Here is a 123407-nt window from a genome sequence, read left to right as displayed (position 1 = left end):
TTACATCATACTATTTGCCTTCTTATGTTAAAAAACCACAAGCGCAAATGAAGGAAAATAAATCAGCGCCGCTTCATCCGCGGGAATGGAAACAAAAGACATGTGAAATCAACAAGATCTGGTGCTCCTTGGGACACGCATGCGACAAACGGAACTTGTCTTTGGATGGGAGAATCTTGTCTTTCAATTGCAAGGTGTAACTGATATGTGTTAAGTTTTCAAAGAGTTTCACCGGCGAGATACAACACCGATTGTTATACATATCAACACAATTGCAACTGATGCACCTGTAACACCTCTTAGTAGATACATTTCGTCATAAGTATTAAAAGAACCAGCAGAAGTATAAGAAGAATTTATTACATATAATAATGAATTTCATCTTTTTGTTCCATTTTTTATCTGCAACTGCGACAGTGCCTAGTGAGAGCAAAGAGTACCTTACACTTAAAGTGTTAATGAAAATCATGTTATTCGGTACTTCCAAATCTCACGTTCACAACACATTAACACCATTTCATAGAACAAGCATTATAATATCAAGGGTTCTAAAGTTTTTTGAAGTGTTACTAAAAGCAAAGCCTGTAAATTTTTAACCACTATACGCATAATTTATCACAAACAATACGACTCCAGACTTACATATTCTGGTAGTGGAGAGAAAGTGAGAGAGAACAAAAAGGGTTTGAAATTTAAATAGAAGGATAGTGATTTTTTTCTTAATTGTAGACTTCACTATCATTCTTTTAATTTTTTTTTTCTCTAACAAAGTAAAAAAAATGCATCTTTTTCCTCAACGCTTTTCATGTATATTAAATAAACCAATAGAGAAAAAAGAAGAAAAATTAGAACAGAAAACAGGGAACGTGTTATTTTGCCTAATGACATACTTGTAGGGACCATTAGAGAATCGAAAGCAGAAAGACTTGGAAAAATGTGCAGTCAAGAACCCTATCTTTTCTCAAAGTCATGTAAACGTAACAGTCACCCAAAGAAATTTTTGTTGAGTAGATGTGTAGAAATATAAAATTGATAATAATTATTTCTATTATGGTTATTGTAAGTTTTGTTACCGTGAGAAGTGGTTGATTTATATTTCAAATATATTTAAAATAAATATTTATCCTCGTTGTGTTTCAAGTAAACATTAATATTGTACTGTCTAGGTTTTTAAAATACATTTTCATTACACTCTTCTTCTTTGTAATACTTTTTTTCTGCAAAAATAACAATTAATTTCGTTATTTTATTTATAACTTTTTATATATTAAATTTTTTTATATTTTTAAAATTTAACTTTTAGAAATTTTATTTAATTTTTGGAATCAATTTAAAGCTCAGAACACCAATTACATGATCAACTATATCTTTCTTAATAAACTATTTTTTTCACATATAATTATAAAAATATTAATGTAAGCTCCATTTTTCTGTCCTAAAGATGTTTCGGGCCTGGCCTTTTCGTAGGCCCAAAACCAGTCCATTAGGGGACCTTCAAACCTCCCTCTCCCCAATCCCACTCACTCTCACTTTGTTTTTTTTTTTTTCAGAACTGTTCCTCTCTCTCACTCTCTCTTTTCTCTGATAAAGAGCTCTGCTAAGGCATAGGCTCCTCTCCTTACGAGCTAGCTAAGTTGATTCGTTCTCCGGGTAAGTTGAACTTCTGTCTTGGGTCCTTCCTAAAATCTTACTCTGGTTGGTGGGTGTGTTTGTTTTCAGCTCCCTCAGTTGCTCCAAGCCCTATTTCGTTCCCTCGGGTTACTATTCCATTTGATAATCTCTATCCAGGTAAGGGAAGCTAGGTCCTATTTCGCGTTTTTGAAGTATGCGGTTTGTTTCCGTTTATGTTTTATGCTTAAAATGATTGGAAAGTGCATGTACTGTGTATGAATGAACTGTATGGATGTGTTTGGTTGTTTCTGGTGTTGCATGCGTGAAACAGTGGAGGAGAACTGATATTTTCGCCCAAGCGAGTTCGTCTCGCCTAGGCGAGAATAGCAGAAGCTTGCCCGAGTTTCTGCTCGAGTACTCGCTCAGGCGAGAGAACTTCATTTTTGAGCGACCAACCATCTCGCTCAAGCGAGAAGGCCTCGCCTAAGCGATAGCTCGCGAAACCTTCCAGAGTCTCTGTTTGCAGTCTCGCCTAAGCGAGAGTCTGTAGCTTGAGCGAGGCAACTTCTCTCGCCTGAGCAAGGGCTCCTAGCTTTAGCGAGACTGGTGCAGGGACGTGCTCTAACGTTGTTCTCTTTTATGTTTGGGTTGTTGGTTGCATAATTGGTTGAATTTCCCTTCTTAAAGCATGAAGCATGTGTTATTTGAATTTTTATGAACTTAAATTGATATGCTTGGTATGAAATAAGTCATGGATTGGCTGGTTAGTGGTGTTTTGGCATGAGATTTGGATGTTTGAGATCAAAGTTATGGTTATGGCATGAGGAACATGAATCTGGTGTGAGATAGACGTAGTTTCATGAGTCTCATGGGGAGATCTCATGGTAGTGTGTAGTGTATATAATTAAGATAATGATTCAAGTAAGGATTGCATCCCGAAACTCTAAAGAATCAGTTAGTCTCACGTAGAGCAGACTTATTCAAGTGGTGAGAGTAGCGGGAGATCCTAGTCTTTAGCAGGATAATGGCCTTAGATGTTTGAAGGCTAATCTTGTGTATCGTAGGGTGAAACCCATTAACAATGGCTCTACAGAATAGTAGAGGTCACCACAAGTGCAAGCATCCAGTGAATCTGATTTTATTATATCTATCCGGATAATTGAGTCGTAGTGTCATGTTTGTTGTCTATCACATGTTGAATGCCTATCTTGTTGTATGTGTATGATGTGTTTTAAGTATCTGCTTACTATAACATGTCAAAATTACTATTTTACACTAGCTTACCCTTTAGTTTGCTTGTGTGTTTTATGTGTGGCTTTCTCCTTTTGCAATGATTATCAATTTATTGATGTGAGCAAATGAGAGAACTCCTGGTGATCACAGTGATGGTGGGAGCGAGGCTGTTTAGTTAACTCGTTGGTCCAGTTAGGTGTTAGCTCGTTTTAGAGCTCCTTTTGAAGAAGAATTGTCTTAGCTTTTTCCTGTGGTTTCTTTCTCATATTCTGTTATGGGCATCTGTTTTGCATCCTAACTTCTCTTCTAAATATATCATGGATGACTGTAGTAGTTAACACCTATATACTTCTTCTTGGTGCTTTGATTTTATTATAATTAATTATATGATGTTTCATATATTAGAATTATTTATTAAATGGGATGTCATAATCAAATATATCATTGAAAAAGACAATATTGTCTGTGTTGAAAATGATGAAAAAATATCATTTTTTGCCAGGATTTTTCTTCATATACGAAGTTTAAATGTGACATTACTTAAAAAGTGAGGAAATGTGCACATAAACCACAACAGTTGTTATTTACATAATCTTTTTATAAGGAAATTTCATTGTAATTTCTTTTCAAACCTTTGGAAGTCAATTTTAACACGTTCATAAAACATTTCCGGTTCTTTTCCTTTTCTATTTCAATTCTAATCCAATTATTATGAAGTAGGTTTAAATTAATCTAATATGAATTTTTGGTAATGTTAAAATAATCTAAACATGAATTTGAGTTCCACATTAATAATAACATAGTTAAATATTATATGTATAAAAAAATCTTTAAAGAAAAAGTATATCTAACTTATCATTAACTTCGAATCCTAAATAATATAAAACTATTATTGTACCAAAACAATTTTAGATTAAAAAGAAAAAACAAGGCATCCAAACCAAAACCAAAATTCGGAAAACCATAAAAGCAAACAAGTATTATAGATGTTATTTTACAACACATCATACTGCTTTGTGATCGCTATCTGGTAACAGAGAAACACAACATATCCAGGAGGTAGCAGCCATGCCAATCATTCACATGATCCTAAGCCAGATTTCATTCCTCCTCATTGCTTATACTAGACCCTATATACTATATACTATATACTATATACATATGCATACATACATATATGTATGTATGCAGCAGAAACTCAAAATACTTTACCATTGATGCTACTTATATTTGTTTTTTCTTTTTGCGTGGACACATCATTCAGGAATCACTACTTACAACCATGTATAAGCATCATGAATTAGACAAAGATCTTATACATAGTTGTAAGTAAGTAGGTGCCTACATATTATATATATAATGTACATATGTGCTGCAACTTTTGACGCACCTAGTTTTGCCTTGTTGTGGCACCATCAACATCCACAGAGCTTGAACCTGAAGCTGTCATGTCTCCATCTGTTTGTGTTGCTGAGAAATTAAAAGGAAAACCATTACCAAACGCCAATGTGTTGTAGCCTTGATTCAGTGACCACTCACAGCTTCCCATTTGTGCGTTGTTATTTGCAACATAGCTAGCAGATTGGCCACTGTAATACTCATTCTGATCATATGTGGCTACTGACACAGCAGTTTCATCACCTACAGTGATTACGTTCACAGAAACATCAGTTACTACTGGCAATGCTGCTAAATGTGGGGTTTATTACGAGTCTATTACGAGTCTAGAGTTTAGATTTTCTACTGATAAATATCCATGAGTGTATTTTAAAAACAAAACAGAAGATCAATACAAAATAACACAGCAGAGAATCCAAATTTGTTTATTACCTGTGGAATCTATTTATGTTCTTAAACTAAAGATTCTGCTACTAAATGTGTTCAAGTTTTTAAATTCTAGAAAGATCTCAATAAATAAAAGCTAAAAGTTCATAAAGAAATTCTGTCAGATTTCTTAGGAAGTATTAATTGCTAGCATTTCTCTTATATATAGTTCACAATAGGTTAAAGGAAGCTATATATATACCTTGAGTTAACACAGCAATGTTATCGTTCAGAACCGCATCTATCACCTCCAAGTTAGGCCATCTCGCATATGCTTCTTTCACCAATTTGTCTATATAGGTCTGCAGTTGTCAAAAACAACATCCACTGAAGTGAATTCGAGGAGAATAATGTAACATAAGGGTGTAACCAGATATAAATTAAGGGGACAAATTGAGACCTAGATGATTCATTGTACCTTGTTCAAATGGGAGATTTGATCTCTGTTGGAAAATGTCTGTCCATTGATATCTGCTTTAATTAATCTGCATATTGGATCCAGTAAAATAGTAAAGTGTGGTCCACGATAAATGTACAACTTGCTTCCTATGTCACAGGTCATTGCATGCTTCATTGTCACTTCCCACATTTTGTCTGACATCCCCACGCCCAAAATCTGGTTTTGCAGAAACATTGAACAAAGAATCATAAATTTCATGAATGAAAAATCTCCGTGACTATTGAAAGGTTATATGATGCAAAGATATATACATTTCTTAGCTTGAGAGTGTCAACAACTGCTAGTTTAAGAAATTCTTGAACTGTCTTTATGCCCTGCGAAGACAACTTTCTGTTGAAAGCTCCATCTTTACCTATCTTTTCCAGACGCCACACTTCGTCATCGAGCATTGGAGGGTGGTGTTTTTTGTACACTTCAAAAGTATAAAAACAAAGCTAATTATCGAACCAAGAGACAGTTTTTTTAACATAAAATATGAATGATAAATTTCTTTCAGTACTAGCAGAAGCTTTAGATCGATACAAAAAAATGCAAGAAATTAACCACTAGGCTCGTGCTTGACTGGTTTCTCCTAAAAGTTGAAACCATTGACTTGAGACTCATTTATAACCATCAATTTGCAAAATAGAGACTAGAAATCGGTATCAGTGTCGTACACATCAGAAAACAAAATTAGAAGATATTATACGTCACAATTATTTTGAAATCAATAACGTGTTTTTGATTTCACACTAATGGTGGGACCCTTGAGAATCTAGCTACTATTATTTTGCATGCTGCACAAGGCTTTTAGCTTTGTATTTGACCAAAGGTCACTTTTGGGTTGTCCAAAAACAAAGTCCAAACAAAACAGTAGAAAATTAAGTACTGGACTGACCATAACTTGGTACAACCAATATGTCTCTATTACTATTTTAGAGTGACATTAATAAACATAGAACCTCAATCAACTTGATCTTGAGTTCTTTCATACCAATACACTATTAGAATTTTAGTAATTATATGTGTAAATACGTTACTACAAATTCTTACACAGGGTTAACATCAGTTTTGGTATGCTGATAATATTATTTGTTCATGCACTAAGCTTCTGGATTGATACTGTTATCATTAAATGCTGTAATGTAATTTATGGTATACGACAATTTTGTTTTTTGATACGAGATCTGTCAAAGTCAGTTTTGTCATTTCTAAGGCACATATCACTAGAGACTAAAATTTCTTGTCATAGACTATTCTGATAATCGAGACAAAAGTGATTGAATCAAGAGACTTTTCCTCTGAGAAATAGACTTTCCTTTCAGACTAGTAGTTATCAACAACCTATTTGAGTCGAAGAAATGAAGTACAATATTGCAGACTAATTATTATGTGACACAACACCAACTGATTTAGCAATAGTAGTTGTAGCTCATATGAACTACGAATATATTATAGGAACCAACGGTCAAAGCTTATCAAGCACCAAGCTAGGTTCATTAAAATTAATGTGAGTGTGACAAGAACATCTGATATTTATAATAGACTAAAGTTCGTCATCGTGATCCACACTAATTTTAATAATAATCTTACAAAATACAAAATAAAACGTCATCAAAGTTGGTTACAATGAATGACAAAAATGCATAGTGACAAGTAATGAAAGAGAAAGTTTTGAAAGAAAGGCAAGCAAATTAATTTTCAGAGTAGAAAGAGTATAAACAATATACTTAATAGATAAAAGTTGATGCATAACTTACATTCTCCACGGTGATCCTTGACAACAAATGCTTCAGTGATTCCTTCACGGATTCGAAGTCCTTGGTTACTCCCTGGTGCTACCCTCACTGCAACTCTGAACTTTCTGCAGCGAATCCAGCTAGAGTTATCTGTGAATTCCAAGTCCCCGGTTGGTGCAATTCCATCTCGCATGATCAAGTTCAATTCTCCTGCAAGTAAAGGTCGCTTCCCATGTCTCTCCTTCACTATGTGTCTGTTAAATTCATCACTCGTCCAATCCTCGTTTTCAGAAGGAGAAAAATCTCCATCGATAACCAGAATCTCGAGCTTGATGGCATGAGGGAGACTTGTGGGGACCATTTGGTTATTGTTGCTTCTGTCCATCAGAACTATGTTGATGAGGTTCTCATCAATGTCAAGAATCCTGCTACCTGTGAAAATTGGAAGGAAAAGCCTCTTGCTGAAGCATAGTTGCAAGCTTGATGGCTGCTCCATTGCTTGGAGTCTCAACGATGGAGACCTTGTAAAGGAGCGTGACCACTGTCTCATAACTCGCTCAACTTCCTCACCCACCTGAGAAAAGACAAAACATATACACAAATTAAGGCAATTTTCTTGCAGAGACTGAATCAAAGTAACCAAGAACTTATTGAGAAGCTTGATGACCTACCACTCTTTTAAGCACAGGTTCCAATGCAGTGAAAAGATTCTCAAAGTTCTTTATCATGACCACTTCTCCTATTACACTGCATGAGAAGAGTGAAAAGTGAAGTTAAGAAATAAGACAAAGTGAGCCTCATAAAAGGATCAAGTAGAGTAGAGAAAAGAGCAAGTAGATTCAAGCATGATCAAATAAACCCTAGCTAGCTAGATATACTTTATATATGAACTGTATATAAATAGTACATACGAAGAAAAAGAAGGTGTAGCAGCAGTGTTATTTCTTATCCGTTTGTCGTCTGGCTCATCAGGGTCTCGTTCAGAATCATTGAACAATCTTTTCGCAGCCATTTTTGGTGAAGAATCTGATGAGATGGACTTAATCGAGAGTGAAACTGGTTGGTGTGTTTGAGGTTAATGGAAGCAATGAAGCGGGGGAGGGCAAAAGAAAGAGGTTCCTTCTCTTTTTATACCATAATTGCGTGTTGTTATTATTATAACAATAAACATAAAGCAACAGCGAAGCTTCATGGAATATTGGAGGAAACAGGGTAGCACTTAGCCCGAACAAAACGTTGTAGTCTACTATGGTACGTACATATGATGTAATGTAACCATTTCGCCGTAAAGATTCAAGATCTTAAGGGCCATAAAAAGTCAACCAATCTCTTTCACTTCTCTCAAAAGCTATGGGGCAAGTCACCATGGGCCTCCTCTCTCTAAGGAATTAATATTAGAAAAACAAGATTGAAGACGTGGCATTCATCATTTGATTCTTATATACACAAATTTGTTTCAATAAATTACTCTTTACAATTACTTTATGCGTATAAATTAAAACTTTTACTTTTAGAAAAATTATAAAAATTAATTTATATTCAGACTTGACCTAAAACAGTATTTGTAACTAAAGCTATAATTAATTCATCATTTATTGAAATCTGTTGTTTTGTTTATATAATTTGTTTTCTTGTGGTGTGTTTTTGGCTTTTGCTTTGAACAGAAGGGTATTAGTACTGGTTTGGTACACGACATGTTTCTGGGAAGGATCGACGATGGTGTGCGTGTTGTGGGTGTACCGCGTTGTCCGAGGAAAATCACGTAGGAAAACAAAAACCAAGAAATTCACTTGTAATTTACTTGAACTGCAGCAAAATACAGAGATTGTTCTTGTCAGAGTTTGTTTTATTTGAAGACAAAATTGAACTTTCTTTTGAATGGACTCAAGTCCTGTATAACAGTTTCTATAGTTAACTCGATGTGACGTACGTTCTTCTTTCCAGCTATAAATCATGGCGGCCCCATGCATCAATATTAGAACGTCTGGTTTTATGTCAAATATTATAATTCATACTCAACTTGCCATATTCATGAATTATTTCTACTTAGTTTAATTAATACCTTGGTTTCTTTTCATCAATTAAATACAATAGGTATACATGGATACCAGAACCCATATACAAATGTAAAGTTCACTAATTTAAAGAACACACATAAGCATACCAAAACATTAAAAAAATTGAGAAATTGTTCTTGGTCACTAAAAATAATATTATTCCTACCTAACTAAATAAATTATATAATAGCAAACACTTAAAGCCAATTTAGTATGATGATTATAATTTAGTATGATGATTATAATTCATCTACGCGGTGTGAGTTATAAATTAGGAAAATTATTTATAACAAAATTTTGTTAACAAACTTTTGAAAATATTCACGTGATAATATTTTAATGGATGAAATAAAAGTTTGATGTAATTTGAAAAGAGAAAAAAAAGGTTTAGTGTAAGTTGATAAGTAAACTCTCAAACTTTATGAAAATAAATTGTTAAAGTATCATAGTCCAGTAAATTATAAGCTTAATTATATGTTGAGTCCCGATAAAGTTGGAAAATTTTAATCGAGCCTTTAATAAATTTTTGTGATATATTATGTCTTCAAAATTTTAAAATTTTTTAATTAAGCTTATGGATTAGATTTTACTGTAACCTTAGGACGTAACACTTATGTTATAGTGTGATTCTACTTAAATGTGATTACATAATACTACAAAACTTTAATGAGAAAATTCTCTCTCAAAAATTTACTGTACTTAATGAAAATTATTTTTAAAACAGTACGAGAGTCTTTTAATTTTATATATATACTTATTAGAGATAAAATTTGGGGAGTGTTGTAACCTCCTTTAATCCCTAAAAATATTTGTGATTGCTTATCTCTTTTATTTATCAGCTTTGAATCCATACACCGTACGAGCAGCAATGACGAATATAATTGTTGAAATCTAACACATGGACCATGAAAATGTTGACAAGTTCTCAAACTAGCAAGAAATAATGAGACATAAAATATGAGTGCAGATTTTGATGCCGCAAAAATGGAAAATCAGTTCTATGTCTAAATGAAGCATCTGTGACTTAATATCATGGACGTTAGCAACCTAAATCCTTGTCCTTTACTTAAAACGAAGTTGATATGCAACTGACCCATCAATCTCTATACGTCAATTTAAATGCTTATATTTCTCTATCATTTTTAAATCATAATGATTGAAATTATTTTATAAAATAAGGTTACATGTATTAATTTTTACAAATGAATGAAACTATTCAACAAATCGTTTTAGATCAATCGATAAATTATTTTTGATTTGTCGTAAGTATCATGAATTCATGAAAGTTTTTTTTTTTTTTAATTTAAGTAAACAAAATTAATGTTGCTTAGATTTAAAGAACGGAACGTGAAATTTTGATACAGATGGATGAAACGTTTTCAAAATATAAATGTTTAAGATTTGCATCGGAAAGAAAAATTTTAAGTAAATTTAACTTTCAAATAATTCAACAAAGTGTTATGTATAAAATTGATAAAATTGATATGTGATTATCATCCTTTTAATCTTTTATTTACACTTATTTAGGTAAAGGTGAGAAAAATCATGAAATGTAAGGTTAAATCAAACCCTCGGTAGCTACGTTTGATTAGACCAAAGTTATGCAAGGTGGACCGGATGGGTTCAGTTTATATAAAGTTTTATTGGACCAATAACTTAGGCTAAATATGTTAAGTTTGACCGAGATATACACATGTTAAGTTAGATCGGTTTAAAACCAATCCAAGTCTAAGTTAAGTTCGATTAGGCCAAACCTTTATCAGTCTTGATTAGGTCGATTATGCCAAACCATATCATACTAAGTTAGGTTGGTACAAAACTCGATTGAGTTAGCTTGGGTGCACAACAAGCTAAGTCAATCCAGACTTAGATTGAGTCGAATCAAATAGTTCACCTCAAGCATAGCCCACACAAGCTCACTTCAAGTCAAATAAAGTTAAGACAAAATCAGATATAGTCAATGAGGCTTAAGTTATGCCCAAGTTAGACTAAGTTGGGCAAAGCCCAAGTCGAATCACCGGTGCAGGAAGGGCTTTTGGCAGCGGTTATTTTTTATGTTCTGCACCGGTTCCCGAACCGAAGCATATTGGAGCGAGGCCAAAAGGTGAAGGTTTTTGGCCTCGGGTGTGACCCGAAGCCATAGATCCACGTTTATGCTTCGGTTATCCTAGAAACCGAGGCCATAGAGTCCCTAAATTTTTAGAGATTCACCGTAGCGAACCTCACCACCATTCGCCGCAAACGAACCTCACCACCATTTCGCCACGAACTCCACCGCAACAAACCTCACCACCGTTCGAAACCCTAATCGTGAGAGATCACTACGCTGCCTCCATCTTCAACGCAAAAGCAATCCAGATCGTGCCTAACAGAAGAACGCGAGTCATTTGCCACCAACATGAAACCCCAAAGCACGAGTGGGGCGCTGGAACGAACCAGAGTTCCTCCACAGCAGCACCTTCGAACCTTCATCGGAGCAACCACATCAGACCATTGCGGCAATAACCCCTGAACTGCGTAGGACCTCATTCTTCTCCGCCACGAACACGAACTTGCTGGAACGAACCCACCTTCCTGCACCGTTGACGTATAACCACAACGTCGCAACAAAGTGGCACAGATCAGTGACAACCTTCGTCGGAGAACAGTGGTGGCTGTGGTGGACAGTAGTGCAATGGTGCGATGGAGTGTGGTGGAGTTCGCGCAGAGAGGGACAACAACTTCGAGTTTGGGATGAAGATGAACAGTGCTGGATTCGCGAATTTGGAACCCTAAATAAGGGATATGGCCTCGGTTCAATTAATAACCGAGGCATAAAGTGGAATAGGCCTCGGTCCTATTCCACCTGAGGCCAAAGCCTCTGCTGTCGATGGCAATTTTGAAAATTTGGTGAACTCTGACATGTTATAGGCCTCGGTTGAGTGATAACAGAAGCATAAAAGCCCTTATAGGCTTCGATTGGATTGGGACCCGAGGCAAAAGAGTTCGAAAAATTTCAAAAATACCACCGCGTCCTTATAGGCTTCGGTTCCGCAATAACCGAGGCCTATAAGGCGATGTAAAAACACGATTCTGCACTAGTGAATTGTTTTTGCATTGTTTTGTATTTTAGTTATTTTATGTTTGTTTACCTCTAATCTCTATTTCAAGTGTATGAAAATAGTCAGTAAGAAGCAATTTTAGTGGATGAAAATAAGTTAGAATTCAAGGAAGCATGACTAGACAAGAAAGAATGATTTTTAGGGAGAACCTAGGGTTTTACAAAATTGAAGAACAAGAAAGAAATTAGACCCCTAAAGTAATAGCAATTCCTCTCCCAAGGTTCATGGCACCTGTTTCGTGCTTCAATTACGTCATTCGTGTCTCCATCTCCAAATCGTAACCCTTTTTCCTCTCTCTAACCCCAAAAGGGAAAAATCACCATGGATGAAGGAGGAGACCCAAGAAAGAGTGGGAGAGCTTCCCAACACCCTTAGCAGCCTCCAAGAGCCTCTCTCAACATCCAATGTGTTTCTTTTTGTGCAAAATAAGGAATATACTAAAACTCTCGTAGAAATATGATTAAATACCCAAATTCGTGTATCAGAGTCGACATTCTCACCTAGCGGTTTCCTTCTCGTCCAACAAGGCCTAAAAATTGATATTCTCTAACTTGTAACGCGTTGGACGAGTCATATTTTCGCGTAGCAACTGAATTATTGTAAGTTTAGATGGTCATTTTCACTTAGTGCACAGCCAGCTCGCCTAATGACTTAGCCTGGTCCCAATGGTGGTTTCTTTGTCGTTTGAGTGCGTTCCATGGCAATATAACCCTCTAGGTGAGTTCCTTCTTCATGTTTGTAGCGTTGGTGCGATTTCAATTCTCCCTAGCGAATGTATTTTTCTAAAAATCGTTCTTTCTTGTCCAATCACACTTCCTTTAGTTTTAGCTTTTTTTCATTCACTAAAATTATTTTCTATTGACTTATTTCATACACTCAAAATAGATATTAGAGGTAAAAAATCATAAAACAACTAAAATATAAACAATGGAAAAACAAGATAAATTTGAGGATTAAACAAGATAAAAGTTATGGAAAAGTTAATTTTATTTACAAAACTTAATACCAATAAAAGGTAAAAAATAACGTTATCACTTGAGGTAAGCGAGAATCAAGTCGATATCAAGCTAAGGTGGGGCAGACCCATGTTTGACTAAGTTGAATGGTTCCCCTACTAAGTTTGTGTTAGGCAAGTTCCAAGTCAGACTGAGTTGTTGGGTGCCTAGGTTAGGGCTAGTGTGACCTAGTTTAAATTAAGTTAAACCTAGGTGAGACTAAGACAAGTTTGGTTAGGTTGAGCTATGTTAAATTGGTTTGTGTTTGGTTGAGATGTTTAGGCCTCCATTGGGTTGGCGTCAAGTCAGATTGTGTAGAACCAAGGCAAAACAAAAAACAGAAGTAAAAAAATAAAAATTTGGCTCTCACCCAAAAGACTTGGGTTCAAGTCCCGACAACGAATCAATTTTATTTATTTTTCTTTTGTTTTTATGGAAAAGGAATATATTAAATAGTGAAATTCACAAAGAGTTAGAATACATCACACCCAACCCCATTAACAAGAGAGATAACTACTCTTTAACATTCTGGATACTAGAATAATGATGAAGATGAATGGCTCTAGTCTTCAGAATGCGCATCTACCTTCTTTCCCTCTCTCCCCCAAAGGGTTTTTTTTCTCAAAAGGGGTTTCTTTTATGCTTGAAGGGTTGTTGGTTTTGACTTTTGTCAAGTCCCTTAATTATATTTTTTTTTAATTGGATGCCTGCAACTTTGTACATGATTTTTTAATTGAATATCTTGAATATATATCTTTTAATCTTCAGGTATTCTATATATTTGATATATTCTTCAAATATTTTGATTTGTAATTCAAATAATCAATTCGGTCGATAACTAATTTTGTTGAGATATTCTTTTAATATTTAGTAATTTTCACTAATTCTAATGATAATCTTCTTAAATATATGAGATCTCCATTTATTTACACAATATAAACCAAATATTTATCTTTTCCAAATTTATTAAATAACAGTTAAATACCTGAAAAGATAATAATAAAATAACAAAAAAAGATAAAAATAAACAAAACATAAAACATGATAATGTCAATTATTAGTTTCCCTACTGAGTTTGTGTTAGGCAGGGTCCAGGTCAGGCTGAGTTGTTAAGGGCCTAGGTTAGGGCTAGTGTGACCTAGTTTAAATTATGTTAAACCTATGTGAGATTGAAATGTTTGGTTAGATTGAGCTATGTCAAATTGGATTCATGTTTGCCTTAGATGTTCGGGCCCACATTGGGTTAGCGTCAAGTCAGATTGAGGTAGAGCCAAAGCAAAATTCAATAAGGTAAGGCAATTCGAGTCAGGACTGTACAAGGTCAAGTCGATTCGAACACATTATTAGGTTGAGTTGGATTTATCCTCTATTGGACCTAGTCAGAGTTGAATCAGATTGGGCCAAGATCATGTCAAGTCAAATATGGTCCACGTTAAATAGAAACGTGACAGATTCAAATCAATATAATATTTTAATAATATTAAATTAAACATAACACTTTGATACTAAACTCAATCTCTTTAAATGGGATTTTAATTTATAAAGATATTATTGATGAAAAAAAACTATAAAGAAAAAAATCTGCTAAAGTATCTCACCATATCTTTCACCGAAAATGATTTATCTATAAAAGATCAATTTTTTTTCTATCATAAAAAATTTAAATTGTAAAAGTTGATATATTTGTTTTTGGAAAATAGGAAGATTGGTGGCTCCTTCCTCCTTTCCACGTCCACCACTCTATGGAGCTTCAACTTCCCAATCAAATCTCACGAAATAAAACAAGCTGCCGGCCATTAAAGTTTGTCAAAAGAACATGCATAAGACACACAAAATTATGCAGTTATAAGTGTCTTTCAATTTGACTAGGAAAAAAAAAAAACATAAAGAAACTTCGATAAATTCGATTTCTAAATTCTAGGGTAATTACGCGGTGACAAACACGTCTTCTGGAAGGTTTCGCAGAAAATATGAAGCAGCATGGTGTGGAAGAATTTGTAGCAAACGACCATTGACGTTGATGTGCCACAAATTGCTCAAAGGAATTTGAAGATACTTTCAAGTACTTTCTTCGTAACGTTGTAAAACTTTTGTGGTCTATTATGGTCTCTAAAACACTGTCAAACTAATGTATTAATCAATGTCTTAGTCATCGTGTTTGGACTTGTTGAATATGTTGCAATAAAGCTACATGTACGTAACGCGGCATTAGTGTTTTTCTTCAATCATTATTATAATTCATTTTCTTATGTGATTGATAATTAATATGTAAGAATAATTTCATTTAGGGTTTGACCATTTATGGAACATATAATTAATTGAGGGTTTGACCATTTATTAAACACTTGAGTATACTTTGTCAAATCAATTATGTGTGAACTAGAATTCATAAAATTTGATCATTAGTGTATAAGTTTGGTCGTAAACATGTTCAAACTCCATTTAAATTGAATTTTATAAATTTTGCTCTCAAGTTACTTCAAAATGTATGCATAGGTTTTAAAACCCTTGTAAAAACTTGTAGTGTGATTTCTACGTTTGGAATGGTTTACAATTATAACTATAGTTGCTAGAAATGGTCAATACAAAGGATTTGATATGCTTTTCTAGTCTCTGAAATTAAAAATTATTAATCTCTTTGGTATTATATTACACTAAATTGATTACCTAATTGTTTTGAACAAAAAGCTATTCCAAATGAGAAATTAATGTTAATGTTGTTGTATGATGTTGACATGTGATACCCTAAAAAGTTTTTAAAATTTTTAAAATAGTATAATTTATCTATCTTGAAAGAAATATTAAGAATTGGAAATTAATGTCTACAAATTCTTAGGGATCAAAATCAAGAAGAAAAAAATATTATAAATCACTAAAAAAAATTCTTACATTTTATTATAAAATTATTTCAAAAAAACAAAAGATTTTACCTAAATAAAATTAAAATTCTCTAATTCTGTGAAGATTCAAAATTCAAAGTATACTTAAGCCTACTATAAAATCAGCATAAGAAGAAAATAAAATAAAATCGTATATATAAAATAAAATTACCTTCTATTAATATAATTACACTAATTTAATAATTTTAAAAAAATATACCAATGTAATAATTTTTAAAGAAGATCAATAATAAGAAAACCTAAATTAGTGTCATGAAAGGTTCAATTTGCCTGGCTCGATTAACAAATGATATAAATTCAATGAGTTTTTTTTCAACTCTGATGAAAAATATCTTTCTTTTTTAGTTTTATGAAATACCATTGACTTCACGTTATTGAAAATACTTAAATTGATACTTCATACCTGATAAAAAATTATATAATCGCTAAACTTAAATTCAACTCCATTCAGTTTATTTGTTTAGAAAAAAATAATTAATTTCGTTATTAATTTTCGTCATTAATTTTATGCATTTATTGGTTGGCCTACGTTGACACGTTACGTTAATTTACGTAAGGTCAAATATACTTGTTTGAGTCTTAAATTAATTTTGAAAATTTAATTTTTCTCTTTTTGAAATTTAATTTATAATATTGGTACTTCGTTTACAACTTACGAGAAATTGAAAAAAAAATAATTAAATTCAAAATTAAATTAGCATGGTTATAATTTGAGGAAATAATTAATCTTTTGTTGTATGAAATTATGCTTAAAAATTATTTTGAAAGATTTACCTGCGTGTCAGATCACATCTATCTGAGAAAGAAAATGTCAAACCATCAATAATAAATTACATAATTAGGTAGTAACAAGCATTTAAGTAGTTTGTTTAATTTGATTAGTTTGATTCAAATGTACTGTGAAAGTCAAATTTATAAACAAATAGTTAATTTTAGGATATTAATGTTACTAGGTTATTAAAGAAATAGTTCTAATTAAAGTAAAGTAAAATGTTACTTCAAAACATAAGTCAAATAAAATACGAAGATAGACACAACAGTTATTGGACCAGGTATATATATAGTCAGTGGAAACGCAATTATTTGACTTTAAATGTTCTTTGAAATACTTGCTTCTAATGGTCAAATGTAAAAATTTACAAAATGATAGTTAGAAGAATATAATCGTAGCTAAGTAATATAGAATTGTAAAGATTGAAGACTACAAAACTGAATAAAGAAATATAAATTCCATTTTTATTTATTTTATTTCATTTATTTTTCTGAAAGGTACTATGACAGTTACATGGAACAGTTGCACAATAACATGACAATTTAGTCGCCACAACATCAAAGAAGAATACTCAAAAGAGTAAAGAAAATGGTTACACATGATCAACGAATTGTATTCATCTGTGACATTCTATTCTGCAGCTAGGAACGTTGTTGCTTCCTCTACATGTAAAATCTCCTTCTTCATTGTGCTAAATAGTAAAAAGGCAAAAAAGAACTGAAAATCATCGCTTTCTTTCAGCACGCCACTTATATACTGGTTGACTAGTTGGACAGAAAATCTCATCTTCAGTTAGTTTGCGTTTCCTATCATTTTTCTGTTCATAGATGGAATATCCTTTCTGAGCATTCTACCTTTCTAAGAATTACAAAAAGGTACACACAATAAGCTATGCAAAATATCAATACCTGCAACTCCTTCTTCATTGCCAGATTTTCTCTATTTGGCTAAGTCTATCCTTCCTTGCTTCCAACTCTTTATGAGACCGATCTGTTTTCCTGTAAAACAAAAGTAACTTATTATCAAACTGATATTGTACTACATATCAAACTGATATTGTACTACAGACAAGAAGTAGCAATATCTTAAGAAATTGGAATTTAAACTTAATCCAACATCACAAAACGGGTTTGATAAAATGGAAGTATACCCACATATATTATAATTTGGTCATATCTCTAGTCGATAAAAGATCTTTAATACGTTTTAAAAAACAACTCGTGAGCTGATTTACAACATATTTAACCCAACACAAACAATTTAATATAGCTAAATACAAGAGAACTAATAGCAATCAATCTGACCATAATTGTTATTCATCTCTCTATTTTGGGTTAAATTATGTGAATCATTCCTACCCAAAGACCAATTCTCAATAAAATGAAAGGCATGCAAATAAATAAACAATGAACTTGTCACTCATGATCAAATCCTCAAGCTTAGTCCTGACTAGGGCGTGATTGCCAAGACTCAGAACCCACATTACTACAAAAACATCTTAATGTTGTCGGCATTAAAATACTTAACAAAATTAAGATACTTAATAAAATTAACAATCTTAAAGCACATTGAAGAGAACAAATAATAATTTCACACAACAGATTCTGAAAAAAGTTTCAGTAGGGACAAGTCATTTATCAACTTTTGGTAATCTACCACAACACATCATACAAAACAATAAAAGAATTGATCAAAGATTGTCAAGCATATCATTTAACAAAAGATGTTTAATCTCATACAAGATGTCAAAACAACAAGGAATTTATTTTAGCCTTTAAAGCCAAATGTACGGATGTACCTCTTAATGCCAGCAGGAATATGATCGATAGAAAAAGGAATTTCACTTTTTGAATATCTTGATTGTAACTCTTTAGCCTCTTCCCTATACATGGACAAGAATTAAAAAAGTTAGCAACTCAGAATAAATTTGTGGAATGAGGATGGCATCTACAGTATAACAATATAAAGAGCAAGAAAGGGAATGGGAATAGAGGCAGAAAAGTAGTATGTTAATCAATAAATCAAAAATGGCACAACATAGCTGGAGAAAAGTAAATGAGTTTACTACCGAAAGAAGATATCTTGAAAACATGACTATGGGACCATTTGGAAAAACTTCTATGAAGCTTGTTTGGGTTTATCTTATGGTTAATCATATTAAAAATGGTTGAAAAATGAAAATGTGGGGCTAGGAAAGGAACATCTTATAAACTCTATTTAGCTTTATCTGAATAAGCTTTACAAGAGTGTAGTGTGGCTAGTATACAAGTAACATATATCATGTAATTACAACTGAATGTGCTGTGTCAGAAATTAAGTTAGGAAAAGCAGTTAAAAATAGTTACCGTAATCTGTATAAGTACCTATATAGCACTCTGATAAGTAAATAAAATCATTTTTACCTCTCTTCTCTGCTTTCCACAAACATAGTTTTATGTTAAGCTACTTATCCTAATTTATGATATATATATATATATAGACACACACACACACATACATATATACATATATAAACAAAAAACATTTACACGCACGGTCACAAATTGGATCTGCTAACCAATTTTTTTTATCATATCCATAATGTCATATTGAACATACTTTACCATCTCAGAAGCACGTAGGAAGTTATGATCAGAGCTTAATACAAGATAAAAACATCACCCTTTAAATTTTGCATACCAATTTTTTTTATCATAGCCATAATGTCATATTGAACATACTTTATCATCACAGAAACAAGTAGTAAGTTGCAAATCAGGGGCTTTATACAAGATGAAAACATCACCCTTTAAATTTTGCATAATTAAATAAGAACTTTCATAACAACTAAGTACACCAATAAAATAAAACATATTAACATTTTAAAAAATTAATCCATGCTGGTCACAAAATGATAGCTCAGAAACTCGTACCTGTCCTCAGCAAACAAAACATGTTTGTTTGCGGGTTGATTATCAATAGAGTGAAGCGAGGCAGTTAGCCTTTCAATTTTCTGCAAGGAAGACCAAAACTTTCCCAGTTAAACCTCCATTGTCACAATATTTCGCACAAAACCCCATTAAAAACAAGAGAACAATTCAAAGCAAAGCCCTCACCTTTTTCTCACTCTGAACCTTCTGAAGAATGTAACCCATATCCTGCGTCTTCATAAGCATAAGCTCTTCCTGAGTGTACTTATTTGCTTCACTCCTACACAAGTCAACAAGCAAATATAACACAACCACAACAACAGCACCAACAAATCACAAAAAAATCGAAAAGGCCATGTAGCAAGTCATCAATTACTCTGGTCTGTGAACTCCATCAACTGTTTTTGTTCTAACCATCTTGAAGTAAAACTCATCTTCATTTCTATTAGCCGCTTTTTCCCTTAGTTTCTGTAAAACAAATAAAAATTAAAAAAATAATTAAAGAGGAAGGAATGAGAATTTGGTGAAGAGATAGTGAAATTCTACCCGTAAAGTGTCCTCTTTCTTGTGGAATGCTTTAGCACGTTGGACATAGTCCTTATGCTTTTCGAGCAAGCCGAATTTTTTCCTCGCTGACCTAATGAATCAAAAAATAAATTTAGAAGTGGGTGATTGAATGAATAGCCATTTGGAGAAAGAAGAGACTCACGGTTGAGAACGCTCTTTGTGAGCACAACTGGGAATGGAGTTTCGGAGTGAGGACATGTTTGCCAAACTATGATATACGCTGCAGTTCAATTTGACAATACTATACACTGCAGTTCAATTCAGACTTCCAATTTCACAATACTATAATATAGACTGCAGTTCCAACACAGCAGAGCACCAAGCCAAATCTGCAGAACACGACCAAATGAATACCCAAATCAGCAAAACAAAACACATATACCGAAATCAACACAACAAATGAACACAATCAATGTGAAGGTAAACAGATGAAAAAGGGAGAAAATTCCACGCGATTGAACGAACCTCTTGCGCCACTGACTGAAGGGTTGCTCGCCGCCGCCGTGGGTTTCTACTCCGTCGCCACTAGCGTTCTTCCTCCGCGGGTCACGCCGGCGCCTTCTTCCACCACTGATGATTTGTTCCGAAATGCGTCCTTTAGTTCAGATGAGGGAGATGTGATGAGAGAGAAGGGTTGGTCGCTGCTGTCGCCGCCGTGAGTCACGCCGGGGCCTGCTTCCACCACTGTTGCGCGAGGGCTGAGAGATGAGTGACGAGTCAGAGAAGAGAAGGGCTGATGCGCGTCCCTTTTTTTTTTTTGTCAACACCCGGGCCAAATGATTTTAATTTGGAAATTACTTCCTACACCCCTGTCATTTTTCTTTTTGCATTTAGAAATTCTGAAATTTATTTTCGAGATTTTTCAAAAAGTGTCTCGATGCCTATCTTTTCATAACAAAATTATTAATGTTTTTTTTTTTCATCATTTTTATCACTAAATTTTTTTAATTATCAATACCTGTAAGTAATTTTAAATATTAATATAATTAACGACGATAATAATTTTTTTTCATCAAAAATTTAATTGAGACTTCTTTTCATAAATTGGGACTCAATTGACATCTTTCTAAAAATGGATAGTAAATTGACACATCTAATAAAGTGGATATCATCCGACTAACTAAACTTTATATTTATTATATATTCGATCAGAGATCTAACATTTAATTTAATAAATTAATATAAGGGTTAAATATGTTTTGGTCCCTCAAGTTTAAGTGAATTTTGGAATTAGTCCCTCATCAAAACTTTATACCAATTTAGTCCTTCATCTTTCAAAATGTGTGAATTTAGTCCTTTTAACCAAATTTTGTTAAATTTATCTGATGTTTGAAGCGCATTTCATGATAGTATTTAAGTTAACATTGAAGCAAAAATGTGTCAAACAATGTAAATAATTTAAATACTATCATGAAATGTGCTTGAAATGTCAAATAAACTTAACAAAATTTGGTTAAAAGGACTAAATTCATGCATTTTGAAAGATGAAGGACTAAATTGGTCAAAAATTTTGATGAGGGACTAATTCTAAATTTCGCTGAAACTTGAAGGACCAAAAACATATTTAACCCAAAGTTCATATTATACATTATACATATACGTATTGATATCATGTGTCGAATTTGTAAATTTGTAAAACTTGCCAATATTTATTTGTAGTAGCATATAAAATCAATAATTCAATGGTTTTACTGCAAACTAGTATGCGAAAAGAAAGGGTGAGATTCTTGGTACCCCTGAAGTTAACAATTGAATGTGATTCTGTATATGTTGAACCCAAAAAATATATATATATAAGAAAACACAGAAATGGGTATGAAGAAGCAAAAAAAGAAGAATATGGAGAGAGAGAGAGAGAGATCAATTGAACTGCATGAGCTTCGGAGCAAATCTGAGCAATCTATCCAAAGCATGAGTGGTGAATTTCCTTGCAAACAAATGACAAATATTTGTGGTGTGACCATTGTACTCGCATGATGTTCCAAACCTGAGCTTGTTCAAAAACTCATTGTTGACATCATTTCTGTAATACCTTGTAGGATGAGCACCACCCTTTGTCCAATCAACCCATGTCAAGGTCCTGTTGGAGTTGCTCTTCCAGAACTTGATGCTAACAAATGTGGGCAAGTAGTGTTCATCACTGTAGCAATTAGGGTTGCAGTACTTTAAGAAGACTGGGAAGTAGTGATGGTCTGAGACTATTTGAAGGGCCAGAAAACGGTCTATTTGGAACCATTGAGACCCTTTTCTCCACTGGGAGAGACTGATCTCGGGCCTCATTTTGGACCTGTACCTGCCACGGCCCACTTCACCGGGCTGATCATAGGCCTCCACAAAGATCTTGGTTGAGTTCATCAGGTAAGTGTAGATGGTGTTGAAGTTGAACAGAGGAATGCATGACTCTGAGAGTAGCACAAAACGTTGGTTCGACAAATCAAGGAGTGCATTGCCTAATAGCCTTCTCTCTGCTTCAATCATGCTGTTCTCACCCCATCTTACTTCCTGCATATATAATTGTCCCAACACAATATCATACATCGGTTTATCATATATTATATATCTTATACAAGTGGATGCAAATTTTATTTATAAATCAGTTTTATAAAATTAAATTTAGACTTAACATCAACCTCTTAATATGTGCTCAAATACTAGATCATAAATCTTAAATCCTAAACTTATTCTAACAAGATTTATTCTTTTATTATTTAAGATGTTATCAGATCCGATCACCGATAATTTTATGTCTATTGGATCTATCATATCAGTTAAAGTCATTATCAGACCACTATTAATTTCATGTCTGAACGTAAGAGAGTCTATTAAACATTTAATGTCAACTAGAAATGAAATGATTTTACGGTAAATACATATTTCACCTTACAAGTTAGTTTTATAAAGTTTAAATTTGATTTTGAAATTAAAAGACTATATAAATTTTGCCATTTTTAACTTTTGGAAACCTGCTGAATTCTAAAGTTGGTCACGTTGTGTTATATTGTTTAAACATAAATGACATGGCAAAAAGATGCATTTTTTCTGTCCTTGGATTCGTTTTCTCATGCTAGAGACTAGGTACATGAAGAAAGGAATTGTGAAAAGTTTGAATAAATTGGTTCTGGAAATAGAGAAGAATAGAATTTTTCATGCAAGTGCAAAAGGAGTGGAATCAAAGAAAAGTATGACCAGTTTGTATTGACTGTCCAATTCTGGAAGCAACCAAAAAGTAGAAACAAAAATGGACATTCAATAGATTCAATAGACCCTATACATTGTTCTGTTTTGTAAAATTTATTTACCTCCATATATAATGCAGACAAAAAACATGGAATTCTAATGGATAACTAGCTAACAACGAAAGAAACAGGAATTGTTAAAGATTATATTAACTTTAACATTGAAGTTCGTTGGAAAAAATAATTTCATTGAAAAAAGCATAAGCTGTCTCAGTCTAATGTATGGTATCAAAAGATCTTATTTGAAGGCATTGGAAGTGATCTTTTTCAGCCTTTTAGCTGGAGTTATTGTTCTTTCGTCAAAACTCTTCTGACAAGCAATGTTGCAGAAAATTCATAAGAACGTGTGCAACTATGGAAACTTAATTACACATTACAAATTGTTCATGTTCATGCGAACAAGTGTTTCACAAGTTAACAGTTTCCTAAAATAATTCGTAGCAGGGCATGCATAATACTATATATTTCTTTAAAAGATCAAGTGAAGTAATACTTTAAAGTCCTATGTTGATTAAAGATAAGACGATTTAAAAATATATAAATGGGTGTAAAACTCACCTGACAAACCGATTTATTGAGTTATGTTTAAAATTTACTTCTTAACATAGTATTAGAGTTATAGTTAAAATCTAACCTAATAACATTTGATATTTGTTCGTGTTAAGGAATCTAGCTTATGTTTGATTTATTGTGTCATCTGTTATCAAAAATCAAAAAATTTATTGTTTGTTGAATATGTTATTTTACCCGCTATCGGGTCTCTATCGAACCATTTATTAATGTCTAGTCTCACGTTCAAGATATATATATACAACATGAGAAATTTCTCATGTTTATATATAGTTTTGTAAGGTTGAATTAGACTTAAAATTCCCTCCTTCTAACTCCATACAAATAATATTGCCAAGATAATAATACATTTGTGTTGTAACTCCATACAAATAATATTGCCAAGATAATAATACATTTGTGTGGACAATTATTCATGTTTATATAATTTTCATAGAAGATGAAACTTTAAACTATATATTCTAGTAGTATTTATTCTGTACTTTTTTTCATGCAAGCTGAAACTTGAAAATACATATTCTATTAATATTTATTTTGTTTGATAATCGTCACACACTCCATATAAAAGGATTTAGTTGTATTCTTTCTAATTAAATCAAATTCGATAGACTAAGGTTTCCTAACTTAATCCAATTCAATCTAGACTAGGCTAGATCAAATAATCTAATAAAAACTCTATCCAATACAGAGTTTGGGCTTCACGTAACTACAAATATAGAACAAGGTTAGAGTGGAAAAGGGAGGAAAAAAGAGTGATATTTTTAATTATAATTAAAAATAAAAAAGTGTATTACTCTGAGTAAAATTTTCAAGAAAAAAAAAATTGTTGTACTTTTGAATCTTCAGTATATTTAAATTATTAGTATAATTAATTCAAATATATAGCAATATGATTTAAATTCTCTAAAACATAAGAACAAATTTAATATAAATTAAAAGATAAAAAAATTATAATTATAATTCATTTTTAATTTTATTAACTCGGTAATTGAGCACTTAAAAAGTCCTAAAGGTCATCAATGGAATTGGAAAAGGTAATATGGTAAATGAAACTGAAAAATTAGCAGTGGAAAAGTTGCACCTTTTTTTCTTCTTTTGGGGCAAAATCAATAATAGGACAACTTCTAGCATAAATGGTAAACATGATTTAAGAACCCTTTTAGGATGTGAAAATTGATTAATTATTTAATTTTTTTGCTAATTTCAAAACTCGAACATAGCTGGAAAACGCGGAATTTTAAATGAAATGGATTAAAAAGGGAAAATAAGAAAGATAAAAGGAACGTTCATGCCAATCTTGATACATTGGTGAATTAATCTTGCTTGTTTTAAGGTAATCACACTATAAAATTCAGTACAAGTATTAAAAAAATATTAAACACTCCTAATTATAACATCCAATTAAAGTATACTATTTCCCTTTATCAATTCTTTGTCAATTTATTCAGATGAAATGTGAAGAGACTGTGAGAGAGAAAAAAAAGAAAAAAAAAACAATAATATTTTCACGACTAAATTTTGACAACTTTCTTTTATAACATGAGGTATCATTTTCTAAGTGATTTTGAAATATTAAAAATAAAAAAAAATAAAAAATCACTTGAAAGATGACTTCTAAAATAAGATGTAAGAAAAAGTTATCAAAATTTAATAGTAAAAAAAATATTTAAAAAAAAAAAACAGAGAAATAGGTAATAACTTTTCATGTGTTAAGAATGATAAGAGGTAAAATGCAGAAACTGACCTTACTAGGGATATTGCGGCCATGAAACACAGAGCTTGGAGGCACTGTTTCATTGAAGGAAGGGTGGGAATGGACATAGATAGAATACAATCCTTCATTTCCTTTGAAGAATCTCTCCCACAGAGGAGCCAACATCACAGGCCCTTTTGTCAGAAACATGAATGCAACCTTTGGAGTCTGTTTGAACGGGAGATTCTGAATCGTGGGAACCATGGAAGCCTTCCACAACAATTCTTCATCATTCATATCATGCATGGCCATGGGGGGCTTCAAGAACTCACTCAACCCAATTCTGGTGAAATTCATCACCTTTGTTGCGTTGTTCACCGAGGACGAATCAGAAGAAGGTACGGTTTTGTTATCCTTATTCTGGGGTGAAGATGAGGTGTTGTTTTTTGAAGAAGGTACGGTTTGGTTATCTTTCTGGGTGGCAGCTGATATTGGTGATGAGATGTTGGAGGAGATCGGAGGTGGCGGTGGCGGTGGCGGAGGCGGTGGTGGTGGTGATGGTGGTGGTGACGGTGGCAGTTTGAGGGTATTGGATTGTTGAATTTGAAAGTTGACGAAGGAGAAATTGTTGAGAAAGAAAGTGAGAGTGATTCCAATGAGTAAACCAGTGCCAAAAACTAGAGCATGAGCAAAGAAGTTGAGAAGGTCTAGTTGAGCGAGAAAGAGTTTCAGAAATGAACCTTCACCTTTGCCTTGTTGCTCTTTATTCTTCATTGTCATGATGAGAGATTCAGAATGAGATAGAATAAGCAGATTAGCTTCTAAACACTGTTATGGTGTGTTGAGTTTTTATACAGAGAGAGAGAATTCATGATGCTTGATTCTGAACTCAAAGAGATACTTAAATTGATCCAAAAACAATACCTATATATATTCTGCAGTTTACATGATGTGGGGGCAGAAAAGGTGTATTCTTTTTCACAGATTGTGAATGGGTATGCACTGTACACGCAATGGAACAATAAATTATGGGATAAACAAAGGGAACGTTTTATTTGGCTGAATACAAGTAACAGTTATGAAACATGCATTCAAGTTTGTTTCTCAGAAAATATTAATTTAATGCTTTGATAAATAAGCATATTAGGTATATATGAGTTGCCATCAAATATTATTATGCTTATGTGAAAATGAAAATGAATGAACTAGTCACTGAATGTTTATAATTAACTCGTTCTTTGCTTTGTCAGTAAAAAAAAAGGAATTTTTTATTTTATATTTCAATGGTGATGAAATGGAGGTGACAAAATCATAGATGTGATAAATGTTAGTTTTGATTATGACATCATTTTCCTGTTACTTATTAATAAAGTATTATTTTAATACAATAAAAGATTTATACAGATTAAAAAATGTTTTTTTTAATCTGTTGACAACCAAAATTTAGGGATATTTTTATCATTAAAAATATAAGTTTTATATTTATAAAGAAAGATAGAAATTGAAGAGTAAAATATTAGATGTGAAGTATATGTAAAAATTTGTTGGATGTTAAAATAATAATATTCTATACATATTATTTTTGCAATTCTAAAAAATATATTTTTATATAAAGCTTACATTAAAGTATTGTTTTTATTTATTTGAAATTCACATAGAAAACTTTTATTATATTTTAGTTCTAAATAAGGAGTTTTTTTTTTCTCCACCAATCCTCCAATTAACGTTTTTTATATATTTATTTTTCATTTTGTTATTACATTGTATTTTCAGTCATTGGGATTAAATGACATTGATGATTTTTCAAGAATTTATTAAAAAAATTTAATATGTGGACAGTTCATTTTGTGCATTTGATTACAAATTTTAATTTTTGTGGCTTTTTTTATTTCATAATGATAATTTTAATCCATGGAATTAATCCACATTAATGGCATTGAAGATGGGTAAACAATACTTCAATAATCATTTAATACATTAATTTAATTAAGTAACCTACTTTCTTAAAAATTTATTAAGCTTTTTTTTTTTAATTCTCACCTTTCATCACTAAAATCAAAAGAATGATTAACAATTGATTTTGATGGTGAAAGTCTTAGATCGATCAGAGATAAGTTCACTTCACAATATATATATATATATAAATGAACACAAACATCATTTTATAAACTGGTTTTGTAAGGTTAAGTTAGGTGTCCACTTCTTATCATGATATTAGAATCTATCACAATGAAATTTGTTATTTGTTAGGTCTATTATTTCACCCACTATTTGATTATAATCAGATCACTCATTAATGTCTAGTCTCACGCATAAGATATATAAATATATATATATATATATATATATATATATGTATGTATCATAGTGAGGAAAATGTGTTGAAAGTCTCACATTGAGAAGTTAATTCACAATATATACAAACATCATCTTACAAAGCGATTTTGTAAAATTAAATTAGGCTAAAAGTCTACATCTTAACACATAACCATTAATTTTAGAATGATTAAATATGTTTTTGTTCTCTTAACTTTTAGTGAGAATAGGAATTAGTCTGTATTCGAAACTTGAACCAATTTAGTCTTTCATCTTTATAAATGCGTGAATCTAATCTTTTTAACCAAATTTTATTAAGTTTATTTTGACATTTCAAACATGTTTTTGAGCTAACATTGAAGTGTAAATTTTTCAAAAGGTATAAACAACTCAAATGTTAAACACATTTAGAACGTGAAATAAACTTAACAGAATTGTATTAAAAGACTAGAGTCATGTTTATAAGGTTGGATGACTAAATTGAAACAAAAATTCGAAACTGAACTACTTTCAATTTTCATCGAAAGATAAAGACGCACATATTTAACCCATTTCAGTATTCCAAAATTAATGATGTTCATCTGTTAAACTAATCTCATTCTTAATTATATATCGAACAAAAAGTGATAACTCAACCTTAAATCCTAAATTCTAAAAACAAGTCAGAGGGACTCCAAGTGACAACACCACTTACTTTGCAGCAGCAACTATATAATAACATATAAATGGTAGAAGAGTGTCATGAAGTAGTGCAATGAGGCTTGATTCTATTAAATAATTTGATTAATGTTATAAAGGAAATTTCACTACCATCGTCCAAGCCCACTAACCATGTATAGAATTTCAGAGAATTGAAGGACTAAAAAAATATTTTTTTTTTAATTGGATGACTAAAGGAATTTGTGCTCCTTATTTAATTTAGAGGACTAAACTCATTTAAACATTTACTGAACTTTCAAAGAAATTATGTCAATCAATTAAATTTAAGTAAAAAAAGTTGTCTAATTAATCCTACGAACTAAAAATAATACTTTTACAAAATTGAAAAACTAAAGAATGAGCTTTTTTAATTTGAAGATCAAAGAAATAATTAGATAAAAACTTGAATTTATTGGACTACATAAAATAATTTTCTTAATTCATTTTTATCTCTGAAAAATTAATTCATTCAAAAAGTTGATCCATATAATAAAAGAATTGTATCATTTAATAAAAAATCATTTACCTGTTGTTTGAGTAGGAAATTTCGTCATTTTTAATACGTTTAAATAAATTTGAATTATTTTATTTTTCAAATAATTTGTTTGAATAAATTATTTCAAATTTACTAATTGTGTTGTAGAGTAGCTTAATTACTATTAAATGCAAATAAAAATTATTAAAAAAAATCAATTATTTAAACCTCAAATAGTTGTTAATATATAAAAAAAAAACATTACTACTGATCATCTTTTTAAAGTTGATTTTGGTGTATGTTATTCTTTTTCTAAATTTGCTAAAAAAAATACCAACTGAATAAAACTTTTTTCTTTATTGATGTCAATAAAATTATTATAAGTTGATTTCCACCATAATTATTTAGATTGGCATCGATTAATATAACTTTTACGATGCTGATGATGAGTTTTTTCATTGACTTTTAGGTTAATGTCAGATAAAAAAACTTTTCAATTGATACTGACAAAAAATAATCCCAATTAGTGTGGTGATCGAAAGATTTTTCAATCAATTATGAAAAGAAAATCTTAGGAAACTATCCACAAAAATAACATCCATGCCAATGATGAAAAGAATAATAATCGAGAATATATATATATATATATATATATATATATATATATATATATATATATATATAAAAAGTCACAACATCAAATATATTAAAAAGGATCAAGTATATTTTTAGTTTTAATTTTTATTAAAAATTGAAATTAATTTTTATTTTTTAAAATTTTAGATTAATTTAATTAATTTTACTAAATTTTGTTAAATTTATTTCATATTTCAAACAAATTTTTTAGTTAATATTAAAATAAAAATATATCGGTATAAATAATTAAAAATTATAAAAAAATATATTTAAAATATAAAATAAACCTAATAAAATTTAATTAAAATAATTAAATATACATATTTTAAAATTAAATAATTAAATTAGATTAAACTTCAAGTTGCCTAATTTCAATTTTATTAAAAGTTAAAGAAGAAACATAATATTTAACGATTTACACCAATAAAAGATTAATGGTCCTGACATTAATCTAAACGTACATCTCAAGGTTAAATGAGAAATAACAACAAACAATTTAAATAAAAATTAACTCCTACTAATATAATAATAAATATCTTAATTAATATTAATCGTAAAGTAATTAGTACAACAAGAATAATAATTATATTTCAATAAAATTAAGCCAACCGAAAAATGCAAAGAGAAAAAAATTATTAAATTGATAGTATAGAAAATTAGAAATCCGTATATTAATCATTTTGACCAAAATTTTTTAGATTAATTCACCGTTTCAAACATGTTTTTTAATTATTTTGACCAAAATTTTTTAAATTGATTTGACGTTTTAAACATGTTTTTTAGTTAATATTGTAGTAAAAATATGTCAAACTATATAAACAACTCGTTAAAAAAATGAATTTAAAATATGAAATAAACTTAATAAAATTTAATTAAAAAATTAAATACATACATTTTAAAACTAAATTATTAAATTTGACCCAAATTTCAACTCAAATATCGTAAAAAAAATGCATTTAAAACATTAATTAAACTTAATAAAATTTAATTAAAAAAATTAAAATACACATAATTTTTAATTTAAATTATTAAATTAGATCAAAATTTCAAAAATTGACTAATTTTAATTTTTATTAAAAATAAAAAAACCAACATAATATTGAACCCTTTACACCGATAAAAAAATAATGGTCCCAACATTAATCTTAACGTACCTCTCAATATTAAATGAGAAATAACAACAATAACAATAAATAATTTAAATAAAAATTAACTCCAATTAATATAATAATAAATATCTTAAATAATTTAAATAAAAATTAACTCCTATTAATATAATAATAAATATCTTAATTAATATAAATTGGAAAGTAATTATTGCAACAAGAATAATAATTATATTTCACAAACATTAACTCAATATGAAAATACAAAGAGAAAAAAAAATATATTAATTTGATAGTATAAAAATTAAATAAATCTAAATTAACAATTACTAAAAGAAAAACAAATATAGTTAGTTTAGTCTAAAATAACAGCTATTTAAAGAATAAAATTGAAAATGAAAAATATTCAAAGAAATATTTATATCAAATATATATTAATAACTATTATTATTAGTTGATGATAATGTATTTTTTTACATAGTGCATTAATGTTTAACTTTTCTTCCCGTGATAATATTTCGTAATCTTTTATGCTTTGTTCATTTGAATTAATTTTCTATTGGAAAGAAAAATATAAGATAGATTACCGGGTGATTTTGACGCCAGTGAAAATAATGATTAAGGGAACGATCTCATGTGATACAAGCAAATTTGAGAAAATTAGTGAAAAAAGAAAAAAAAAAAAAAACTATTTCACTCCTATTCATTTAAACTCATTCATTCCTTCTTCTAAAAAATTATGCAAATTAATAATTCTTTAATCAGTGTCCCTAAGACACCGGTTAGCATTTGAAAAACTAGATAAATATTTGAAAATAAATTTTGAAAACAAATTAATATTATCTTTAATTTTAGAAATACAGTTAAATGAAAATAAAAATATGTTAAAATGTAACGTTTAAAAAGAAACGAGGGAAGTACACGAGATAGAAGTATCAAATTAAAAAAAAAAATGCGAGTTTCAAAGGGTAGAAGAAAATTAATATTTTATTTCTCTGTACTTTTATGGTAACTATATTAAATTAAATTCATTGAATTCTTTATTGATTATTTTTAAAAAAGTTAAATTTCTCCATATTTAAAAACTTAAGTTTTTCGTAAATATAAAATTATTTGAATATTGAAAAGTCTCATTCATTTTCTCCTTAGACCTGTTTTTTTTCTCTCTCACTTTTGTCCATAATTTTCATCTTTTTAAGCACCTCATAGCAATTGGATAGTTAGGAAACATTATTATTCTATCAGATTTTTAAAGTGAGTCAGTAATTTAAAAACATAAAGGTGGCATGATAATAATATATTAAGTTTTATGTAAGGATTGTGATTGATAAAAAGTTTGTTCTAATACTTAAACTTTAGTTTTGTTTACGATGTGTTGAATAATTATCGATAATCAATACACGTTCATCACAATTATTTCTTTTATTGATGTTTGCAATCATTTTTTTATTATAGTTACGAATATTATTTTTTATTAATAATCTGTCATAATATTTTTTCAAATTGCAAAAATATTCATCTTAATTGGCTTTAATTTTTACAATGTCAATTAAAAAAAGTTCAACGAAAAATCAACACAAAGAATGATCAACATTATTATATCAGAGTTAAATAATTAATAATTTATATAAAATGAAAAAAATATTATTCGACAAAAAATAATTTTATTAAATCAATTGAAAAATATTAACAAGCTTTTTAAAAAAAAGTAAGATCAACAAAATACAAACTAAGAAAAATCATTAATACAATTTTTTAATATTTAAATAATATTTTTGTATATGGTAAGTATTTAAATAATTTATAAAAAATGTATAATTTAACAATTTTGAATTGCTTTATTTATTGAAACTCATTGTTTATATTATTATTATTATTATTATTATTATTATTATTATTATTATATTTTTATTGTTATTTTTTTTCGAATATCATTATTCATTGTTTCAAGCACTTCTTAATGTGCTGCACGCACAAAGAAACTAAATAAATTAGCAAGAAATTGTATTCGTTAACCACCATTAATTAGAACTAAATTATGGTCATGATAAAGTATCATCATCAGTATACAGATTTGGGCTTTTGCATTGGGCTGGGCTTCATCATTGCCATTTCCTCTTTTTAAGTGTGAATTTTTATATTAAAATCTCTATTAATAAAAAAGTTTAAAGTCTCTCAATTTTTTTTTAAAAAATGTTACAATATAATTTTTTCGATGTATAATACAATATTCCAATACCCTTACAGAAAATTACACAATTTAATCTATAAGTATACGCTATATCTAAATCATAATAAAACGTTAAAAACTCACATAACACCATAGAAAGATTTTATTTCGTCATAAATTCTAAATCATAAATCCTAAAATACTATCAAAATGTCTTCATTCACTGGTATGAATGAAGGTTTTTTTTTTTCCATGCATTTGACTTTAGCATCCACTCGTTAAAAGGGGCAAAACAAAAGGATATGTTTTAGAGAAATTAAGTTTAATGGGTTGGTAAAGCATTCAAGTCAAAACTGAGATTACGCATTGGATTAAGGGCATCGATTAGGATATTAAAATATTAAAGTTTTTCTATTGAAATGCACAGAAATACAGAAATTTTAAGAGTTTTTTTTTTTTTCAACCGTTAATCTAATCGGGTAACAAAATTGTAAAAGTTATATGTAGTTGTAGTAAATGAATGAGGCTCTGGAAATAGAACGTGCTTCAGGTGTTAGAGATACAGGGAAGCATCCAAAAACAGAGCACAGAGTAAAGAACCAATCACAAGCTGGAAAAAGTTGGGTGGACAATCTCACGTGTGAATAGATTCGGAGACTTTAATGAAAAAACATATATTAAATGGAACTTTGATCTTATTTTATTGGGAAAAACATGTTTTTCTCCCGAAGTTTGATTTGATTTGGAAATGGTTTATCGTCAAATTTAGTCTTTTTTTTTCAGTATTTTCAAAATTATTGTTTTTTTATTTTTATTTCTAAGCGCCGTTAAAAATAATAAATGGTATATCATGTATTATTTAATTTATTTTATAAAATAAAAAATTAGCGTCAACTTTTCATAAAAATTAAAAATATTTTTTTTATTTTAAAAATGGTCTCTGATCAAACTTATGATACTGTACATTAAAATCATTGCTAATATATAATAAAAATATTACTATTATATATTAATGATAATTATTATTATTATTATTATATTTTTTTATTATTATTAATATAAAATAAATAATAATATTATAATTATTATTAATAGTAATATTATTATTATTATTTATTTATTAACAGTGATTTTGAATAAATAGGGATCAAATTTTGACCTGAGATAATTTTCAAATTAAGTTCAAATTTCAGATAAAAAAACACATTTTTTTTTAATTTTTGTGAAAATCGACGCTGTTTTTTTATTTTATAAAAAAATAAATAAATAATATATGACATATTGTTTGTTATTTTTAACACCATCCAAAAGTAAAAACTAAAAACAATAATTTTGAAAGTGTAAAAATTATATAATAATCAAGTTTCGATCCGAAATCATTTTCGGTCAAACTTCATGAACAATTTTTTATTAATAAAATAACAACCTAAACGTGATCTTGAGAAATCCATATTTGATTCGTATAAAGTAAAAGTGAAATTTTTTTTTATATTTTTAAACATAATTCATAATTATCTGTATGTATATTATATTTTGTGCCTAATCGATATTTTTAAAAAAAGTTACGACTTATCCATACAAAAAAATATATAATATATCATTGTTCAAAAGCCTAAGTTTTAATATTAAATAATAAGATGTATTATACAATAACATTATGCATCTTATAATCTAAATATTACTTGAAACAATTATATTAATATTAATATATTCTAACATTTATACCATATTTAATTAAAACAAACAAAAATTCAGAAGAGCATATAAGAATTTATATTAATATGAAATTAACAGTTTTAATTAAAGTATATATATATATATATATATATATATATATATATATATATATATATATATATATATATATATATATATATATATATATATATATATATGGTTGAAGTATTTGTTGAGATCGGTCAAAATCATTATTCAATACTATATTTACCTCTCAAACCCCTCATACATGTATAATTAAATAAAAAATCATGTTTAATAATATATTTTGTAAGTGCAATTTAGTATACTTTTTAAAATAAATGGGTTAGTCAATTAGTCTATGGACAAATTTGACCTTGACCCATATATGAGCTAAATAGGCAAAGCTAAGAAACATATTTTTGTTTAGACCACTCTTTGGAAGGTTAGCTTGGCATGATTTATAAGTCATGCAAGTTGCCCTATCGCTTAACTCATTTTAAAAACTTCAGGTTAAATTTAAGTTAAATTAGTTTAGGTTAAGTAAGATTTAGGTCAGAGTTTGGATTAGGTTAGACTTAAGTTAAGTTAATTTAAGTTATATTCATATAAAGTTAGTCCAATTGAGTCTTTAACATGTTATGTTATTTTGGACTTAAGTTATGTTAAGTTCGGTTGGATTCACATTTATCTGAATCAAATCAAGACTGTCAAACTAAATTGGGATGAACTCATATTCAATTAAGTTAGGACAATTTAAGCGAGATTTAAGTCAGTAGTGGAAGCTAAATCAAAAAAAGTAAAGTATAGTCGGTATAGGTTGGATTGAGTTGAGTTAACTTAATTAGTTAAGATATTCAGACATCTGAGATCCATTTTGGACCAAATCAACCAAATTAATATGTAATATATGAAGTGTAATTAACCTCATTACTTTTATTTTTTAATCCAATAATCAATTATGTCATGTATATAATCAATAAGAAAAAAAAGGGCTATTTCAACTTTCTATGACCAATTATATTCTTTTATTTATTTTTTTAATTAACGAGACTTTCATAATTGATTATAAATATCTTTTTATTACTTTAATGATCATTTATTAAATTAATAGCAATAAATGTATAATAGTTATCATTATCAAAATAAATAAAAATTTTTCTTTTCATTTTTTTAACCAAATAATTTTTTCTTTCGAATAATATCTCACCCTCTTTTTTTTTCTCTTACACTTCTTTTTTTCTCTCTACCAGCATAGATGTGTGAAGTTTAATGGACTTGAAATTGTTTAACCTTTTAGTATAAGATGTGTAGTTTGACTACTCAACATTCGGTGCCAATATTGGTGTACTCTGTTCATGTACGTTGTTTTGTTACTTTATTTCCTATTTCCTGCTTCTTTCCCTTTGAAAAACAAGACTCAAAGTGGAATAAAAAGAAAGATAATATATATGGAAGAGATGATAAAATTATCCTATCTAGTCACACTCAGCACACTAAAGAGACATACATCTCTCATCCTAAAGAATCCACAAAGCATATTCGTAATAGAAAATTATATTTTAACTTTCATTTTGTATTCTCTGACGTAATTTAGTGTGGATTATTAACTCTTTTAAAAGAAGATAGTGATATATTAATCAATGATTCACATTAAGTCACGTCAATAAATAATAGATGAAAGTCAAAAAATGAGAGTCATATTATCATTGTCCATTCATAATTGCTTTATAAATTTGTGTGAGAAAGTTGCTAACTGTAGTTGAAGATATGAGCCATGTCGCAAATTAGTGGGTTTATCTCTGCATTAGCAACAATACGAGAGACCAAAAATGTATATAGTAGAACTCAGTGTAAGTGTAAAATGGATTCATCTTCCATATATTTGGAGAGAGAAGAAGACTTGTTCCATTTTGTAGTGGAATTGCATGCATCGATGAGGTGCACACTTACTTCAAAGTTCTTTCGGTGCATTGATCATAAATCATGTTATCCATAAAGGGGTTGCAACTTTGTGGTTAGGTCCAGAAGCAGGGACAAACTCAAATGGAAAACATCTCAGACCATCACCATTTGCATTTCTTTGATTGAAACATCAAAAGGTTGAAAAAAAAAGGAAAGCGTTGAATTGCGTCAATAATTATCTGTACGGTTCTTGTTTTTGTCCATACGTGGATTATACTTATTGGATTTTGAAAAATTCTATAGATAAGTAGTTGCATGATGTTATGTTTGGTGAGTCGGTAGATAATATGAAAGTGAAGATGGCAGGCAATTTCGTATCGATTCAAGATAAATTTGTATAATAAGTATTTGTAAATCTTACTTTATAATTCAATTTTGTATTAAGTTATAAAGTTCACTTTTTGATAATCATTATAAATCTATCTTAATAAAATTTGTTATTTGTTAGATATATTATATTATTCAGATATGAAATTATGTTTAATTTCATATTCAATAAAAAAAAAAAATATATATATATATATATATATATATATATATATATATATTTATTTATTTATTAGTATAAGGGATGCAATCTAAAAAGACCTAAAAGAAATGTTTTTAATATTAGTTTAATAGATTTGTATAAAAAAACTCAAAAAATAAATTTTAAATAAAACCAAATAATGGTATATTTTTACATAAATTATTTTATTAATAAATAAGAATACATCATTTTTTAAGTTTATTTTAGACATTTCAAATTTTTTGAACCATTATAAGAAATGTATTTGAGATTTCACACTGATTAGAGATATAAAGTCAAATTACATTATATAAATAGGTACAAAACTTAAATTACAAATTATTTTATCTTACAAAAATTTATTATTTGTTGAATCTATTATGTTATTTATTATCCTGCCATCATAAATATTTAGTCACACTCTAAAAAAATATATACATACAAATAGTTTTGTAAAGTTAACTTTAAACTTAAAATCTACATTTTAAGATAATTCTTTATAAATGTCGAGCTAACTCATATGTAAAAGACTTTAAATGTTATCTAAAACTTTCTCTAGTATAATTTTTGTTTTTATATTGTTCATCTTTAATTACTATAAGATTCTTGAGTTTATATTTGAATTGCTCACACTGTGTATTGTATTAGAGTAGAATAAATATTCCAGAATTATTAACGGAGTATGGTTCAGAGAGATTTATATGACCATTCTTCATATGTTTAAATTAATATAAATTTTTTTGTGCAAATTACAATTACCATCTTAAATGAAATAATTTTTGGTAATCTATCTTCTTCAAATAAGTTTTTTTTAAAGAACTTTTATTTAATAATAAGATCATTTTAATTTTTTTTTTAAATATCCCTTTCAATATTCCTTTCATATTCATTTAAAAAAAAACTAAAATGTTTTTGAAAGAGAATATCAATAATTAAACATAATATTGCAACAAGAATAATTGACCTAAGTTTTTCTAGAACTAATATTCCAAATTTAAGATTATTAAAGTCTTAAAATAGTGTCAACTTTGATGTTCAACATATTAATCACAACTCTACCCTAAAAAACATTTTATTAAGTTGAAATAAAATGATATTTTTAAATCACTTTAATAAAATTAATTAGTAATTTAGTTTATAAGTTAAGACTTCACTTTGATTCTTATATTTATAGAACAGTTTAAAAGTACCACATATAAAAATTTGAATATTTTTCATATTTTAAAATGTAACACTTTCAAAATATAATATTACTCCAAATTTTACACATGACATTTTCAAACTACATGAATACTGATTTACAAAAAATAACTAAATTAATTATGTTCAACAAATATTAAAATTTAATTGTATACAAATCAAAATAAATTATAAATCTAAATATTAGTAACAAATCATTAATCAAGCCTTTAGAGAGCTTTTAACTTTTATATATTAAAAACATGTTTGATGTACTTGGCATAGAGATACTATATTTTGAACATGAAAGAATGTGTTAAAATATATTTATTTAACTAAAAAAAAATCATTTTACGATATATAAGGATTGAATTTAGTATGGTTGAGTTTCGTTTACACCCACTTAAATTGTCAACTATTGTAAAAATTATATTCAGAATCTGTGTTGCGCACTTAAAAAAAAGCACTTTCGTTTGAATCGTGGCGACTAATATTTTAGTCCTTCCCAAATTGATGAATGATTATTTGATGAAAAAAAAGGTTTCATGGTTTCACTTTGGGTTACAAAATCGAGGTTAAATTAAATCACACTGACCCACCTGAAACTCATAAAATAAAGTAATTTATTTCTTTGTTTATTTGTATAACTAAATAATGGGTCCTTTAATGATTTGGTTTATTTCATAACTTAATTTATATGATTAGATTAGATACCTATGGGCACTTTCTCTAAAGTTAGGTCACCTGATGTAAAATTATGAATTGGAGTTTCGTGTTTAGGATATATTCATCTCAACTTACTCACAATTCTTCTATCCCATTTGAAGTGACTACTGACTCATATTCTATGTAATGTGAGTTTGAGTTCCACTAATCATCAAAACACTTTTTTAAGTGTTTATAGAGTTTGAACGATTACTTTAATTTATAACTTGGATAAGTTATTGAGAATCAACCCACGTAATTATTTTATGTATAAAACGTTATACTGTTTTTACGTTATTAAATATTTTTTTTGAAAATTTATTATTAGGTTAAAATTTTTTATTTATTAAAAAAATAGATTTTCAATCTAACTAAATTTTATAAGATCCATTTTAAGGTGAGATTTGTAACACTTTTGTAAATTTGTCTTATACATAGTTGATATGAAATTTTTAACTAAAAATAACAAAATGGTTTTTATCCGGGAGTCAACCCACCTCATCACATAAATTCGAGTCAGGTTGGGTTGAACAAATTTTAATTTTTTGTTTAAATGTGGCTTGAACTTAATCCGATTCATTTAACCCATGAATTAAACATGTTCGAATCGAATTAAAAATGGGTTGACCCCTAACCCACCAACAACAACACTTTATTTTTTTTTTTACAATTTTAGAAGTTTTTTATTATAATTATTTACTACTTATAATTATATGTTCAGAATTTGATATTTTTATTACTATAATATTCAATAATGTTTGAATAATTTTGATGTTTAATTTATTTGTTTGTTAAGTTACATATATGTTGGTATTTTAATTTTTAACTTATTATCTTTATAATAATATTTGGACAATTAAATGAACATTTTGATTCCATCGTTATAAAAAAAATAGATTTAGTTAGTTTACTTTCATTGTATTAGAACAAATATATAAATAAATTTAAAAAATAAAATGTTGTCAACTCTCTAACCTATCAACCTATTGTGGGTCGAGTCATATTACAAAATTTCTGATCCACAAAAAATTGAGTCTTTTGAGCCAACTCTATTTTAACTCAACCCATATGAATCAAATTAACTTATTTATGAATCAAATTAACTTACTTGTAGAATCATATCTCTAACACACCTCCTGTTTTGATCGTAGAAATAAATATTAAAATTGATAATATTAGTTCTATAAATGACACTCTAATATCACTTTAAGAATTAAATTTTAGTTTAATACAATTTTACAAAATTGATTGATGAAATTTGAACACACTTGTATATTATAAATTTATTTAATTTTCGGTTGATGTAAGTTCAAGATTTTATATTAATATATGACCATCGATATTTTATTATTAATCATTCATTAAATTTGATTTTTGAAACACCTTTAATTATTATTGTTTTAAAGGTTAAGATAATATTAATTTCTGTATGAAGTGTAAACGGTGGTATTTGAATTTATAGGTAGGATTGGTTTGACAAATTAATAGAAAGGGATAAGAAAAAATGGTTAATAATAAATGGAGACGGTGAAAGGAACGAAGAAGGGTTGGATGGTGGTGGAATGTGTTGTGCAAAGCCAAGACAGGCTTAGGCTTGCACAGGCATGGGGCTGTCAAGTGCCAACTAATCCTCTCCACACACTCTCCTCGTGCCTCCTTCTGCCTTTCTTATCCTATGCCAACTCTTTTTATTTTAATTATTTCCATAGTTTTTTCTTCATTTTTTATTTTTATTTTACACATAATATAATAATAAAACAAAAAATATTCCAACTCTTTAACTTATACCACTGATTATGCATGCTGTGGAGCCACGTATACACCACTTCATTTCATTCAATTTTGTTTTCTATTGCTACTACTTCTATGTTTTAAATAATATATAAAGTGTATTTTTAAAAGACAAGAAAAATAAAAATATTTTATTTTAAAATGGAGAAAGATGAAGTTTTTTTAAGAAAAAATTACTGGGAGTATTTAATTTCTTTTTAAAAAAGGATAGAAAAACATAGATGACATCAAACCTAAAAGAAATAATAAAATATAGAAACAGGGACGTAGTAAGAAGAAAATGCAACGGGGAAGAATTCCAAAATACTCTCGTCGTGACTCGTAACCCTCGTTTGACATCAGCATCCTACGTGGCGAATTATGGACACGTGGCAATGACACAGGTATATAAACATCATGATATACCTCAGTCAGTCAGAATACACCACCTCGCTCGCAGGTTTCTTAATCTTATCGCACTAACCAAACAACCCCTTCTTCCTCGCTGAGAAGTTAGAATAGAAGGAAACAGCAACGACACAACGAGAAAAAAACGATACTGTTAACTCCTGCAATCAAAATAACCCACCCTCGTTTCTCTCTCTCTCTCTCCCTCACGCGCGCACTCCATTTCTAACTAACCAATATCGCCAAACCGACGCGCCTCGCAAACCTAGGGAGAGGGAACTTTCCTGGAAAATTGAGCCGCGAGAAAATTTCCCGACGGAGGAGAAAAAATTAGAAGCGCATGGCGACGCCGCTGACGGGGCTGCAGCATATGGACGGCGGCGGCGGCGGAGTGGCGGTGCTACCGAATCCGGTGAGTAAGGTGGATTCCTCCGCCAATGGCGGCGGCGGTTTCGGCCTGTCGCTGTCGGAATCGCCAATTCTGATATTCTCGTTCTTCCACAAGGCGATTCGGAACGAGCTCGACGCGCTGCACCGGTTAGCGATGGCGTTCGCCACCGGAAATTGCTCAGACATCCAGCCCCTCTTCCAACGCTATCGTTTCCTCAGATCGATGTACAGACACCACTCCAATGCTGAAGATGAGGTGCAAGTTTCGGAACCGTTATTATTCCTTATTTGTTGTTCTTAATTTGATTGTTCTTCGGTTCTTGTTCGGTTGAATAATCGAGTTTGTTACCGTGAGGAATGAATGGTGATGAAAATGATGGTTGATGTTTGATTGCTTTATTTAAGTTTCAGTGCAAAGGTATTTTAAAATTGAACCATCATGTGTTGTTCTAGTGTATAATTATATATATAATCTTTTTGTTATTCTCGTTACTTTTTTTTCCCGCATTTTGATTTTAATAACATGAACTAGACGTGTATTGTATGTAGATTATGAAATCCGAATGTGATTCCTAATGCCCTTGCTTTTTTCTTTATCCTCCTCTACGAAGAACGTTAATTAATTACCATTACAAATAGTGTTAAATCATCCATGTCGCTACGGTTGCTGAGCTATGTATAATGATTATGCAGTTAACGGCTGTGGGGGTTGAACTATGCGGCTGTCACTAAATAGCTGTTATTAGATTTAAGAGAATGTATTCCGTTTCGTGACTGAATTGAGCTTTTATGTAACGGTTAATAATTGTCGTTACCCAGTGGCCATCAGCTAGCGTCACATACATTAATTCCATTCTAGTGTGTTGCAAGTGAAATGACTGGGCTAGGTGACTAAAAGGTTTGGCCACATCTGTCGCACGGATTTACTATATATATATATATATATATATATTAAATTTGGACGTAGATGCTGTGAACTGTGTTTGATTTATCTTTTTGAGAACCATCCTATAGACTTCTTGATAGAGTCCAAGGCTGCCTTTTTGTGATTTTAAGGCTGTATGCTATATGTTTCTCACGAGGATCCTTTGCTCAAACCAATACCATTTTTCTATTAATATTGATTTATCTCTGCTGCTCTGCTGTGTTCAAACATTCTGAGGAAAATCTGTTCTCGAATGTAGGTGATTTTCCCAGCTCTAGATATACGGGTAAAGAATGTAGCACAGACATATTCACTTGAACACCAGGGTGAAAGTGAAATTTTTGAACATCTATTTGAGCTGTTAAACTCTTCCGTCCATAATGTTGAAAGTTTTCCAAAGGAATTAGCATCCTGCACAGGAGCTCTGCAGACATCAGTTAGTCAACACATGGCTAAGGAAGAGGAGCAGGTATAAGTTTGATGTATAATTCTTTCAATGATTTCCACTTGAACTCTTATTAAGAGATAAATGCAATGTTTAAGATAACACAAAGGTGGACTTTGTATTTTCCTCCGTACAAACTAACAGGCCTATTATTTACTATTTGGTTATTTCAAGGTAGGTGCCGAATCCTCCTTGCTATAGCTATAAACATTATATTTTCCCTATTTTATGCATGCTTTTGCTTACTTGATGGGTTAGATGCTCTGGCTATTACTCTTAACCCGAACATGAGGTCTTCAACTAGTTAATAATAATTTAAAAATGGTAATCGTTGGTATAAAATTAATTGGCAACAATAGACTGATCAGATGCTGTCTCTAATGTTAGCAATAACAGATTTTGCTTCTGTAACGTTCATTTCTGTGATTACATTACATAGTTCAGTACTTTAATAACTTCATATCTTCTGTCTAGAAAGAAAGGGCCTGTCATTTGACAGAATTCAGACTATTTTTCATTATTTTGTTTTTTTTTGTTACATGGAAATATCATTTGGGAGAAAAAAATGCATGCAGATTGGTGAATGTTTATGGTAAAGTTTTAAAAATTGTGCATGTTTTATTAGGTTGTCAACTAGAAGATTCAAACAAGCATGCTTAATTATGTTCATGTCTGACTGTTGATCTTACGGAAGTTTACAAACCAATATCATAAATGGTTTACAATCACACCCTTCATGTTAAATGACTAAACATCTTGTTCCATTAGTGATGTGTATGATATTTTTGTTCATTGGATGATATCAGGTATTTCCACTGCTTCTTGAGAAGTTCTCCCTTGAGGAACAGGCATCTTTAGTTTGGCAGTTTCTCTGTAGTATTCCTGTGAATATGATGACTGAATTTCTTCCGTGGCTCTCAACATCTATATCACCCGATGGATCTCAGGATTTGCGGAAGTGCTTAAGCAAGATAGTTCCAGAGGAAAAACTTCTTCAAAAGGTGTAGTTTTGTGTGCTGTTTTACATCTTTGTTCTTTCTTTCAATGCTACTTTATGCATTAAACAAGCTTTTGTATATTTAATTTTCATGGTAATGTATCTGACTATATTCTTGCTTATTGAAGGTTATTTTCACCTGGATGGAAGGGAGAAGTCGTGGTAACACAGTTGAAAATCGTGTAGATCATTCTCAGGTGCGATGTAGTCGTAATCCTCTTAGCCATCAGAATGGAAAAATAAAATGTGCATGTGAGTCCACAACAACTGGGAAAAGGAAATATTCTACATGTATCACAGATGTTTCTGATACCATCACAACACATCCTATAGATGAAATATTGTTCTGGCATAATGCGATAAAAAAAGAGTTAAATGAGATAGCAGTACAGACCAGAAAGATACAACTCTCTGGAGATTTTACTAACTTGTCAGCTTTCAATGAAAGGTTGCAATTCATCGCAGAAGTTTGCATATTTCACAGGTATCATTTTAATATTTTTTACACTTTTGTCTCTCGGAAGCATCTTCACTTCAATTAAAGTTTTCTTATATGATTTCGATTTTGGGCCTATATCTTTTGTTTTTCAACTGAATTTAGTGTTTACGAGTACCCTGTTCAGTTTTATACTATCTTGGATTCCTATGCTTTGAACTTTTGTTTTCACTTCTCATGGAGGAAAAGAAGAATAAATAAGAGGCAAATCAATTATTGCTCCTCAATTCTCCAACTAATATGTTAAAAGTGCAACCTTTAGGGATGCTAATACAAGAATTCATTTGTTGCATCTCACTTCCTTCAACTTTGTGACCTTGAGGTTCCAGGTTCAAATTGTGTGAACAACCTCTTCACTTAAAGAATATCTGGCTGGCTTTTTATAAGATCAGTAATACTAAATGAATAAGAAAAGGAAAACATCCATCTTAAAGGAGTAATATAACAGTTGTCAACACACTTTCATGGAATGCAGTGTAGTATTTTTCTATCAGAGGAACTTCTTGTGACCATTTTATTTTAACATCAGATAGCATGTTGATTGATAAAACAATTATAATAAAAGATTAATCTGTCCTAACTATCTTAAAAGCATTTTCTGTACTACATTCCTTATGTAGTGTTAGAAGTACATGACAACCACAATGAATGGGTAAGAAATAAGGTATCATAGAATGTGGTTGGAGTGATTTTTATTGTGATTGGTAAAACAATTATCATAAAAGATTAATGTGTGGTGCTATCTTAATGCTATCCTCTGTACTACATTATTTATGTAGTGTTAGAAGTCTGTGACCACTATAATGAATGGGTAAGAAATAAGGTGTCATGGAATGTGGTTGTAGTAATACTTAGGAGAGGAGCTTGTGATACTATAGTATATAGTAACAGAATGACTGTCAAACCAAAGGTCAGCTACATTTTTAAATGATATCCTCTATGCTTCATTATTTATGTAGACTTAGAATGTACAGCAAGGAATGCTGATTGATTCTTTATATGGATGCAGTATTGCTGAGGACAAGGTTATTTTTCCAGCAGTAGATGGAAAATTTTCTTTCCGCAAAGAACATGCTGAAGAAGAAAGCCAATTTAATGACTTCCGTTCTTTAATTGAAAGTATTCAAAGTGAAGGAGCAACATCTAGTTCAGAAACTGAATTTTATTCAACATTGTGTTCACATGCTGATCATATACTGGAAACAATACAGAGGCATTTCCATAATGAAGAAGTTCAGGTGATTCTTCATTTGTCATGAAATAATTTTTCTCAAGAGCTCCTGTGTGTTAGCCAATGCATTGTTAAATGTTGATATTACAATAGGATGATTAATAAATTGGTTTTGGGGGGAGGGAATTTTTGTCCTATGTGCAGAAGTTACACCATAGCTTATCAAAGGTTGATAACTATGAGTGTTCAATGTATTACCTAATAATTATTATTATTGTTATTTTTATGGAAAAGTATGACAGAGGAAAGGGAGTTCTGTACTTCTTAATCCAAAGTTGGGCATATATAGGAAGAATTTCCCAAAATAATAACTTTTTCAAGCTACTTGTTAATGTATTTTTTCAATGTACCTAATTCCTCATTTCTGTAGGTTCTTCCTCTTGCACGGAAGCACTTTAGCTTCAAAAGGCAACGTGAACTTCTCTATCAAAGCTTATGCATGATGCCATTAAAGTTGATCGAGCGTGTCCTGCCATGGTTGACTAGTTCGTTAACTGAAGATGAAGCACAGATGTTTTTGAAAAACATGCAATTGGCAGGTTATCTGTCTATTTTTATTTTGCTTCTTGCTGAAAGAAAGTATATTTTTAAGAAATTTAGTTGTCTTCTATATTTGACAAATATTTCAATTTTATTCCAGCTCCAACAATAGATTCTGCTTTAGTCACACTGTTCTGTGGTTGGGCTTGCAAGGCTCGTAAAGATGGTCTGTGTTTGTCTTCTAGTGTGTCAGGCTGCTGTCCTGCCCAGAGAATTACTGATATTGAAGAAAATATTGTTCAATCTTCGTGTCCTGCTTCTGCATATTCAGGTAGAGATTGCTCAGTATTTGCCGAATCAGATGGGACCCAACAAAGATCAGTGGAGCAAAACATACTGGAGGTGCACAATGAAGATGTCTCTGAAGTTTCAGAAAGTGAAAGTATTCACAAACGATGTTGCAGTTCGCGGTCTTGTTGTGTACCAGCATTAGGAGTCAGCAGGAACAATTTGGGGCTGGGTTCACTCACTACGACCAAGTCCTTACGCTCTTTGTCTTTCACTGCTTCTGCTCCGTCCATTAATTCTAGTCTTTTTGTATGGGAAACTGACAACAGCTCATGTGATGTTGGCTCTACAGAAAGACCAATAGATACCATATTTAAATTCCATAAAGCCATACGCAAAGACCTGGAGTATTTGGACATTGAATCTGGAAAGCTTTGTGATGGTGATGAAACAATCATTCGGCAATTTAGTGGAAGATTCCGGCTTTTGTGGGGTTTATATAGAGCTCATAGTAATGCTGAAGATGATATAGTATTTCCTGCACTTGAATCCAAAGAGACACTTCATAATGTGAGCCATTCCTACACACTGGATCATAAGCAGGAGGAAAAATTATTTGAAGATATTTCCTGTGTTCTTTCTGAACTTTCTGTCCTTCATGAAGTCTTGCAGAGGACCCACATGTCAGCAGATTTAAGTGAAAATAGTTTTGGAATTCCTGATGCCAATGATAGGGATAATGTGAAAAAGTACAATGAGCTTGCTACTAAGCTGCAAGGGATGTGCAAATCTATTAGAGTAACCCTAGATCAACATATTTTTAGAGAAGAGCTTGAGCTTTGGCCACTGTTCGGAAAACATTTCACTGTGGAAGAACAAGACAAGATAGTTGGCCGGATAATTGGAACTACAGGTGCTGAAGTTCTCCAATCAATGTTACCATGGGTAACTTCTGCACTTACAGAGGATGAACAGAGCAAAATGATGGACACATGGAAACAGGCAACCAAAAACACCATGTTCAATGAATGGCTAAATGAATGCTTGAAAGAAAGTCCTGTATCTACAACACAGGCAGAAGCTTCAGAGCGTAGCACTTCTCAAAGAGGTTTTTATTCTGAGTTTCGTTTATCTATCAGGGAAATTGCAGAATGAATATCTAAAGTATAACTTGTTATGGTTTTGTACTAGGTGGTGATTATCAAGAAAGCTTGAACCTGAATGACCAGATGTTCAAGCCAGGTTGGAAAGACATTTTCAGGATGAATCAGAATGAACTTGAATCAGAGATCCGGAAGGTCTATCGTGATTCTACTCTTGATCCAAGGAGAAAGGCGTATCTTGTGCAGAATCTAATGACTAGGTTTGTTCCAATTATGCTAAGTCCCTTGTTTTATATAGTTACACCATAATAAATTGCATGTTCATTTCATAGCAATTTACATATTGTCTTCAAGTTTTTTGCTGATTAGCTATTTATTTACTTAGTCGCTGGATAGCTGCCCAACAGAAGTTACCCAAGGCTCCATCTGGGGAATCATCCAGTAAACAAATAGAAGGATGCTCACCTTCTTTTCGGGACCCAGAGAAACATATATTTGGTTGTGAGCACTATAAGCGAAATTGCAAGCTTCGAGCTGCTTGTTGCGGCAAGTTATTTACTTGCAGATTTTGTCATGATAATGCAAGCGATCACTCAATGGATAGGTACATTTTTCACAGGACTTCTAGACATTTAGTAATGGGATGTATTTCTTGATATCTGTTTGATAATTGCAGAAAAGCAACAATGGAAATGATGTGTATGCAGTGCCTGACTATACAGCCTGTTGGGTCTGTATGCATGTCTCCTCAATGTAATGGACTTACAATGGCAAAGTACTATTGCAACATTTGCAAATTCTTTGATGATGAAAGGTACTTTTTGGTTCTTTAGAAATCGATAGATTTAGTAGAAAACTGTTGTTTCCTTCTTTTGTTGTTTAGTTACAGAAAGAGGCCCTAGTTATAGGCCTAACAAAGGGGGTCGGGGCCAAGACAGAATCCATGATATCCAAAGCACACCTCTGTAATTATCATTCTAGCTGTCATGTGAACTATGAGCTCCTTGCCTGCTATTTCCTTCTTACTGTCTTTATATACTTGCGTATTAATGGGCTAGTAGTTGGAACTTACTTTCTGAAGTTGACACAATCTTAGTTAATCGTTAATCCTTCTCTTGATTGAACTTATATTATTTCACAACGTACTTTTTTCTTATTTATGTTTCTCACTAACAATAACTATCATATAACAACATTTGCCTATCTAAAAAAGTTATGCTCCAGAGCTTCAGTGTCTTAACTTGCATCCATAACTGTCATAAGCCCCATGGGTACCTTCTGTTTTTGATTGATTTACACCAGTCATAAATCCTCTGGAAAGAAATATGCCAAGGGAGACCTGAATGGAAAGTATCCCAATGATATGCCCTTATTTGTCGCAGTTATTGCAGTGAATGTGTTTGGGATCTATGACATGAGTCAAATACCTTTAGTATCACAGTTAATTAGGACACAGAATAACAACTTTGTACTTACGGGCAATCTGTAGTTCCAATCCTCCATTCTATAATAGCTACATCTCAAAAAGTCATGCATGTTACAAAGAAGATATACAAAACATTGAGGACTTATTAAATGGTTGAACTAAATGCAAGGATCCGTACTCTTAGGAGTAGCAAAATCATCTCTTTTGGAAAGATATGGAGAATGTACTTATTAAATATAGTGAAAATACTTTTGGGATTAATCTCCCTTGTGTAGAAAATACACATAGGATACTTTATTTATCATAAAGGAAATATGGGCTAAGCCCAAAATACACGTAAACAATAATAACAAAGAAACTGAAGATAAAGATAGAGATATGATATCGAACGAAAAATATGTATTCTTTAACATATACAGTGGGAGATAGAGAAGTTGTTACATTCGTTTTCTTTTCTGTTGATAATTCTCTATTTTATTGATATGTTTAATGTTATATGATTATCTTAGCAAGACACATTTGGAAACATGTCATATACGATCCAATGAATTGATAATCTGTCAACTTTGGAAGTTTGTTAATTTTAACTTTTGTTGTACCTTTTTGGTTATAAACCTTGCATCATCCTTTTTCAGGAATGTTTATCACTGCCCTTTTTGCAATATATGCCGTGTTGGACAAGGGCTTGGAATTGATTATTTTCATTGTATGAAGTGCAATTGTTGCCTGGGGATAAAATCTGCCTCTCATAAGTGCCTGGAGAAAGGTTTAGAAATGAACTGTCCAATTTGCTGTGATGACTTGTTCACATCAAGCGCAACAGTGAGAGCTTTACCGTGTGGGCATTACATGCATTCATCTTGCTTTCAGGTATGTTGTGTTCATTTGAGGATTAAGTAATGGCAGACTTGAAAGGAAAAAAGAAAACTGAGAAAATCTACATTTGAATCATTTGTCTTGTCTCTTCATCGAATGAAGTAATCTGAAAGACGGCTTTGGATTCAATCTTATACTTTGTTGTAAAATGTTAGGCATACACTTGCAGCCACTACACGTGTCCAATCTGCAGCAAATCATTGGGAGATATGGCGGTAAGAATATTCTTTTTATATATTTACTATGAAATCGAATACTGCAAACTTGTTTTTTAGACATATAGTTCTATACATTGATCCTGAACAATTTCATTTTATGAATGTGTTGGCACACAATTAGGAATTTAAGATGACTGAAGAGTGTAAACATAAATAATATCCCTTTGTCTTTTGATTAAAAGATTTTTTAAAAAGAAATTAGAATTATAGTGCACATGTTAAATCTCAGTACCTTATAGTCTTTGCGGTATGATTAACTAAAGAGATAACTAGAAAGTTATTTTTTGTCTGATCTCAGTGTTTAAGGTGTGAGTGAGCGAGGGCTTTGGGAACCATTTCTTGTGGGTTCACTTCTACTCTCGGTTGGGTATTAAGATATGAATATTAAGTGAAAAGCCTTGTGTATTGAACTTTTAAGTGTAAAGTGAATTGCTTAAAATTTCATGGCATGCAATACTTAAACTGTTTCTTACCTACCCAGGTTTACTTCGGTATGCTTGATGCTTTATTGGCTGCTGAGGAGCTTCCTGAAGAGTACAGGGACCGCTATCAGGTATGACTTCTGTCTCTTAAGTATTTATTTGGTCCATGCTATATTACTGCCCCATAATTTCCTTTCAAAAGCTTTTTTATGGTTATTTGCCAACTTATTTTGTACTCATTTTCATAATTCCGACGCAGGATATACTCTGCCATGACTGTGACCAAAAGGGCACTTCACGCTTCCACTGGCTATATCACAAATGTGGTTCTTGTGGCTCATACAATACCCGGGTAATCAAGAGTGAGGCAACAAATTCTAGCTGCCATTAGCTTTCTTATCTTTTGCAGTGGAAGTACAGAATGTGTAAATATTTGTATAGCCTATCCAATTTTCCCCCAACCAGAAAAATGGTTACTTTTCTACCAATGCAAGTCACTTGCACGGATGCCTCTCATGAGTTCACTCATCTTCTCGTAAGCCGGAGATAGAAACACCAAATGAATTCCATAGTTGTCATGTATAGATAAGCTCAAATCCATACTTTTTGCTCTGGATTATTTACCTTTTCCACTTCTCTGCTTCTTCTAGTTCTAGGTAAATTTCATTTGAGTGCACACTAGCTTTTCTTACACAATCCTGGGTGAAGGGAGACTAATTGAGTCATGTCAGATTCTGTTAGATTTTTTTTTAATGTGAGGATATATATATATATACCAAATGATTTTGTGGAGCTTAATAAACAACAGCATATAATTTTGAGCACAACTGTGGTGACTCTGTCAATTTGGATAGTGATAGACGAACCAAAGAGCGAATTGAAATCTCAGTATAGCCATCACGTGTTAGGTGTTATATTAATACTTTCAAACACTTGTAACGGGCATTTTTTTTGAATAGCAGTTTACATATCCTTTTCAAAAGCATCTAATGATAAAATATACTAAACTTCTTTAGTGTGAATAAAATATACTAAACGGAACACATGTATTCTGATCATACTAAACAGAGAACGTACGTAAACTGTTGCCTTCAGATAAAAAATAGTTATCAGATGAAAGGTTTCGTTTGGTTTGCTTTTGTAACTGCTTTATCTCGAGTTTGGTCAAACTCATCCGTCTTTTTTTATAGCTTGATTAAGATTTGAATAATGGTAACTGTTCATCAGAAATAAAGTTACATTTCCAGGCTGATTGCTTCGGGCCATGAAATGTATATCTTAACTTTTCATTGACCAAAGGAGATATAAAGCTGACGAAACCTTAGCATCAACTCTGCATCATGCTTAAAAATGGAAAGAACTTTTTTGTTTTTTTTTTTCTTTTCAATTTATCTTCTGCGTTTTCTCTGTTTAAAATGACCATGGAAAATAAAAGTCTAATTCTGTTAATTCAAAACATGCATTCTTTTAATTGATCACTTTTCATATTTTATTTATTTTTTCTTCTGAAATAGTTATCACTTTACGTTTTTTTTTTTGCACTACATAGAAATGTATTATCACGTTATCTTTATTTCTATTTTGTTTTAAGCTGAAATAGACATATTTTTATCTATATATCATTAATTGTAGAGTGCATGTTATAAAAAAATATATAATAATTGAAACTAAAAAACATAATCAAAGTCATTACTGTTTAAATGAAAAAACGCAGTATCTCAAAAATTAAATATGTAAAATAAAAATAACACTAATATAAAACATATATTATTAAAGCGTATTCATTACATTATTTTATTTTTATCATTATTTTTCTAGACATTTATTACTTAATAAGTTAGTTTAATAACTTTTTGCTAACATTTCAATTACTCTATACTAAAGCTGCCTAAAATTTTACCTTCTTCACACACAGCCAAAGAAAGTTGTAAAGAAATCAAAATGATAGCTAATATTCTTGAGATACGAATTGCAATATTAAGAGTAATCAAAATGAATAATATATGCATTTCCATTTAATTTTTTTTATTCCATCATTCATCACAAATTCTAATCTACATAATAAAATTCAATCATCATAAAAGACTCAAAAAAGCAATTTCTCATCACCTGAATATACAAAACCTTTATAGTAATAGTTTATGTTGATTGAACAAACAAAATATTTATAAAAAACACAAGTTCAATATCATTATTATGCCTCCTCCATAAATTATAATGAAATCCATTCATTTATATTTATTAATCCATATCCTTGACACATTCAGTCCCAACCAAGACCATAAAAAAAAATTCGAAGATGAAATAAATGGCAAGTTGGATTAAATAGAAACAGGAAATAAAATATTTAGTTTAGGCAGGGATAATCTTAATCTGTTCTGAGCCTCTCTTCTCTCTCTTATGTCTGTGTTGTGTCTGTCTCTGTCATTCGTTCACCCTTTCTTATTCATAATCATAATAATGCATACATAACACAACAAACAAACCAACTCTTTCTCCATCTTCGATTCTCAATTCTCAAATCATTCAAACCTTCATTCTCTCTGCAAATTCAATTCAATTCAAATTCAACCTTACCATTCATTCCTTCCCCAACCCCCCAAAAAAACCAGCTTAAAACACACCACACACACAAAAAAGAACCCATAAAACTTCACAGACACACAGGTACACACGAAGAAGAAAAATTCAACGAGGAATAAAAAAGTTCAGTTTTTTCTTTAGTGTGATCATCGTTTCGTCGATGGCCACGGGACCCGAAAGATCGAAGCCACTGCACAACTTCTCGTTGCCCTGTTTGAAATGGGGCACCCAACGGTTACTTCGCTGCGTCAACGCCGACCTCGATCGCCGATCCTCGAGATTCGACGCGCCCCAGAACGGCGTCGTTCGAGTCCCCTACAAGCGCAAAATGAACGACGGCGACGCCGTTTTCTTGGGAGGACTCAGAGAAGAAGCTAGTGGCGTGGACAACCATGCCATGATGCCTTGGAATTTGAGGACGAGAAGAGCTGCGTGCAAGGCTCCGCAGAACGAAGAGGAGCGAAGGTTTTTCGACATGGGGTGTTCTATGCCGCCGGTAAAGGAGAAGAAGAAGATGGTGATGACGGGGAATGAGAGAGTTAAGTTTTCTGTTTCCCTCTCTAAGGAGGAGGTGGAGCAGGATTTCTGGGCCTTGGTTGGAACTAGGCCCCCCAGAAGGCCCAAGAAGAGGCCCAGGATTGTGCAGAGGCAATTGAATGTGAGTTGATTCAAGTAAACTAACTAGCAACAATTTGGAGGTTGGATTGTGTGATCTATGAAATAATTTCTTGTTTTCAGGTTCTCATGGTTTTCTGGTTTTTCTTAGCGCAATTGCCATGTAATTCATTTTCATTTTAAGAAGTTTCATGCTGCTGTTGAACCAATTAGAAATCGTTCATGACTTTTAAGGTAATAATGTTAAAGAGAACAAATTTACCAATCTGGGTGATCTGTTTAAACGGATAGTAGTATAAAAAACCTGACTTTTAATTCAATTTAGCTATGTATTATGAATGTGAGTGAAAGAAGTTGAAAAGAAGAACTTGGGTATGTGATGCCTTATATACAATGTTGAATACAGATCAGAAACTGCAAGAAAAGAGTGAGAATGAATGTTATATACAAGCTGAATGTGCAGGAAAAACTGTTAAAAACAGTTGACAGTTACTGCAAATCACGGGCCCACGCGGCAAGATAGTTAGCATGCACAAACGATGTGTGACTATGTCCAAGTCAGAATGGGGTCCTCTGCAGGACACATGTTTGTCTTGTCAGAAACACTTACCACATTCATGTCAATCTGTGATTAAATGGCAATGGAGAAAACCTGAGTTTTAAGGAAGTCACAAGATATAATATTCAGCAAACTTACTATAATGTTTGATCGGATGAGAGTGTATTTTAGTTGAGGTTTTCTGTTTTGTTACAGTGTTGTGATGTTTTTTCTGGTTCAATTTATTGCAGACACTTTTTCCTGGTTTATGGCTGGCTGAGGTCAGTGCAGACTCATATAAAGTTGCTGATGTTCCTGAATGAGGTAAATTTTGGTGATAGTTCAATTTGGCCTTCAACTGGAACTCATGTGCTGTTAATGGTTGTGCTGTGCAGGGTCTGAAAAATGAAGGGCTAAACCAGGTTCTGATTCTGAATGGATGACCCAAATATTTTTGCTCACTGACTTCCTGTTGTGACATAAATAATGGTAAATTCCAAATCATCTATGTAAATGAAATGTTTAACTCAATAATCATGAAATTTTGGAATTTTGCTATCAGTTGTACTTGTCTGAATGTTGTAGCTTGCAGATTGTACGGATCAACTTTGTTTTCAGTTATTTGAACATAATCTATTGACCATTTTCTTCTTAGAATTATGTTATCCTGGACAAAACAGTTTTTAACTTCTCAGTTGTTTATATCATCCATCATTACTCATTACAATAGTGAAAAGTCCTTTTGGTTTTTCGTAGTAAATAGTTCATTTTTGCTCAAATGTTGGAGCTGTTCAAGTTTTTGTTCATCCATGACAGAGCAAGTTTGATATTCACTTTAGCAGAATTTGGAATGGTTAATCTTTCTGTAGATATTAATGTAATGGCGTGACTTTGTTGGAAGAAATATGCCAAGTGAAAGATTTATAAGTTATAATATATGACGAAACTAATCCACTTCTGTTGCTAAATTTCCCATTCTTTTCACTTAACCTTGCACACAAGTTTGTGACCATTGAAGCCAAATGCAACTCCAGAACAGATAAATGAACTCACTGAAAAATAGTTGTAACTTAAACACCATTTTTCACTGTCTAAATCAGAGTTCTTCTGTGACATTCTTGATTCTTTCATTCCATAGATTTCATGTTAATAACAGCAAGCATTGGATGGTTCTAGTTGGTATTGAACATGTGAAATTGAAGAGTTGAGAAATTATGAAGTTTGTGACCATCCGAATAAGGCCGCATCTGAATTCTGACAGATCTTATATCTAATTAACACTAATGATTATTGAACATCTTTGTCTGTAACAATTCAGTAATTATATATTCAAACTTGAATTCTTGATCCGCATTTAATTGATCTTAAATATGGTTTATCGTTTTAAAACTAATAAAACATAAATTGTATTATTATACTTGTACTGATACTAATATTAATGAAGAAAACCAAAAAAAAAAAAAAGAGCATTGATTAAAAGCAAACCATGCAACTTAATTGAAGAAAATATTTAAGGGTATTCTAATTCTTAATTATAAAGAATTACAACTTCCAATTCAATTATTAAATCACTAAATTTAACATCTAGTGTTTTTAAAAATAAGTTTGATAGAGTATGTGTATTTGGAGCCATGAAGTTTAGGAGGTATAAAAATTACCAACTTTAAATTAAGATTAATTTTAAAAAGTTTAGGATGATAGAGATGACCAATTTCAAATTCGAAGTAATCCTAGAATTATCTCGCGATCAATGTTTTTCTATCTAACTTTGACTCTTACGTGAATTTCCTAATATATATATATATGAGCAATCCTTCTTGATTTTCGAACTTAACGTCAACATCTACCCATTTGAATTAGTATAAGAATTGAAAATTTATTAGTACAAGTAATTATATAAAAATATGTGAAAACTCCTTAGGACAATAACATTTTCGGTAATACAACATCGAGTTTAAATTTTTTATTGGTTTTTTTTCTGTAATCGGTTAGTAGTAATCGGTGTACTATTAAGAAACAATAATAAAACAGAACAAAAAAATCCAACAGAAAATCCAAATTCTACGACATCATATCTTCGTTTTATCGTAACAATATCCTAAAATTTGTAACATAACAAAAGTTTCTACAAATTAACTAATTCAAATTAAAATCATATATTCTCAACATTTAATTAATACCCTAATAATTCACTTTGTTTGTTATTACCTAATATAATCATGAATGCCCCAATCCGTTGACTTCAATTTCCTTTTCAAATGCACCCACCAAAAAAATTCATTACAAAGGTCCAAATTGATGAATGTTAGTAATTATTCTGGGAATCCAAACCCCGCACATTATGGAAAAAGAAAAGTAAATGAATAGAAGTTTCTTTACTTGTAAAAGTAAATAAATATACAATATTTCTAAACCACCATGAATTATGAGGGTGCATTTGTGAAACTTGATCATTAGTTAATTTACTTTAAGCTTTTTCTAATGTGAAACAAAGTTCATTAGAAGTTCAACTACCAGAAAACTGATGAAACCTCTCCAAGTGGAATCAGAGAACTTTGGACAAGAATTCTTTTTGCCCAATAATACATAAAACATGAAAGGTTCATTTTTTGGATGTTAAATACATCAACTCTGAGAAGAAAAAAATGTGTCTTGTTAGATAAACAAAAAGGATTAGGATGATTAGGTGAGTTGAAGGAAAAAGCCAATTCAGAAACCAAACTTTCCACAATGTTTCATCAATGATTTGTTTGTTTTCCCATGAAACTGTCACCACAGTTGTCATACATTTGCAATTAAAGACAAAATGGTAGTTAAATGGATCAGGAAATATTACTCAAATGAAAACCAATACTTATCTCGATGAACACCCCAAGGAAAAAAGTTTCATATTTAAGAGTTGGGAGGAATCACAGAAAACAAAATAAGACAAAACACTGGAGATGAATTTTCATGGTTATGACTCAAATCGAACTCCACATCACATATAAAAATTCAGCAAAGAATTCAAATTTTGATTCGAGTCTAAAAACAATATATAAAAACACATAAAAATAAAAATTCAACACAGAATCCAAATTTGATTCTAATATAAAGACAATACATAAAAATTCAATTAAAAATCTAAATTTGATTTGAGTCCAGATTATCTATTGGATTTTTTTGATATTATCCACTATTGATCGTTAAAAATACAATAATGTTGATATATTCAAAATTTGTTAATATATTTTAAAATATTAAAATCAACTTTCATCATTCAAGGTGTATTTTGAAGACATGAACGATTCTGCAGAGAATCCAAATTTGATACATGATCTGTTACAATATATTATTTCAGTTTTTAATACTAATGTTTAATCATTATCTTCATATAGCTTAATCAACTTCATTGATTATCATGCGATTCAGTAATTAGCCTTTTATTAACTCTCACTTTCTTTGTCTGATCATAGCAAACAATGACTATGATAATAAAATAAACCAAGATGATTTCAAGACATGATGACGATGATTATGATGAAAACACAAGAACAAATCACTTCTTACTCTTCTTAACCTTCCCAACGCGTAAAAATGAACCCAAACTGAAGAGATTTGCACTTCCCTTTGAAACACAAGGAGTTGGTACATTCAACACAGGGTTAATCCTAAGCCCGTTGGGATAATATCCTCCATAACCCTTACCTGAAGGAGATTTTTGCATAGGATGCATATTTAAGGAAGAATATGAATACGATGATGATGATGATGATGATTTAGCTGCAGAAGCATGCTTGTTTGAACTCACCCTCTTTGGATTTGGCACTGAACCTGTGGAGTTGCTTCTTGACAAAAGAGATATAGAACATGTCATGTTCTTCTTCGTATCACGATTCAGACTCTTACTTCTGTTGAATCCCCAGAAAGACTTTGAATGAGGCTTCTTCTCATGATCAGGAGTCACATCCAGGAGCTCTCTGATGGTGTCTTTCTTCACTTTGTCAACACCTGAGGAACATGGACGAGGAGGGAGTTTTGTTGTGTGAGGATGTTGTTGAGGATGTTCCAAATGATGAGTGAGTTTTCTTGCAGTGGTTTTGTCTTGCATCTGAATTGGAAGGATCACCCCATTGGAGAAAAGTTCATCTGCTGAAGATGATTCAAACCCGAGGCTGGTGCTGCTGGTGTTGAACTCAAAATCAGAATTTGAGTCATGCAACAATGTAACATCTTGTTTCATTGGTGAAACTTGTAGTTCAGAGAGATCATGAGAGAAAGAGAGACGAGGTGAACTTGTTTCTGAGCACATGACAACACACAAACAGAATCGGAGCGAACAGAAAAACAAAATGGCTTTAAGGAATGAAAATATGTGGTTGATTTTGATTCAGAAGTTCAGAAAGAACACTTTTTTTTCAGTGTTTCAGATTTAGAGGGATACAAAAAGAAAGGGAGTGTCATCAACATTTATTCAAGTTTGATGGAGTAGAAAGATTCTGTGTAAGTTGGAAAGATCAGAGAAGATTTTGTCTATTACTGTTGGAGAATAGAAACAAAGGAGAAAGACAAATCTTTGAGAAATTGGAATTGTAAAGGATGTTTGATAAAAATATTAGACTTTACCTCTTAACTCAACTAAAAAAAATCGATTTGTAAGGTAAAATTTGTATTTATCTATATATTTTAAATTAATTTTATATCGGATCGATGTGTTATTTCGAAACAAAAGATGATAAGATGAAGCTTGATTAGAGGAAAGTGACTCCAATCAGAATGTAATTCTGCTGAATTGAAGGAACAATGTTTGGAGTGTTTGTCTATAAAACAGGCAACCTAAAAAACTTGATGTGTAAGATATAGACTTTGGGGGTTCTCATTCTAACCACTGATTAAGCCTTTTCTTCTTTTTCCCTTATTATATCATATTATATATAAGATAAAGGGACCTTGTCTCGTCTCTAATTTAAACAACCATGCCATCAGAAACCAATTAGAAAGAAAGGTTCTGCCAAATACACATTCCAAATCACGATTATGTTCATGTTTCACCAGATTTTGTTTCTTATAAATAAGGATGATTTCTTTTCAAAAAGTACACTTTTGTTCATTAGCATGTTGCATAACAAAATGAAAAAGGGATTAAATGATCAAATGATTTTTGCAGATTGAACTGCAATCTTCTCTGTTGAATTATACTGTTACGATTGTACATATATTGTAGGGTGATGCTTTGTTTCGAGTCCTCGTCTGTTTCTTTTTTCAACATTCAATTAGTTGGATAGTACTTACTTTCGTTTACATGTGTCAGTTTGGTATCCGTTTTAAAAAATGTATCAATCTAGTCATAACTTTTGAAAAAGTGTCTTTACCACTAAATTTATAACTTTTACGAGTATCAAACTGACACATATAAATAAAAGTAGGTACCATCCACTTAATTGACACCTTTTTTTTTTAAACGTCTTCTAATGAAAATTAATAATATGCTGATGTATATTAAAATTGATATCTATTAATTTATCTTAAAGAGACAAAAAAATTAATAGCACAAAATAAATTAATCAGAAAATCTAAATTGTTTAATTTTTAGAATTGTGTTCTTGTTGTTGTTATTCTTGAATTACTTGGATAAATATTTTATAATAGAATATTTTGTTTGGATAACTTACAAAAAATGACATTTTATATTTTGTTAGAGTAATGAAATTATTTAAAATATAGTTTTAAATTTTAAGGTAAGTTTTAAAACTTTTCATAAATTTATATTTCTTCTTTTTTGTTGATTTGGGATGGAATATTGTTAACTCAACTTCAATTATCGGGTGAGATCATTGTGCATTTAAACTCTATTTTATATATATATATATATATATATATTACTAATTATACTAACAAAATACAATGTCATAAATAAATAAAAAAACTTGTCAACATTTATGATACAAAATAAATTGACCAAAAGAACAGTTTAAAAATATTTAAGAAATTATTAAAAACAATCAAAACCGGAAAAATGCCTATAAACATATTTTCAAGAACTAAACCACAATTTTGTAATTTATTAAATACCCTGTTTAAAAAAAATTAAGTACTCAAAATAAATATAGTCATAATTTGAAACATATTTTTCTTGTTTTTATTTTTATTTTACATACATCATTCATTATATGTATCGCTTATTTTTAAGATGTGTTCTTTCTTTTTTGGTCACTTATTTTTCTAAATTATTTTCATCTCATAATGTAATTTATTCTTTTATTTCACATCACATTTATAGCAGCCGTCCTTTTCTTTCTCGTACTTTTTTATTTTATTTTATTTTTTATATTTCAAAAAGAGTGTATAGATCCTTTTCTAGAAGAAACGTGCTAACTTTTTATGATATTTAGTTATTTTGTGTATTCTAATTTTTTTTACTGAAAATTGGTATTGAAGAGGATATGCACTCGTTCAAAAAACGAACCTAAGTTCATATTTTTCTATCCAACAATTTTTGACACGCATCACTTTATAACTTAAAAACTAGTACAAAGTAAAAATAAAATAAAAAGAAAAGAAAAATAGAAAAAAATGGTTAAATATAATTGTATTTAAGTTGTTTGTACTATTTGATATATTTTCGTTTTAACGTTAAATCAAATATTATTATAAAACGCGTTTGAAATATCAAATAAATTTAATAAAATTTAATTAAAATGATCAAATCAACATATTTTGAAAGATATAACTAAATTAATTCAAAATTTTAAAATAAACTAATTTCAAAATTTACTAAAAATTAAATACGATTAAAAAGAAAAGGACGACGAACAAAAAGTAAAGGAAAAATTAGTTGTAATAAGTAGGTGAGAAAATGAGAAACTCAAACCCCAACAACATAATCCTAATTTTTATCCTCTTGCCTCTTATCATCAATTTTGAGGCAGCAATTATCATCGTTAACTTTAAAAGTAAAGAAGAATCTGCTTGATTTGTTGAAACATGAGAAGTTAGAGTTTCAAGGAAATAAACAAATCGAATTAATTAATAAACTTTCCTTACTTCAAAATCTTTGAAATTTGGGTCCTTTTCTATAACTAGTAAAAGAACTGAAATGAAAGAACTTGCCATATGCAATATTCAACAATAGTTGAGAAAAGTTGTTCTAACAAAAATGTTATATTTATTTGCTTTTATTAGAAAGAGTCTTCAAAAAAGTTGAGCTCCAATCACAAAAGTTAATTTTCGAGTAATAAGTAGAAATTGAGAAAAAATTTACTTACAGAAGATCATTTTTGAGATCTGTATTTATTATATATATAAATAGTTTGACAATTGAGTCGACAATAAATGATGAATATTAAAGAGTAATTGTTGTGTGAATTGGTTTGATAAATGAATGAGAGAGACTTTTATATTATTGTTTATAGTGTAAATATTAAAAGGCCGGCAATGTTATATTTGGGAAAGATCCATACCTTCTTTCTATCAATGGCAAAATGTAGGTATGAGTACCCAAAAACTCACATAAATCGCTATTGTACTTTTCATTAAATACCTAAAATTCAATTTCTGAACATGCAAATAAAATAAAATGCTATCCACAAATCAAAGTTTACCTAATAAATTTTTGACAAAAGGTGGTTTGATCAAAATTATATTTTGTATAAGTTGTTAAATACAATAAGATTATGAGTTTATAGGTATTTCAATACATTAATAATTTCACAGGATTGGCTAAAGAATCAAACAGGTAAAGTCTTGGTTTAGGTCTCAAAATAGACTTCAAAAATATTTGTTTTAGTATTAATTATTTTAGGTTTGTTTCATTTTTAAGTTTGTTTCAAACCTTTGAGTCGTTCCTACCTACATGATTTATTAATTAAGATCGAGAAGAATTCAAATACACTATTTTCTTTCAACTATTCGAAATATCTTTTAAAGATTATATAGTAATGAAAGTTTCAAGCTTCAAAACAAATTATACCTTTGATGTGGTAATTGATTCTAATATGATTATCTTAATAGATATGAGATCATATCAATAAATTTTTTTCTCTATAAAATGTTTAACTTTCTCATTTCTATTTAAATAAAAGTTGCACTCACACTTGGTTATCAATGTATATTTGTGTAACTTTAATTGATAACATTTCAACTTTTTCTTATGATAAATTTATAAGGTGAAATTGGGTTCGAACTTGTAAGTCGATCTAGCTCACTACAGATTCAAGATGGATTGAGTTGAGAAAATTTTATTTTTTGTAAAAGTGGGTTGAACTAAACCCGACTCACTTAACCTACAAGTTAAACGAGTTCAACCTAAGTTGAAAAAATTCACGTATTTTGAAAGATGAATGACTAAATTGGTCTAAAGTTTCGAAATAGACTAATTCCAAGATTCACTAAAAGTTAAGGGATCAAAAACATATTTAACCCTATAAAATTTATAACTCACCAAAAGGTGAATTAAGTTGAGTTGACCAATTTTTAACTAAATTCGTGATAAATTCACCGGAATGAGCTGAATTGGTTCACTTTGACCCTCCTAAAAATAATATAGGTTTTGGAGTCCTTGATGGGCACGTATGCTCTACAAGGTATGGGTTGTGGGGGTGACATATGAGAATGGAGGAGGCAAAGTCTCCACCACACAATTACCATATTCTTGATTTCACTAAAACAAATACCCCATTTTGTTTGTGAAGTTGGCATGTGAGTAATGTCCCAAATTGGAAAAATGAATAAAGTGATAAGGTTGATGACAAAATAGTCCTTGAATCCTTATTTGGGATGGTGAATACTAGCCACAACATGGGACCCTACCCCAACCACTATTTGAAGGACCCCCAGAAGCATCAATTGGTGAAGAAGTGGCATAACCAGAAACAGTTGTTTGGTGCAACAAAAGATGTAATGGATGTAACCAAAAGTATGATATCAACTTAAAATGTCATCAACTTTAGGACTCAGACTTAGACCTATTCTCATCATAGTTCACAAATCCATATACACACTTGGCTCTTATTGCTTTATTCCACCCAAAATCATAGCAAATGGATCATTCGGGTAGAATAATAATTCACCTATGTAGGTGGCGATGGTGGTGCTCATTAATATGCCTTCTCATGTGTGAAGAAAAAAAAAATTCTCAATTTATGATATTTTTCTGTTGAATTTTAAAATATGCAGATGGATGTTTATTTTAATATTTTTAAATATATTAAATTTCTTTTTAATATGTTAATTTCAGTATATTTTAAAGGTTAAGCAGAAAAAACAGAAAAAAAAACAATTAATAAAGAATCTTTGACTTAAAAAGTGGTATCTTATTAAAAGAAAAAACTTTTAAGTACAGATAATCTTATTAAAAAATAGCTTCCGTCTTTTTCAAGACAATCTTTAGCAACGGAAAATTTAAAATCTCCAAAACAGATTTCTTGATATTTTCTTGCTAATTTCACTCAAATTCTTTTAATCTCTATAGTCTTTGATTTGTTTTTCATTTCCACTTTAATTTCCTTCGCCATATTTATCTTTTTGTTGAAAGTGGCAAAGACAAATTCAATATTCTATTGTTTGGATGCATTCATTGTGTGCATCAACAAAAGTAGGAACGAGCATAAATCGAATTAGGTTGAAATCTAATTTAATCAATACAATATAACTTAAATTTAATGTTTTAATTGTTATATCTAATTATTTAACTAATTAGATTAGTTGAATATAGAATGTTCATATTAGTTTTATTTACCGAGGCCTAAGAAAAATGACCATAGTCATAAAACTTCTTATTTTACGTATAATTAGTCTTGTTTTATAAATAAATTTAAATTTTTATCTAAAAAATTATAATATATTTATTAAAATGAAAATTAATGAGATGAAAGTGCAAGTTCTGTTTTATAATTGGACAATTTACTACAATATTACTTTTTATCCTTTTTATTGTTATTTTTTAAGCAATTTAAGAAAAATATCGTATACTCATTTAAACTTTTAGCACAAAACCTTGTAATTACAAATTATATTTTTTTAAGAAAATATAATTAAAATTTAACAAAAATAAAAACAAAAACACAATTTCAAGACATGAAAAATAAAAAATTTTAAAAAATATACTTTTCAGAAAGCAAATTGGGTCGGATTAGACAGGAATGAATAGAAAGATCTGTATGTGAATCTAACTGCTATAAACTTTGAGGACTTGGAATTTGGAACAGAGAGCGAAACCGACATGTCCGTACCGAAATCAAAGTCTTATAGATATTCCTATAGAAATTGAAATTTATAAATATTCCTTTAGACGTAGTATTCAATTTTTACCCACGAATTGACTACCTTATTTAATATTTCCAATTAAATAAATCGAAATATATTTCTTTATATTCAGAAAGTAAAATAAATAAAAGTGAATCATTAAAAAAAAAAATCTAATTTAACACCCCTTCATATTCATTAGTGGAGTCGTATGAAAAATAAAAATAAGCAACCCATCCAATTAGCCGAATAATCTTTTAAAAATAAATTGGCTTTTTTATTTCTTTCTGCTTCAAATAACAATCAGTTCAAACGGTTGCACTTTAACACATGCTCTCCTTCATAACCCTAGAATAATTAAACAAATTGTAAATAGTATTGAATCTCAAAGATGTTGCTGATATTTTTTTAACCACGTCCTAGAATTTATGCATTTTCAGAGCAGTGCAAAACTAGAAAATCTAAAGTATATATATATACCTGAGCATAGAGAATAAGAACCAGACATAAATAACGAAGAACAAGATAATTTAGTTACAAATAATAATAAACTGAGATATAAACTGATAAAAGTGCGTGAAGTTGAGTGAGGAGGAAGTGAGCGAATAGAAGGTATCATTAATCTGAAAAATGCAAGGGAAAGATTATCATTCCAATTTATCAGAATGTTATGTTTTAGATTGCATCAAGCATTAGAGGCAGAAGATGCATCATTCTTAGGTTACTTTATAATGATTATGACAGGGCAATGAAGTCATGAATAACAGGTCTTATGATAACTGATACAAATCGGTATATGCATTTTAATTTAACAGCATAGTCAACCAGTAGTAGGATGCAGCACAGCAATACAAAGTTAAAAAGGTGTTACCCAAAAAATTAAAAAGCCAACGAGCAAGATTTCTTTTTACAAACACGGCCGGGACATTCCTTATGGCCACAGCTGGTGAATTAATGGTAAAAGTAAAACCTATTTGTATAAACAATGATGGCATAAATAAGTCTTATCGAAGATCAATGACATCAAATTTTAAATCTGGGTTCATGTATACATCTGTACATGTCTTGTAAATAGGACCACCATCTGGAGGTTGACTGTGTGGATGAAACCCACGCTGATCACATTGTTTAATCACAGACATTCCACCAGGGCTGGTCAACCGAAAAATGCCATGGTTTCTGTGCATTCAAATTCAAAAAAGTTATGTAGGAAAAACATCTCAACCACAGGTAACACATTAATATTCAGACACCGAAAAATTCAAATTATGATGAAATAATGCCCGAAATTCAATACCTTGCGTAAATATTTTATGGGGCAAAGGGGGGGCCAAAAAAGAGGGAAGTCACTATATCCTTTTCAAGTATTTTTTTTTTTCTATGCAAAAATATTTTACTCCTTTTTGAAACATGGATTATTAACTATTTTTAGGAACTATCATAGAATTTGAGTTCTGCTGAACATTACACGTTACATTATTCCAAAAGAAACTTTTGCCTCCTTTCCAGATTCTATTACGTCTTCTGGGTTTCCTAAATTTATAAGGTCAAGTCTATATAGCAAATTTGTGATCATTTTTAGAATTTGACCAAAGCATTAATGCTGTTACTGAAATGTTTTCTATCATCCAATTCTTCAAAAACACGTCTGACATGTGATCTTACCTTGTACTATCTTTTGGCGCCATGACTATTGCAACAGATTCCGGCAGCATAATCTAAAGAAACAAGAGTTTGCACATGTGAATAAAAGTATAAATAAATGCAGAAAGGATAGCCCATCTTTGAAAGAAACAATGTCATATGTATGAGATTGATTGGAAGTAACATTTTTCATATATATTTTAACTTTTCCACATGAATTATAAATATGGTCGGTAAATAAAGTTAAAAAAAAAAAAAAAACTGACTCTAGAATGGCAAGTTACAATAATACAAAACAGTACAAGAATTCAGAGATACTAGAGTATAAAATATTCCTATCACAAGTAGTTTTTCAGTTTTCACTTCAACCATTTTCTCACTAAATAGAGCAAGTAGACGTCCAAAGACAAAGCAAAGAATGTTTACGGAGATTAATTAAAAGATGAACTCACCTGATAGGAGTAGTGGGTGTGCAGATCAATTGACGACATGAAACAAGATTGTGTAGGATGTGTCTGGCAATTCAGAATAATATAGTTTAGTTTTACAGCAATGGAAGAATAATAAAGTAAAAATATAAGAAATGCGGATAAGAATTGTATTTCTTCAATACACCAGATGAAAACGTGCTTACAAAATGACAAATTTTATTCTATATAATCATTCATCATATACTTTTGGAAGTAAGAAGAAAAACAATCTTCGAGCACCTGAATTAGTTTCTACCAACACAGTTTAGAAACTCACATGGATCCACCCAAGGGGAAAAAGAGATCGTTTATCCTGCACTTCAAATATTTCCTCTTCATTTGTAGTCTGACACTGCTCAGGAAGAACAATGACAGATGTAATGTTTAAAGAATAATAGTAATACATATTCTCCAAAATATTTATGGTGAAAGAAAATCTTACAGAATCTGATGTTGACTCCTGCTTTGGGATTATAAGGGCGGTAATATAAAATTTTCTGTTTTTCTGCATATCAGGTGTTATACAAGATTCCAATCAATATCTTAACTGTTGAGCATAAAATATTGAAGGCTAGAGAGACTAAGCCATTGCAGCGCAACTACACAATGAAATTTTTTACAAACAAGTACATATAATACCATGCATGTATCGGGTTGATCCATAACAAATAGAAAAGGTAAAAAGAGTAGTGTTATTGTATTCACACAAGAACATGAGCGCACACTAAATAGTTATATATGCATACACACACATGGATGCAGGGATTATTAGGGCAATGTGTTATATACGCACACAAACACACGCATATAGTTATATACGTATACTATTTCTAAGTTAGTTAATCCAGAATCCAATTCTGAGATTCCGAGACCCTTTCGAATCTACCTTTGCATGTAGCTCTATCTTAAGAAGACAAACGAAAAAACTGAGCAGCACTTACAAGCAAACCGGCAAGGACTCCACAAGTCTCTAAATTCTTTTTTGTATTTGACTTGGCAAGCTTCATAAAACTCTCCATCAAAGAAGTTGACTGAAACAGAACCCATTATTAGAAAGAGACGTCAAACTTCATTCGATGACAAATAATTTAGAAATTGTACCGGAAGAAACAAAAATACTCAACACGGACTTAACTATGCCTCCCCCCAGAAACATCAACCTAAAATTAAGACAAAAGAAATAAATAAGAAAGTGTTATTGACTCACAATGTGCAGTTGTAGAGGAGCCTCTGCATGAACACGACTATCCGTTGATGAAATCTCTGCCTTACATCCTGCTTCCTGGACACAAGGTGATGCTGCAGGGACCAAATCTAGAACCTCAGCAAGTACAGGTGGAGGAGAAGGCTGCCTGATAACCTCTATTTTAGGAGTGGTTTCTGTTGTTTCAAACGAAATAAGAGAAGGAGGTTCCTGATCATGCTGAAGTTGAGGCTGAGGCTGGGGTTGGACGTCCTCACTTTGGGTAACAAGTGAATCTAAATCTGACTTATAGTGTTCCGCAATGCTATCATCTTTCTTACTCACAGATTCATGTTCCGAAGGATTTTGTAGGCTGTACGTTCCAAAAGTAGGAAGGACATAATCACATAATTATTATGAAAATAAATAGATAAACCAGCTCTGGAAGCATCATGGACAACAATCTTGGATTTTAAAATATTGAACTCTAATAAACCAAATGAATCCTTTTAAAAGATGACTTCAAATATAGTTCCATCATTTCAAAAAAGGTTAGCAATGACATACAAATCACTTTTCTTAGAATAATTTGGAAAGCCAAATGACATACAAATCACTTTTCTTAGAATAATTTGGAAAGCCAACAATAAAGAAAAGCACAATAGAAACTTAAAATAAGAAATAACCTTGGCAATTCAACAGGAGACAGATCAATGTTGCTTGGATACCTGATCTACATCCACATCCAGACAGAAAAGTCAGGACAATAAGCGAATAAATCGAATTAAAACATACAAATCCAAAACAACATACCCTTTTATCAGTGGAAGGTGGTCTCCACTGCCCCTTTAACCCATTGGGACCAAGGATAGAATGTCTAGAGAGAGTTTCCTCCTTTGGAGGTGGAAGAGTTAGAGATCTATAGAAGTTCAGTAAAAATGTAAGGGACCTCTTATATAGAAAAAATGCAGGACAAAGTAATCTGTGAACTAATTTAAAAAGCCAACAGACTAAAACTTTTATTTCAAGAAGTGCTACTAGATCAAATATAATAAAGCAAGTTTTTAAACCAAAAACTGTCATCAAACCTTGCTGTATCCGGCTGCTAGTTCTTGAAGATTTAATTTTTTTTCCATTTCCTATTATTTAACATTTCCACAATCATTTGGTATATGATTTTTTTAATTTATTCAGATATAGTAAATTCTCTTCTTTAACTTTTTAAAGTTTTTTATTAACATAACTTTTCTCAAGGTTTTCTAGTGAGATTCAGAAACAGGAAACATATCCAGCAACATCCTAAAATTTCGTAATGTATCTGCAATACAACTCAAATACTCTGTCCAGTTTTCAACAAAGATAAATTGTATTTCAACCACCAGCAGGTTATAAGCCAGGAAAAGGAAATGTTATAACTGCGTAATCTCTGCTCACTTAACTGGGTCAAATTTTATATTAAAATATAACACAATAATGTAAAAGAAACAACTAAAATTGAATTACTTGCATAACAAAACTTTAGATAAATAGATAATCACACTACTGACATTGCACAGTGAAGACCATCTAGCATTTGACTTTCAAACAAGTTTTTTCATGATACTAGAAAGCAAACAAAAGATGAAGGACAGTTTCCTTTCACTTAACTTTATTCCTGTGAAAAAAGAAACTGACATGTACAAGCACTACCTGTCACAATATTACCACCACCATTAAGAAGTCCATTATACATAATTGTTTATTCCAATACTTACAGTCTTCGTACATGCTCTTCCACAGGCCTGACATAAGAGAATTGTTGGGTCCTAGATCCTTGGTAGAAAAGCTCCCCAGTTCCAGTAGGTCTAGCTGCCTGGTCAAATATACAATAATAGATGGATGCTAGACTTCTTTTCAGAAGGGGCAGAAAAACATAAAAGATTTTATTTTAGGGAAAGATTATTACTAATGAATGACAACCTTAGTTTGAGTGAATTCTCATCCAACAAATTTTACCTTTATTTGGCCATAACTAGCTGATGTTTGCTTTTTCATGGGAGAAAAATCCAGTGAATTATTTGAACTAAAATTTCCACGCCCATTTTGTTGGTATGCGAGATTGTTGTTAAGCTCATTGATCTTCTGTTGGACCACTGGTTTCAATTTCTCCAGTTCATTCAAAGAAATTAACAATTTCTATGCCAAGAAATTGTAAATCAGATTAAACTCGGGATTTTATATAACAAATTTCATTTGGAGAAGAGTGTCAACAATTAACCTTTTTCAATGATTCTTTCTGCCTTTGTGGAGATGATCTATAATCTCGGTGACGGGGTATTGTCTCAGACACCAAACTAAAACCAGACGAAACAAAAGGATAGATCCCTCAACGCAATGCAATTCAATGATAAAGTAACAAATACAATAAAATACAGATGTCTTAAACAGTTCAACTAACGGAAAAAATACTACATGCAAATATTGACACAAAATGCTTTACCTAGAAAATCTTAAAAGCATCACATATAGGTCAATAATATTCTTCTCAGCGCGGAAGATATCAGCCTGCAAAGTTAAAACCAATAGTTTAAGCTTGAAGGTTAGGTAGTGCAACTAAACAGTCAAGAACACATCATGAACACACAAATCAATAAAAAAATAAAGCATGACCGTAAAATCCAGGATGGAAAAAAATATTTTAGCACAAGCTATAAGAGTAAAAGCACACTCTACGACGAGACAAAGAAAAAATCAATCACCAGCGACATTAGTGCAAGGAAAAGGCAAAGATGAAACCAGACAGTTACATTCATGCACGTCACTTTTCATATCATTCTAAATTCTAACTAAAGTTGATGAACAAATCTAATATGCCCGTATTACACATTCAAATCTAACAATGTATTTCATGATTAAACAATGATCTTTAAATAATTAGAAATATTTTGTAAAATTGAAAGCTTTTTGTGCAAGCCCTAGTTAAGTTCAATTCTTGTGCATACAAAAGTGGTACGCTCTAGAATATAGCCCATTTGCCAGCTTTGTATGCAATTAGTAGAGTCAAATAAATCAAGGGAATAAACCCATGTTATATGGTTTTACATATAAATGATACTCTCATGAGTAAGGGGACGACAAAAAATACCCCCTTTTAACTCCTGCTATTATTCTGATGCATTGAATGTCTTTCATAGGTACTTCTAAAATATTACAACGACATTTTACACAGAATCCCAAACGAAAAAAAATGCTACTCCTTTTTATCAAATATAAAAATCACTACCTCTATCCCAAAAAATATTGCACCACATTCAGTAATATAAATTACACTTCTCAGTAAACCTATTATCCTCTCTCCCCGATCAGCGAACAATAAATCTATGAATCGAAATGAAAGCATATAGTTATGAAAAATAAAATTGTTATATATTTCTAAGAAAACAAAACCAAGTTCTAAACTAGACGCTGCCTATCTAAACCTAGGATTCTCCGCCCCAATTCCCGGACGCCACATTGAAATAGCAGGAAGACGAAGAAAAGGACCTGTCGGAGGATGTTATCGGCGATGCGGTAGTAGAATCGGAGCGCGATTCGGTTATCGACATCGAGTCTCTGAGCACTGGCAGCGATGCTGATCCTATCCGAAGAAGAGGACCTCATCGGTTTCTCTTATCGTTTCACGCAACACAGCGTTTCACCGTCGTCGCCGTCGTTTTATTCCTACAAACGTAACGACGACACCGAAACTTCGCAAAGCGAGGATGACGAGGCTAACGGTGATCGATCATCGACGGCGGTGTAGAAATTAGATCGGGTTGAAGCGATGAGGTGAATGAATGCGATAATTGTAATTTGGGGTTGTTGTGAGGGTAAATATGGAAACGCGGGTTTGCTTCAGGATCTGTTTGGCCGCTCCCGCGTCGCCATACCCTTATTTTCTGTTCATCTTTTGTTCATGATCGAATTTTTAAGATTAAATTACTTTTTTAATCTCTAAGTGTGAATATATATATATATATATATATATATATATATATATATATATATATATATATATATATATGAAATAATGTCGGTTTGGTTTTTAAGTTTTTTTTTATTTCAATTTAATTTTTATTTTTTAAAAAATAATTTTATTTGGTATTTGTTGTAAATTTTGATCAGACAACATTAAATTTAATATTATGTATCAATTTTTTATTTTTTTGAATTTTTTTATTTTTTATTTATATTTTAATTTAAGGATTACAGCGATATTACTTGATAAAAAGAGTAATTTAATCAATTTTTATATATTTCACCATAAAAATACTTTCCACATTTTGTGAACTCTTAATTAAATATTTAACATATTATTAGTAAAATAAATGTTTAATAATGTGAAAATTAAAGATTAGCTTTTAGCGATAAATTCTTAAAAGATTAAATTCTTTCACTTTTTCATATTCATTATTTATGTACGCAAAATTTAAGTAACTTTAATCTATATTTATGATGTATATATTCATATTTGAAATTGATTTATATTATGTACATTTTATTTTTTAAAATCAAAAGTGTGACTATATTTATTTAGTAAAACTTAATACATATATTTTAATTTGGTTTCTTACTATTGCACAAATTTTTTATGATATTTAACATTTAAGTATCCATAAACAAAATGAGTGACAAGAATTTGTTAGTAATTGAATATATTTTAGAAAAATGAATATAAATATATAAGGATGAGAAATAAACGGGTCTTTACAAATATTTTATAAACTTATTTTTATTTTGACGAAAATATTTACATCGAGTGATTCTATCCATCTTATTATTATTCTTAAATACTAGCTTACACAAGTGTGATAGTGCTTGTATATACACATTTTTTAAATATGAATGATAGTATGTTAGTAGGAGATAATAGTCTAATGTTATTAAGTTAATATATAAAATAAATTATATTTATTAAAAATAAAGTGAAATGAATAGATAAATTAATTGTTGATGAATAAGAAAGAAGAAGAAGAAAAGATAAACATTTTTATAGAAAATAGGTAAAAATAACTATTAATTTTAAAAAATTTAATAAATAATTATATTATAAAAGGGTATAATTGATATTATGAAATATGGAAAAAAAAAATTCTCTTTATATATTATTATTTTGTTATAAATGATTGATGTAAAACGTTGCGAAATATATCAAATATAGATTAAAAATATGAACTTGTAAACTATTTAAAAATTATTAATCCCTCCATATTATTTAAGTTCAATATTGAATGTGTCGTTATTATCTCTTTTTAGTTTTAACGAAGCAAATAGTGGAGACAATTCATGTTAAAAATAGTACAAATATTGTATACAAATATCTTTGGTTAAGAAAACCAGGGTTTAACAAAAATAATCTACTTACGTTAAAAATGTATTACGAAGGGGGTGCTTAACTAATAATCACTAACAAACTATACTAATTATTCGAATTTAAATTCAAATATTCAAAACAACTATCTTATCACCGAATTCAACATTGTGTTAAGTTAATTCAAATCTTGTGGTATTTGCAATTAATAAACCTCACCTACTTATCTCTATCTTCATTAGAAGGGAAGTCTTAAAATGAATTGTTCTTTCACTTTATTATGTCAAATTACCAAAGCTCATATTAGTTGAAAAAATAGTTGTTCAAACAAGTAATCTTTACTTTTCATTAATAATGAGAGAAGAGTAATTGATAACGAGGAGTAAGATTGAAAGTCCACTTTCGGTAATTACATGCATAAAATTCATAATGAATGTCATTATTTTAATTGTTATTCATAAATCCTACTAATTTGAAAAAAAAAAGATGACTAAGACATAATATATATATATATATATATATATATATATATATATATATATATATATATTCTCACTTTTCTTTCTTCCTCTTTTTTACGTTATCATCCCAATATTCTTTTATTTTTTTAAAGAGTTTTATGTAAAACAAATTAGAGTTAGATATAATTTTGATTCCTTAATTTTCAGTGAATTTTAAAATTAGTCCATTTCGAAACTTAGACTAATTTAGTACTCCATTTTTTAAAATACGTAAATTTAGTCTATTTAATTAAATTTTGTTATGTTTATTTGATGTTTGGTACGCATTTCAAAATTGTATTTGAGTTATTTTTACTATTTGACATATTTTTGTTTTAATGTTAAGTCAAATACTATTATGAATCGTGCTTGAAATGTCAAATAAACTTACAAAAAATTTAATTAAAAAATGGCTAAATCCACATATTTCGAAAGATAAATGACTAAATTGATTCAAAATTTTAGAATAGACTAATTTTAAAATTCGTTAAAAGTTAAGGGACCAAAACATATTTAATCCGATAAATTATTACATTTTACAGTTTAAAACTATTTACATTAAATATAATTTTGTTCCAATAACTATAAGTTGAATAGACATTATTATTAGTGTTACGGTATTTAAGATATACTTTGTTTTAAAGTCTAGACTTAGACTTGACTCAGTAATGATTTTGTCCTAAAAAACTTTTCAATAGTTAGTCGAAGATGCTCTCCTAAGATGTATGCGACATTTTCTGGTTACACGAGAACAAGTCTTAAAGCCTAATTAAAATGTTTAGATGATTTGGGTATTTTGAGATGATTTGGTGTATAATATTCTTATTTTAATCCTAAAACCAGCACTTTTTAACATAAAAAAAATAATAATTGACTCTGAAAAATTCTTATTCTTTGTTTTTATTATTCATCATGTGGTCCATGGAGTATAGCAATAAAGAAATACCAAAGGGAAAGAAGAAGAATGACAACTTGGTGTCAATAATATCTTTATAAGAAAAAAGTACCCACGAACTTGTTGACCAAACGAGTGTAATCATCATTTAATTATATTTCTAAATTACAATAATAAAAAATATCTTTTATTATTAAATTTTGACAACTTTTTCTTATAATTTTAGATGTTATTTTTTTAAATAATTTTTCATATATTTTTTTTTATTTTTAATATTTAAAAACTACTTAAAAATAACACATCATATTATTAAAAAAATTATTTAAATTTAATAATCAAAATATATTAGGATGGTAATAATAGAGTTTTGAAACATAACCCAAATAACATTATTTCATTATTTCATCCACCAATAATCTTAACCATCGCACTGAGAATCATAGCTTTGGAAGTTGAAGCTTCCATGGTCAACATCGTGAAAGTCAAGCAATTCATTTGATTTGATATTTCCTTTAGGAATCTTTAATGTTTTCTTAAATTATATTTATATTTGCATATTTTTAAACCATATTATCCACCAAATGATGTCTTTTTTTTTTTTTTAAATATGATAAAATCGCACCGTTAAAAAGAATCTCAGTATTATATTATATACTTAACATCTGATAAAATTTATACTATCATCCTAATATTTTCGACAATACAGTAAAATAATGCAAATTTTATCAAAATAGACAAATTAAAAAAAAAAAACAAAACAAAACTTGATTATATCATAACACATTGACTTACGTTTTTCTTATATACGGTACCATTTCCTTAACTTATGTTCCCATCTACATGAAAAGTTGTAAAGAAAATTTAGTAATTTCTCTTCAAATACTCATGATCTGTGTGAAGAAAAAGAAAAGTTAAATATATTTTTAGTTCCTTAATTTTTTTTCGTCAATTTTAAAATTAATTAATTTCAAAATTTTAAATCAATTTAGTTTTTTATTTCAAAATATATGAATTTAATCTTTTTAATCAAATTGTGTTAAATTTATTTGACATTTCAAACATGTTTCATAATAGTATTTAACTTAATATCAAAACAAAAATATGTCAAATAATATATATAACTCGAATATAATCCTGAAATACATACAAAATACTAAATAAATTTAATAAAATTTAATTACAATAACACGTATTCTAAAATTTTTTTACTCATTTTGCTTTTGAGGTTTTTTTTGTGTCTATTTATATAAAAGTGTTGAACAGAGGAACGATAATATAATAATGGCTTTGAAGACAATTGAGGCAAATTGCCGTGTTTGACTGACTCAACATTATCATCATTAAAAAAATATTATTTATTCAAGTTAGGACAACTGCATTCAAAATATCGCAGACCAGTTGTTTTTACGTACAAAGAAATTACCATATTTATTTTTCTTATCATTTTATATTTAAATAAATGAAAATTCCATTATTGTCTACATTTACATTTATTTTACTTAACTATATGGGTTGCGGAAGGAGCATGAAACGTTGCATTGAGAGGACTCATGACCGAATAGCATAGTCAACTGTATAGTCAGTGCTGCCACCTCGGAAATCGCGATTAACAACGTTGTTCTCATGTCCTTTTTCTCCAGGTTGTGCCCCTGTTTGTGCAAGGGTGGCGCAACCTCCGGCGACGGCGGCGACCACCCCGACGATCCCAGCGGGCCGGGGGACTCCTTGGACCTGATTTTCGATCTCCACACTCTCCAACTCGCTACCAACTTCTTCAGCAACCTCAACCAGCTAGGTCATGGAGGCTTTGGCCCTGTCTTCAAGGTACCAAACTACTTTCTCCTCCACAAATTTCAAAACTTCAATTTGTTGCTTCACCAAAATAAAATTTGCTCATTGAGTCCTAGATTCTTGACATTTTAATAACAATTATACGTGCTGGTATAGTAGATTTGTGATTTTAGTTCTCTGATTCCAATTCTCAAATTAGGATTTTGTTAGCTCAATCACAAGCCAGTGGCTGATCAGCAAATTCCAACCTGTGTAAAAATTAAATTCACATAATTGCGATCTTACAATGTTAAAATCTCTATTAACTGTGGAGGAAGATCTTGTTGGCACACGTGGGACCAAGGAACTAAAATAGTTACTAATTTGTCAAATCTCAATAATATATAAATACAATTCACAAACCAAAATACAAGTGATTTACAAAAAATTCCACCTTCAAATCAATTCCAAAAATATTCAGTAATTATTTTTCTCACCAGGTTATGTCCCTCGGAGAAAAAAAGTCAATGCACAAATCATATAGTGGGATGAAAGACCGATTAAAATCTCACTGTACTACTAAAATATAAGAAAAATGTACTGAATAAATCATGTTTTCAATCAAATATAACTACATATATAATTTTAAAATAGTTGCACAAGGCAATGATTTTATTATGGTAATTTATGATTATAAAGAATGTTTTCAGTTTGGTTGCATTCTAGTTCTGGTGAAATTCTTAAAAATTATGCATTCCTATAAAATAGTCGTTTTAGATTGTAGTTACTGAATGACCAAATATCAGTTATGAGACAGTAGTCCTTATTGTTGAAATTTCAGGGCTAAAACGACTCTGGTCATTTGATAAGTTTATAGACTAAAAGGACGTTTTTTTCTTGATTAGGAAGCAAATTAACCTGTAAGATTACTGAAGTATTATTTCAAGTCAATTTCTAACTATACCCTTTTTCCAATTTTTTTTGGAGAAGGAAGATTTACGTAATTAATTATATTTTGCATGCTGTGTGCAGGGAATGATGCCAAATGGTCAAGAAGTGGCGGTTAAGAAGCTGTCACTGGAATCAAGACAAGGAGTTAAAGAATTCACCAACGAAGTCATGCTATTACTCAGAATTCAGCACAAGAACTTGGTTACATTACTTGGTTGTTGTGCAGAAGGGCCTGAAAAGATGCTTGTCTATGAGTATCTACCTAACAAAAGTCTTGATCACTTTCTCTTTGGTATTGAAAAGAGATGTTTCTTCATCTATTTATTTACATTTGTTTGGTGGTTGTTTGTGGAAAATGATTGACAAAAGTTGCAAGACAATTTTTTTCAGATAAGAGGAAGTCTTCATCTTTGGACTGGGCAAAACGATTCAGAATAGTTACTGGTGTGGCAAGAGGACTTCTCTACCTGCATGAAGAGGCACCAGAAAGAATCATACACAGGGACATTAAAGCTAGTAACATATTGTTGGATGACAAGTTAATTCCGAAAATTTCAGACTTTGGTTTGGCAAGGCTGTTTCCTGGGGAGGACAGTCACGTGCACACATTTAAGATTTCCGGTACACAGTGAGTAGACTCTTCCCTGCTTGGTGCTTGTTATTCAGAAGTTGGTATCCTTACACTTTATATTTGATGAATGCAGTGGTTACATGGCTCCTGAATATGCATTGCGAGGATATCTGTCAGTGAAGACGGATGTTTTCAGTTATGGAGTCCTGGTGTTGGAAATAGTTAGTGGGAGAAAAAACCAAGATATGCGACTTGGACAAGAAAAAGCAGATCTTTTGAGCTATGTAAGTTGATCAGATTGCAGACATTAATGCAAATTTAGTATGGACAACTTATGCTCATGGACTTAGATTCTTGTTATAAATTAACTTAAGTATATTTTTACATTGAAAAATGCATATTTTCTAAGCTTGTGCTGAGGATTTTAAGAAAATGAAAACTGCTGCGTCATTACATTAGTAATGATGCTTGTTCTTGATATTCACTTATATTCTGAATTAATTCTGTGACACAACTGCTTCCATAACATGTCTTTCTCGGCTACCATGTATGGCTGTTTAAGGGTGAAACTTGGGATAATGTAAGCTGGGTTGGTCACAACACTAGTCACAAATTAAGCTCTCCCCCAACATGGATTGAGATAGCATAGATTTAACCCTTTCTACCTTGAATCCAGAAAGTTTAGTCATGTGCACTAGAACACTCTTGTGTTAAAATTTATTTCACAAAAACGTGTTCAATGATCAAGGTACACATTTCAAATGAGTTTGAGGTATGGATAAAGGTCACATGCCGGTAATCCCTACTTTTTTTTTCTTGATAAGCCAATATTTCCTTTTACCAACTTTTGTCGGGGAAGTGATTGTGATTATGATCATATTTCATTTGACGTTGATTTGTTTGCCAGCTTTGCTATTTTTTGATCATGTATTATGATCCAATGACATTGGGAACCACTTGCTATGGGTTCTAACCTCAGTGTGACTACTGTACACACAAAAAAGACGTTGTTGATATCTGCAATCGTATGATATGGTTTATGTCTTTGCTGGTAAACTGTAAATTTTTTGTATTGAAATGGCATCAGAGCATCTAACATGAAACTCTTTCTGGTCAAAGGGAATTAACATGAATTTCAAAACATAAACTTAAACCAATCATTAAGAAAAATAATGTGACGATTTCATTCACACTTGTTCGTTTTCTTCATTGAATTTTGTAGGCATGGTCGCTTTATCAAGGAGGGAGACTAATGGAATTGATTGATCCAACCCTCGGCAAATACAATGGTGATGAGGCAGCAATGTGCATCCAGCTAGGTTTGTTGTGCTGCCAAGCAAGCATAATTGAAAGACCTGACATGAATGCTGTTCATCTCATGCTCTCAAGTGATTCCTTCACTTTGCCAAGACCAGGTAAACCGGGAATTCAAGGTCGTACAGGACGTTGGACTACAACTACATCTGCTTTGACCAATACCAATGCTAGTAACACTACTAGGGCCTCAGGTGGTAGTGGTAGTTTTGTAGACGATTATTCTAGAAATTCTATATCTACCTCTTCTTTTGATGAAGGCAGATGACATTCCATCCATAATGTATAGGGTGCAAGCTCTATGTAGGGTATTCTTTTTGTATTACTGTAGTTATCTTAATAGAGGAATGCTTTGATGACAAACAAAATTCGACATAGTTGATTCTTCACCGTATTTTATTTAGAAAGATAAATATCACTTCAATAATCTTTACATATATTTTTTTTTATCAGCAATAATCATTACATATCGAAAGGATTAGAACTATTATTCGGAGGAGATATGCTTGGTGGTGTAAAAAAACGAGAAATAGTTTGGGGTATTTGAGAACATATAAGGATTGAGGCGTTTATGCTTTGCTGCATCAACGATACTCTTGTACGGAGTTTCTATCTGGCTAGAAAATAATTTGATAACAAACATTAGTATCTTCAGTTGTGGAATATTAAAGGGTTTATGTGATTGTTGAACTAATTTAGAATGTAATTGCAGCGTAATATTAATCTCCTTTTCTTTTAGAAACATTCTTGGTCTTAGAGTTTCAGTCCTTTAAAGTCACGGGAAAATAGAAGTGCTAACTAAATCGAGAGACAACTCATACTAAAGAGAATAAGAGAACATGCACAGACATGGTATAATTGAAAATCATACAGAAATTAATTTTTACGTTGGAGATCTATATACTCAAATCCTACACCTGCCCATTGGCATCCCTACATTCACATAATTATATAAAACTTATTATTAATTAATGTATATAAATGGAATAAATTAAACTTATTTTTTTTTCTTGTTTATCATAAGTAAGCTTCAAGCAAAACGAAAACCGATTCACCTCCATTTCAGAACCAAAAACCGATTGACAAAATCTTAGAAATAAGGGAATCATTTGGATGTAATTAGAAAATATATCAAATTCTACATTGATAAACCAGGAAACAGTATTTTCTAAAATCCCTAATGGAAATTCGGAAATAAAACCAACTCAACAAAACCAGCATCCACCATGGGTAATGTAATTCAGGAGGAACAAATTCAAAGCCTACAAATAGAACCTAAGCCTCGGTTGTAGGATATTCAAATACAACATCTTTGCCTGAAAACTTCCTGTATACTGCAGCAAAAGTCTCCAACTTGTACTCAGTGTTGTTTCTCTCCTTGGGGTCCAAAAACACCTATCCAGACGAGAAGAATTTAAGCATTTAGTATTTATTTTCTGATATTACATTCATATGCTCACAATAGCATGGTTAACTACATATATGATTAAACACAAAAAGAATAACTTCAGAGTTCTTTGTGTATAAACTTTACCTTCATAATCTTGGAACCATCAATTCTATACCTAACACGCTTTCCAACAATCTCAGCAGGTAACACAATATCCTCCAGCATTGCCTCATGCACAGCAGTGAGTGTGCGGCTGCGAGGACGCTGAACAGCAGAACCTTTCTTTGGTGGCCTCAATATCCTCCTGGTGGCAATCAGGACTACATCCTACAAGATTAAAAGTCATTAACATATAATAAATGAAGTATCACACATTTCAAATAACACGAACTACAGATGCCTATTAAAAGGATATGCCTTTAAAGGGTAGATGATTTTCATAGCTAATTTTATCATGTTATCTCATTAACTGCACAGCAACTTAATTTAAGCTATATAGGTCACTAAAACAGTTCAATACAAAGAGAAAAGCAACTGAGGACCAGGAGAATTAAGAGATATTGCAAAAAAATGAAGACAATTGACAACAGATATTATGGATAACAAGAATAATTTTTAATCTATTGAATTCATAGTCATATGTATGATAAATGGAAAAGGATCTGCCTACCTTCCCGCTAAACTTTTTCTCAAGTTCTCTCACAAGCCTGACATGGATCTTCCTGAATCCCTTCCTTAATCTGTAGGGGACATGAATAACCACAGCCTTGCGGTTCCCAGAAACATCTATTTGGCTGTAGAATATGAAAAAATTATAGTCAATAATAATAGACAAGCAAGAAATACATTATCTGCCAACGAACAACCATTAAAACACATTTCTTACACAGCTGAATTTATGTATAAATCTTTCAGGTCACTTTTCAGCTCATTGTTAGTATTCTCAAGGTCAAAGAAGGCCTGCAAACACAAATTTTGAACAAAGAAGATTTAAGCATTGCACTTGAAACTGATTATCAGCTCCAGCATACAGCATCAAACACAGTGTAAAGAACAAAAATAAACCTGTCCGACTGATTCCTCAAATTCGGTTGGCTCAGCATCCTTATCTTTGTGGATTTTCTTCCTTGATGTGTACATCTTGACAACTGTAAACAAACAACAGAATAAGATAAATGTTGTAGATTAAGCTTCATAAAATGAAAGTTTAACACTTGAACATCTCACAACAAGCACAGTCTAATCATCAACGAATAGATTAATTAAAACTGTATCAGATGCTACACTGGTCTAAAATAATGAAGAACAAGTTATTAATCCCATTCACATCTCATCAGTTTTCATCAACACACTGCCCAGATTACAGAACATATTCAGCACGAATAAACCAAATATTCTCGGCATTGTGAAGATAACAACAACCTCAGCGATACAACAATCGTCCACTTTTCCTCATCGATTAACCGATTTTAAAACTCAACATTGGCCAGAAAGTTCAGTGGTATACTTCTCTCTTTGAAACAATATATATCATGAAGATGAGAAAAACTCTACCAATGAACAACTGGATAAATACAAAATAAAAGAAATATAACGATTATCATCACCACCAGGTAATGCTGAAGGCGCAACATGCAGAATCTTACTAAAAGAAATACAAATAAAAAAATATATAAAAAAGACCTTTTTTTCTTAAAGTCAGTTCCCCATTATCCAAACAATACAAAACAGAATCATCGATAGAATTTCCATAGCAGCAATTACGCAAATGAACAAAAATTACACAAATTGTAAAAATGAGAACTTGTATTCTGTTCCGGCCGATTTTGGTGAAGAATTTGCAGAGTGACTCAAATTCTAAAAGGGTGTAAGAATCCTACCTCAGCCAAGAAGATGAAAGCCACCGAGTGCGAGTGCCGCTGCAGAAGAGTGAGTTTCTGCTCTGTTTTCGCTGCAGTGAAACCCTAAAGTGAGTGATTAAATTTAGTATATAAAGATTTAATGAGCGACTCAGATCGAGTGTTTAGCACACATGGACGGTTCTGATTCCGTGAAAGAAACTATGTATCGTAGCCGTTCGATTAATTATTTTTTCTTTTTTTACAATTCTTTAATGTAAGTAAAAAAAAATAGTTTTTTCAGGAACACTGTAAATCCAGTAATATATTTGCGGATTTAAATTCACTTTTATAAAACTACGGTAACCAGGGCAAAAGTGATATTATATGATTTTTTTTCTTTGTAATATATGCAGTGTTTGAATTTTAGTAAAGTATTTCTTTGTATATTACAAATTTCTTTAAGAGAGATAATTATATTTTAAAAATATCTAATATAATTATATATTTAATATTTAAATTCAGTAATATTGGTTAAACTGGAAAATTTCGTAGCGATTAATCCACACACTTTTGATGATTTATTTAGAAGAGTTTTGAAAAATTAGTATATTTGGTTGTACACAATGGTATTAATTGAGTGTCTAGATTTTAAATTGAAAAAACTTCAAGGAAACTTTGTATTGAATAACAAAAATTATATTAATATTTCATTATTGACTTGTTTCTAAAAATAAAAAACATTTAAATAAAATAAATTCATCAACCACCGTATGAAATTAAGGAAAAGTAAGAAGACCGAAAAGAAAGAAGAATATGAGAAAACACCTTTCAGTTGTTTTTATTTTTTGTAAGAAAATAGATTTCAAAAGTTGATGATTCATAGTTGTTTGCAATTTTTCGCTTTCTTCTCGATGAATCATCTGTTCCATCAAAGTCGGCGGTGGCTGCACTCTGACTTGTACTGAAAAAGGAATCTTCCGATCAAGGTTTGAAAAAATGGTTACTTTGAAATGTCCATAAAATTTGCATATATTCCCTTCCAGCTGTAGCCCTAGATTCAAATTCAAGTCTTGACTCTTGAAGCACATTTATGAAATTTATGAAATCTTTGATAGTGTTATGGTTTTGCACTCAAATTTTTCATTTTTTATTCTATGGGTTTGTGAATATCAACCCCTTTCAACTTTCCAACTCATTAGGAAAATGCACTCATCACACTATTCACTTCAGAGAAGTTAAATCTGCAAAACAGAAATATATCCAGATGTACTTTAAATTATGAAACAATTACTCTTTACATTTATATTGGTAGCTAAGTTATTCAACAATTGATTATCTATATAATAGCAAGCACTAAATATGAAAGAAAGTTTGTGAGGGGTTTTGAAAGAGTGCTCTAAAATCTAAAATTTTCTTCTTTATATGTTCATAAATTGCCATAATTCATCATTTGTACTGCATTCAGATTCCATATTTAGCGAGTTGGTTTCTGTTATCACTGGGAGTTCCAGATTCTCAGCATCCATTGTGGCTCCCAGGTTGAATGAATCCATGTCATAGGCACTGTTATCTATGTTGTAGCCATCATATGAACAGGTGCCAAAATCATAGGTGTCTAGGGCCTGGAATTGATTTGTAGTGCACCACCCCAAAGGCTGAGTCATATATTTGATATTTACTGATTCTGAATTGGAAATGCTTGAACCATTGTTGTGTTCAGAGTCTGAGTTCTGCTCATGCTGATTCAAATGATTGAGACCTCGCTGGCAAGTGATTTGTGTTTCTGGTGTTGTCTCAATCCGAAATGATGAATAATGAGAACCACCATCAAAAGGCATAGGAATTTCTTGGTCTTGGAGTGACATGGCTGAAGGAGATGATTCTTGTGCTTTAAGAACACATCTTGTCATCTGTAGACCCTTGAAAAATTCTACAAATCCTGTTGTTCTCTGTGTCTCATATTTCATATATCTTGCTTGTTTCTGAATCCTTGTTCTCCAGTAGTTCTTTATTTCATTGTCTGTTCTGCCTGGCAGCTGTTGTGCAATTTTTGACCACCTACAACAATCACATAAGTGGGAATAAGAATCCAAAGAAAGGATATTATTCTGAAATTGACTAGCACATGGATAGTGGTGGCCCTTTTGCTTCTTTCTCAACAATAAAAAGCGTTTGAATAAGCACAGTTACACAAAGACAAGTAAATATGAGATATGCACCTGTTACCCCACTTTGAGTGGAGTTCAAAAATCAATAGCTGCTCCTCTGAGGTTAAATTGCCTCGTTTAACATCTGGCTTTAGATAATTTAGCCACCTTAATCTGCAACTCTTTCCTGTTCTCCTTAATCCTTGAGAAAATTTAGTCATCACAGAAGATAAAGAAAGTAATCAGAATTAGCATGCAAATTATTCATATAAAAAATACCAAATAGAGTTCCACCAACAAGGTTTCTTTTCATTCTTATCTTGGATTACCTGAACGTGTAGCAAGCAAATTCCATCTCCCTTCTCCATGATTGGCAATGTAATTGCCAAGAAGATCATCCTCTTCAACACTCCATGGTCCTCTTCTAAGTTCATTATCTTCTTCACTGATGCTCTTTGAAGGAGTAGTAGACATGGCAAGTCTCATTAATCAAAACCAAAAACACCAGATATATATGCAGAGGAGAGTCATTATAAGTATGCAAATTAGCCTACGCCAGATATATAAATACACATGGCTTGAATCTATTATACAGTGTAACATATATTTTGGGGATTTTGTCAACGTGAACAATATGAACTTTGTTGCTTTTTCTAAAGACAGGAAAAAAACTACTACTGCTGTTGCAAATTCCATATACTTTTCGTGGTCTCTTCCCCATGAAACGTTAAAAGTTGGACAGGTTCATTGTTCAGCATCTTACCTCGTTTCTAGAAGAATAAAAAAAAATTACTGCTTATTTCTACAAAGTTATTAGTCACATACTCACATTAATTATTCTTCCATGGTAAGAGACAAAGGTTATTAGTTGATAACTGGAACTTGGCTATGTTATTGCAGCCAAAGAACAAATTCACTTGAATCGCACTCCATAACTAAACATTTTGCACAAGGGACAAGGAGTTTCATCCCTTAGTTAAGGTACTTATTCGAGTCTTGCTAATGAAAATAATAGGTGTCAAAGAGAATTTTTTTTTTCTTTGCAATCACAACTGCAGTTAAAAAGTGAGTTCCAAATACAGATGCTGAAGGGATCTTGGACCAAAAAAAAAAAATGTATACTAGCATCAAGAAAGATCTCCCTTTTTCTCTTCAATGGTAGAAAATAAAAGTTATATGAATGAAATATCTTTTTAGCTCTTTGAATTGCAGTGTTCTTTTCCCCTGTACATTGCTGTGTTGCTGCACTGGTTTTATGTATTTGTTTGTAAGTATTAAACTAATCGTTAATAGTTTATTTTTAAGTTATTTTATGCATTTGTAAGTATTCTGGTATAGGATCAAGTATTTGTTTTTTTGTTTTAAGGGTTGTGCATCAAGTTAACACATGTGTATTAAACCAAATAAATTAGGGTATTTGTATCACTAGCCACAATAATGTGATTTTGACCATTATGAATTTTTAATGAAAAAGTTGCATTATAAAAATCAACAGTTATTAAAGTGTAAGAAATTGTTACTTTATACCATGCTCTAAAGACCTAGTTGTAATTTTAGTTTTGTTGGCACTATAATAGTGTGACTTTAGTTCTATTTTTAATGGAATATTTTTTTTTTTAAAATGAAGAAATTAGGATAGTAACAGTATCATTTAATTCACAAATGAAATTGGAAACAAATTTCACATTTATTTATAATATATGGGAAACCAAAGATGTAACTAAGCTCATTCATTTTCTTTTTGTTATAGCAAGCAACAATAAAGGTAAAACCTAATATTTATGGAGACTACTCAAATTTCTACTACACTTACAAATTTTGGGAATTTAGTGCATAGATTTTATTATTTTATCAACTGTGTATGTATTAAATCGATGAATTTAGGTAATATAGTTTCCATGGCTACCTCCATAAAATGGACAGTAACAGAAGCTAGCATGTGTTTAATCAGTAATTTATTATTTATGTTTAAGTTTATAATTCATTTTGGTTCTTATATATTTATTGAATCTAGTTTTTATATTTTTAAAAAAAATTAATTAAGTTTCTATTTTTTTAAAAATTATTCAATATAGTATTTTCATTAAATCCGTACTAACATTGTTTAGAATTGTCACACATCAAATTCTAAATTTATCATATATCAAATTCAGAGAGGTTTTATAAAATAAAAAATACTCAAATTTGGCTTTTGGCTTGTGTCAGACATGTTAACGCCAACTTAATAATAATTTAATGAAAAATATCATATTAGAGTCCTTTTACAAAAATAAAAATTCAATTAAATTAAAAACAAATATAATGACCTAAACGAATTAAACAACAAATTATTAATTAAACTTATAGCACAAATACTCCCAAATCAAAAATTTGATGTTAATGTTGTTGCTGCTGTGTGTTGGCCGACATTGAAACACTGCTACGAATCTTACAACTAACATTTTTTTTTTCTTGGTTGACAATAGTCCCATGATGTCTGCTTTGGTGTAAGAATAGATTCACTGTTGTTCTCCTTTGTACAAATTATAAATCTTCTATTGGGTTCTCTTCTTGCGGAAAATTCAATGAGAAGAAGACACAAACACTGAGAATAGTCATCTACAATGTGACTGTCTTCAAATACACATGTTTATAACTGTCTTCAATATCTGGCTGATGCTATTAAACTTAATCAACCAAGAGGGTGATAAATGTATTAGGAATCCAAGTGTGAGTTTAAGTCCAACGTTGACTAGAAATGAGAAAGTAGAGTACTATATAATAATAAAGACGCATAAACTAATTGTCTTGAGGTTTTGAGTTGAGAGTGGTGTCTATATCTTATGTAATTGGACTCAGGTCTCATTGATGTTGTATCTCCCCAGTGAAATCTCTATGTTAGCCTAACAAAATGGTGGCTGTGTCATCACCTTGTCTCAATCAACTTGGTTGAAGAATCAACAGGAGAAAAGTGAAATAACTCAATATTAAATTGAATTTTGTAGTGGAGTTCAATGTGGTAGGTATATGGTATATCTTAATAATAAAAAAAAAACTTAGTCAATTATGAAAGTTAAAAAAAATTTGCTTGCATGCATGGGAAGGAAACTAAATCTTCTCTACAATTAATTGCAATTGTTGGGTCTTCTCTACAGTTAGTAACCATTTCTTGTTTGTTCTAAAACATGTAAAATTGAAAGCCCAGCCCATTGTCCATTTAGGCTCAAGTTAATCTCCTAATTATTGATTAATTAACCTTAATAGTGTTGAATTTGTGTTGCAATAATGCAATTGAAGTGTTGGTGAGTGTGACATGAGGGAAGCATGTAATTAGCACAGTGAAAATGAAAATGCCATGTAAGCAGGCATGATCCATTGCAGAAGAAGGTTGTTTGCAAAAGTCGGAGCAAGAAGAAAGGGCACATAATAGATGAGAGTGATTCAGAGTTTGAATTGTGGTCACAAATATAATAATAAAAATGATGATTACTATTATTATGATATGATTAAATGCTGATCATTTATCAACTGTGCTCATAATAATTGCAAACACTCACTGATATGACATCTTTCGTGATAACAGATAGGCTTTGACAAAGTAACATATATTTAATAACTCTTTTTTACTATTTTAATTTTTGGTATAATTATCGGTATAATTATTGATTTGATGTTCCAATTTTTTTTAGTTTATTTAATTTGATTTCGAGTTTTTGAAAAATTTAATTTAGTATCTTTATTTTTTAAAATTGATCAATTTAGTATTTTTCGTTATCTTTCGGTTCATGTTGTTTGTATAGTGATAAGTTGTTATTGTGCAACAAATCAAACACTTAATCTTAATACTATACTGAATATACTTGATAAAGGAAACATCAACAGAAAAACTAAAATGATGTTAATTACACCCAACAAAGAAACTAAATCAATTAACAACTTCACTCAAGTCTCTATTGCACAGTGACAACTCACAAATATACAAACGACGTTAACTAAAATATATATAACGGGAGGTATTAAAATAAATCACTTTAAGAAATAAGTCTACCAAATTGAACCTTCAAACAACTCAGGATCAAATTGAATCTTTTAAAAACTAAGGAACCAAATTGAACCAAATTGAACCAACTTAAAAAATTAGGGGACCAAACCAATAATTATACCTTAATTTTTTAAGTGATTTTTTATTTTCTTTATTTTTTATATTTTTTAATATTTAAAAATCTCTTTTTAGAAACATGAATCGTGAATTCAGATTATAAAAAAATTATCGTGATTAAAATATTTTGTTTTACGAAAAATATGTTCAAAATTCAGATTTTATTTTTCTGAAGATTTGTTCTAGATTTTAGCCTTTGTTTCTGTGTTGTTTAAGCAACCAATATAGGGTAAATTAACTCATAATTGTCCATGGTTCTTTAGTTTAACAAAAATAACAAAAATGGTTCGCACTAATATGTTAAGCCAATCAAATTTGAGTTTAGTATCATGCACACTGGTGTAAAAAGTTTTTATACTGTTAATGAATTAAAGTCAAGAAAATCATTGAATAAATTTTTACTCTGTTATTCATTTAAAAATATTATATGTCACATATTTCCTTTTTACGACAATTACCTTAAAAATTATACTTTGGGGTATTTTAAATATTTAAAGTTGATTAAAGAATATACAAGTGTCAAATTTTATAATATTTTTTCACAATTGGATGTCTTAAAACAACTTTAAAATATAATAAAAATGTTTTTTAATGGAAGATGGATATTACTCTCTTAAAAGATATACAAGATATGAATAATCAATTTAATACGTTATCAAGAAGTTCATGAGTTCATAATATCAGTACTTTCATAATTTATATAAAAAGATAATATCTCAAAATTAGAATAAACTATGCTATTTATCAAATTATATTTTATGCTAATAATATAACTAATAATAAATTATTTCTTATTGTTAATAATACGAAAGTAATTGATTTTAGTAGTGGTTGCTACGTGACGAATGATTGTTCTAAAGAAAATTTCAAACCTATAATCCAACTTTATGTTTAATTTTTTATTTACAGAACAATAAAACCAATATGAAAATAAAACAATTTTTTTAAAAGATATAATGATAGAAGTTAGAAAAAGAATAACCATTATTAATTACTAGTGAAAAGTGAAAAGTGTTCCATTTTTTATGATAATAAACAATAATAAAATTATTTATGTAATGCTCGTATTATTTCATTAAATATTAATAATGGCATTTAAAATTATTTGATAAAAATATTATATTCATAAATATTTTTAAATAACATTAACATATTGTAAAGTATTTATTATAGATAAATTATGGTTGAACTTTAGGACGCAGCATAGTTGATGTTAAAGTTCACAGTGAAATATAATATAATCTATATAATATAATCTTAATTGAAAAGTATTTATTATAAAATATAATTAAATATTTTTCTAAAAAAAGTGTACACATATGTTAAAGATTACAAAAAATATGATACTTTAAAAAAAATAGAAAAAATAACAACACTAGTATAATAATATAATTAGTCATAATTATTACACGGTAAAAAACCTAAATGAGAATAAGAGTTTATATTGTAAAGGTTAAATATGTTTTTAGTCTCTCAACTTATATAAAAAATTAAAATTAGTCATTTTTTAAAATTTTGAACTAAATTAGTCTCCTTCATAAAAAAATGTCTGTATTTACTAAAATTTTGTTGAATTGTCTAACGGACATTTTAGCCATGAATGATGATGTTTGATATTAATAACTAAAGTTAGTCCTATAGCATAAATAATTCATTTTAAATATAAAATATAATTAATTCGTTCTAAATTTTTCTTACAATACAATATATATGTTAAAACATTTATCATTACCAATTGATTTTAGAAGTACATAACTCTTTAGTTCCAAGCAATATAAAGGTGTTTCTATCCTTATTTTATTTTTTGACATGATATAAAGGTGTGTCATTTATTATATTTATATATCTCCTTCTTCTTTTTTTATCAGCATATTTATATATCTCCTTTATTGAATGAAAATCTCATTATCAATTTAATTTGGTGAAAATTATAATTTGTGCAAGACACTACTCTTCCATAGTTAAGGTGACAGTTGTAAGTAGTAGTAGGGTTATGGTGGTTGAGGTTGTGTGATTTGACATGGTTGTAAGAAGCATTGGAGAATGATGGTTAAGCAGAAAAACTCATTTTCCATAAGAAGGAAAAAGACAAATTAGAAGAGGATTTGCGAACTATTGAAATCATCAAATTTCAAACACACAATCTACTGAATTCTATATGCTTATATTTACCTTTTTCTTTAAATAACATGAAATATATTTTTTTTTTTCAAAATATAATAAAAACAAAACATTATTGTGATAAAAAAACCTATAAAAAGAGAAAGAAATATAATCAATGCCTCCATAATAGTTTATATAAAAGAAATATAATCAATGCATAAAAATTTATATTTTCAGTCAATTTTATTTTTATTTTTTTTACATGAAATACTTACAAATTCTTTTATTAAAAAATTGTTATAAATTTTGTTGTAAAATATTTTATTTAAAACATTTTGTGCAAAATATTTTGTGAAAAATACTTGTAAATTTTATAATTTTGTAAAATAAATAATTATTTAAAAAGAAATTACTTATCAATTAAAATTCTTAAAAAAAAATAAAAGAATAGTATTTTCTTGTAAATTTTTTTAAAAATACAGAGAAAATCTCATGCAATATGAAAAATTATAGTAATATCACGTTAATATGTTAAAATATAAAAAATATTAAATATGACCTTTTTAATATAAAATCTGATTCTAATATTTTTCGAGCTGGTTTATAAAATATAGAATAGTTCGATAAATACCTATAAATGAACATTTAAATTTGAGAAGAAAAACAACACTAGTGATTCCAACGAAAAGAAAAAATCGTTCTATAAGATTATGAACGAAAAATGTGAAATATGTTACTTAAAGTAGATGATGAGACAAATTCATCTTTAAAGAATTTATATGTAACTAGCCAACACACAGACGCTGTCGCTTATGTGTATCTGCATTTTTTAAGAATATGTAATAAAAAGAAGGTTTAATTAGTCTGTTGGTACCTATTTTTGTTTGGTTGTGTTAATTTGGTATCCGTTTTTAAAAATGTGTCAATGGAGTCCCAACTTTTGAAAAAGTGTCTCAATTAAATCCCTTCTAAAATAATGAGTACCAATTGACACATCCAAACGAGAGTGAGTATCACACTAATTAAACCTAAAAAGAATTGAAATGATGATTATATACTAGAAAAACAATTTGTTTGATGTGTACATAGTATTACAAAGGATATTGTAAATCAATCACTTCGTAAAGCCACTATAATAAATCCCAAGGATTCAATGAACCCTCTTTACAAATATATGGTAATAGTATCAGAATAATGATATCCTTGAGCCACAATAAAATTAATGTAGTAATGAACTGTTGAGAGATTGCAACTTTCTTTCTTTTCCATTTATAGTTGCTTTCATCATTCGCACCCACTTACAATTTTTCTGCTTGAAAATGTTTCCTTCAAATGCATTTAGACATAGTATAAGTAAGTGGACATCTTATCAATCATCAAATCATCTTTTAGGTCAAAAAAAGTAGACCATATTTTGTCACTTAAATCTGTCATCTTTCCTAGGTTGTTCAACTATATGATTGCACCATAGTTTTCAGATAAATATTTTAAGGTAATATATATGGTTATTAAGTATATATTATATTTATATTTGGACTACATTGGGATTTCAGGTGATTTAAATTGAACCACGTAATATATATGTACCCTAATATATATGGTGATACTGTTGTAGTTATGGTGTAGTGGGGTTACAAATTTTTTTTTTCTTTTGAAAGAAAACCCACTTTCTCATTGCAGGAAATGACACAACTTTCTGATACAGTGTTTTAGGATCCAAAATATTCCTCTTCATGGTGTTTTAAATTCCTCGGATAAACAATAATCTCTTTCAACTGTTTCAAGTTATTTTAGAATATAACTTTCAACGAAAAAGGAAAAGGATAGCTTTCAAGTTTTGTGTCTAAAACAGAAAAAATATTAAGAGGGTATGTTAATTTTGTGTCAGTTCTGAACCAGATCATGCCATTCTCAAGTATTTGTTGTTCTATTTATTTTGTATTGATAGTTTTTCTTGAACAAGAGTTTATAAATCTGCGTTTTTGAATTGAAGAACTTGCTAAAAAATATATAAATTAAGTCATATTTTCACAAAAATTAACTTCTCAAACTTATCTGCATAATCATCACTATCTTTCTGTTACATTTTTTCAGTATTTAACTGATACCGAAACCAAATAAGATACTGATAACTTTCATCTTTTGTGACGAAAAGAAGTTTGAAATGAGAGAAATATATAAAAGGTATTTAACTTGTAATTTTGAAAAACACAGCTAATTAAGATAACTTGCTGAGTAGTACAATCCATTAAGTGCAAGTAATTCTTTCACCAAATTAATTTCTCAAAATAGGAAATTCTTATCTTTCTCTCACATTTTCTCAGCATCTAAACTGACATGCATATCTGACATTTTTTAAGAAAATATTAGTGGTCATGAGAAAATGTTACCTTAAAAAATTGAAGACAAGATAAAGAGAGGTATTTGAAAAGAAGTGCAACATAGTACATATTTTCAGCTCCCAAACGTCAAAAGTCAAGACAATTACAGTTATGTTAGGTAAATCCGGCCTACACCACCTACTGTAGCAATAGACTAGGCAATCTTGATATGGCATTCTCTTCCAAAGCAACTAGTTTTGATGCACACCTTGCATTCATACTAAGACTTAAAGGAAAATGCATGGGCAAGTTCACCATTGCACGTTTAGAATATGGAAGATATTCTCCCATAGGGGACTGTGACATCACAACCAAATCCTTTATAGTCCTAAGATCTTTGCATTCAGTTTTCAAAACTCTAACCTTGTAGGTTTGCAAAAGGGTGATGATGAATGATGAAGGGTTTCTACTGTAGGAAAGGTTTGTTTCCAAAGCTAAGTAACTCTATTGTGTCTTTCTGTGTGAGCCGTCAATGGCTACAAGCAAATGATGAAAATTATGTCCATTTTTGGCAAGGCTACAATTGGGTGTGTGTACATATATATAAATATATACATATATATATATATATATATACAGGGGCAACTCAAAGTTTTCAATGCCCATATGGTTCCTTTAGAGTGTGAGTGAGACCAAGGAATGTAACCCTTAATGAGAATTAAATGAACTGCCACAGGCCAAACACACACCCCACATGTCAGAAACCTGTTTCAAAGTTTGGTTCATTCATTTCTCAAATATCAGTTCAAATCAGAGGCAGTGTGAGCAAACATAGGACAACAAATTCTGTGGCCAAACAGTAGAAATTGAAAGGTTTAACACAACTTGGACAGACTCTTCCAAATTCATAGACATGGTTTACATATTTTTTTAACCTATTCACAAGATTTAAGGTTAAGTTTATATATGAACAGTTCTTGTCTGGAACAAAAAAATGATTGATTATGCAGCCTCCTTGTAACCATGTTCAGATAAATAAACAATCTTCCTCTTTTTATCTGATGTTTTAAAGGTAAAATTGTGACGGAATTCATATTTCAAAACGAACAATATTTTATATGTACGATGATTGTTTATGTTTATGTAACAGCACATTCTGTAACTTTTTGTTAAACCAGTTAGTTTTGTGAACCTATGTCTGTTTAGGAGGCGTGGTATCAGTTTGCATGGTACTAAGAAATTTTGCCATGTTTTTGATTTTGAAGTTGATGTTTTAGGGTCTTGGTTAGGTTGGTTGATATATTGACCAAACACAGTGTGTTAATGTGACTTGCTCACTAAGAAAGCTATTGTTTGGTCCTTTTCTCACACATTGATGTTGGTGAGTTAATGGGTGTATACCCTCTGGTCCATTACGTAACAAGAACACTTTTAATGGGGTGGAGCAAAGGTTCATGGTACTGAATATAAAGCACCATGCTTATGTGGCCTCAAGTATGGACAAAGCAGAAGAACAAGTTGCAGAAAAAAGATCGCAATCTAACAATGACAGTTTCTGTGCACAGTATGCATCACAACATACACCATTTGAAAAGTTCTAATGCTTTTAATGGGGTGCAAAACTAAGTGACAATCTTTCTAGGGTGCTTTTTTTTCCTTCTTTTGTTAATTTTATCTAATTTATACTCTAACTATATATGTAAAATTAACTTTTGATTTTACTCTTTGGAAATAAATTAGGAAGCTAATAATAAAATCCAAAAAAGTAATCTAGTGTGGTGATGTTGAATTCAATAAAATTGTTACAATATGAATATAGTTATGGTTAATCACATAAAATAAAGTGAAATAATACTCATTTTCTTTCAAATTCTATTAATATTCTATTTTATTTTTATAACTATAATAATATGACATGTACCATTTAATGAATTTGAGATCGACTTCGATATTATTTTAGAATGTGATTTATAAATTTATTTTTATTTTATAAAGCACCTGTAAAGAGAAAGATAATAGAGTATAAAAAAGTATATAAGTGGTATTAATGGGATAAGATTTTACCCGACTCAATTCATCTTAATTAACTCATATTTAATCAAGTTGAATTTAATTGAATTGGTAATATTTAAATAATTAAATATTTTAAAAAATACGTTTAGTTAATACAATTATAATAATGAAATAATTATTCATAATTATACTGATATTATTATTAATGTTGATATTATTTAATAAGTTTAGTTAAGTTAAGTTAGATCTCAGGTTTAATATATAGAACTGGCAACTCAGCAATCAGAAGATTTTATTAAATTTTACTCAATTGAAAACGCAACTCAACTTCTTTGATTTGGATTTATTCCTCGTATTATCTGAGGTAAACACCTCTTACGTCTATTAATCTTCATTTACATCAATGATGTTTTGACATATTTACTATTTTATATAATTATTATTCAGCTAAATATATTATTATTTTATTTATACTTTATTATTATCATCTCAATATAATGCTTTATTATTAAAAAAAATTATTACGTAGTTATTTTGAAAAAAATATCATAAGCAAATTATATTAATAGTTTGATGGAAGAAATTCTCGTACGCATACAAATACTAGGTAGTGAATAGTGACGTAGGTACAATCGATTTGATTGGTACAATTTTTCTTGGAATGGGACAGTACTGTATAGTGAAATAATCACATTTGTATAATTTTTCTCTTTATTTATATAACTTTTGTCCAACCAACTAGATAACAAATATAATTATTCGTTTATTTATTCTCATTACATATTTTTTTTTTTAAAAGTAATAATACATTATTAAAACTAAAGATTTAAATTCATGAATAAAATTAATTTATAAAATAAAATTTTTATTTATTTATATATTATAAATTTAATATTATTTACGTTGAACTTTTAACATAAAAAATTGTTGAGTAAAGAGGGCTAATACGGAGATATAACACTAATAAGATATGATCAAACACTCACGCATAAAGGATTGATATCACTTCTAATTCCCAAAACCTTGAGTCGATGAGTTCATGAATCTTTATCTTCATATGAGGCTTAACTTTCTTATTTTTATTCAATGATTTTTTCATTTTACTTAAGGTGAGATTTAGATTCATACTTGGATTTTCAACAAAAAAATCATTCAAAAAAAATCATTAAATGCACCAAACTCTTCTTAATGATCTTAAGTTTGAATGTTGAGTACACTACTTTGTTAAACATTTGAAAGAGAGATCTGCCATTTGACTTGAACAAAATTAAATGTTAAAACCAAGAAAGCAGTGAATGAATATCGATAGAGTAGAGGAAATGGTTGAAGAGAGATTGTAATATGTTATAATAAAGTGTGAATATGAGAAAAGATGAGGAAGAAGAAAAAGGAAAATGGAAGTTATGGTGGTGACATAGAATAAGGAAGAAGAAAGGTGATATATTTTGGAAGATTTTGCACCAAGGCCATGCTTCCCCACTAAACAAGTGCACTTTTCTAATTCCCACTAGAGCTAAAAATTGAAATTAAAAAGTCTAAAAGCTCCAAAACTAGGCGTGCTTTTCTCACAAAACATGGGTCCTTATTGATATTGGACATTTTTCCCTGTGCAAGGGGCCAACTAAGGGAACAAAAACTACAGAAGCTTGAGGTGCCACGTGGCCACCTAAGAATAGCTTCTATTCACCAATGTAGCCACAATTCCACAGTATAAATACAACAAGTGTAACCCACATTATCCAAATACCACTTAAACACCTCATAAACACTCACACTCGCTCTCTCATTCTGTGATTTATAATAATCACATGGCTGAATTCACAGAAAACTTGCAACTTCAAAGCATTAGACCCTCCTCTTTTCCATTCTTAGACATTGATCCAAGCATGGAACTCATAAACCAATTCATTGGGATCAACCAACATGTCATAGACAACTCAAACTTGACTATGCACAACTTGATGCCATTTTCCTGTGACACTTTCTTGGGCCCTCAAGAACCTGAATTTCCGGGAAACTTGGACGAAAATTTCCCTGCCCTTGTTCATCATGTCAACCACAATGCACTTCCTGTTTCTCTCCCCATTTTCCAAGCAGAAAATGAGATCCATGAAGGTAAAAAGAGGAAATCACTGGATCTTCCAGAGACTAGTTCAGCTAACTCAACTCCTGCAGTTTCTGAGAGTGGAAGCAAGATAAAACAAGTAAATTTTTCTTCTGTTTTTCTCTTTTTTCACTTCTCTTCCCCATGCATATTTGTTTGAAAATGTATATGCAAGAGAAAGAATGAGTCTTTTGGTGAATAATTTCAGGGTTCTGGAAAAGGAAAGAGAGCAAAAAGCAATGTGACAGAAGAGGAGAAAGCAAAGGAAGTGGTTCATGTAAGAGCCAGAAGAGGTCAAGCTACTGATAGCCACAGTTTAGCAGAAAGGGTGTGTATACTTTCTTCGATTTGTTAAAAGTTAGAAAAAAATGAAACAATCAAACAGATGAATATATTCAATTCAATCTCCCTTTGGCTATTTTTCTTGTCTGTTTGATTGTGATGAACATGGACTGATGCATATTTGTTGTTCAGGTTAGAAGAGGGAAAATCAATGAGAAATTAAGGTGCTTACAGAACATTGTTCCAGGATGTTACAAGGTAGAGACATATGTTTCCTTCAAAAGCTCAGATTTTTGTGTAACTTCATGAACCAAGCTCTCATATTTCAACTTTTAAATTAATGTTTGCAGACCATGGGCATGGCAGTAATGTTGGATGAAATCATAAACTATGTGCAGTCCTTGCAGCATCAAGTAGAGGTAAGTCATCAAAATTAAACAAAAAAAAAAAATCATTTGTTGTTAGAAAAGACAATTCTATGTTTCAACATAGCCTTACTGATATTAATAACAATCCACGTTTGGCTTTTCTGCAGTTCCTTTCTCTGAAACTCACTGCAGCAAGTACCTTTTATGACTTCAATTCCGAGACAGATGCTTTAGAAACAATGCAGGTACCTACTTCTGAAGTTTTCAAGGTCTTATTTAATGTAAAATAATGTTTTCTGTGGTATTTGATATAATAAGCATGAAAAGCTCTCAGTTCATGTATGTGGAAACTGTTTTTGATGGATAAGAATGAATCTAGACATGAATTTGTTAGATAGTGGAAAAGGGTATGATGAGTAGTTGTGTGTGTGAGTGAATGATGAAATTCAAAGTATATTATATAATATTGATGTTGATTTTTTGAATCTGTGGCAGAGAGCAAGAGCATCAGAGGCAAAAGAGTTAGGGAGGTATAAGAGAGAAGGGTATGGAGGAGTTTCTTGCTTTCAACCAAGTTGGCCACTTTGACTTCAGTTTTGGAAGTTTTAATGTTTTAACTCAGCAGCCATACAAGACATGAGATCACACTTCATCTGCTATTTTACTTTTACTTTCTACAAAGATCAATTTGTTTCCACTCTGTGGACATTCTTGCTTGTACAATCCTTCAGACATGTGTAGAAATCAAATGGAAGTTAATAAAAAGAAGAAAAAAAACTCACATTTCATATATTTTTTTTTATCTGTGGAATGGTGTGGTGGGTTGCAGTACTTGCAGATTTGACAATATATGGCCAAATACACAGACACCAATAATCATACATAACTCAAATAACAACAATCTAAAAGGAAAAAAATATATATATATTTCTGCCTTCGACCGAAGCATGTGCATTCTAGGCTAGTTATTAATTAATCCAACAATAATTTGAATTAATAGCCCTTGTGCATGCAAAATCTTGAACCTAAACTTTTTTTGTTTGATATGTTTAGTAAGTGTTGTGTAACAAAAGGGCATCATTATTCAGCAAGAATAACACAGTATAGTTATTCATTCATGCATGATCAATAATCTCGCTAGATACATTTACATCTCAAAGTTTAAAAAAGTTCATGACAGTACAAGGATTCTTCCATGTTCTGAGTAGAAAAGGCGCATATCTTTTCATGATTTTGAGAATATAATTGTTCTCGGATCATGTTATTATGAATTCCCTTTCTCCATTTCCTTTAAGAAATAAATTTTATCATCATGGTAGCAAAAGTAATTAGTTTGGTAACCTCAAATGTAACAAACCAAGACTTAAAAATTTCAGTATCAGTTTGGTGTGAATTGCCAAAGATGTGTATTAGTTGGTTGAGATTCTAAGTTGAAGTTATTCGTATATGTCTCTTTTTGGTGGTTGAGAATATTAATCGTACATAAATAAATGGCACATATCTTGCTGAAATTCTTGGGAAATATTTTACCTGCGAAAACTACTGTGAAAAACTATTCACGTGATTCCATTTGTTCTACCAAGTTCCACACATGGACCCAGATTGAATTGTTGTGACAATGAATCAACTAGGAGGTCCATGTCTCGTAGGACCTACGGCAACAACAATAATATTAACAAGTGTTTCTTTTTTGTTGCAAATTCAACAGTGTGTTTCTTTCCAATTCTCTCAGGAGGTGTCGCTATTTCACTTGGCTATGTCGACTCATCCCTACTTAGCCTTTTTATAATAAGATGAACCTTCTTAATAAAGGTGTTGTTAATGAAATTAGAACCATCAAACTTAGTGGTCAACCCTTATCACAATCATAATATTATATTATCTCACAAGTTCATTACATAAATTATGCAGCAGTATTTAACTCCATCATACCAGTTCATAAATCTGGTTGATCATTTTTTATATTGTTTTTCTTTTCTTTTCTTTTTTGTTTCATTTGTAAGACTTAAACTTAAATCTTAGGTTTAATTAGTCATTTGTCCCTGTTTTCGTCAGAAAATATCAAGTTGATCCTCCAAATTTTCTCAGTTTCAATTTGGTCACGATTTCTGAAGATTGATGCAATTTGGTTTTGATTTGTAAAAAATTGATGTAATTTGGTCTTTCCTGTTGAGTCTTTTGAGATGGATCAATGTTTTTTTATCGACATTGACATTATGATTATGTTAATTATACCAATAAAACAAATCATCCTTCTTAACAGCTTTAATTTTGATGAAAAATTCATTATCCGTTTAAAGAAAGTTAACCCAAATACCAAATTGCATCAAATTTTTACAAATCAGAACTAAATTGCATCGATTTTCACAAATCCATATTAAATTGAGACAAAAAAAAGTAAAGGACCAATTTGACATTTTTAAACGAAAAACAGTGACCAAATGACCAATTAAACATAAATCTTATTTAAAAGAAAGGAACATTAGTGGTATGTGTTATGTGATTTGTCTAAGAATTTCCTTCCATAACTCTTTTGGTCTCTTGGGAATGGAGCATGTAAATTAAGAGGGGGGAGTGTGAGGGAAAAAAAGAGAGCAGTAATTTTCAGTTGATGTTTTATGCTCACATAACAACAGTGGTGTGAATTGAGGCAGAGGTGATGCTTTGTCAAGAAGCAGTTTAAAAATCTGGTTTGTCGGTAAAACAAGGAAATTGCTTATCCATTTGGGGAGTGGAAGTGCAAGAAATGTAGTAAGATGAGAAAGCAGAAGGCAAATCCAAGAGGAACAGTGTGCATGGAACCCACTTGAAGCAATGAATTGATGAAATCTTGTGGATGTTGCCAATTCATTAAGTGAATGATTGAGGAGAGAAAGCATTAATGAGGTTGTAGCACATTTGTTGTTATTGTTTAATGAAAGGTGAAGGAGGGGTTAGATGCATTGCATCCATGGAATTGGTAGAAGAAGAGGACAGCTTGAATGGGCCATAGCATGCTGAAAAGAGGATGGGCAATGTGGGTTCTCCAACTTCAGCAAAATGATAAGAGCTTGTGAACCTTTTAAACCCACTTTTGCTTCTTCACTCCAACTCAATCTCCTTATTTGACCCACTTTTGACCATGCTGTTTCCTTGTCTCTTAGAGCTACCATGCATGAATAAGGAGGAGGAATATGGACTTAAAGGGTCTTAAAGCTAACTTCATGCTTCAAAGATATATCTATTTCATATATTCCCTATATGGATTCAGATCTGGGGACACATGTTTGGAGGTAGTAGTTGGGGGGAGAACACTAATTAATCATCAAATTAACTTCCTCATCACTCTATGCATGCTTCAAGAATCAACCATTAATACTGTGTTAGAAGTCTCATATCGACTACAGATAAAACCAATTCATAATATACAGGTAATGCAAACTTCATCTTACAAGTCGGTTTTGTAGAATTGAGTTAAACTTCAACTTATTTGTTAACTTATCACAATGATCACAAGTTGAATACACCATCTCTTATATAATTCTTTTAACTTAATCAAATCAACTAGAGAAATAAGGTAAATTCACGGTATAGAGATGGTGTAAATCTCACCTTACAGATTAGTTTTGTAGAATTAAGTTAAATATAAACTCATTTGCAAACTTAAAACAATGATCACAAGTTGAATACACCATCTGCTATATAATTCTTTTAATTAATCAACAGTGTGTTAGAAGTCCTACATCAACTAGAAAAATAAGGTTAGTTCATAGTATATAGATGGTGTAAACCTCATATATTATGAGATTGCCTTATCTTTAGTCGATGTAGGACTTCCAACACACCCTTCACGCCGTTAGGATAGACTTTAGTTTTTGTTTAAACAATGACTTTGTTACCATGTTAGAAGTGAGTTTTAAGTCTAACTCAATCCTACAAAACTGGTTTGTAAAGTGAGATTTACACCTCACTCATATACATATGAGATTGTCTTATCTCTAGTCGATGTAGTTGAGTTAGGCTTACAATGATCACAAGTTTTGCTTATGTCACTGTTTACACTGATTTTACTTTATCTGGCTCAAACAAAATTGTTTCTTTTATAGAGAATAAAGTAGTATTCTACCAAAAAAAGTTGGGCAAGTTCAAGGATCCAAGCAGAAGTACAGTGGGCTCAGAAGTCACTAGCAAGGCTCTGAAATGAAAGTGGAAGTTGCTAGGTGGTGAGGTATACCATAACCCCACCAATTTTGGCAAAATGGAAGCAAAAGCATCAGTATCTGTTTGTATGGTCTTGATTTAAACATTGAAAACAAAGTTCATGACTCTACAATTGCAACAAACACTTTCACCACAACTTTGTTGTTATCTTCTTAAAACCAACATCTTCATCTCCCTCTGTTAAAGTCAAGTGGTGTTGACTTGGCAAGATAGGGTTTGGACCAAAATCAAGACTTCTGTCTCTTCACAACACTGCTCAGAGATTCTGAATTTCTAATCTGCCATTCAGTTCCTGCTAATTATTCACTTCACATCAGCCCCCATTTCCACAGCTTTTTGCACCTACACTTTCTCTATCTGCTATTCACATAATACATTATTCCTAGTCACATATATAGCCAAAACAATAAGTTAGAACACAATTCTTCAATTCCTGTTACCAACTCATCAATTACTGGTTATTGTTTACTATTTTTTTCTTGGCTTTAACATCACCATTCTGTTTATCCTTTCAACATTTTTTGTTGTTCATAACTCAATACACCTTTCTCTGTTATTCATAATTCTATATACTACAAGAAGAGATTGGTTGCAATAGTAACTGAATAATGCTTTTAGAAGTCAGAAGTTGAAATCTTGTTAATGGTACTTGTACGAAAGTTTTGTGTTGAAAGGAAGTGGTCTCAAAGATTATGATTTGATGTTGGTAGCTTCTTCCTCCACCTCCATAAATTTCCTCTTGCTAAAAAAAAAAATCTGTTTTTGCCTTCTTTTTTTAGATTATAAAATTAAGGAGTCATTTTGAGTTTTGGATTACTGAAAATCAAGACTGACTTTTGAAGATAGTTAAAAAAAAGTTTTCGAATTACATAATTTTAAAGTTATTTAGTTTTCGAATTACATAATTACAGAATCATGACTCTACAATTTTACATGAATTGTATAATTTAAAAATTATTTTTGACTTTTGAATTGCACAATTTATAAGTCATTTTTTACTTTTGTAAATTACTTTTAGTTATACAATTAAAAAAAGGAGAAAAACGAAATTATTAATTTATAAGAGATGCAGGGAGAAATTTGTGAAAATACATAAGAAACATGTTTGGCGCCTTCTCCCTGCACCTCCAAGAAATCTCCTGTACCCCCAAAATTTACGTTTATGCCCTTATTTAATATACTGTGAGAATGGGTGAAAGTGGGTACGGACGCAGTAAATTTCATTTACTGCGTCAACGTCCCTGCACCCCCCAAAACGTTATTATACGTTACTATTTAGTATTCTTCTACTCCGTTTCTTCTCCATCATCCAGCTTTCATTAAAATTTTTGCTCAGTTTCATTGTGGTTTGTGTGGTTCGTGGTCGTGAGAGCTGTATGGGAAACGGAATACAGAATTCGTTTCATAACGTTTTGAAACAGATTCTGTATTCCGTTTCAAAAAAATTTGCAATTTTTTTTATGAAACGGAATACAGAATCCGTTTCAAAACGTTATGAAACGGATTATGTATTCCGTTTCATAAAAAAAATTGTTTTGAAACGGATTCTGTATTCCATTTCAAAAAAATTTGCAATTTTTTTTATGAAACGGAATACAGAATCCGTTTCAAAACGTTATGAAACCGATTCTGTATTCCGTTTCATAAAAAAAATTGTTTTGAAACGGATTCTGTATTCCGTTTCAAAAAAATTTGCAATTTTTTTTATGAAACGGAATACAGAATCCGTTTCATAACGTTTTGAAACGGATTCTGTATTCTGTTTTATAAAAAAAATTGCAAATTTTTTTGAAACGGAATACAGAATCCGTTTCAAAACGTTATGAAACAGATTCTGTATTCCGTTTCATAAAAAAAATTGCAAATTTTTTTCTGAAACGGAATACAGAATCCGTTTCGTAACGTTTTGAAACGGTTTCTGTATTCCGTTTCCTATAAATTATGATTTTCGCACCCAAAACGGATTCCATTTCACCTTCCTCCGACACGGATTACACAATCTGTTTTGCTAAAAATTAAAAAAATGAAACGGAATGTGTCTTCCGTCTCCCAAATCTCTCTCTCCCATGGCCCATCAATCATGCACACACCCCACTCTTCCCTTAGGCTATGTTCCTTTACCAATTCAAATTCAATCATTAATACTCTTCTCTCCACCTGTCCAACCACTTTAAAACACGCTCCACCTCTCCAACCAGTTTAAAACACGCTAAAACGGGTTTCAGAAAAACAAAAAAAAAACACCAAACGGAATACATATTCCGTTTCAGCACGAAAAACATAAACACGAAACGGATTCCACAATCCGTTTCGTTAAAAAAAAAATAAAAACGGATTTGGAATTCCGTTTCAGCTCTGTACGAAACGGATTCCACGTTCCGTTTCATTAAAAAAAAAACAGAAACGGATTTGGAATTTCGTTCTTTTATCTAATTTAAAGTTTAATTATCATTTAGTTTTATTTATTTTTATAATTACATTTATTTTTGAAAAAGTTATTTACAAATCAAATTATATATATATATATATATATATATTACTTTATTTTTAGATATATATTAAAATATATGAAAACATAATAAATAAACAAAACAAAAATTAAAAAATATATTTAAAATCTTGAAGCGGATTCTGTCATCCGTTTTGGCATTTTTTGGGGGTGCAGAGGCCTACAACAAAAGCAGATTCGTGTTGACTGGGTGTAAGAGTGCAGTTAATTTTTTTTTACTGTGTTTTCTCTTTCTTCATTTAAGGGTAAAATTGGAAACAAAAAAAGTTTTGGGGGTACAGGAGAAATGCTTTGGGATGCAGGGAGAAGCCCCCAACATGTTTTCATACAAAGGTTTTGGGGAACGAAATTTTCAACAATTTTAACACCATAGCAAAAAGGCCCATAACGAGAAAGTCCATTCTGAACTATTACATCCTCCATTTTTATATTTTCTTCTTTATTATAAAAAGAAGACTAATTTATCATTATTATAATATATTTTAGGTTTAATGAGTTCGATGATATCCATTTTCGTTTATACATGTCAATTTGGTATCTTTCTAAAAAATGTGTCAATCGAGTCTCAACTTTTAAAAAAGTGTCTCAATTAAATCTTTTTTAGCAAAAAATTATTAACACGGTTAACTTTATTTATGACTTTTACCACTAAATTTTAATATAAATGTCAATAAGTTATTTTAAATATCAATATAGTTAACATTGTTAATAATTTTGCTCTGAAAGAGACCTAATTAACTCATCTTTTCAAAAATTGAGACTCAATTGACACCCTTTTAAAAATGAATACCAACACATTCGAATAAAACTAAGTATTATCCGACTAATTAAACCTATATTTCAATTGAACAAGTCACTTAATATTACATAGTCATCTATATAATTACGAATTACGTAATAAAAAATATGATTATTTTGAACAGTGTTGAATTATAATCCAGAAATGTTCTACATTATGTATTTTAAAATACGATTTTGAATTAATTATCAAATATAAAGACAGATACATGTTGAACATATTTTTTTATATTATAAGATGAAAAAATAGATTATTATAATGCAGGAAGAAAAACACAATCAACGGAATATGAACTAAAATTTGTTAAAGCCCAATGTACCAATTAAAGCCCATATGATTTGTTCCTTTCACACTCAATTCTCCCCTGAATTATTAATGTTATTGTTTCCTGCACCTCCATAATCAAAAGTCAATTTTAGGAAGATAAAATAGTCAAAAAAAATGTAGGGTTGCAGAAAGTAAAAGCCTATTATTAATGCTCTTGGTATTTCCTTTTTTGTTGACCAAATATTTAAGTTTTTGTTTGCAAAAAAAGAGGGTACTTTATTAAATATTATTAACTATTTAATTAATGGTATGGTATTTAAGTCCTAAGTATATAACTATTGAATATTTAAAGACAAATTTTATCACTTACAGTAATTATATCTGATTTGAATGTTATTCTCATTCCTAATTTTCTTAAGGAAAATGATATTTTAACCCACTTTTTTTGACCCACTTTTAACCCATTGCTTTAATCACCATTAGATCATCTTTTTTTATTTTTTTTAGTGATGTGATGTGATGATCTAATGGTGATTGAAGTGATGGGTTAAAAGTGGGTAAAAAAAAAATGGGTTAAAGTATCATTGTCCTTTTCTTAAAAATCAAACACCGTTTTTTGAAAAGAAAATCTCATATAACAAGGTGAAGGTACATTTATTGACAATAAATAATGGGGAAGAATAAGGTTTTTCTTTATCAATTTTTCTTTTTTGGTTAAGTTGGTATAATTATAATGTACTTAGAAATTTGAGAAACAAAATTGGTGATACTTTTATACTTAGAAATAAAAAGTTTCCAACACCAAATTATTCTTTAAAATTATCCAAAACTCCATTTTTTTTCATTACCTAACTTTAGAACTTGATGAGATAAAGGTATACCTAACTCATTCATGTGAGGTGGTAGAGAACTATAAAACCTAATTATTTAACTACTTCATATCCACGTGTTGTTCTATTCTCATCTTCTTTTTCCATCTCTTTAATTCTTTTTCAATCTCTTAAAGTGTTATAAGTTATCAATCTTTCTTTTGTCATTTTCACATTTTCTTTTTCTTGTTATTTATCTTGTATGGATTATTTGTTTATTCGAGAGATATCCACTTTCTTTTCTTATCTTATTTTATTTTTCTAAGTACCTTTTTCTTGTTACTCCTTTTATTATATCTTTAAGAAAATCTAAAAATCGGTGATTTATAACTTTTAGTCTCGTTGTAAATTTAATACCTAAAACAATTGTGCTATATCATGTATATAAAATATTTAAATGATGGAAAAGATAGTGGAGTGCATTTTTAATATGAAAATAAAGCAAAATAATTACGGTTACAGTATTAGTTACTCATGGAAAGTATAAAAAGTGTGTTTCACTGTTATAACAATAATATAAAGATAAACAATATCACATTATTCAATTATTTGATTAATATATATTGTTGAATAATTTTTAAAATATATTAAATAAAGTTATATTATTTGAATAATATAAATAGCTTAAGGCTTATAATATTCATTAGAGTTTAAATATCTTAATCAATCTTATAACTTAATATTTACATCACATTTTAAGGATACATTTTTATAACTATTGACATTAACTACTTTTTTATAACTATGACTACTCTATTTACAACATATTAGTTTGAAAATAGAAAAACTAAACTCTAAAACAGAATAATAAAGCTCAATCATAATTATGTAAAAAGAGTTATTACCATTTAACCTCAAATTATATAGTATGATTTTTAAATTAATTAGTGAAAATATTAATAAAATAAAATACATACATAACAAGTTCTAATTATATGAAACTAGTTTTTTTATTTTTATTATTGATTATAAATTATAAATGTGTAAGAAAGAGTTTAGATTAATCTTTTATTATTAATTTATTAATTTTAAATATTTAATGAAGTGTGAATGAATATATACAATGTTAAACTTAGATAAATATAATTAGAGTTACCAAGCCAGAAAAGAATGAGAATGCTACATGAATGGTTCAATTGAACATAAAAGTTTTTTATAAAGTTATTATTATATTGTTTTATATTCAACATACTGCAGAAATTATATTGTTTATATTTTGAACCACACATAATTTTTGTTCACAATTGAAGCCATGAAGGGTAAAAAGAAATACGTCATATAATCAAGTTCAATGATTATAACCGATGAAATACATCATTTTCAATAACAACATTACAAAATTAGATTTAATCTAATTATAATAACAACCATTAACAAATATTTTAATATTTAATTTCATAAAATTATTGTCTACTTAAAAGATAACAATATCATCTTCTTTTAAGTTATTTTCAGAATAAAATAGCTTCCGATCTCCGATCTTGAAACGAAGAGGTAACTGTTTTTTTAGTATATATATTAAATTAAAATGTTAATATCTAAATTAACATAAATTTAAATGGAATATCTAATTTTTTCTTTTCCTGTATCTGGCAGCTCTTGATTATGTCCCAACACAGGGTACGGGCTCCAATACTTCCCCTTCCAGAAAGATAAAACCTTTCTCTTTCTCTCTCTCTCTGCTTATCCATCACTGAACATTGTTTCTTTCATCAGTCTCAATCAATCCAACTTAAGATTCTTTTCTTTCTAATGATCCAAGTTATCCACTTTTTCGATGATTGTTTTGTGGCAATGGGGTGGTTCTCAATCCCTTAGCTATCTGAGATCGTAATAAATCTCACGATTTCAAGCTAGCCCATCTGCCAAAGTTGAGATTTTTATGCGGTTAGAGGTAGGTCACTTGGTTTTTGTTCGGTGCAGCTTGTTGGGGTCGCCTCTGATTCAATGTCGGTCTGATTGAATGTCTGTCTAATTCTTTTGTTTGTATGAATTTAGTGTATGAATTTAGAGCGCGATGATAATAGAGGAGATTGTTCAAGTGAAATGGAAATTGTGCGTGTTTGGTTTCTGTTAGGAATCCAAGTGTGAGTCTAAGTCCCACATTGACCATAAATGAGAAAGTAGAGCACTATATAAGAATAAAGACCCATAAACCCATTGTCTTAAGGTTTTGGGTTGAGAGTGGTGTCAGTGTCTTATGTGGTTAGGCTCAGATCTCATTGGTGTTGTTCTCCCCAGTGAAACCCCCTCTTTATAAACTTGACAAGTGGTATCAGAGCCGATGGTTAATACCGGCTCAGACGAGTGCAGTATCATTATGGTCCTAGTATCGAAAGTCTTCCTGGCAAGAGTCCCAGGTAAGGGTTGCAGGTAAGCGTGTCCCGTTAAGAATAACGGCGGTACAGAAAAGGGCAGAAAAGGAGTACTCGTGGTTGGGAATGCTTCCGCTGGAGGGGGAGTGTACCAATGTGGTTGAAGGGACTCACCCTTGAGGGGGAGATTGTTAGGAATCCAAGTGTGAGTCTAAGTCCCACATTGACCATAAATGAGAAAGTAGAGCACTATATAAGAATAAAGACCCATAAACCCATTGCCTTAAGGTTTTGGGTTGAGAGTGGTGTCAGTGTCTTATGTGGTTAGGCTCAGATCTCATTGGTGTTGTTCTCCCCAGTGAAACCCCCTCTTTATAAACTTGACAGTTTCTCACAAGATTGAAATAGTTAAGCACTATGTTTGTGATGCAGCCCTCGTGTTTTATTTATTCTCTGTTTGCATATCTGATTATGTTAGTTAGTGATACCTTGATCTTAGAGTTTATAGCACCTTTGAAATGTTATGTTTCACAGATTAACTTATGAACTTCAATTCTATGGCAACTTTCTAATTCGACTTCTCGAAAAGATGAGATGAGAGGAATTAAGTTTTTTAAGGGAAGTAGTCCAGTTCGTTTTTTGTTCTTCTATAAGTGTTTATTAGAATTTTGTTCTCCGTTGTAAGAATTGTTTGTAGTGTGAAAGTGTGACCACTTTGTTCCAACTGAAATATCTTTAAGTCATGCAGATGGGGTTGGATAGGTTGAGCGTTTTTGGGTTGGTACTTGGTAGTTTGGTTTCTTAGTTTTGAGGATTCAATTTGGTGGGACTTTTTTATTGGGAACCTTTATGTTTCAGTAAAGACAATAACTTTAAGATCGATTGATATGGGATATCTTGTTTTCCAGTCCCGATAAGATCGTGAGGTGAAAACAGATGGCTGTAGGCAGCAAAACCAGAAATATGTTCGAAGGTTTGGTAAAAGAAGGGTCATTTAAATGGTTGCTTGGCAAGAAAAGTTACTTTGATGAAGAATTGGAAGAGATGGAAAATTCTCCTTCTGCTGGGAGGAATTTTATACGAGAGCTGTCTCCTGTTGCCAACCTAGTTGTTCGTAGATGCTCAAAGTAAGTGCGGTTCTGTACAAATTAGCTTGTTTACTCGGGAATTATTGCTTCATAGTCACTTTTCAAAATTCAGTTATGTTGGATTTTATATGAGTATTAGGTAGCATTGGACCTTCCCCTGTATTTTGTTTGACACAAATTGATTGGAAATTCAACTGTAATGCAGAATCCTTAAGACCTCTTCAATTGATCTTCAGGAGAGCTTCAATCAGGAGGCTTCTGATTCTGTAAAGCATCCATCACGATATGCGAGGAATTTATTGGAATATTGCTGTTTCAAGGCACTTTTCCTGACTACACAAATGACTGGTCATCTCTTTGATAAAACATTCCGGCGTTTGACATTCGACATGATGCTGGCTTGGGAAGTCCCTGCTGCTGACAGTCCACCTTTAACCAATGTATGTTTTTCAGAGTTCAATATACTGAGAATGATTTTATCAGGAAACTTGTGTAATGCCCTTTTTGCTGTTAATACTGGTGGGCCTTATACAATAAAATGCGGAATATGGATCAAAGAAATGAATAACTAGAATATTCTTAATATATTTCTTTCTTTGTTAGTTATGTCTCAAAGAAATGAATAACTAGAATATTCTTAATATATTTCTTTCTTTGTTAGTTATGTCTGTTCATTTCTGTGGATGAACAGAAATTATACTCAAAATATCTTCTTTGGTATTCTCTGAACTTGATAGTTTGTGAGTTTCAATTGTTATATGCATACAAATAGATATAATTATTAAGTTTATGTCCTCTTATTGATCTATATCTGTGTCTTATATGCATATTATAGGCTAGTTTGTGCTATCTTTAGTAATTTGGTCTTTCTGAATATTGACGGGTGTCAAACATTCTAGAAAGTTGACGAGGAGGTATCTGTTGGTTTAGAAGCTTTCTGTCGAATAGCCCCTTCAATTCCTATCATTGCCGATGTCATCATTAGTGAAAATCTTTTTGAGGCGCTGAGTTCATCAACTGATGGTCGCCTTCAGTTCCCCATCTATGACAAGTACCTCAGTGGCTTAGAAAGGTTTGAAATTATACCTTGAAAGTTAAAATTATAATGTATCTTTTTCTTTTGTCTGGTATTCCTTTGATTTCCAAGATTCATTTATACTAAGCCAGTTTTCCTGCTTTTGGTGTATGGGCATTTTTTTTTAGTAAGGCATCTTTGCTTTGCAATTACTCCTTCCATTTCTTGGTTTTTTCATCCTATTTAATAAAATCTAACATTTCTTTCCCATTCTTATTTCTTGGTTCTTATCGACTTTAATAGCATAGATAGCATTGAAAAAAAAAATCATTAAAACTGTTTAGTTTCACTTAAAATTAAGTGCAGTTTTTCAGAAGTAGTTTTGGAGAAATTTATGGACCCTTAGATTTAATGTTTGTGCCAACAACACTCGGAAGATGATAGGTTAGAGTAGTTGGTAGTTAGAAATAGTTGTTGGTTAAAGTTGTAGAGGCAGGGAATTAGGTTAAATGCATAAATAGAAGGAGAGGATAGAGTAGGGGGCATTCTGTTTTGTCGTCATTTGAGAACTGGGCTTTAGCTCTATTTTTGAAAGGGAAAATTCTCAGTTTTTTTTCCCATCTTTATGTTTCTCTTTCTGAAAACTGAGAAGCCACTTCTGGGTTCCTTTAACAACAGGAAAAGGGTTAGTGCAGTTTTATTGCATCCTTTAACATCGGGAAAAGGTGATGGTGTTGTTTAAAGACTCAAGACAGTCATGCTTATTATTTGAGAAAGCCTTTCTGCCCTATCAGCACATGAACACCTTATTAAGTTTGTAGTGAAAATTTAGGCTAGTGTATGCACATAAATGTGATGGTTATTCTGATACAGGCTTTTGGACTGACGTCTAGGTTCATTGCTTCTAATCACAAGCCAAAATGATTTAATAAAATTTTCTGTTTAATTTTTTATTTTAATAGTTTTTAATTTCAAAGAACCAGCTGCTGTATTTATCTGCGTCGTCTCTGATGCAACAGTCAGTTGTTTTCTTGCATTATTTAGTATGTGATCAGTGGTATGCACAATTTTTTTTTTTTTTTGCATAAGTTATTTAATTTTTATTTTTATTTCAACAGAGCTATAAGAAAAATGAAGAGCAATTCAGAGTCGTCTCTCTTGGCTGCTGTAAGATCCTCTAGAGAAGAGAAGATTCTCGAGGTTGATGGAACAGTCACAACACAGCCAGTCCTTGAGCATGTAGGAATATCCACCTGGCCTGGTAAGTGTGGGAAAAAGATACATTTATCAGCAATGTTTCTTAAACACATGCCCCTCCAATTTATTATATATACTTAGTGATAAAGTAGCAGTATGCATTGTTTATTATTCTTAACTTTTCTCTTTGTGGCATGATGCAGGAAGGTTAATCCTGACAGATCATGCACTTCATTTCGAAGCACTTCGTGTTGTATCATATGATAAACCAAAAAGATATGACTTGTCAGAAGATCTTAAACAAGTTGTTAAACCTGAGTTGACTGGACCATGGGGTACTCGACTTTTTGACAAGGCAGTCTTCTATAGTTCATCGTCCCTGTAAGTAACTTAACGATTATAACTGCTGAAAATTTATCTTGTTATTAACTTTCAAAAGTACTTCTCTTGTAGATCAGAACCCGTTGTACTAGAGTTTCCAGAACTTAAAGGTCATGCACGTCGTGATTATTGGTTAGCTATCATCCAAGAGATTCTGTATGTTCACAGATTCGTAAGCAAATATGGAATTAAAGGGGTTGCACGGGATGAAGTGCTTTGGAAGGCTGTTTTAGGAATTTTGCGTTTACAAGCTATTCAGGATATTAGTTCTACGATTCCTATACAGAATGATGCACTTCTCATGTTTAATTTATGTGATCAGCTTCCAGGTGGAGACTTGATATTAGAAACCCTTGCAAATATGCCAAACAGAAGAGAGTCAGATCGTGAGAATGATTTCAAGGATGGTGGTGGAATGCGTTCTATCTCAGCCTTGGACATGGTTTCTAACTTAGGATTTGTATTTGGAGCAAGTTCAAACAACTCAAATGAGAGCAAGATTGCTGTGGGTGAAATATCTGTTGGAGAAATGACTGAATTGGAAATAGCTATTAAAGAATCTAAGAACAATCATAAAAAGGTTATATCTGCACAAGCTACAGTTGATGGTGTTAAAGTTGATGGTATTGACACTAATTTAGCTGTCATGAAGGTACTATTTTAGTATGCTCTTTATAACCCTTTTAGTCAAACTGTTATACATTGTAGAATGATAAACTTTAGAATAGTTAACCTACCTTAAGTATAATCCTATTCTGATACCTATCATTTCATCTACTTTCAGGAGTTACTTTTTCCTATAAATGAACTTTGGAAGTCTCTTCAAGCTTTGGCATATTGGGATGATCTGAGGAAGTCCTCAGGGTTTTGTTTGTTTTTCAGTTACATCATTTACAGGTAAAACTTCTTTAAATCAAGTAATATTCTGTTGATCTGTTTTTTGTCAAGAGGCAGGAGATAGAAAATATATTTTTTATGAAATTGTTATAAGCATTTATGTAGCTTGGTAAAATTCATAGATTCAGAAGTTATAGGTTTGGTTTGTTGAAAATTGTAGGCCTTTAATGTAGAGGGGGAAAGAGTAATAGAGTTTGAATAATTTGAAATTGTTGTTGATCTGGATTGATGCAATTTAACATACAAGAGATTGAATAATTTTACCCATGTAAAATTGTATTTGCTGTTTCATTGTTTTGATAATTTAACATATAAGAAACACCAAATAATTTGTGAGGGAAAAACAAAGAAGTACTGAATACTTCAGAACTTGTTTGGTTTTAAAAAAAACTACTTCTCTCTGTTATCATTTACAATTTCGCAATGTCACTTTTTTTTTCTTTTAGTTTCATATTTTCAAAACATTGTTCAAGAAATGGTGAAATCAGAAAGTGTTCAAACAAAATAAGCCCTTTTCAGCTTTTTGGTGCTTGTTGTGATGACAGGTTTGCCTTGTTTCATTAACTTAGATAATGGGATTATTGCAGGAATTGGCTTGGCTATGCAGTATCAGTGGTGCTTATGTTATTAGGTGTTTTTATGATAATTACCCGATTGTTTAGCCAAGGTAGGTCAGTTCCAGAAGTTAAAGTAATTGCTCCTCCCCCAATGAATACAATGGAACAACTTTTGGCCGTTCAGAATGCTGTCTCTCAAGCTGAACAACTCATCCAAGATGGCAACGTAATTTTGCTCAAGCTTCGCGGCTTGTTGCTGTCCATTTTTCCTCAGGTGCTGTCTCATTCTTTCCCTTTTTGCTAATATTTAATTCTTATTGAATAATACACATTCCAACCATAATTTCCCTCTATGATAAGTTCCTTAATTTCATAAAAAACTGTCTTAAAAGTCATATCTCTGATTGGTTGAGAGTGAAAAACTTGTTAAAATGTTACTTTTGAGTATTTCATGAAATGATACCTGGTTCCATTTATATGATTATCAGGCCACAGAGAAGTTGGCCTTTTGCCTTCTATCAGCAGGCTTGATTTTGGCTTTCGTGCCCTATAAATACATAGTTATGCTACTCTTCTTGGAGACATTCACAAGATATTCGCCTCTGAGGAAAACTAGCACTGAGAGATTGACGAGGAGATTAAAGGAATGGTGGTGCAGCGTACCTGCAGCTCCTGTTACAATTGAAAGAGATAAAGAGGAAAAGAAGAAAAAATAGATTGATGCATGCATGCATGCATGGTTAAGTGTTCTGTGTATATGTTTTTGTTTAATATTGCTTTTTCTCTTGTATATAGAGATGTTAAAGATGTAAACTCAACAGTGGAAGCAAATTAATTAATTAGAAAATGCAATTACACTTTCCTACGTAAAACTCGTAACATAACATCCAATTGGTCAATACATAAAAAAACACACACACACACACACGTAAATGCATAATTAAATAACTCAAATAACAATATTAGCTGACGTATGGCTAGTGATAAAGTAATTTAGGGTCAAGATCTTGGTTTGTATAGTGTCTATTAAATAAGCAATCTAGAGTTAAGATCTTGGTGATGTCATGGAATAAACTATATTCGGAGGAGATATCTATACAGTGTAGTGTGTATCCAAAGCATTTGACAGAATTCATTCTCGTAGACATGAATAATTTGTAAAAAGTAAATAATTTTTAAGATATATGTTTTTCCAGTATTTGAAACTATGTTTGATTTTAATAATGATTTGTTGATAGCATAATAGTAGAACATTCCGGGAAAATTCTCACCTCAAAATCATCTTTACAATTTTCCAAAAACAAAATGACAACTTAGTTTAACTGTGGCCTGTCAATTTTTATGTTTAATACTTCAAAATTAAACAAAGAAAAAACTAATTTTCTTATATTTGATCATCCTCACAGAAAATTATTTGGTGAGATTCTGAAATATTTATAACTTGTCGAAACCGCATAAAACTATCACCTAAATACTTGAGAACAGAACTTTTTCAGCTTCATGATTCACATAGAAAGCTATATATCTTTCTTTATTATTCTGAATTACAAACCTATGAAACTGGGTATTAAAGTAACAACTGTAAAAACACCTGTAGATACAACTTTTCTACAAAAGACAAAAACCATTTTATAATTCTTAAAAAAACGAAGTTCTATCCTGAAAAACTAGAACCTTTATTGACCCAAACAAAAAAAAGGTTAAACTATAATCAGTGGTCACGGAAGTCTTTCGTCCCTTCCAACGTGGCCGGTGATGGAATAGAGGTCCTCAAGTTATGTGAGAAAAACAAAGAATCTGAGTAATTCATCAATGGCGGACTCGAACACACGAACTTTGTGGAGCTCGGCGCCGCCATCATTGTCACGTAAGGGGTCATCGGAGGCTCTATAATCGGTCCCTCCCCTGCCATGAAACACGAGTTAACTTGGTTTTCTCCCATGCTGCTGCTACAATTATTTTCTTCGGTCAGCACCGACGATGCCTCATTTTCCTCGTTTCTCACAATAATCATACTTTCTCTATCACTTTCCTTGTCTCCCATCACCGCCGCAAGGCTACCTCCGGACTCCTGCTTCAACTGTTGTTGCGGCGGCGGTGGGTTGTCATCGTCCTCCTCCTCGTCCTCTGAATCCGAACGAGAGAGGCCGGTGAGTTTTTGCACCAATGACATGAAATCCTTAGGTTGAGTGTGGATAACTTTTGGAGAATGTGTGTAAATGATGACAGGGTGACGTTGTTGCTGCGGTCTGTACGATGATGCTGGCATTGCAGTGTTAACCAGGGAGGATGATATTGATGATGACGATGAAGATGAGGATTGTGGTGACGATTTTTTTATGAAATGAGATTCCTTGCTGATTTTCAAAGGTGGTGGTAGCAATCCATTGGTGGTGTTTTTGTTATTGGTGGAGGTGATTTCTCTCTTTGAATGGAAGTGTGAAGGGCTCATGGCTTTTGGTTTTGAAGAAAGGTGACAATCGCTCACACGAGAAACAGTTATGGTTATGGAATCGATGATTGAGTTTGCTTTAATTGGATCTGAAACAGCGAATAAAATGAAGGTTATGGTTCTGTGTGGAGACGATGGAGGCAAAGATTTGGAGAGATGAGTGTGTTTGTATATATAGAATTTATGTTTTGCATGAGCCATGCAAGTGCTAGCCAGTGGGAACGTGACACGTACGCAGTGTGAGAATTCGGGAAGGGTAGTTTGAGGTTTTCCTTAAGATGGAAGAAGTGCTGAGGTGGCGGGAGAAGCGAAATGGCGCGAATGAGTCGATGGGTGGGCTCCACGCGTCACTCTGCGAGCGGTGTTTTCCATGTCGTGGTGTGGCGGCGCATTCGAAGGAAAAAGTTAAGGTTGTTCCTCCACAAAACATGAAAAATTCCGAGAATAATGTTTAATAGTAAGAAGATGGAAAATGTTTTTTTTTTTTTACATTAAATTAGATGCACCAGTTATAACTCATTTTGGTATTTAAAAGAGTTAATTTTTTTGTATTTATAAAAAAAAATTTGAAAGATAAAATAGTGAATATAAAGTGTGTAAAAATTTATTAAATGTCAAAATAATAGTAACCACAGAAAATTTGCATTGCTAGTAAAAAATTATATAGGAATATATATATATATATATATATATATATATATATATATATATATATATATAATTGTGTTGAATATCTTAACCAAAGAGATAGTTTCTTAGATTATTAATATTTTTTAAATTAATTATATTTTTTAAACATTAATATATATATATACAATTTTGATAAGATATTTAACATGTCAAGTTATATTTTATAAAATTAAATAAAAAGGATTTATAGCCTTTTTCATCCTGTAAACTAAAACTATAGTTTTAATTTTTATGATCGGTAATTTGTAACTTAGTGTTTTGTAACACTAACCAATCGGAAAATAATATATACATCAAATTTATGGAAAATATAATATTTTAAAAAAAAAAATATTTTTGACCTCAAATTTATTGAGATAACGTCAATAAATACATTTAAGATACTGTAATGAGATTTTAAAGATAAAATGAAAAAGTAGTTTTAAATATGAACATTAGTTTCCTTAATTTTTATTTGGAAAAGGAGAAGTGATTTTAAAAGATAAATTGTTATTTCTCTCTGTCGCAACCGGAATCGCGACGGGAAGGCGAACCGAAAAAGAAAACGGGTTTGAAAAGAGATTTGGGAGTCGCCACCATAGTTATTCTGGAAAACTATGGAAAACCATAAAAATAAGACAAGTCTGCGAAAAACCAGATTTTGGATCCGGGAGTCGGTTACGCGTAGGGAAGGTGTTAGCACCCTACAGCGCCCGCCCAAGGGCGGTACCATTAATTAAGAATGCAAAGTTGCTGTGATTTTCAAAATGTTAATTTTCCCCAAAAATAATAAGACGAAAATGCTAAAAGAAACAAAATATTTTTTTAATTTTTTTGGGCCCGACAAGGATTGACCTTGGTCCTACGTATTCTCATTTAAAGTGAGAAATCAGGGTTACGTAGTTCTTTAGAGAAACGATTTGGAAAACAATTGAGAAAATGATTTGATTTTTTGAATGTGAACCTGACAAGGACTGGCCTTGCTCCTACGTATCTCACGGTGGAGAATCAAGGATCACGTAGTTCTTAAAAAGACTTTTGTTTTGAAAATGTTGATGTTTTTATATTTTGGAAATTTTATATTTTTTTGTATTTTTTGAATTACTTGAAAATACGTGTCACACGACGCGGGCGGTCGGACAGACACTAAAAGGGAAAGAACTATTTTTGGTATTTTTGAAAATGAGTGTCACGCGGTGCGAGCGACCGGACAGACACAATAAAGTGGAAGAGAATATTTTTCATTTTTTTGGATTTATTCTATTTTTTGTAATTTTTGTAATAATTTTCAAATATTTGTTTTTGTTTAGAAATAATAAAAAAAACGAAAATCAATAATAATAATGAAAAAGTAAATAAATAAATAAATAAACAAATTATTTAAGAAGGATGAAAGTGGAAAACAAAACATGGGGTACGTGAGTAATTAGTGAGGGTGTGTGCATTAAAGATGGGAGTGCAGCAAGTAAAATAAGGAAAACAAGCCCAAAACATGTAAAGCACAAATGGGTTCTGCAGTCAGCAAAAGCGGTGGTGCCATCAGCAAATATTGGGAGGTGTATGTATAGTAAAACAGGGGCTGCAATGAGTAAGATAACAAACAAACCCAATGGATTGTATGATCAGGAAAACTGGTGGTGCAGGAAGTAGTCACTAATGGCGTGAGTAGTGAAACATGGGGTACGGGATCCTAATGATGGGAATACACGCAGCGTAAAACAGGCCCAAAACTAACATGAGACATAGAGCGTGGGTAAACAACAGTGGGGGTGTAGGAAGAAAAAGAAAAGCCAGGTCACTTTCCTTTATTCTCTAAAAAACAAAAAAAACCTAACTAAGGTCGAAGCTCTCCCCGCAGCCTCTTCTTCTCGACACCACCAACACAGACGCAGGCCCTGGGACGCGCGTCTGCACGACCTTAAACGCCGGCGACGCGGCCACCGTCGACGGAGCTGCCGGGGCTCGTGCCGCCGTTTCGACTTCATTCTTTTCTTTTCGCGAGTGCTCCTTGGTTCTCGTCTTCCGCGTGCGAGGCTCCTTCGTCGCACTTCCGTGGCCAACCAAGATTTGCCGCCTCCGTCATAGCTGGCCACAGGCACCACCGGAGACACAAGCCTACACTAGCGGCGTCGGCGTCGAGAACCCAGGGATGCTCGAACTTAGCTCACTCTTCGCACCACCGCTACCAAGACCGCCATCACAACGTCGTCGTCGTGAAATGGGAGCAGATTCTAGTTCAGTTCTTCCTTTCCTCACATCAGCGTGGCTGAACCCTAGTTTGCACGCAATCTGCATCGGCGAAACTCTGACTCGCCGGCGGCGTTATCCCACTCACCTCACTGTTCTCTGTTTCTGATTTGTGCTAGGTTGGATGAATGGATTTGGGTGTCTCATTGTATCGGTGGGTCTAGGATGATGAATAGAGGTTCCCCAATTTTGGTTATTTTTGTGAAGGTTAGAGATTGATGGAAGAGTGCGGGATAGTGATGATGATTTTTGTGTCCAGGAGTGTATAGGATACGAAGGGGGTGTGGGTTACAGGTTGGTGAGATCGAGAACGAAGTTCATACTGTGTGTGAATATGCACTATCGGTGGATTGTTCGTGAACAATAGTGAAGCGGAGAGGGTAATGGTAACGTGTGTATTCTGGTTGCGGGGGTTCTGATAGATTTATTTTATTTAGATGCAAGATACAATCGTATGCAAATGGAGGTGACGACAACTCCCATGGGATCAAGAATCAACAACCAATAGAAAATGTAGCACAACACAACACCATATACATTCAAGCATTTAAAAGTCAGATGATTTTATGTTCATCAGAGCTATCGGTGCTTACCTCTTGTAGATCTCTTTTATGCCTCTTGCCGTTACTTCTCAAAGGTGTTACTCCTCCAACCGGTCCCAGTGCTTTTTTCTTCCACCTCCGTCCCCTTTTCCAACTCTCCTCCGTTATCTCTTATGTTCTCCCCCCGTGTGTGATGTCTCTTTGTTATTTTCTTATGATCTCCTCATACCCCCAACCAAAACCTCCCTTTTCTTTCATACTCTGTATTCAAAAAGAAAAACCCCTGCTTGGACGTTGCGTCTCCTTTTCTATGGCTCTGTTACCAGCCACCCTATACCTATGCTCTACGACTGCCATGGTGCCACAGTAATACACACACAGATATCCAACATTTCTATTTTTGTGCAAAGACACAGAGATGGAGTAAAATCTGAAGGTTTCAACGTTTCCCTTGCATGAAGAGGGAACCGTCAGCAGAGTATTTACGTTTGACTTCCAATTTTCACCTTTTCAATTCATCTTAATTTTTGTAAAATATTACAAAATATATATAAAATATAATAAAAACAATAAAATAAAAATATGTGTACGTATAACAATAGAAAAAATAAAAAAAGTAAAATAAATAAATAAATAAAAATAAAAGTAAAACTAAAGCTAAAATAAGATAGAAAGTAAAAATAAAAAAATGTTTATACTTTATGTTCACTTTTTTTCTTTTATTTTCTCTTCTCTTAATTGTTATCAAAGTCAAAATCTTATTTCTTATCCGGACGAAATTGGGTGTTGACACTCTCAAACCATGATTAGAGTTTTGACTATCTAATAATTGTACATCGTTTAGGATTCGATGTCAATGACAACTTAAATATATATTGCTCTTCCAAATTTCTAATATGTCTTTTAAGAATAAAATCGTGACATGAGCTTCAAGTTTTAAAGCATATAATATATTTCAATGAACTCGGGATCAGAAACTATTTATAAAAACTAAAAATCAAGAACTAAAGATAATTTAAATACCTTTCTTCTCTAACCATTGAGACTTTTTAAGGACAAAATCTTAAAAAAGTTTTAAGTTCCAAATGGACAATATTCAAATATGGTAATTGACCTGAATGGTGATATTTACATCAAATCTTAAATTTAGTCATTTTAGTGTTTACAACTCATTTCAAATAAAAATATTATTTCAAAACATTTTAAGAATCTTAGTTTAACTTAAGTAGGTAGTTGCTTGTTAACAACTCTAAAATGAAAGGAGAAGAAAAAGAAAGTTGAAATTTCGACCTACACTACACACCTAAACACATCTAATTTGATTACCCAAATCAATTTTTCAAGATTCGTATGAATTGAGATAACAATTTTCTTTCAAACTTTAAATCTTAACACTTACATTAGGGAACAAAATAAGAACCAAATTTTAATTAGTTGAAAATGTTCTATATGCAATTACTTCTAATTACTGATAAAAAAATGATGAAATATTGCTTAAAAAATTTAAATAATACATAAATAAATTTAGAATATCATTTTTAGAAAACAAAAAATGATTAAAAAAATAAATAACTATTGTAAATTATATTTTTAAAATATAACTTACAGTTCAATTTTATCTTTTTTAAATACCTTTTATAAGCCATTCTAACCCCATTTTAATTCATTAACATCTGTAGTGGAGTTTTTATAGTTGAAAATGAATTTTCTCAACGATGAATAATTGTCTTTTTCCCATTGTCTGTTATACTTTTCTGTCACATTTGTACTGTTGGGAGACTATGTCTTCTGTTATACAATTCTCCATTTTCAGGAATTCTGTGGGCTTTTAACAATGTCTCTATCTATAATTTTTTATCACTTTTTTTGGGTTCACTTCAAATTATTATTTGTTTGAAGAATAAAACCAAAAACAGACCACCATCATCATTATCATTTAAAATTTTGGACAAAATGATCATTTTAGAAATTTAATTGAAGTCTTCAAAATTTGAGGATTTATTTAACTTCTTAATATATATATATATATATATATATATATATATATATATGACATGTTACGAGATACATTTAATTTCAGACGTTAATTTGACCCTTTAAACTAAGTTATTGTAAAATACTCAATTAATTAGTTAATTTTAACGTTGCTTATTCAATTTTTTGACTAGAATAAAATTATACTAGTTATATAAGTGAAAGAAAGTGAAAGTTATGAGGGGGAAATTAAAAAAGAAATCGTAAAAAAATATTTTCTTTTTCTATAAAACAAATACAATATTTATACATTACCTAAATGCTAAACCAGTGCGTTACTTCAATTAGATTAAGATCTCTCTTCATTGTTGTTTTATAAAAGGTCTAAAAGTAATGTTTTTTTTCATTAAAAGCATATATTTCACAGAGATAAAAAAATTAAAAATACATTTTCAGAAAAAGATTATTATGTTTAAATATTAAAATTATTTTGAAAACGGTTGTTGATATTTTTCTTATAATCTAGAATAAGTACAATTAATGAGTCAATATAAGTGGGTGAATTTTTAAAATACTATTTTATTTTCCAACATAGTTTGAAAAGTAGTACTTATTTATATATATATATATATATATATATATATTCATGGAGGCCATTAGTTTTGACCAACTTGCATGCGGCTACACCACATGCATGTGGGTCCCATAACAGGTCCAATTAATTGCAGCCGTTGATGCTCCAACTGAATTTGATTCAGCCGGCCAAGATCTAGTACCACTATAAAATTGTGGCTGGGTCCCACTCCTTTGTTATAAAATATTACCTTTTTATTTCCATTTGAAAATAATAATTCTTTTAGTTTCTTAAGATATATTTTTTAACATCTCCGTATATTAATAGAAATCGAAAAAATATTAATTATGTTATCAAATACTTAGGTCAGTTAAATTGAATAGTGGGTTTGAATTATTGAAATCTTTATATATATATATATTTTATGGATGAAAAAAGATAATGTTATTTACATTAGAAAATATATAAATTTAAAAAATTCTGAAAAGGTAAGAAATGAAGGAATTGTAAAAATGGCGAGTAAATTAAGAAAAAAGATGACTAAATTTGTAAAGGATTTATTAATTTTAAAATTTATTATTTTACAATTGAGTTAATATCATTTTTTACTAAATAAGTTGCATTAGATGTTTCTTAAAAATCTTATCAAATTACATAAGTTTATCCTATATTTGTTTATTTAAGTATTAACCTTTTATTTTATACATTACATTAATATATCTTCATGGTTTAAAAATATGATAGTTTTTTTCATGTGATGAGAATCTAAGCCTGTCTAAATAACTTTTGTAAACAAAAATAAACGTTTTCATACAAATATTTTTATAATTAACACACATAAAACTAATTTTAATGTAACTTTTTATTTTGGATATTCATCTAACCGTGTCTCTTTTTGTGGACAGACTTGGCTTCATTTCCCACTTAGTGACTGTCTTATATAATCTGATCTTCTGTGTTACCTGAATTTTCTTTTTCTGTTTCTT

General features: G+C 30.7%; 13 protein-coding genes, 1 long non-coding RNA gene and 1 pseudogene across 15 annotated transcripts in view; 6 read left to right on the top strand and 9 right to left on the bottom strand.

Annotated features, from left to right (window-relative positions):
• Positions 1–117, bottom strand: part of LOC114182010 (LEAF RUST 10 DISEASE-RESISTANCE LOCUS RECEPTOR-LIKE PROTEIN KINASE-like 2.8) — a 6112-nt gene extending 5995 nt beyond the window's left edge. Inside the window, exon 1 of the mRNA XM_085672592.1 lies at positions 1–117. This exon is cut by the window's left edge and continues 730 nt beyond it. The gene's annotated coding sequence lies outside the window, so the exon portion shown is untranslated.
• A 3685-nt stretch (positions 118–3802) lies between these two features.
• On the bottom strand, positions 3803–7959 carry LOC114181401 (protein SAR DEFICIENT 1-like). The gene is made up of 7 exons (XM_028067849.2): positions 7758–7959; positions 7518–7593; positions 6868–7420; positions 5380–5540; positions 5087–5284; positions 4871–4970; positions 3803–4485 (listed from the first exon to the last, which is right to left on the bottom strand). The coding sequence occupies exons 1-7, from the start codon at positions 7856–7858 to the stop codon at positions 4235–4237; spliced, it is 1440 nt and encodes a 479-aa protein (XP_027923650.2). The 5' UTR covers positions 7859–7959; the 3' UTR covers positions 3803–4234.
• Positions 7960–17109: 9150 nt separating this feature from the next.
• Positions 17110–20914, bottom strand: LOC114181428 (putative U3 small nucleolar RNA-associated protein 11; annotated as a pseudogene). Its single transcript, XR_014994378.1, has 9 exons — positions 20613–20914; positions 20290–20476; positions 20127–20217; positions 19957–20048; positions 19767–19860; positions 19584–19663; positions 18470–18553; positions 17580–17669; positions 17110–17488 (listed from the first exon to the last, which is right to left on the bottom strand). The product of XR_014994378.1 is annotated as a putative U3 small nucleolar RNA-associated protein 11 (transcript).
• An 812-nt stretch (positions 20915–21726) lies between these two features.
• Positions 21727–26551, bottom strand: LOC114182489 (glycosyltransferase BC10-like). The gene is made up of 2 exons (XM_028069364.2): positions 25698–26551; positions 21727–22649 (listed from the first exon to the last, which is right to left on the bottom strand). The coding sequence occupies exons 1-2, from the start codon at positions 26424–26426 to the stop codon at positions 22008–22010; spliced, it is 1371 nt and encodes a 456-aa protein (XP_027925165.2). The 5' UTR covers positions 26427–26551; the 3' UTR covers positions 21727–22007.
• Positions 26552–41307: 14756 nt separating this feature from the next.
• On the top strand, positions 41308–51349 carry LOC114181810 (zinc finger protein BRUTUS-like). The gene is made up of 14 exons (XM_028068378.2): positions 41308–41927; positions 42856–43065; positions 43848–44042; positions 44167–44522; positions 45544–45772; positions 46136–46304; positions 46406–47641; positions 47725–47896; positions 48022–48240; positions 48313–48450; positions 49698–49932; positions 50094–50153; positions 50638–50709; positions 50838–51349. The coding sequence occupies exons 1-14, from the start codon at positions 41622–41624 to the stop codon at positions 50967–50969; spliced, it is 3729 nt and encodes a 1242-aa protein (XP_027924179.1). The 5' UTR covers positions 41308–41621; the 3' UTR covers positions 50970–51349.
• Positions 51350–53054: 1705 nt separating this feature from the next.
• On the top strand, positions 53055–54971 carry LOC114181257 (DUF1639 family protein, putative (DUF1639)). Its single transcript, XM_028067664.2, has 3 exons — positions 53055–53819; positions 54566–54638; positions 54710–54971. The coding sequence occupies exons 1-2, from the start codon at positions 53322–53324 to the stop codon at positions 54635–54637; spliced, it is 570 nt and encodes a 189-aa protein (XP_027923465.2). The 5' UTR covers positions 53055–53321; the 3' UTR covers position 54638; positions 54710–54971.
• A 2738-nt stretch (positions 54972–57709) lies between these two features.
• LOC114182487 (uncharacterized) lies at positions 57710–58957 on the bottom strand. The gene has a single exon (XM_028069362.2). It carries the CDS (start codon positions 58603–58605, stop codon positions 57853–57855), a length of 753 nt encoding a protein of 250 aa, XP_027925163.2. The 5' UTR covers positions 58606–58957; the 3' UTR covers positions 57710–57852.
• A 6348-nt stretch (positions 58958–65305) lies between these two features.
• LOC114182330 (AMSH-like ubiquitin thioesterase 1) lies at positions 65306–71750 on the bottom strand. The gene is made up of 14 exons (XM_028069188.2): positions 71355–71750; positions 70312–70376; positions 70090–70165; positions 69828–70007; positions 69587–69684; positions 68646–68751; positions 68519–68565; positions 67857–68205; positions 67591–67680; positions 67092–67154; positions 66927–67001; positions 66632–66694; positions 66201–66253; positions 65306–65714 (listed from the first exon to the last, which is right to left on the bottom strand). Exons 1-14 carry the CDS (start codon positions 71469–71471, stop codon positions 65540–65542), a joined length of 1557 nt encoding a protein of 518 aa, XP_027924989.2. The 5' UTR covers positions 71472–71750; the 3' UTR covers positions 65306–65539.
• Positions 71751–76065: 4315 nt separating this feature from the next.
• Positions 76066–79595, top strand: LOC114180971 (cysteine-rich receptor-like protein kinase 44). The gene is made up of 5 exons (XM_028067272.2): positions 76066–76380; positions 77359–77569; positions 77668–77905; positions 77982–78132; positions 79071–79595. Exons 1-5 carry the CDS (start codon positions 76180–76182, stop codon positions 79428–79430), a joined length of 1161 nt encoding a protein of 386 aa, XP_027923073.2. The 5' UTR covers positions 76066–76179; the 3' UTR covers positions 79431–79595.
• A 657-nt stretch (positions 79596–80252) lies between these two features.
• Positions 80253–82663, bottom strand: LOC114181122 (small ribosomal subunit protein eS7-like). Its single transcript, XM_028067477.2, has 6 exons — positions 82433–82663; positions 81618–81700; positions 81439–81512; positions 81223–81346; positions 80697–80879; positions 80253–80557 (listed from the first exon to the last, which is right to left on the bottom strand). Exons 2-6 carry the CDS (start codon positions 81690–81692, stop codon positions 80438–80440), a joined length of 576 nt encoding a protein of 191 aa, XP_027923278.1. The 5' UTR covers positions 81693–81700; positions 82433–82663; the 3' UTR covers positions 80253–80437.
• Positions 82664–83188: 525 nt separating this feature from the next.
• LOC114181507 (uncharacterized) lies at positions 83189–85659 on the top strand. Its single transcript, XR_003603826.2, has 2 exons — positions 83189–83379; positions 85441–85659. It is a non-coding gene; the product is annotated as an uncharacterized LOC114181507 (long non-coding RNA).
• LOC114181506 (uncharacterized) lies at positions 83617–85026 on the bottom strand. The gene is made up of 3 exons (XM_028067980.2): positions 84870–85026; positions 84613–84742; positions 83617–84451 (listed from the first exon to the last, which is right to left on the bottom strand). The coding sequence occupies exons 1-3, from the start codon at positions 85024–85026 to the stop codon at positions 83812–83814; spliced, it is 927 nt and encodes a 308-aa protein (XP_027923781.2). The 3' UTR covers positions 83617–83811.
• An 11213-nt stretch (positions 85660–96872) lies between the features above and the next one.
• Positions 96873–98661, top strand: LOC114182479 (transcription factor BEE 1-like). The gene is made up of 6 exons (XM_028069356.2): positions 96873–97319; positions 97428–97547; positions 97694–97759; positions 97852–97920; positions 98037–98114; positions 98365–98661. The coding sequence occupies exons 1-6, from the start codon at positions 96924–96926 to the stop codon at positions 98455–98457; spliced, it is 822 nt and encodes a 273-aa protein (XP_027925157.1). The 5' UTR covers positions 96873–96923; the 3' UTR covers positions 98458–98661.
• A 9439-nt stretch (positions 98662–108100) lies between these two features.
• On the top strand, positions 108101–114835 carry LOC114182374 (uncharacterized). The gene is made up of 10 exons (XM_028069243.2): positions 108101–108407; positions 109737–109955; positions 110122–110356; positions 110816–110988; positions 112050–112192; positions 112332–112509; positions 112582–113161; positions 113294–113406; positions 113994–114237; positions 114452–114835. Exons 2-10 carry the CDS (start codon positions 109765–109767, stop codon positions 114677–114679), a joined length of 2085 nt encoding a protein of 694 aa, XP_027925044.1. The 5' UTR covers positions 108101–108407; positions 109737–109764; the 3' UTR covers positions 114680–114835.
• A 114-nt stretch (positions 114836–114949) lies between these two features.
• On the bottom strand, positions 114950–116954 carry LOC114182732 (uncharacterized). The gene has a single exon (XM_028069665.2). The coding sequence runs from the start codon at positions 116614–116616 to the stop codon at positions 115675–115677; it is 942 nt and encodes a 313-aa protein (XP_027925466.1). The 5' UTR covers positions 116617–116954; the 3' UTR covers positions 114950–115674.
• Positions 116955–123407: the final 6453 nt, after the last annotated feature.

The sequence above is a fragment of the Vigna unguiculata genome, chromosome 4 (assembly GCF_037176805.1).
Source record: "Vigna unguiculata cultivar grain cowpea cultivar isolate G323 ecotype 2 chromosome 4, ASM3717680v1, whole genome shotgun sequence".
NCBI lineage: Eukaryota > Viridiplantae > Streptophyta > Magnoliopsida > Fabales > Fabaceae > Vigna > Vigna unguiculata.
The sequence above is the reverse complement of the archived record's forward strand: the minus strand, read 5'-3'. Positions and strand labels throughout refer to the sequence as shown.

Bases quoted from the DNA above. Each gene is read 5' to 3' on its own strand.
- LOC114181401 (XM_028067849.2), bottom strand. From the start codon at position 7,858: ATGGCTGCGAAAAGATTGTTCAATGATTCTGAACGAGACCCTGATGAG. The intron at 7,421-7,517 runs GTAGGTCATCAA...GTCTTTTCTCAG, and splicing joins AACCTGTGCTTAAAAGAGTG to GTGGGTGAGGAAGTTGAGCG. The intron at 5,285-5,379 runs GTATATATCTTT...CTGCAAAACCAG, and splicing joins ACACTCTCAAGCTAAGAAAT to ATTTTGGGCGTGGGGATGTC.
- LOC114182489 (XM_028069364.2), bottom strand. From the start codon at position 26,426: ATGACAATGAAGAATAAAGAGCAACAAGGCAAAGGTGAAGGTTCATTT. The intron at 22,650-25,697 runs GTCAGTTTCTGC...TTATATATGCAG, and splicing joins GCCGCAATATCCCTAGTAAG to GAAGTAAGATGGGGTGAGAA.
- LOC114181810 (XM_028068378.2), top strand. From the start codon at position 41,622: ATGGCGACGCCGCTGACGGGGCTGCAGCATATGGACGGCGGCGGCGGC. The intron at 45,773-46,135 runs GTGATTCTTCAT...TCATTTCTGTAG, and splicing joins TCCATAATGAAGAAGTTCAG to GTTCTTCCTCTTGCACGGAA. The intron at 48,241-48,312 runs GTACATTTTTCA...TGATAATTGCAG, and splicing joins AGCGATCACTCAATGGATAG to AAAAGCAACAATGGAAATGA.
- LOC114181257 (XM_028067664.2), top strand. From the start codon at position 53,322: ATGGCCACGGGACCCGAAAGATCGAAGCCACTGCACAACTTCTCGTTG. The intron at 53,820-54,565 runs GTGAGTTGATTC...AATTTATTGCAG, and splicing joins TTGTGCAGAGGCAATTGAAT to ACACTTTTTCCTGGTTTATG.
- LOC114182487 (XM_028069362.2), bottom strand. From the start codon at position 58,605: ATGTGCTCAGAAACAAGTTCACCTCGTCTCTCTTTCTCTCATGATCTC.
- LOC114182330 (XM_028069188.2), bottom strand. From the start codon at position 71,471: ATGAGGTCCTCTTCTTCGGATAGGATCAGCATCGCTGCCAGTGCTCAG. The intron at 67,681-67,856 runs GTGAGTCAATAA...GTTCTGTTTCAG, and splicing joins CTCCTCTACAACTGCACATT to TCAACTTCTTTGATGGAGAG. The intron at 66,254-66,631 runs GTGAGTTCATCT...TTGTTTCTTTAG, and splicing joins ACACCCACTACTCCTATCAG to ATTATGCTGCCGGAATCTGT.
- LOC114180971 (XM_028067272.2), top strand. From the start codon at position 76,180: ATGTCCTTTTTCTCCAGGTTGTGCCCCTGTTTGTGCAAGGGTGGCGCA. The intron at 76,381-77,358 runs GTACCAAACTAC...TGCTGTGTGCAG, and splicing joins GCTTTGGCCCTGTCTTCAAG to GGAATGATGCCAAATGGTCA. The intron at 77,570-77,667 runs GTATTGAAAAGA...AATTTTTTTCAG, and splicing joins TCTTGATCACTTTCTCTTTG to ATAAGAGGAAGTCTTCATCT.
- LOC114181122 (XM_028067477.2), bottom strand. From the start codon at position 81,692: ATGTACACATCAAGGAAGAAAATCCACAAAGATAAGGATGCTGAGCCA. The intron at 81,347-81,438 runs GTAAGAAATGTG...CATATTCTACAG, and splicing joins TTATACATAAATTCAGCTGT to CCAAATAGATGTTTCTGGGA. The intron at 80,558-80,696 runs GTAAAGTTTATA...TCGTCTGGATAG, and splicing joins ATGGTTCCAAGATTATGAAG to GTGTTTTTGGACCCCAAGGA.
- LOC114181506 (XM_028067980.2), bottom strand. From the start codon at position 85,026: ATGAGACTTGCCATGTCTACTACTCCTTCAAAGAGCATCAGTGAAGAA. The intron at 84,743-84,869 runs GTAATCCAAGAT...AATTTTCTCAAG, and splicing joins TTTGCTTGCTACACGTTCAG to GATTAAGGAGAACAGGAAAG. The intron at 84,452-84,612 runs GTGCATATCTCA...TGATTGTTGTAG, and splicing joins CACTCAAAGTGGGGTAACAG to GTGGTCAAAAATTGCACAAC.
- LOC114182479 (XM_028069356.2), top strand. From the start codon at position 96,924: ATGGCTGAATTCACAGAAAACTTGCAACTTCAAAGCATTAGACCCTCC. The intron at 97,320-97,427 runs GTAAATTTTTCT...GAATAATTTCAG, and splicing joins GTGGAAGCAAGATAAAACAA to GGTTCTGGAAAAGGAAAGAG. The intron at 97,760-97,851 runs GTAGAGACATAT...TAATGTTTGCAG, and splicing joins TTGTTCCAGGATGTTACAAG to ACCATGGGCATGGCAGTAAT.
- LOC114182374 (XM_028069243.2), top strand. From the start codon at position 109,765: ATGGCTGTAGGCAGCAAAACCAGAAATATGTTCGAAGGTTTGGTAAAA. The intron at 109,956-110,121 runs GTAAGTGCGGTT...ACTGTAATGCAG, and splicing joins GTTGTTCGTAGATGCTCAAA to AATCCTTAAGACCTCTTCAA. The intron at 112,510-112,581 runs GTAAGTAACTTA...CTTCTCTTGTAG, and splicing joins TTCTATAGTTCATCGTCCCT to ATCAGAACCCGTTGTACTAG.
- LOC114182732 (XM_028069665.2), bottom strand. From the start codon at position 116,616: ATGGCTCATGCAAAACATAAATTCTATATATACAAACACACTCATCTC.